This window comes from Scomber scombrus, chromosome 8 (genome assembly GCF_963691925.1).
Source record: "Scomber scombrus chromosome 8, fScoSco1.1, whole genome shotgun sequence".
NCBI lineage: Eukaryota > Metazoa > Chordata > Actinopteri > Scombriformes > Scombridae > Scomber > Scomber scombrus.
Genome location: NC_084977.1, coordinates 14,981,069 through 15,125,247, shown reverse-complemented (window position 1 = coordinate 15,125,247; position 144,179 = coordinate 14,981,069). Strand labels below are relative to the sequence as shown.

The 144,179-nt window shown below is 40.0% G+C and overlaps 2 protein-coding genes across 3 annotated transcripts in view; one reads left to right on the top strand and one right to left on the bottom strand.

The window, feature by feature from the left end:
- Positions 1-27,643: 27,643 nt before the first annotated feature.
- Positions 27,644-101,830, bottom strand: elavl4 (ELAV like neuron-specific RNA binding protein 4). Of its 2 annotated transcripts, XM_062423771.1 has the most exons (9): positions 101,783-101,830; positions 100,877-101,017; positions 68,915-69,001; positions 64,948-65,194; positions 51,810-51,913; positions 47,917-48,067; positions 35,797-36,034; positions 31,019-31,057; positions 27,644-27,971 (listed from the first exon to the last, which is right to left on the bottom strand). In XM_062423771.1, the coding sequence occupies exons 1-9, from the start codon at positions 101,828-101,830 to the stop codon at positions 27,644-27,646; spliced, it is 1,383 nt and encodes a 460-aa protein (XP_062279755.1). The 2 variants fall into 2 exon arrangements, with proteins under 2 accessions (XP_062279755.1, XP_062279756.1); XM_062423772.1 differs by lacking the exons at positions 68,915-69,001; positions 100,877-101,017; positions 101,783-101,830 and adding an exon at positions 69,488-69,496 and having other exon boundaries at positions 35,797-36,022; positions 47,914-48,067.
- Positions 101,831-106,744: 4,914 nt separating this feature from the next.
- The window catches only part of agbl4 (AGBL carboxypeptidase 4), a 280,426-nt gene continuing 242,991 nt past the window's right edge, over positions 106,745-144,179 (top strand). The window contains exons 1-3 of the mRNA XM_062424281.1: positions 106,745-106,778; positions 108,256-108,378; positions 133,714-133,838. Coding sequence (XP_062280265.1) covers positions 106,745-106,778; positions 108,256-108,378; positions 133,714-133,838 — 282 coding nt within the window. The remainder of the gene's footprint in view (positions 106,779-108,255; positions 108,379-133,713; positions 133,839-144,179) is intronic.

The following is a 144,179-nucleotide window of genomic DNA, read 5'->3' as shown; positions in this document are numbered from 1 at the left end:
TAGTGTTAATATGGATTAACAATACATTCAATTCATGTATGTTGTGTTTTAAAAAGAAAAGAAAAATTGGTTATATGGCAGTGTTTTATTTACATTACTCTTACTCTGTGGTTTTTGTGAGAGTGAGTGGCGGTAAAAGAAAGATGAACAGAGAGGAAATGTTAGCCATTTTGTTTCATGTTAATATCAAAAGTATGTTCAGTTAAATTTATGGACAGTAAGAATAGTTATAATGATCATTAAAAAAACAATATTATGATGTACATATGTTATATATGTGAGTTTATATGTATATATTTTCATGTAAATGTATATTTTGTGTTTGAGAATACTATAGTAACCTATTTCTGGCCTATATAGGCCGGGTCTTTTCTTTTCTCGGTTCCTTCCTTTGAATGGTCCCCTGGTTTGGAGATTTGTATGAAGACTTCTTCTACTGGGATTCTTCCTGTTTTGTAAGGTAGAGGGGAATCTCAGTGGTTGTGGCGAGCCAACCAACCAAAGAACTGTTATTTTTTCACTGATCTGGGGATTTATTTTGTAAACTGTAATCTCATGTGTTATTGACACTTTATTGTTTTATTTTGTTTATTTTTATTTTTTTTGGTCAAGTCAATACAACACGCATAAACTTACCTGTTGGCTGTGAGAGTCCTTTATTCTGTCACTAAATGCAAATTGCTAATACCCCTTTCTCCTATAGCGGGTCTAGACTTTTGATTTTACTGGTCCACAAGGTAATTGGTGCACTGACGAAATATATCTGTATCACCCAGTCTTTACCACTAACAGTAAGAGCTGAGGTGGGTTACACAGACAACTTAAATCGCATTGAGTTCTTCTATCGGTACATTACTCCATTACAGTATTGTTTGTACTATATGTCCAGCATATAGTAGTATATGGAGTTAGGATAGGATATGTCCTAGAAAATGTATGATCAAAGTTTGAATGCCAGCAGCAGGTACTCTCACCATTTATCTAAAACGCGTGCCACCAAAGTGCAATGACTCTGTTTTAATTATGACTGGGAATCTTTGTTGCATGTTAACCCCCCGTGCTTTCTCCCTTGTTCTCCTCTCTGTCTCTCTCTCCTGTTGACTCTTGAAAAAGGACACATACGCCCCCAACTAATCTTAAGAAAATGACAGTTAGCCTCACTCAACAGTGGACCACCTCAACATTGAGGGGAATTTGTAGAGAATCCCATTATGTCTGTGCAGTGAGATACAGTTTGGTGTTTGGATATTTGTTCACAGTGGAGGCGTTTTCTGTTTGGTGTGGTTGCACAGCTTGTGATGGCTATTATGAACATCATATCTGTTATACATTCATCTCTTCTATGTGACAGTCTTTTCATAAACTGCAGTTCACACCGTCAGATCATCTTGTTGTATTCTGGTGCTCAGTGGTTGGTATGATTGCTCTTTGACAGTCTGTTACGTGTGTTGCAATGCTGAGTGAAGGTTCGCTGTTCAAGGTGCTGAAGCTTTGATGGGCTGCAGTTATTTAGATTGGCAAACATATCTCACTGTAACTACACAACTGAACACAGATTAGATGCACAGATGATGCTTTTCACCACTGCTCTCTGTGCAGCAATTTCACATTTAGGCCTAACACTGGTTGCTGTGGCATAAAGGCATGGTCAGTTATCACTGTGAACATTAAAACCGTTGTAAATCTATGCACACTGAACATCTTGAATCTGCTCCATGAATGTGAAGCCACGGTATGCAGTGCTGTGGTACATGATATCTCCAGTCTTTGAAGGATTAGTGTGCAATCTAGCAGTTTAGCTCCAATGTAAGATATAATGTCAATATTTGATATTTGGGATGTGGCACTTGGTGCTGACACCTTTGGGTACCACACTGGTTTAATCGAGGTTTTGTGGCTTGTAGAACATGTGCTTGTAAAAATAAAACTTGATTTTTAACATTTTTCATGAAAAGTAAAAATGCCCTTAATATGCACCTTGAGAAGGCATAAAAAAAAAACTGTTGAAGTTAGTTGTGCAAAAGCAGCCTGAAATGTCAGTTTACACCCACAGTTAATGTTTTTCTTCCTTACATTTATTCCCAATCTGGACTCCTTGCTCCATTTTGTGGCGTAGAGGACGTATACAGTGAATGTGTTGCGGGTGAGTTTCAAAAACTTAAAACATAAAGATCAGTTATTGGGGAATAGAGCTCAGCCTTAAATATAGTTGTATCACCTGTGGCTCTGGAGCATGATTTACTCAGATCTGAAAAAATAACATGATCATGTCTGCAGGGTTGTCTTCATTTGGGCTTGGAGACTACTTTTTTTTTAACAGGATGCCAGCTTGAAAAGTTAGAGGTGTGGAGCTTAAAATATGTGGAGATTCACCAGGTAAGGAGGGTCTAATAAGACAAGGTTATCTCAGCCAGTAAAACTTATTATCAAGTTAGGATATCTTGATCTGTGCTGCATCAGTTTTCACCATTCTTTTTGAATATGTCTCAGGTGATTCCCCCAACTTTAATGGAAGTGCGGTACTACTTTCAACAGCACCTGTGTGCCAGCAGATAAACTGTTATCCATTAAGGTGCTTTAGGGAGACTTGAACATGCCTCTGGTGTGCACAGCTCAGTGTACGAGTGTTGAGGTTAATTTTTTGAGGCTTGGAGGATTTCACACTTTCATTTTTGTTTTGCATTACTGTAAAACAAGAAATTAACCTCTGATGTATCCCCAGTGAACAGAGGTATGGAGTAATAGCAACACAACCATGATTTGTAAATGCAACCAAAATAATGTGGTGATCTGTGTTAATAATGTGCAAGCTCTTACATTTGTCCACATGTGTATATACATCAGATGTGGGCAAAATGTCCTTAAATATTCTATGATGCAGAACAACCAATAATTTGATACTTTTGCCTTTGTGATGGCACAGACAGATCCTTCACCTGTGTGCTTCCAAAGAGACAGTAAGGTAGTTCCTCGGTCTGCTGGGAAAGTAGATTCCTTGTAAGATGAGCATTCAAAGTAAAACACAAACCATAAGTGAAAAGAATAACAATCTGAATGAATAATTCATGAGAATGCCTCAAACTCTATTACTCTTTGTAGGAGAAGATGTGAGAGATGAAAATGGGAATATGATACTAGTGAAAATGTTCTTATTCTCCCCAAGGATTGGAGATATGGCGTCTCTGTCATACATATTGTAGTTTTAATACTTTTTGGCTAGTTTACAAACTTTTAAAGACATTTGTCAGGTGAGAGAAAAGTGAGTTATAGTTTATAGTTTAGTTTCCAGTTTCCTGAAATTAATCCAGATCATTAATCGCTAATAGATATGAATTGTTGCTGATGTATTTGATGAGGCATGAGCAGACGTCTGGATATGGATATGACACACCTGACCACTTGGTGGGGTTGTTAGTCCAGCTATCCTCTGCAGGTGAAAGGGCAATGTGGGATGTATTTTGGATGTACTGTCCGTAACACATAGTAGTCGTCCAATTTGTGGATAGTAAAAGAAGCTAAGCTGTTATTGCAGAGAAAATGTGCAACTTTAGGCAATCACACCATTTCTGTGCTCCAACAGTGGGCCATGGTCAACATGCTGACAGTCCTGGTTGAATTGTTTTGCAAATGCCCAGACATGAAAGCAAAGTAACATCGGTTAGTGAATATTAGGCTTTTGCATCATTGAGACAACAGTGACACCCTCTCAGGAATAATTATTTAACATTGCTTGATACCATCTGTTTCTCAAAAACAAGGTGAGAATGTCCAAAAAGGACACATGAATACATTTAATATCACAGTCATGGAGATTAGTGGTGATTAATGTGCGGCGACAGCAGATAATCATGTCAATATTTCTCTATTCATATTCAGATTTTGTACTGTTCCAGCCCAGGAAAAACAAAGTGACTAATCATAATAATGTCATAGGCAGACTTTAATAGATGCATTAGGATTGATATACCCCTGGGGTGAATGGGTTATTGCTCATAAAGCAGAATCATCTGCACTGGCAATTAAATCAGATAGCATTACAGGTTCATTTAAAAGATTTCGAGATAATGCAGGCATAGAGAAAATGGTCAAATACATGGTAATTGCAACAAATTTAAGAGTTTGAGCAAGAATACGTTAAAGTGATTATCAAAGTGGTCTCTGTGTCTTGAGCAGGAGCAAGAGCAGGATAGAGCCCTGCAACTTTTGTGACATTTCATCCATTTGAATTAGATTCACTGAATTCACAAATGAGATGATGAGGAGCTTGACCTTGTCCAGTATGCTTTGCTCAACACCAAAGTAGTTATGTCAAACCCAATGTACTATATGTTGTGCACTTAAAGGATGAGACTGGTGTTGTTGTATATTTTTCAATTATTAATAATTATAACAAATCAGTTAAACCAACGTTAGTCTATCTTAGTACTTTCTGACTTCCTACGTCTGACTTGGTCCTATGAAGACTTCTTTAAAAAACAGATTACAAATAACATTTAAGATATACATTACATTAAATTAGAACTAGAATCAATTGATCATAATATTTTTTAGCAAATGTCACCCAAAAAGGACAGCGTGGTTCAGTGTTGTATTTTTAAAGGCTTTTGGACAACAGAGAGGTGAGATGAATGAATTAACTACATCAGGAAATATTAATCCATTGATCATTGATTTTGGTCTTTTCATGAGATTTGATGACTATAAGACAAATAAAGAATGTCACCTTCCTTATTCTTTAATTTAAAAAAAGTGAAGTTTTTAACTCAGTGTCCATATTTGATGTTTGTTTTGTGTTGGTTATGAAGATTTTATTTCCAAAGGTTTTATGAATTGTTTGGTCTACATATTGATGCATTATTACACACACACACACACACACACACACACACACACACACACACACACACACACACACACACACACACACACACACACACACACACACACACACACACACACACACACCACACACACACACACCAACACAGTTGTCCAAGGATAGACTTACCTATTGGGTGTGGGAATGTCCCATGTCAGTCGGGTTACTGGCCCAAAGAGGATGCTTGCTTGCTATTTGTGTGTGTATGTGTGAGGGAGACAGACATATAGAGAGGTTGATAGTGTGTGTGTGTTTATTATAGGAAGAGTAAATGTTGAAATACAGTACTACTGGCACGTGTGTGTGTGTGTGTGTGTGTGTGCGTGCGTGCGCCAGCTGCTGTTTCACGGCAGATTAAAGCCTCCTGTGGTCAATTTGCTCTCCCTAATGTCAGGTCCCCTCCAAAGACTGGAATCACCCGTAGCCTAGCAACCGTGGCCACAGCTAAGGGAAGCGCAGCCATGCATACAAAATTCCACCCGCTTAGGTGTGTGTGTGTGTGTGTGTGTGTGTGAGCCTATATATTCTGTATGAGGGGATGTCTTTATTGTATGTTTTCTCCAGTTTTATGGTTGAGTGTAGTGTACAGATGTGTGTCTGTGTGTGCACTTATGTGATCACGTGGATGCTTGGGTATGTTTGAGAGAACAATGGTCACATATGACCGAAACAAAAATGCCTGTTTTTTCCCCACAGAATTGATTCTTTCTTAGCCTTTTTGCCTATTAAAACACACACACACACACACACACACACACACACACACACACACACACACACACACACACACACACACACACACACACACACACACACACACACACACACACACACACACACACACACACACACACACACACACATCCCCTCCAGATTATTTGAGCTCCATCTTTGCACTCTCTCTTCTCCTCATTCCTACAATGTCCATATCCAGCGTGGCTTTCCAGGGAATCACACCACAGCTGCTGTGAGAGTGGTCATGGTGCTTTGTGACTGGGCAGTAGCAACAGCTCTATGGCCTCCATGGTTTGGATCTCTGCTTTTTGGATCCAATTACGTACCTTAGCTTGACTCATAGATTGGAATACTGGTTTAGCTTGAGGCAAAATGGTAATGCATATCCCCCCAGTAGCACAATGGATCAAGAATGAGAGAGAGAGAGAGAGAGAGAGAGAGAGCAGGAGTGAGAGATTTAGCTTCACAACCACAAACCGAGTGGTCGCACACTTACAAGCAGAGGACATGTCATATTTGAAGTAGGATTTTCTCAAACACTGGAGACCTTTTTGTAAATCTTTTGTTTATCATTAAGAAACACTAAGTAAGAAAACAAACCTGAGCAGTTATAAAATAACAAAAACAGACCAGGTTGGAGCATGCATATGCAAATTACAGCACAATGGCCTTATTTGTCTAATATTTGCACAGTTTTACAATTAGGACAAATAGAAACTCTGGAACAATGATACAGATGCAAAAAAGAATGTAGCGAGATTATGATTGGGTGGCGTGTGATACATTTCAGTATTTTTTCTTTGATATCAGTGAAATGGGTCTGTGGCATGGAACTTTGAAACATGGCGTTGAATGTTTGATCAGCTTCCTAATCTTGTTTATGCATCCTTGAGATTATTCCTGAATTCACTCAAAATGTCTTGTCATGACTGCTGTGTTCAGGTAAGACTTGGCAATGGGGAACTTTGGCTTTTTTGTTAAATGAATGAAAGGTTTTTGTCACTGTACTTAAAAAAAAAAGAAAGTACGGTATTATAAAATATCATTTTGTATTCAGTACCAAAACTCAGGCTTTGCACTGACCCTCCAAACATTTCCAATAATATCCAGTCCTAGTGGGGGGAAAGGTTTAAGGTTAAAGCAACAAAGAAAAAAGGACACTGAGACTAGCTGAATATGTGTGTGTGAGAGAGTGTGTGAGTGTGAGCCTGATTGTGCTTACATGTGTGAGAAGAAAAACAGAAGGAGAAAGAGAGAGAATGAGAGAGAGCTGCATGCAAAGAGACATGAGCCAGCAGCAGCACTAGATTACATTAGCAAGGCATGAGGCAGCGAGAAGGTCAGTGAATCAGATACCAGTTCGATATAGCAGCACAACTCGGAGGGCAGGAGCTGTGCTGGTCTGCTTTTCAGGCAGATTGCTGAGGAAGCCTTGTCTTTGCGAATGTGTCTAAGGAATTTGACCACGCTGAGAGCGGACAGAAGAGCTGACTCCTGAAAATGGCAGCACGTCCATTTCATCTGTGAGGGAGGAGGAAATTTGTTGCTGAGTAGATATGTATTATACGGGAAGAAGAGAAGATTTCAGTCTGCTGTTTTCCGCTGGGTTTTTACATAAAATAAATGACGACTGCATACAGTGTTCCTATACATCTGCAGCACGTTTAGTAATGTTAGCAGCATTTTGCTGATCTTGTAAGATATGTATAGCTTTCATGAAAAAGCGAAACAGTTCAAATCACATTATCAAAGCCAAAGGACACCTACAATAACTCCTGCACATTTCTGCCACACTACAATTTGTAAAAATCATTTACCACTACATCTACCATCTACATCAAGAGCTGTACTGTGAATGAATCTAAATTTTGAGTGGCTATTAAGAGTTTCATAGATCATATTGACTTAGATATGGTCTCTCTAACTTTTAATGGCCGGCACTTACGGTAGATGAGTAGTTCAGCACTCTTAGCCCATTATACTGTTAGTGGACACACAGTGCAATCAGGAGGGTCAAAGATTTTAGTGTGCTCCATCAGTGAAGTGCACTACTCAGTTGGATTCTAATTGACCTGCTGTAAAAGGAGGGGACAAGCTAGACCTCTCCCAATGAAAAGTAATAACCAGTAATTGTCAAATCTGCCAGTAGGGGAAACCATATTACATTTATGGTCATCTGTACTCACAGATGTACACATCATTCATAAATAAATCTGAAGGTTATAGAAAATTAAATCTGATTAAAGTTTTAAAATTCTTGCTAGGATTGCAGTATTTAGTACTGCTGATCATGTCAGCTATTTGTTCCATACTAAGAACATTATAAATTAAAAAAAACTTGTTTCTATTGAGAGACATTTTTGGTTATGAATCTTTCATTTCAGCTTATGAGCCTTATATAACAAGCCAAAAAGGCTAGGACTAGTACTTTCCTGTCTTTTCTTGACCTTAGCTGTGCAGCCCTCTACCCTTGCACGCAAACAACAGGACAAGGAGAGAGATTTATATTCAGTATTACTGAAATCGAATGAAACACTTCTGACCAAAAGGACTTGACTGCAGGGCAGTGCCACAGCATATGAATCAAAGTTCCCACTTGTCCACAACCATGGCAGCCGAGATCAGAGGAGCTTGGGTCTATTTTTTCAGTTTGGAGGGAGTGATATACTATATGCTCTGTGAAGGATTTTCAGTTGTATGACTCTGAATCGGACTGACTTAGAAATTACCGCAGGGTCCCTCCACATTCTTTCCCACTCAACAGAGGTGACTGAAACCCCTAAATCTTGATCCCACTGATACTAAGCTTGAATGTTGAGATTCGAGGAGTAGTGAATCAACATCCAATACAGATCTGAGACACTACCTCTGTCTGATGCTAAAGGCCTGAATTGTTTATTTGTCTCACAATTATAGGGAAGTTGGATTTTAATTGGGCATACTGTAAGAAAGTGTTTGTGTTAAAGTTCATGTTCAATCTCTTAAGTTCATGAAGTGCATTTTCTACCATTTGTGAAATTGCTACAATTCTGTGTTTATAGTATTGCTGCCATACATAGTTTGACAGGGGATTCTTTGCAGCTTTAAAGACTGTATTGTGCCATTCTGGATGTTCTTGTGATGCCCATTTTTAATGAACTTTTTTAATAATATCACTTAATAACTTAATAATACCATAATCTAGCTTTGTTTGTAGAACAGGATAATACCACAGTGATGATAATGAGATCGATTTGTTCTTGTCCTTGACAAGATACTCCTCCAGCCAATCCCAACTACCTTTGTTTCTCTCTTTTATTATTGCCCCAAGTTAGAGAATATCTGGCATTAAATGCAAGATAATACAGATACACATCTGGTATTCCAAGACCCCCTCTATCTCTTGGCAGAGCTAGTTTTTTCTGATTAATTCTCGGCTTCTTGTCCTTCTACAGAAAAGAGAACATTCTGTTTATATTATCAAACAAAAGTTTTGGATTATACAAAGGAACTGAAGAAAATAAAAAAGTTAATCTTGGGAGAATCTTTATCTCTGCCCCACAAGGACACAGACGGGATTGATCACCTTCTAAGATCTTCCTTTATAGAATGTAATAAAGATTTTACATTCAAATCAAATATTTTATTACTGGATGTTCTAATCATCACACCCAAATTTTTCATCCCTTCTGTTTTTTAGATAAAAGGATCTGGTCCAAGATCAGTAATGAATGTACAGAGATTTAAATATAGTGATGTGTGATGGATTGGACAAGGTAAACAAATTATCTGCATACATATTTAGTTTAAAATTAAGATCAGTGGTTAAAACACCTGTAATATCCCTGTCCCTTCGAATTGCACATGCTAATAGTTTTAAAGCTAAGATAATTCTAATGGAGACAAGAGACAACCTTGACTGGTGGTGGACAAAAGCTGAAAAGGAGCGAAGATTTGGCCATTGCTCTTAACTGATAAAACAGGTTCATGATACAGTGCTCTAATCCACTGTAAGCACCTTGGACCGAAACCATATCTGGAAAGAGTATAAAACAGGTTTGTCCACTCTATTTGGTCAAATGCTTTCTCCACATCCAGCGAAACTGCTATCACTGTACCACTATTTGTACTCATTATTAAGCAAACTTCAAGGCCTGCAGTTGTTTACATCTCAATGGTATTTCCCAGGTTGGGTCAGCAATGATATGATGGTTGTCCGCACTGTCGGTAGCACAGATTGCGTCTGCATGGCATTCATTATATAAACAAAGTAACAGTGGGGTGATTTCTTTTGAAAAACACTTAAAATTCTGTGGTGTAACCATCTCCTTCTGGTGACTTCCCATTTGACAAACATTTAATAGTGTTGTGAATCTCTACCTCTGAGATGGGGGTCTCAGGTGTTTTATTTTTCTTGTTCATTTAACTTTGACAAGGGTAGATTCATAGAGAAATGATGCAATTCTTGCTGTTTTATTTCATATTTCGGATTAGAAAAAACTTCCAAAGGTATCATTGATAACATCATGATCCCTTGCGATGGTACAACTGCTATCCCTTAAAGCAGTGATTGAGTGCTTATGTCCAGTTGGTATGCATTATACTTTTGTACAATGCAAAAGCAGACTCTTCATGTGTCATTGCTTTAGCCTCTAGCCTTACCAACATACTTCCTGCTTCAGAAAACGACTATTTTGATCCCCCATAGTTTCAACTCTAGATCTTTAAAGTGGGATAACAATTCATCTCTCCTCTGTAGCATGTCTTTGTTCTTATATGATGAAAAGCTAATGATCCAATCTTTGCAGCTTGCCTTAAAGTCCTTAAGGATTTTTTTTTTTTTTTTTAATCTTAAGGATTTTAAACATCAGTCCAAGGTTTTCCCTAGGAAATTGCTCAGCTGAGGTGGTTATGCATTTTAATTCTGGCTATACAATAGTTACATTTATTAAATACAATATAAAGCATTTGCAGTGTGAAATAATACTTACTCTCACTCCCTGTAGATTAATGTTTTATTTCGGATTGGTGTAAAAGGTTTTTAGGATATTGGAGGAGTTGGTGCAAAACTTGCTGTGTGTATAAGGTGGAGATCCCATTGAATTATTGACTGACCCTGGGCATATGGCAACCAAGTTAGAAATATATGGACGGCATCCCATATCACCTCGGCAATTAAGAGAAAGGGTTTGCAGCACTTTATGAAATGAAGGTTTGACTGAAGACACAAGAGTCAGTAAAATACTAACACTCTGATGAACCTTTTAAAAAACCTGCCAGTAACATAAAGACAAAGAGCAATGCGAGTGTGAAATTATTGTGAGATCCAGGATGAGTGACATTTAAGATTTTTGACCGTGGTAAAAAGATGTTTAAAAGTTAACAAAACAGCTGCAAAACAGAAAAACACTGACTGTTTGTGGTATAAGGCTCAGGATTTGAGGTTTTGGGTCTCTATGCCAAGAAGACAATTAATGTCAGAGCACAATGTCATGTGAAAAGATGGAAAGTAGTGGCTGTGGTAGGACTTGGTGATAAGATTGAAAAATATCAATTCATAAGTGAGGATGTTTTTCTTTTTAATGCGTGACAAACAAACAAACTGAAATGACTCGTTTTGTTCGTGTTTTTCAATTATAATTTGATTAAATTAATTTGGACAACACACTTGTGGAAAAAGATAAAAGAAAATGTAAGATGCGATAAGATAAATCACTGCACATATTGTGTGCTGCTGCAGGTGTGGCTGTTTTAATCATAGGTATAAGTTACATTGTAATTGTTTACTGTGATTGTTTTGTCTGGGTTTGAAAATTGCAGGTTTTCGAAGAATTTTCTTGAGTTAAAAGTTCTGGCCATCTTGTAAATCCATCTTTCCACAATTCCTCTTCTTCATATGTAAATTTGAAACACTGAGATACTACGAGCGATTTGGAAACTTTATGTGAAGACTGTGTATCGAATGAGTGGGTTCCACCGGATCAGCTTCACTGTGCTTTTGCCGATTATAAAGTGTAAATCTCTCAGGATGGTGATACTCATCAAACTATTCAGTGAGCACTCATGCCCTGCAGATTGGAGCACTGTGACCACTGCAATTGGTTTTGTATTTAGTCACATCTTTTTTTGTCCTTTAAGCAGAGCAGTGGGCCTAAACCATGCGAGGAAAATGCACCCTACCCCAATTTTCTGCTTGTTGAGAACAGAGTGAAGGATGGCGATAGAACTTTTCCCTCCCCACTGATCCAAAGACCGCAGTCTGTCTTGTTTGGACCACTTAATTGGAAAAAGAACATTGAAGTTCATCATAGGAAAATAATTATCTTTCAGAACTTGTCTTAATTCCATATTTTTAGTCTTCGTATTGATAGTGATAACACTCTATCAATTAGTTTCATTTCTCAGATCTGAAATTTAAAAATAACAAGTTAATAAATTATCTTAACTAACAGCAGTTGTAAGAAAAGTCAACAGATAAAGTGGGGCTCAGATTACAGTTTGACACATTATAAAATCAGGTTGCATCACACACAAGGGGAATTTTTTTTTAACAGATATTAAGTTTATCTGTCCAACAGGAGATATGTATCACCAAAGCTATAGCCTATCACTCTCTCTAACAGTCTCTTATTTATACACAAAAAACATTCACACACAGATTACACAAATCTAATATGTATGTCTGTTCCATTTTAAGATCAATGTCAGCAGTCATTTTTCATTCATCCATTGTCGTTTTAGCACAATGCCATGAATTTCAAACATCTAGAGTCACTTCTCAACTGGAAATGGACCAAATACCTACATGCAATTACTGCTCTGCAAACAACTTCAAAATCTGTAGCTGCATTCGTCTGTCTGCAAGAAGAAGAAAAAACACTAAAATGTTCAAGCAAAAAGTCATGCTCAAGAATTGTCTGTTTTTAAATGCAGTGACATTTAACTGTTCACAACCGCCGTAGGGTGAAAACATAGGTCAAAAATACAGTCAGCTCCTGGCTGGGGTCATACTGTATATGCAGCAGAGTCACTGCTCTCACTATTAGATAAACTACCTAACAATGTGTTTTCAGATGCGGTCAAATATTGTAGCATGGACTGAATGGCAATACCAAAGTTTCACAACATTAACCACACTGGCTCCTTGAGTGATGTCTTTCTGTCACATATTTATCCTGACTTCAGCTTACTCTCTGTTCTTCATTAAACATGAACAGCTTCCAGCAGTTTATATCACTGAAACTGCACCCAGTCAGTCTGTCAAAGTCACAGTGGGCTCTTATGTGAGCCTCGGTCAAATTTACAAACTGCTGCTGTCCTTAAAAATGCTGCTGAATGATTCAATTTCAGCTAAACTTTCCACCATATTTTCTTTTTAAAGTACATCTATTCCTAACACTTAGAGCAGTTTGCTTGTCACAGCAATGTTTTACAGTACGTTTTATGCTTAAGGACATTATGAAAGGATTCATCAGCTACTGTGGATATCAGATGTATGATCTATGAGAGTAACCTGGGTCATACTGTCATGTTTCCCAACTTGTGTCCCACTCTGGATCAGTCAGTGTCCTTTAAATAGAAACATTGACAGTAATGGACTGCCTGCTCTCCCTGGGAAAAAAAAAATACCAAGGGGAATGAAGAGTAGACAGGCAGTTCTCCTTAAAAAGAACAACTTTAGAGGACTGCTTAGTTCCCTCAAAGAATATACTGCAGGTAGGGGAATTGTTGTCCATCTTTGTCCCTCATCTGTGGGCCAAAGTGATTCACTGTGAAACGTCACATATTCGTTCTCTTTGTGGATGTGCTTCCCCTGGGTATGAGCAGCTGAGGCTGTAGGATTTGTGTGCGTGTTTGCAGAGCTTCTGTTAATAAAACATGAACTTTTATACTGTTTGTTGCAAGTTATCACCCCATGAGCAAAGATTTTGTCAGGTACTTGTCATGTCAGTGTAGATTCTCCAGCTAGTCTTCTGTCACATTGTATATGGAATTGTACTGTATGTGTAACATTGAACTTAAGAAACTGCTATTTGTTGCAAAAGTGCCACGTTAAACAAAATTACATCTATTTTAAAGGGTTATAATGTAAATAAAGTGTCAACAGCTGATGCAAACAGTCAGCTCTGTTGTCCTGGCCGTGATATATGATAATCAAGACAACCCAAACAATGTCAACTTGTCATTGCAAAAAACGAATGACACTTAATGACAACAGTCATAAACGTTCATGACATTGACATAATGTTCATGAAACGTTCATGACTGTGTCATGTAACAGTTATGACCGAGTCATGTCACTCTTATGACGATACCTTCAAGTAGATACAGACTTTTCTGATAAATTAAGTTCTTGGACTCACTTAAATTGGCTTAAAATAGCTATCGAATGATTTGAAGTTGTTGCCCTTCTCAGAGTACTTCAGTTTGATAAGAAGTCACTAGCAAGACTTGACAATTTCACATTTCTTTACCACTGTTCTGCCATTTCAATGAGGGAAAAGTGTAAAGAATACGAGTTCAGGAATTAATTAAATGGCTATGGCATAAGGAGGCTTAAGAAGGTTACAGATGCAGATCACCTGCGGTCTTCATGGGGCCAAGGCCGTACAAGTCTGAACGGCTTTGATGTTGCTATCCAAATGAGCAGAATATCTTCTATGAATAGGCTGACTATCATGATCTGTGGAATAGTACTTAAGAGTTGATTCAGTTGAATAGTAATGAGTGTGACAACCTTCTGAAAAACTGTGACTATTATTTCTGCTATTCAAGCCAAATAATCCATGGAAATGAATTATTTCGGGACAGTGCCAATCACTTCTCAAGTGATAAAAACTCTTGAGAAACCTTTCACAAATTATTTTAAACACACCAACACATAATGTTCCCCAATGAGATCTCAGCAAGCATGCTGACGAAATCTTGTGCCACCCGCACAATTCTTTGCAGTGAACTTTAAACACGGCCAATATATACAGTAGCAATAAATACAGCTGGACAGAGAAAGTGTGAAAACATAAAAATTACACTGTGTTGTATATATCTGCAGGCATTTGATGTTTACTTGAATTATTGGTGGAAGTGTGAGTTTCTTTACTGTGTATGTACTGTATGTATACACGAGAGGCATTGTCGACATTTTATTTTCATTGAATGTTGAAGGTGTTTTTGCTTACTTTCCTCTAGCAGTTTTTGACAGGTGCTGCCACTTCTGGTCAAGTCTATCCATATCACAGTCTGCTGCTGTTGTTCTGTTGTGTGGTTGTGTATTTTGACATGTGTGATGTATTGAAGTTCCTGTCAGTTCACACTTGAACTATCGAATGCTTTCGTCAGGTGAAGCATGAGATGAAGTAAAAAAGGTGAACTCTCCTTGGATATAAGTTGAGTGGAAACTGAAGTTAAGCCTGCAACTAAAATATAGAAAACAAGCTGCAAAGCGTGATGTATACAAAACATCCAAAGATTTTTAGATGATTGTGGAGTATGTGAGAGGGTGCATTACCAACATTTAAAGGAAAAATATAGTTTATTACAACTTGGGTTTTATTTTAGTGTCTCCATCGTTATTATCAAAATGTTGCTTATAATATTTCACTGTGGTTAACTTGATGCTTTCTCAATATTACTACCCCCCTTTGTTTCTTGTATGAATTAAGATTGTGAGCTTTAGAGATGCTGGTAGATGGACTTTGGGCTTGCTATTGTCACTTGTTTCTGTTTGAATGCTAAACTTTGTAAACTGGCTGCGGAGTCCAGCTTTATATTTACTGTTGTTAGAGTGGAATCAAGCTTCTCATTCAACTTTCATCAGGAAAGAGGAAAGTGTATTTCTCACAGCATTGAACTCTTCCTTGCACAGAATTAAAAGTGCTGACTTAAAAATGCATAAATATATGCTTTACTTGACATTGAGATACTTTTCATCTTAAGCTCTGCTGTATCAATCAGAGACACTCTGAACTCTCAAACAAGTGACTACTTGGAGCTGTGATGAAAGCCAGATTTTCTCCAATGAGGAAAAAGGCCTTAACAGTTTTCAAGGCAAGCGTCTGTGATTGTTAAGTTTGTGTGTGCGAGTGCGTGCGTCTGCTGATAGGAGCATGTGGCAGACGTTGTCATTGTTTGTGTGTGAATGTGTATTTGGCGTGCCGGACCATCGTTGGAAAGCAGAGCGAGGATCCTAGAAGCTGTTGGATGGAGATGATTGGCTTCAGAACACGGTGGCCCCTTTGTGACAGATGGTTGGGTGCTGGGCTTGCAGAGCCGAAATCACCCACGCACACATATGTGGGCTTAGAAAAGATTGCACGCGAGCACGCAATGAGGAAGGCATGCAGAATGTCCATACGTGCACTGACATACATGTATGCATGTGGAAACATGCACAGAGAGTTTGTCTTTATCTATAAACATATCCTCAGTAATAACAACAGAGAAAGTCTATCACGCATGATTTCATATTTACAAAAGCCTTTAAATACATGAGCACAAAATAATGACACTCAAACAGACAGGCAAATAAATAGACACCAGCCTGACAGTAAGACAGATGCACAGACAAACACTCAGGCAGACGGGCATGAATTTGGAAAATGGCATGACAACAATATGTGCTCTAACCAGTGCCAGTGTTTTGGTTTTACTGGGGGTTTGCAGCCTTGGGTTGAACACAGCAAAGCTTTGCTGTGTGTCTCTCTGAACAAACAGGAGGGGATCTGGTGCCTGCTGCTTCTGCTAGCCAATACTGCTCTCACTGTCACCGCCACCATCATCACAGCCATCAGCGTCGTAGCAACAAATAACACCACTGTGCGTGCCATATAAGTGTGCACCGTCACCAATGCCAAAACCAAACATCCAGACAGGACTGGTGAAACAGTTTGAAAGAGACACAGCAGCCACAAGCAGGCCTAGTCAGCAGGAGCAATACAAACATAATCTGAGCAGGTACAGGAGCAGTGACTCAGTTACAAACAGAAAGAGACAGTTTGTTTTGCTTATACAAAGTCCAGCGTAGAGCAGTGGCCTCTTTATATACTTCTTAACTGTTTTGCCCAATGCATTTTGAAGGAAATAGAAGTCCTGCCTTGATTATGTCAGCTGGAAATGTTTTTGTAGTCCAGGAAATGTTACGTTCCTGTACTGCATAGAAGTCATCAGAGAGTTGGTCTGAGTGGTTAGTGGGTCTACAAAGCACAGGGATTTGACACTGGAGATCAGACTTTTGTCTTTACTGCATATAGGTATAAGCCTGCCATTGGCCTTTCATTATCTGCGTGTTACCATTTTGAAAACCCCTGTCACAACGTAAAACAACGACCTCCGAGCTAGCAACCTACACGCTGAAACATCATCATATATTTTAACTCTGGCAGCAGCATACACCAGTGACACTGACTTGACAAATGTACTGTCACTTCACACGAGCTTCAGTTTAATAATGTTCTGCAAGAGCTACATACAGATATTAAACTGTCTGTGGTTTTAGTGAGTCTGGTAGTGAAGGCAGTCAAGTAGAGACAGGCGTTAAAGTTGAGGATCAAGTTGTGTTTTTATCAGTAAAAGTTGCATCAGACAGTCGACATACATCTTTTCTTTTCTTTTGTGTGTGGCATTTTGTTTTACGGGCATTTTGTGATTTTAATGCCAGAGCTTCCACACACGCAAATGTTCCACTCACACTATTTTGCAAAGACATCCTGGGCTTAGCACCGCCTAAGACTATTGTGATTGGTTTAAAGAAATACAAACAAGCCAGAGCGTTACACAGCTGAATGATAATGGGTTAAGCTGTAACAATAATAATGCCTCTACTAATTATGATGATGTTTATTTATTTGGTCTGGAGAGGCACTTCATCCAAAGAGGTGCATTGACCTGAGTCACCACTGTCCCTATTGTTTGCATGTCCCTTTTCATGAAAACACACATAAATCCAAATCAATCATAGCCAGTTCTTATTACACTTCTTTCTTTGTGCTCTTCTGTCTGATTTACAGTCAGCAAGCCTGTGATCAAGTGTAATTTTAGCCTGTTTGTCAATCACCATTTCAGCTGAAGAAAAAATATGGCTCCTCTTGCCTCAGAAAAGTGGCCAATGTGTCATCATCTAATTTTTGAAGCCTCTGCCATCGCCACCATTATCAGCCATCATTGTAACGAAAAAAAAAAACCCACTGCATTTGCCAGAACAATCAACAAACTCCCAGCAAACAATGCATTTTCTATTTGCACTCTGCCAAAAATCACATTCGTCATTACTGATCTGGAATCTATTGAATGTTTTTCTCCACAGATATCTAAACTCTGAAAGCTGCTTGTCACTGTCTTTGTTAAAGCAGTTTGGCCAAAACGTAAACATGACAGCCCATCCACTGCAGCTATACGTTGTTTGGTAAGCAGGTGGTGTCTGCTTAGTGGGGGAAGAAGAGAGAGAAAACGAGTAGGAGAGAGTTGAGGATGTCATTACCACCTCCAGTATCTGTCCTGGCAGTTTGTTTTATTGGGAAACTACGCTGTGACAGGAGAATGCCCTCATGATGACAAGAATCTACCCGGATGAAGTGCCCTTGAGAAAGACATTGAGTCCTCACCAGCTCCAGGCGGCAGGAGTGCTGTTCTGCTACTGCGAGTCTGTTCTCTGAGTTCCCTTTGGAACAAGGCGAGTGAAAAGACAGTTTCTACACCAGATGTTATCTTGTCAATAAAACAACAAAAACAATGTAAAGCTGAGGAAAAGGTAAAACTGAAACTGGGGACTCCAAGAATAAATGTAATAGTAGTTAGTTATGTAAATAATGTCATCTGAAAAAAATACAGATTATTATTATTTTAGGAAAGTGTATGATACTTTAAATTAGGACTGAAATCGTGTGCTTATGACTAAGGTCCCCCGGGATCCCAGTACAATGGTGTTTTTAAAAAGCCCTAAAACAGAAAGAGAAAACGAAAAGAAAAGTATTAGGGTTAGTAAGACGTGAGATGTTTTCAGTTTTTGTGGAATGTTTAGAAGGGTTAAAAATGTTTACAAGATTTACTATGTACCGCACTGTAAATCAGTCCAGTTCCTGTTTCAAATGAGCACTTTGATTTAATCTCTACCACAGGGGTCACTTTGTGCGGGGGAGTGGGGGCGTGTGCATCAAACCAAACTGAGACAGACTTAGATGTTCCCACGAGAGCATGTACATTATTTACACACCATCTGCCGGTCCAGTCATCAGTGGATGAAGACCTGTCCTGTTTGTCTCTGCTGCATAATGTACAAAACAGCTTAGTTAATTTGACATCGCCGTTTTGCGCATGCAAATGAGGAAAGTAAGTGAGGCTGGCCTGAAATATTAGAATATTTGTTTGTTAAATTGATATTCAGTCTTCATTCCTACGATGGGTGTACACTCCGCAGTTTAATATTTTAAATTACTGTGATATGATTACAGCTCATAGCTTTAATTTTGTCAAGTTTAATCTTACACACACACACACACATACACACACACACACACACACACACACACACACACACACACACACACACACACACACACACACACACACACACACACACACACACACACACCCAGACTAACAAAATCATTCAGCATACACTTACTGTAATTGTTTTCTAAAATTGAGTACCTGGATAAAGAAACTGATCACATAGGACATCATGTTTCAATGCATATTAAATCAAGTTTCACTCCTTTATTCCTTCCAACTAACAAAAGACATTGAGAAGAAATATGCATCTGAGATATTGTAAACTGTGTATCAACATGGTGTCGGGATATTTCAGTCATTATGTTTTCTGGTTGCTGCTTCATAAAGAAGTTCTCCCTTCAGCTGCTTTCTTTAGCTCTGTCACCTCTCTTCAGAGACACTGCCACTGTAAACAGTGTGCAGCAACCAGTATACAGGTTGGCTAACTACTGTCAGCAATTAACCTACAGTATAGTATCTTTACTTCAGTATCATTAGATCACTAATGAATACTTTCCATAGTAAGGACAATTATACATTTACAAGAGTTAAAGACTAACAGTGACCACATAACAGTGCTAATTAACTAGTTAGCAAGAACAAATTAAGAACAGCAGTTCATACAGTATGTCTTAGTTTCAGGCAAATATGTAAATCTGTAATAGCAGCTGAGTGAATGACTTACCTTTGCACATAATAAAGAAAAAATATAATTTTTATTTATGCATTAAGAAGTAAATCTATTTTGGTTAGGAGTGGCACTTCCTACAAACAGGGCACAAATATCACCACAGCCACTACACTGGATCTCCTTGGATACACAGCAGCTGAAAATATGAAGAAATATAAGTTCAAATACTAATTTATACCACAGATCTCTCATCTACACATCTCAACACACGTACCTATCATAATTTAAAGTCAAAGATGATTACCGAACACTTTATAATAAATCTTGAACTCTGCTTGACCTTTTCGAGGATGTTTTACAGCAGGATAGACCACAGCAGGGGTGTGGCAGCACTTTCACCGCAGTGACACAAACACCCCTTGATCGACGTAACTTTGGCAAATCCCCTGCTGAAGCTCTTCCACGGAGCTCGAGTTGAGAGCATGACCGATAATGAGTCGCTCTTTTTAGCGACGCACAGCAGAACACCTGCGTAGAGGAAAAATTCTCTGTGAGCTTTTCAGACATTCATTATCACAAACAGGGCATGGACTGGAGTCTCAGCTCTTTTCTTCCATTGGTTTGCTTCTTAAATTCTGTATGTAGGGTTCCCAGGCCGGTCAGCCATAGCTGAGAGTCTCATTCATGTCGATGAGTCGTGCTGTGATGCCTCGACATGCGTCACAACACAGCGACAGATTGTGTGTACAAGAAAACGCTGCCCCTCGGCAAGAACAGTGTGATTCTGGTGGTGCTGAAAATATTGCATTGAAATTAAGAGACTTTACAAGGAAGCAGATTGCAAGCAGAGCCCCCAGGGGACTGAGACTTCCTGAACGGGATCCACTGCTTATCAGACCCTGGTGACTGTCATTTGTTCTCTTTGGAAGTACCGACATTGACAGAGCCGTCACCGTTCACACAACCTGTGTCAAAAAACTTGCCACTAAGAAACTAAGCAATTTGTTAAATTGAGAGACATGGGCAAGAAAAATTGTTCCCAGTCTGAAGTAGGCAATCCTGAATTATGAGTAGCAAGTTCACTCACAGTCATTTAAGATTTCACTGCGATCTCTTGGTTGCTTTTGCTCCCATTTCCTGTTATTGCATTAAATTGGTTGTTAGTTTTTCTCATGCCTATTTGTCAGTTGTGGGTGATAATGATCATGATGATAGGAGTGCCAAACAAGAGTTTTAATGGGTTATTTTAAGGTCAGGAAATACGAGTTGTGAAAAGGCTCAAAGTGTCAGCTGCAGGAAACTCAATAGTGGCTACAAATGTTAACTAAGGGAAAAAAACACTAAATGAAAAAGAAGGCTTCATGAAACATAAGCTTGTAATTATCATCAAAACTGTGCTCCACTGTCACAGCAAACAATAGCAGTGTTGTGACAACCAACAGTTTCAATGTTATGTCATCAAAGGAAAGATTATATGTATTATGAGCGGATCAGCAACAAAAAAGAAACATAACCAAGAGTGTGCTTGTAATTTATCCCACCTTCATAGAATAAGTAATCATTCAACTGCTGTATCAGTGAGTTGGAAGTCAACAGGGGAGGAGTTGTTCATCTAACAGTTAATTTGTTTAAAATTTACAGCAAAATGGATAGTTCACAATGCCTCTTATGGGAGTTGTGTGCATGTTTTAAGAGTTATCCTTTTATTCTCTATGCTTGCAAATAAAGATGATGTACCACACAGAAATCATTTATTTTCACCTGAAACTGCAGCTGAAAAGGTTTTAAAAATGACTGCCAACACAAGAGCTCCTATAGTTACATGATGGTAATAATGCAACACCAAAAGGCTTCATTGGGGGCATTGTTGTAACACTATCGTAGCTGTTGAAGACAACTCACCAAGACAAAGTGAGAGGAAACTTCAGGGAAGACGGGAGGAAAAAAACCTGCTGTAATCTCAGTTGCCAAAGTTGTGCTGGCTGAAACTGCCTACAGTAATGTGCAGTAATCAGTTATTGTAAGAAGATAATATTCTGTCACCACTGAAATTTGGTTTCAAAGACTAAGTAAACAGATTACATCATATCAACATAACACATAAAACAAACTTAATAATTAAAGCTTCTATCAGTTTGATCAGTGTGTTAATGCCAAAATGGAAAAAGTGGACCGAGCCGTCATCTAAGTCATGCGCACTTAATAAATAACATGCAGTGAAGTTGAGTGTCTTTTGATTAGGCTGTGTGAAATCTCTAAAGCAAACAAAGGAGTAAGGAGAGGTATCCCATTAATGTCAGAGTGTGCACCAAGGAGAGCTAGAGGGCAACAACAGCTCCCCCACTGCAGAGATTTGACTACGGAAGATTTGTCAAAGACAAGTAGCTCCTTATGAAATAATATGCTTCCGACTGTGAGACTCATGCTTGTCATTTGGCAGAACTGCCTTTTACATCACGACGCGGCAGGATGCTGACATTCACACCATGGAGTGAGTGTGATCAGCTCTCACCCAGGCAGATGAAAAGTGGTTTATATAGAAACTGAGAGGCAGTATCATATGGTTGCACCTGGTGACAGAATATGGTGAGAACTGATCCATATTAAATGCAACAACTCTCTGTAACAAGAGCGCTTCCTTTGGAATTTAAATGTCTTGTTTGCGTCAGATATTTTTTGTGAATTTCATGCTGCATTTTGTTGTACTCATGTCTGAATCACAGTAGAGCAAAACATCTTTCATATTTGCACATTTAAGTTGTAATCAACAGTTGTTTATTACTACTGTACTGTAGCTATGTCTGTAAACCCCCAAGGAGATGGTTCAAAGGGGAGTCAAGAGCACACAATGACTTATGTTCTGTCTACTTTGGCCTTGATGAGAGTGGAGGATCATTAAGTTTCTAACAACGAGAGAGGAAAGGCGAGAGTGACTGGATCAGCACTGCGTCAGTAAGCTTCATAGTCCTGACTGTCCCCGAGTAGCTGAAAGGTCACAGTGAACGCACATCAGATGTGTGATTTACTGTTGCAGATTTACTGTGTTGTAGTATTATTTTGAGATCTTTTTCTCATGACAAACAGAGAACCAGTATACAGTGCAGGTTGCAGCTGATGATTAATTTCTTTGTTTGTGACTTTTTTTGGGATAAACTGATCAGTCTATTAACATCAGAATTAAAAAAATGCTCAACAGAATATTTTAATGGTCCAAGATGATTGAAATAGTTAGTTAATTTTTGTCTGTCAGACCTAAAATTTAAAGATATTCAGTATTTAGTGAGATAAAGCAAAGCAAATTCTTACATTTGAGAAGCTGGAACCAGCAAATGTTTGAAAGTTTTCCTCAGTAAATGACTATAGATTGTTGATTCATTTCCTGTCACTCACCTAATCGCTTAATTGACAAACCATTGTAGTGCACTGAATGCACAACACTTCTGGTATTTGATTTATCTTAACAACTAACCAATAAAAACGAACAGGTATGTAGATAAAGAAAAGCAAACAACTCAGAGAAAAAGTTTAAACTTATCAGGAAGATGACCCTTATAGTATGCAGTGCACATTGTGAATAAGTGAATGTTTCATCCATCATGACAAGAAACATCCAAGCTCTTAACACCTCATTTTATTGTCCCAACATTCAAAAGTACAAATAATTCAAACACAACAGTTTTATGAAAAAGAAAAAACAAACATTTACAGCAAGATTTTTATTTTGTTTCCAGTTTCAGAAATGACCTAAACTAGCAAGGATAACATGAAGTCATTCATCGCAGTAATTGGATTAATAATAAGAATAAGAATACTAAGAATAATAGCAATAATAATCATAATAATCATCATTGATAATTGTTAAGTAATAACATAAGCAGGAGAGAGTAGAGAGAGCCGCGGTCATGGGGCCCTGTGAACATTTTTTCGTCTTTTTTGTCTTTAAAGATTTCGTTTATAGATTTTTCAGATAGTAAACAAACACGTCTCAGGAGGAAAATGAAAACTGACAAGAAGAGCCTAGTTCCTCTGTTCACCTTCCCTCCTCCACTACTGGCTGCGTTGTTCCTACTGGCAGGCTGCCACTATAAGGCGCTACAGGGGATGGTGTGAGCCATAGGGGTTGGGCATAGAGCGAGGTGACGCAGCCCCATGTTTCAAACACCCTGACATGCACACACATTCATACCCACACACACGCATTCACACACACATACACATTTTGAACAATCGCAAATGCTATCTCTGTCACACACACACACACGCGCGCGCGCACATGCACCCAGGGAGACACATATACATTTGTATATATGTGCACTGAACGGACCCAAATGCACCATCACGCACACACATAATCACAAACACTTAACATATGTATATATTGTACATACGCACACATGGATGTACTCCGCACTAACAAACTTATGAGGACACACACAACACGCACACAACTACATAAAGGAACATGCATACAAACATGCACACATGCGCGCACACACACATGTGCACACAGGGTCTAGGCGGAACACAGGCACGCATCGTAAGAGTTCAAAAGTCATACAGTGTAGGAAATTAGTTCACACATCAGAACAACATTCTACTGGGGTCGTTGCATAATTCAAGCTCCCGACGGCGGCGGGGAGCATGAAGGGGTCTGGTTGGTCGGTTGGTTTTTGCCGTTATGAAGTCAGAACACTATGTGATTGGATGGCGCTGAGGATGACTGGTTAATGGTGATGATGTCAGATGACCCGGCCTATCAGATGACTGAGGTGTGAGAGAGAGAGAGAGAGAATATGTACTTATGCGAGCATGCGTCTGAGTGTTTAAAATGCTCTACACACACCTCCTTCATGTTTTCAAGTCTTAACAACAAACAAAAAAAATCCAATTCCGTATATTTATACTTCTGGAACCATTCCCTTACCTTTCACCTTTCAAAATATATAATATATATCATATTAGAGTATATAAAATATAGAATCGATACAGTCCCTTTTCATACCTCCAGAGTACTTCTTAAGTATAGCAACAACTGCTGTAAATAACAGTTGGTGTGCAATGGTAACAATTTCTCGTTTTTAAAGATTTGTTGGTATGTCATTTGAAAACATGATGTATATTTTTAAAAATAAGTTTTGACTCTTAAGTGATTTTGACCAATTTAGTCCAGTGCATGAATGACCCTCAAACAACAATGGGCATTTGCTCCTTTTTAAAATGTATCTGCCCAAGCCTCCAAGAGCTGAATGTTATATAAAATGTTCACTGAAAACTGAAAACTATGCTTTCAGACCCACATTTTTGCATAAGGTTTCATCACAAAGCGGTAGTAAGTGGAGGGAGGGTGTGGACGGAGTGGCTTTTTAGAACTACACAAACTTATCACAGGTTATATTGAACCAGAACGACTGTTTATAACATTCTATTAAGACTAAACTTTATTGAAAAAGATCTAAAGATTTCATTTTAACAAGACAAGAAAAAAGCAATAGCAAATTTAACTATTAACTAGGTTATGCATAGCGAGTAACTGTTTCTAGTAATAAGGGAAGAGCGTCCCCCAACCCTCCAGACATTTTTTTCAGTTTTCTTGACTTTTAGATTTTTTTATATTGTAATTTTGATATATTGGTACAAAGCACAAACGTACTAAAAGTTCTCTCAGTGCAGTGGACTACTGGAAGAGCCTCTCCACTAGTCGCTTTGTTCCCTTTTGCTCAGAAACGCCCCCCTCCCTGTACCAGAATCACGCAAATACACAGACAATGAAACAAATAAATACATAAATACACAGATAAATTAATTAGTTAATAAATATATAATAAATAGAAATAAATAGAAAAATAAATAGTTTAAAAAATAGATAAGTAAATAAACTGCTAAACAAATACAGTTATATTCTAAGCTTTTTGTTCGGTTTCTTTTGCCGCGGTAGGTAACTGAAAGTTAATCCAAATCTTTTTTTTTCTCCACAAGCAACATGACAACAATTGAACAGTTTCCTCACAAGTTTTTCTAAGTAACTGAACCACCACTTCATAATAAGTTGTCATATGAAAAAGACAAGCTCAAACAAAAGAACAGTGACAACTCAGATAGTACAGTAGATATTGTAAAACAAATGTAGACTATATATATATATATATCATCTATTTGTACACAGCAAATAAAGACACAGTTGTCATAGATCCTTTTTAAGGAAACAAATATCTAGACTAACGGAACTAGCTAATCATCATTAAGTTTTGACAAACGTTTCACGCTCAGCAAGTAACCTAAAAGTCAGCAAGCCAAACAAAAAAATACAAAATGAGAATTTGTTCAGTGATTCTTACAAGGCCCAAATTTGTTCATCTGGTTATTCAGCAAAGAAATAGTCTCACCAGATTTTTGGGCCAACAATAAACAAATATTAAACAAAGAACAGCAGCTCAATTCAATGCCAACATCGAAGTATTTTTTTTCTTTAAACAACACATAGAACAACAAACTTGGATATTTAAGATATGTGAATAATGTAGTATAGCACCTACTGTTGATCGCTAAAAGGAAGTTATTTTCAAATGTTAGTTCACAAACGCAGAGCGAAGAAAATGATATAATGTATAGTATGCTTTCTAAATGGATAGATGTGTATATATCTATTTACTGATATCCCATATTGACTGATGACAAAAACAGGAAAATAAGTGGACAAAGGGTCTTCTTGCTTTGGGCTCTGGACTATACGGATGGTTAGGCCTGGGAAAGACCCGTCTCCCTTCCCTTTTGGGTATCGCTGTTGAATAATTACGCACTAGTACATATGTGAAAAATTACCAAAATCACCTGCCTCAGTTTGCATCCCTTTTCACAAAACCTTCCATCTACAAAATCACTGCCAACTTGGACTCCCCAAAAAACAAACAACCTTTGATCCTATAAAGTACCACGGCAGAACGACAAGACAAGGTGGTGCCCCCTCCCTCCCGCCCCGGCCCCCCCTAGTTAGCCAGTCAAAATATTTTTCTCTTTTTTCAAATCCAGATTCTTGTAAAAATTCTTCAATAATTATTATTTTAATTATCATTTATAAAAATAGATCTTCTTTCTCTTTATTTTTTATCTTTTTCTAAACGCATTTTTTCAAGCAAAGAGATCTTCTCTTTGGCAACAGTGTTATTTTTTCTTAAATCACTGAACGTGTCATCAGGAAAGCTAACCCATCCCCTCCCTCACCCCATCTCCCTTAACCCCTGTGAGGAAAGACATTATGTTTTGTTTGCGATACAAAACAAAAACAATGTTAGAAATTCTTTTTTTTTCTACATCAGAGTTACTGGGACTGTGGAATCCCATCTATAATCGATAAGGGGAAGTTTTAATACACACTAAAAATGAATGAATGGTTCACCAATTTAAAAAAAGAGCCCCCTCCCTTTCACCGACAGGGAGGTATATAATACTAACGACAGTGGATCCGGATTTACAAAAGAAAAACAAATCCTGAATCAAGACAGAGAAAAGGTTTCAATCTAAAAAGGACATTCTCTTCTCTGAAATAAGGGGATACAGGGATTTGCTACTGTTTACACAGAAGAGAAAAATCATCTTAACAACCACAACAAACAGAAAGAATATACGACAAAGAGAAGCCTGCTTTATCACAGGAACTTCCAAAAACTGAACATTTTCATCATTTCATTTTTGTAATACTTAGGCAACATTGGCTTATAGGTCCAAAGTTATAATATAAGCCATTTCTAGTTCAATTTGTTTGATGGTTTGTCGGTTGCTTTATGTTCCGGTTGGAGTTTGCTGTGTTGGATGGCTGTAGTAGGGTGGTAGTGGTAGTGACTGAAGGGGCTAAGGGACGGATGGAGGTGGGGGCGGGGGGTTGGGGGCAATTTTGGATTGGACAGAGTCGTGGGGCAACTGCTTCTACCTGTCAAAGTTCAGGACTTGTGTGTCTTGTTAGTCTTGAAGGAGACTTGCAAGACGCGGTCGCCCAACCTGTAGCCGTTGAGACTAGCGATGGCCATGGCCGCCTCGTCATAATTCGTCATGGTGACGAAGCCGAAGCCTTTGCACTTGTTGGTGTTGAAGTCACGGATCACCTTGACATTGTTGACTGCGCCGAACGGCCCAAACAGCTGCCAGAGCACACTCTCATCGGAATCTGGGGACAGGTTGTACACGAAGATGCACCAGCCAGTGCCGGTGTGCCCGGGGATGTTCATGCCAACCAGGCTGGTCATGCTGTCAATGGTGATGGGAGAAAACCTGAGAGAAGAGACAGAGCGAGGGAAACGGAAGGAGAGCAGAAAGAAGGGAAGAGAGAAAAGATAAGTTTTAATGGAACATCTCGAGGCAAAAAGTGAAATAGTGTCTGCATGTACTGTACATGAAATGGCCATAAACCTGTGAAAACCTTATCTTCATCTTATAGCCACATTTTTTATATGAAATCCTCCTTTCACCTCTAAAAGCTTGCCATGATGCTCACCTGCATGACTCACTACTGTGTACAACCAAACTAAATAAGCTTAAAGATGTAATAAGTTGAATATTTACAGTTTTCCAATAAAACCACAAACACCGATCTCCAAGCCCGATACGCCAATTCAGATGAATTAGGATGCATAAGTATGAATGTTTATTGTCCTTGCATGTATGTTTTAAATGCATGAGTGTAGATGTGCGACCGCCTAACTACTTAATCCTCTCAGAGCTCCTCATTTCTGAAATGCGTCCTGTCGGGAATGACGACAGTGCTGCATGCTGGGCTATATTTCCTCTGAAGGAGATGCAGACGAAGGTTTTCTCTTTGTGTCCTTGAGTGGCTCCTTTACGAGCTAAATTGCAGGAAGTTGTTGAATTAAACCGTTGCTAGAAATTCATCAAAGATCATGCACCAGCCTGCTAAATCTGTTCTCATTCGCCTCATAATCTTCTCCTTTTTCTTGTGATGCAAGAGATTTGAATCCTCAGTTGACTTCACTTAATTGCCTTTCCGCTCAAAGGAAAAGGAAAGGAGAAAAAAAACCCCACTTTTAAATAAAAGGTAAATGAGATAAAAAGGTTCATTTCTTATGCCACCTCTTCAAGAAACTACTATAGGCATTATTGGTTGTGCTTTAATTGATTTCCGCTTTGCTGCAGCTGTCTCAGAGAAGGCTGCTTTCTTAAGGAAAGGGAGGGAGGGAAGAGGGAGCAAACTAAATGGAAAATGGAAGCACTTTACAGCCCAGTGGCATTAAGGTACAAAGTGTATTCCTCCCACTCCTCCTGCAGTCTGCAGGGTGTTCTGTTCTGTTCTATTTCAGAGCTCGTGGCACTGATCGATAGCGCTGCTTGCTGTTCAGTGCCCCCACCCCTCTCTCTCCAGCGACTATATATGGCCAGCAATCACTACGACCTTCCTGCATGACTTTGGTCATGCACAGCCTGCTTCTGACCATTGTGGTTACTGTAGACTTTAATGCAAGGGACTAAAGTGGTTGAATCATTGACTGCAAGGGCTCACTACAGTCAAGGTTTTTTTGATTAAATGTGTGAAGTACCATGGCAGTATAAAATAAACAGATTATACTACGATGAATATATGTATCATTAAGACAAGTTGAAACAGATTATATTTATTTTCACCATGGGTTGTAGCTGCAGGTCCTAATCCTTAGTTTCTCTACATGTATCTCTACGTGGCCTCATTGTCTTGTTGAGGCGATTTTAATATTTTCTCCAGCATCAAACAGGTGGAATCTGAACAGGCCTCATCATGTCAAGGGCTTGTCCGAGACACTCAGCTGCATTCAGGCCTCTCCTACTGGGCTTGTAAAAAACTTCAGGTGATTTGTATGCAAAAGCTCTAGTATGGGAAAGTGTGAGGGTAACGGTTTGGAGACTAGATAACACTGCCACTGTGAGTACGTGGAGACGAGTGTGCCTGAGTGTATGTGCCTGTCTGTGTGTGTATATGTATAAACGTGCATGTGAGCGTACCCATCAGAGCGGGACCAAACACTAACCAATGTTACGGACGAGACCAGGGGTTGCATAGCAACAGTGTTAGCTGACCAGATATCTATTCTGTCCTTTCTAAAGCCAACCATTTCCAGCTCTTAACACCTTTCTTCTCTTTCCTTTCATATAATAACCTGAGATCACTGAAAAGTACTTCTAACTTGATGATATGCTATGCAATCAGGACCGCTGAATCAGGCACTATTTTCACCTTTAGAAAATGATGTAAAGACTAAGATTGAGCGCACTGTGCTTATTGAACAATAGAGGTGCTAAGGTTAAACCTGTGAATTCTGCATCACTTTCAGTGTTATTCTGTAACTAGTCCTGAATTCTTGCATCTGTCAAAACGACAGCTTTTTAGGAGAGTTTTTTTAAAGGATCATTTCTCTTAAGCTAAACCGTGTTCCTGTTTGAGTAGTTAAGCTGACTTCAGACGGTGTCCCCTGTGCTTGCAACATGCAAGATGCCACCATCAGCACATGAAAGATCTCTCACCATAGTGGCTGCTGCTCTGGGTTATGTAACACCTACAGTATGGTAGCAAGAAAGCAAAATGAAACATGGAGGCGAAAGGAAGGAATTCGAGCAGAGCAGTGCCGAGCAAAGCTGGAGCTGTCTGCAGTGAAACAACATTTCCTGTTTCCAGCAGGGATCCAGGTTCATCCAGCCTCATCCCTTGTCCTAGCTAAGCTAAACATGATCTAATCACAGCTAGTGGCACCAAAAGACGTTAAGGCGATATATAATTTTTGTAATGGCTTCCACTGCATAGATGTAATACCCAGAGGATTGTGTACATATTCGATGGTGGATGTTTAATTTTTTAAAAATCGTAGATTCAAAATTTGCTTCTAAAGAGAGTTTTGTTCCCAAGATAGGATTAAGCTATAGCTGTAGAATGACAAGGCAGGAGAACCTGAATCCGGTAGAAAAAAAAAAAAACACACCTAGAAATCAGGAGCTTTACACCAGAGAACAAAATCCATTACGTACACAGAAACAACCCAAAACAATTCAACACAATTCAAACACCAGCACTTGTCATAATCAAAACAAAGCAAAATTCATCACCATTGAAAACACCTTAAGTGGTTGGTAGGGTTTTGAAACCAACTCAAGCTGACGAGGAAAAAACCAAACAAACCAAAGAACCAAAAAATGCAATTGACCTTGAACAAATTGTCAAACGCAAAGTGACTGCAAAAATACAAGGAAACATAAACTACAAAAAGAACAGAAAAAAGGATATTGAAAAATCATTGAGTCAACATGGACATCTGGCATTCGGTGAAGTTTTTAATTACCTCTTTACGCCATAGGCCATATTAAGCAAATTGTCCAGCCTGTAAAGAGAAGGAGGGTTCTGGGGTTAATGGTGGGCAGATGGTCGATTCACTCAATGGAACTAATGTTAAGTCCCTGTAGGAACTGCATGGTCCTCCACACTCAAGAACAAACAAACCCATCTATAGTTGGCCCATTACACTGAGGAGCCCCACCAGAAAATGCAATCATCATAGTTGATGAATCTACAGTACCATCAGTATGGTCGTCACTTGCTCAGTCGGCCACTGCCCGAGTTCAGCAAAGCCCTGCGCTAGCTAATGCCAGAGCACATTGTTATTACCGTACGTGTGACTGTTTTAATGTCAATACAAGACTGCAGCAGTGGACTGGTCACAGTTCAGTATTACGGTCACATATGGAGAACTAGGCACTCGGCTATACTAGAATGCTAGGTTAGCCATAGTGCTACGCAATGGCAAATCATGCAAAAGTTTGCATGTGGACAATTTATGCCACCACATTGATGGTTTATTAAAAGATGGAGGTTAATGAAAATTTCTTTTCAGAAATTATGGTCTTTAATTTGTGTTACCTCAATTAAGAGAACACCTGAGATGGCAGGAAATGAGGTAAATGCCCTGATCCAGAGTTCTGTCAGTGTAATGGTTTGGCATTTGAATGATGGTGAGCGAGAGAGGCGATGATGATAAGTATGTTTTTAATGAGGTGGACCAACAAAAAACATAACTGAACATTAAACTAGCCATGAAATTGTGACTGTCTGTCTTTGTGTTCGGGGTCAACCTGTTAATTGCTAACAGGTCAGGTGGAATGGCTGACTGTTAGTCAGAAAGTGTCCTCTGCCTAAAAGGGTTAGTTTGGGGAAATGTTCTGGTTTCATAATTATTTCAACCCGTGAGCTAAAGCTACTGCAGTCAGTGAGAGAAGACTAAAGTTTGTGCGTTTGTGCGTATCTGTGTGTGTTTGGCTTAAGAACCCAGCAGGCTGTGTGTGTGAGTCTCTGTGTTTGTGAGCTGGGCTTCAGAAACCTGTGGGCTGTAAAAAATGTTGGCCCTCTTGGATGGATGCAGTTTGCTTGGTGACTCAATGACCTTCATTCCTCACTTCGGTCTGGCCTGTCTCATGTCTTATTAACTCCTCTGGCCTAATGGACAGGGGCCACGGCTTATTGAGCAACAGCTGGCCAGTGATGCCTCGCTCTCTTGAAAACACTACAAACTCTCTGACTTTGACTTGACTATTGGGGTTGTTTTCTCCTTGTCTCTTTGAGTCCACAAGCATTTTTACTTTCTTGCAACAACTGCTACACAGTATTTACAAAAACGTTTCAGTAAACATCACAATCTATTTAATGATTGTTTACACCACATCATAATCCAGGCATCAATTTTACTGGTAACCGAATTTAGAAGCTACATATTGTCATACCTTACATACACAACTTCATTATTATTGGATTGCAATTAAGAAATCAGTTAAGCTTTGAAGGCTTATAATAAATAACTTGAATAATAATAATTATAACGATAATACAATTTATTTCAAGCATTCCAAATTAAATCTACATTGTATGTTAGAGATTACAGGCTTCTAATCAGGGACAATTAAACCCCAGGATGCCAGGTGATTGTAGTTAAGTGCTTTATAAAATAAAAAATCCTGCAGGACTCAATCAAGATTGCAGTAATGTAATGCAACATTATGTTAATACTGGCTCACAAGTTACTTCACACTTAGGCTTAACTTTAAAACTGCATTTAAATATTGAAACTGTGCAGTTAAGATATATTGTGGTCAGTGCCCACATTGAAATCCCCACACTGTTGTCAGTCCAGTTAATTTACAAAACCTTTTCACATTCTACATAAATATTATGCATAAATTGTAGCACTACTTATGTGGGTTTACATGTATCTGTGTCGTAGCACTTTTTCACTAAACGTTATCAGAAAACTACGAAAGCAGCCCTAAAACAAAGGAAAAAGTGGAGAAAGGGATATACGGAATCATTAAAGCAGTAATTAGCCCATTACGTGGGAAGGGAACAAGGAAGCTGCTTTGTGGGTAAATGAGTCAATTGGAGAGGATGCTCAGAGGAGAGGCGCTCCAGGCCCAGGAGCACTAAGACATCTGCTGGCCGCCGGGCCGATGGGCCACAACAAAACAACCTGCTGCTAACTCTCTCTCTCTTTCTTTCTCGCGCTCTCTCGCTCACATGTACAAATGCACACTGATGCACACTCACCACACAAACACTCTGCCAGCTTTTACACTGCCTCTCCAAGCTCTATATAAACAATGGGGCTTTTGTGCTTTCTCTCAATGCATGTTAATGGAGGAATGGGCGTTTTTGTCTTTTCTTTTTTGAAACAAAAATCTGTTCAATTACAATTGGCTCCTGCCCTGGATATAATAAGGCTAATTTGCTAATTAGTACCATTAGTTAACGACAGAGAATCGGAAACGAGCCAGGATTTAAGGCTTGGTGTATTGTGCTTGAGTCAATTATGTTTGCTGTCTTGGAGAGGGACCATACAAGCATATTATACATTTACTTGTGTTACAGCAAAACCACATGATTCAGACACACAGGATCGATATAATTATAAATGCAAGAGGATTGTTCTGACTTCTGCCCAGTTTTTTTTTTACTTGGGTTTTATCAATGTGTAGCAATTTGTAAGGATGTCAAAGAGGGATCAGTTTTCTGTAGTAGATCTAGTAGACTGTATTTTCAGTGTGAATATTGCAGTTTTTAAAGTTTGGAACACACCCACTGATAATATATTCTTTAGCTTAAACTTTGATTTCATCTCTTGAAGGAATGACAATAAAACAGACTCAACTGTATACTTAATAAGAACATAGAACATGTCCTTTTGCTCTGTTGTTCTCAAAAGACTGCGTTAAAAAAGGGAAACAGTGCACATTGAGCACATTTCTTCTTCAAAAACCTCAACGCTTCTAAAGTGTTGAGGTTTTAGTATAGGGCCGGGGAGCAGAGAGCAAGAGCACAGGGACACAGTGAGGAAGTGTCCTGTGGTTGTGAGTTGTGATGAGAAGCGACAGCTCTCCTGCGGAGCCTGTAAATTGGCTTGGCGTATCACAGACACACAGCCACGCTACATCGCTCAGGTGTCACACCAGGGAAGCCGCTCCAGAAGAAAAATACCTTCCAAGCTCTGACTTTGATGGAGAGTAAACAGCACGACCGGCTTAGTGTTATTGAAAGAGAGAGAAAATTGTATAAGCACATATTCTATCCACAATTCTAAAACATTCTTGTCGGATCAGATGATAGAGCGTTGAATCATAAGATCACCTGTTTGTGTTTTGTTTTTGTGGAGGAGTGAGCCCTAAATATCCCTAGGTGTTGTAAAACATTTAAATAAAGAAAAATGATTGTTTGTGTCATTAGTGAGTGACAGGAAATGACCAGGTAGGGTGCCATATATACAGTATTCATATACTGTATGATGTTAAGTGATGGCTCACCTGGGCAAAAAACTTTCTTAGAATTGACTGAAAAATAATCCAGGATTAGGGCTTTATGGTCATGGTAAAAGTATGGTATATTTACAATATTTTTTACCAAATACATGTTTTTGCCCAGGCATCACAGGGATTTATCTGGGAAGTGTTATCACGATGGCAGCATGATGAAATGAAGGGAAATACGTAGTTGTGAACGACAGAACCCCACAGTCTCTTATGAACAGTTCCTCTCTGATCTGGGTGGACCCACACAGAGTGCTCACAGGACCTGATTTACTGACACCTGCACCAGGTGCAGAGCGCACACCTGTTGTTCAAATGGGGATATATTTGCCGAAATAAATGGTCACAGTAGAAAAGCTGCATCATTGTTGATACAGGGATATTGCAATGACTCATGCTCTTTATGTGTAGGCGCAACATCTCCTGTTGGAACACTGTAAATTGCATTTGGTGCAAATGTTTTCCAAATCAGGCCTGTTGTTTAGAACAGACGTGTTTCCTTTATTAAACGCATTCATCATCACATAAACCAAGAATAATAATAATAATAATAATAATGTTATTGAGTTGGACAGTGATGACTCGCATCAGTGTTTTATCCCCTCTAGACATTAAATCTGTCTCATATCGACATATCACATAGCAATCCTGTTTGTCATTAAAGGATACCAAACACACCAGTAATGTTTAATTTAATGTGTTTTGACATATCAGAAATGTTGATTACACTATGATAGACTATCAATTACATCCTATTAAATCCCACTGTAAATTTTATTAGTGCTAACTATACTATGCAAACAGCTCTACCCGTTGCTCTCCATTAGAGTATTTTGAACTTCAACATTAACTTTGAGATTCCCAACCTTTTGAGCAGAACCCCGTCATGTGAGCAGGAGCACAGGGACACTGTTCTCCTCCTCATCAATATTACCATTAATATTCCTGTTAATATAATGTCGAGGGCATTTTTTTGTTTTCATTTTGCTACTACAAATATTAAGCTGGTGATTCAATCACAATGACTGCTTTCAAAATTATGAAACCACATACTCACTTCACTCTGTTAAGGAGTTTTGTTGGGGTCACCGAATGAACATTAGGAGACTTTTCCTCGCGTCAGCCCCCAAGGTTGGGAAAGTCTGCATTGACTACACTCCTTTAAAATAATACACTTTTAAATCCCCCATGCTGTAACTGCAAACCTGAACAAATCCCCTCCCAATTTGAATCTTTTCTGCCTCACTCCGTCCTCCATTGCCATCCCAGTACTCACCTGAACCTCTGAGCCTGGTGGTGGAGAGGGCCTGGGTATCGGCGATTGGGAGACTGGTAGAGTTGCGACAGAAGGGCTTGGCTGGTCTTCTGGCTGGGGTTGTTGGCGAACTTGACCGTAATAGGCTCAGCGGCACCTGATGGTTTCTGTCCATTCAGGCCCTTGATGGCCTCTTCAGCCTCTATCCTCTTATCAAAGCGGATGAAGCCCACACCTCGGGAGCCACCTGCGGGGCCAGCAGATCACAAACAAACAGGGTCCCTTTTACTTCACAGAGTTTAAAAGCGTCATTCATATTCTGTGCATATGTACAATGTACAGTATGTATGTGGAGTTTAAAACGTTACCTTTTACATATTTGAACAGTACAAAGCATGACAGGAAGCTATGAAAGCAGATTGCTGCAGGCTTTAAAGAACCTATTCAAATGTGTATGAATAATTTATAAACTGTGATTTACAGGTGACTGTATGTATTACCATGTAAAAAGACATCACAACTGAACAGAGAAAAGCTAAGTCTATAACAGACAGCAATTCTAATTCTTATGGAAGATTGATAACAGAAATCATGTTGACCAATTTAATCAGCAGGCTGTGTGATGAGGCTGCTTTGTGTGACTGAATTGTCTTGTGATGTGGTGTATGTTTCCAGGTCTCTCTTGTAAAACCGATTTTGATTTCAGGGAGATTTCCTGAATAAATAAAGCTTGCCAGCATGTAAAAATTCCAACAAGAATTCAAATAGTTCTTATTATGTATTTTTATTTTTTAGTCTTATTTTGAACCTGCACCAACCCGAAACCAACCCTAATGTGCTGCATTAAATACATGGAAAGGTACTGTAGGTCTGGAGGGAGTCAGTAGACAGAGACAAACAGGGTGATAGTAGCACACACATACACACACACACACACACACACGCACGCACGCACGCACGCACGCACACACACACACACACACACACACACACACACACACACACACACACACACACACACACACACACATACACACACACACACCAGCTGTAGACTGGGCATACAGGGCTGCATTGTGGCGTTGGCTCTCAGTCTGTTTAAAGCCACACAGTCCATTCTTCCTGTCTGCTTGCTCCAGTCACAGTCAGCCATACACACACTCTTCATGCACTGGTCCCAGTGACATTTGAGCAGTTTCCTTGGAGATACTTTTTGACTGCCACCTGAGAGGAACATTTAGAGCATTAGAACATTTCTGGGAGGTCCTTTATTGGTGTCCCTGAATGCTGTGTGTGTGTAACTGACTGTTTATATATGTGTGTTTGTGTGTGTGTGCACTGGTATCTATTAATGGATGCTGTGCCTTGTTTTAATGAGGCTGCCTAGATGGCCCAGAGGATGCTTGCTCAGTGACAGCAGCACTCTGCTGAAGAGACTATTTACATAATACTGTGTGCACACAGGCATGTCTGTGTGACTGAGACTGAATAAAAGAGAGGCAGTGAGAAAGAGGGAATTTTGTGTTTGAGCATCATTGTGTGCAGTCTCTTTCTCACACATAAAAAGCCAACCTTATTGTTATTCCACATTTTTGTACATGCCATCCCTCTCCTCATCTCTTTTTTTATACTTCCTGTTGGCTTGTCTCATAGTGCTCGCTCTCCTGAATTCTTATTCGGAGAAGCACCTTGACCATCTCACTCCCCCTTTTCTTTCTTTTTTTCTCTCCAGGACACCACAAGGTTATTTACTTTCCAGCCAAGCAGCAACATAAAAAGCCACTCTTTGAAAGCCATGATCAATGGAAAATATCTTAGTGATTCTCCACTGAAGTTAATTTTAGGTTGAGCTTTTAGTTGATTGAAAAAATACATAAAATGAAATAAATCTGATAAATTATTGATGTTTATTTTTTAATTCAAAAATGTTTTTTAAAATTGGATTTTTAAAATTGATCTAATGCACAAATGGGGCTGCAAGTAGACGTTAAGAGAAGCATTTGCAGCACAAACACTACTTTGAGCTTTTGGTTTAAATTACTTCGAGGGAGTGAATAGCTCATTTGCACTTTGCCGTTTCCTTGCCTCTCTCAGCTACTGGAAGCATTTTCTTAGCTGTCAACATTGCAAATGGACCTAGTTTACTGTAAACCCCTCTCATCAGAGTGTCCTCTTACAGCAGGAGAAAATACAGCAGTTGTTTTGAACTCATCTGCTCTTTTTAACCCATTCTGGTTATTTTTCACTGAAATTAGGTAAAAACATAAAACAATGACCCTTACGTTTTATTAGGCATCTAATCAATTTTCTGCACACAAGGTTCTAAATTTGCAAAAGAAGCGACCTTCCCTCACACTCATACTGACCACACACACACACACACACACACACACACACACACTGCTGTGCAGAGACCTGAACCACAACATTTTCCTCAGGTCTGCTTGATGATCTCATTAACTTCTATTCAGTGTAAATTATTCTGTTGAATTCTCATTTTTACCTTTCCAGGCTCCCTCTCCCCTGACAGGTGCCAACTCTGTACCTGTACATTTTAATTAGCTTGTCAGAAGCTGAAAAATAACAATTCTAATGGGATCTACACAGTGAAAACAACAACCACTGCTGTTCCTACACTTTTCTTCATTTATTACTGTAGTTGTCATGCATGTGCTATATGTGGGGTAAAATGGGGGTCACTGCTGTTTCTCTGGGGAGAGCTGTTTTTCAGATACCGTCAGTAACTATGATTGGTAGTGAGCATTCGTATTTGCTATTTAGACAGGTACATTTACTGAACAGCAAGCGTCTCCTTGCTAATTGGAAACAGCCCGATTTCTGGACAGATTTCTGGACAGTTTTCAGCACTAACACTTGGTAACTCTAAGAGCCTTGCTCAAGGGCACCTCAGCGGTAGTTAAAGAAGAGGAGAGCTTTGCTCATTCACTTCCTCCACTGAGACGAGAGGAGAAGAGAGGACTGTACTCGTCCTTTAATCCTCACACTTGTTTGGCCTTGAGCTGCTCCTAAGCTGGTTCTGGCTGGAGGGCCTCTAGACAAACGCTTGGCATACAGATGAAGGCGCAGCACAAACAGACACACACGCACATACTTAAGTGATAACTTGAAGAGGTGCTATTGAAAATGAAGTGTGAAAAGAGGAGTAGAGATTTGTAACTGTCTGTGACCAATTGCGGAGTGTGTGTGTGTGTGTGTTTGTGTGTGAGAAACTGTATGAAAGACAGATTGAAGATGTCTCTGTTTGTACTTGTATTTTACTGTAAGTGTGCACCAGCTATACTTGCCCTTGAGTTTATACAGTAGCACTGAAGGAATGTGACAGAGCTGAGGTGGCAGTTGATTCCATCACCCATGAATCTCGCCTAAGTGTGATTATCTCATGTTAGTGTATCCAGTGCAGACAAGCAATCTGAGCCTGTAATGTAGTTCACTTAAGATTTTTACTAAGAAGTTGTTGAGGTAATAAAATTGAAAGAATGTTTTTTTGGCTCAGACACAGCAGGGTGAAGTCAGTGCTCAGTCACAGTTCAAGGTTATGCTGTGTAACACTCCTGCTGTATTGTGTTTAGTGCAACTAGAGAGGAGGAAGAGATCGATGGGGCTTTGCAGGAGAAAAATCTGATGGTGGTGTGAAATATGAACTAACTGATATACCATGTTTGTGATACTGTGAAACCAAACAGTGTTCATCTGCTGACCTAATATGACCAGCTCGTTCTCTCTTTTACTTTGCGTACTTCACATATAACTCCTCACATTGCATCTAATACTGAATGTACCTTCGTATCATAGTTCATCAAGTTCACCAGTCACTACATCAGTGTGTCAAATACTCCATGACTTTATTTTTTCTTAATGCGTTCTGAAGTTGTCACATCAAATCAAATCACTGAAAACATTCAAATATACATATTTATGAAACAACTGGACACTGTAGTTTTTGGAAAGCATCATTCATACAGGACAAAAACTGCATTTGTTGGGGACTATTTTCAGCCATGGATTAATACACAGTGGAGAGGTAATAAGTATCTGGCAGTAGATTAGGCTTTGGCAACAGACTATACTTCTTTAAGGGATTTTTTTGACAGTAGGATAAATATAAGATATGATCAGCCTTACCCTTTTCCATTATCTAAGTATTTATTTTTTTAAAGGACTGCATGCAGATGAAATTAATCAATATTACAATCAAAGTTTACCCAAGTGTTTTCATATAACAGCTGTCATGCCATATTAACGTACTAAGCCTTGAGATGTTTTTTTAGTTTTTTTAACTTTAACATTACAAACAAAAACAAACTTGCAATCTATCGAGCAAGCTGCCAGTCGAGGGAGTCCAACCTAATGACTGTCCTTTCAACCAGCCCCAGAAGCCTCGGCTACTTATCAACCGCCAGCCAGCCATAAAGGCAACATTAGAGCACAATGTACTTACTAAGGTACAGCAATCTGTCTTTCTCACTCTCTCTCCTCTTCTTCTCACTCTCGTTTTTTGCTCTCCTTCTCCTCCACAGTAATCAACAGAGGCTTATGTAACTCTCTCTACCTGTGCTTATCTCTCTCTAACACACACCGACAGGCACATTGGCTGCCTTACTAATAACACGCTACCTCAATCTGAGGTGGGGGAAACACAGGGAGAGAGGTTGGGAGACGAGAAGCAAGTGCTATGGGTGGGGACGAGCAAGGCAGTAATGAAAAGGAGAAAGGGAAAGAGTGGGAACGAGGAGTGAGGAAGGAAAGGACAAAAGGAGAGAAGGTGACAGAGGAGAATGTTAGGAGGTGACAGTAAAAGGATGATGATGAAAGGAAACAGTGCTATTCTTGCTTGCTCCTGCCCAAACAAAGCCGCTCTTTCTCTAAAACCCACTATCATTTCCCAAAACACTGACTGACTGACAGAGAGAAATGACTGCTCTTCTGAGAGACCAGAAGAGAGGAGAGAGGTGAGAAACCTTGCTGCTGGGTAATGAAACACACACACTTTCATTTTCTCTCTCTCAAACACACAGTTTCATGCATCTAGTGCACTGTATCCTTGTACGCAGGCCCATACGCTCACAGAGACAGACGCATGCACCGATGCACGCATACATTATCAGAAACTTAAGATATTTTCAGGTGTTCTGCGGTTCCATCCCCCATCCTTTTATCTTTTGAGGAGCTATATTGTGCCAACTGTATCAAATGATTAGACTTGCCTTTCCAAAAGATTTATAATATGGCAGAGGCAGAAAGAAACCCACTTCTTGCTCTCTTCTAATTAGAGGGATGGAGAAAAAAAAGCAATGTCCTTGTCTTAAGTAACATGGCTACAGATGGCGTTTGAAAAAGCAGCAAGAGGAGAGACGAAGAGACTTTGAAGAGTGGAGGTGCCCTGTGCTTTAGCCTCTGTCAGAGCAGAGCTTCAACCATCTGTCTGGTGTGTGTGTGTGTGTGTGCACACGCATATATCGATGTGCATTTCTCTGTGCGAATGTGTGTGTGCATGTGTGTCGAATACCGCAGAGATAGTATGTGCTCGTAGGATTATAGAAAAATAACTAAAGGCAGAGAGATGGCAGCGACGGCACGAGTCAAGGCTGCAGTCATCCCACCTAGCGGGTGCACCGCTCTGCTCGTATTACCTTGACCGTTCTGTTCTCTACTGCTGGACAGGCAGAGAGCAGGGATTCAGTGTGGTGTCAGTCTGAAGGGAAACATCCATTATTCAAGTCAAGAGAGGAGAGAACATCGCAACTATACGGAGGAAGGGTAATTCCTTTGAGAAAAATTAGTTGAAATTCACAAGTGCACCATGCAAACATGAATGATTTCATTATAATAAGAATAATAAGAAACCAAAAACCAAATTGTAGAGTCATGCAGGTACAGGAGGACCTCTGTTTTCATGGCCTTGGAAAGACTAGAATAAACAGTGCTATGAAGTGGCTTTTCTCTGACCTTGCGATGCATGTTGTTTTTGGTGTAGCACGTGTGCCAGGAAAGTTGAAGGAGAGGCAAAAGTAGATGTGGTTTCCATGCAGATGAGGCAGTGGGGTGTTGGTGTTTTGGTGAAAACGGTCTCTGATGGTGCCCTGTTTTCTTTGCAACATCAAACAGATTATTTTTAAGCCGATAATTTTGATGATGATTTTTGATGATAAATTTGATGGTGATTCCAACAGTAAACACAAACTAAATCCTTGACAGAAAAGGGCAACTAATGAGTAATGTTGTATAAAATAAAACACTTTATTTAGTAATTACACTTAAATTGATGCCAATTTTTGCCATTATTTTGTACATTGTTAAAAACAATGAATCAAACATAGAATGCCTTATTTGAATTATTTTTCTGGCATTATATATATATATATATATATATATATATATATATATATATATATATATATATATATATATATATATATATATATATATATATATATATATATATATATATATACATGATGCTGATGATTTTGTTTGTTTTGTTTTCTTGCTTTTATACTTTTAACTTGTTGCTTATATACTATTTTTTTTCTTTCTTTAAATATGTGAAATATAAATTAAAGTAAAACTAAAACTATGTGACTATGTAAATCGGTCTGTACTGCAGACTATGGGATGACTTTTACTTCGATGACCCACAGCTGTCTTTAGATGGTATGAAAACTTTCAGTTTAAGTGGTTAAATCTGAAAAAAGTCATTTGAAGGCAGGAGTATAAATATGAGTTTATTCTGCAGCTTCTAAATTTTAAATAGCTGCACTCAAGTGTTATTATGATGCTAAATAATGTAACATGTTTATGCATCTACGCACAGGAAACTGGCCTGTTATACCTTTCAGAGGTAATCTTGCTCTCAGTTCACACATTTTGATGACTTTGAGTCATCTCGTTCTCATTCCATTATCTTTCCAATTGTCTGTTTGTTTCTCTCTTTCTCTCCTCGTCTAAAAATACCAGATTACAGGGACAACAGCTGTGTGTTGTGCGGCTTTCTTTCCAAGTTATCTAGCAAGAGTGGTATTTTAGTTATGACTGCAACAGCTTTGGTTGAATTTTATAGGGTTGAGTCACGCAACTAATCTTCAGACAATTCTGGCAGCAGTGGCTTTATTGTTGCATGTAAATATAATCAAATGTTCTACAGCTTCCAAAAGACTCAGTAACTGCACACAACAATTTCTGGGTTAATCACTGACTACTAATAAAAATGCGACATTGTGCACGCAAAGTATGACATGACTTGACTTTCAATACCTCCGTAAACATAAATTCAACTAAAAAAGGCACATGATGTGCTTGTGGCAGCATACAGTATTTGTAATGCTGCATGTTTGTGCGTTGAATCTCTCAGACAAGCAATGTTCCTTTTTTACTTGGAGGAGCCAGTTTAGGATTTTTTTTTTAAAGCTTCAATATTCAGTACACAACTTGGCAGTAAATAATACCGGTGTCTCTGAAAAGCTTTCAAACATGGATGCCTCATGTCAACTAAATTTCAAGGTAACTAAACCTTAATTGAATGCTGTTTTGATCAGGAACAACTCTACCTATCATACAACTGTAGCTCAATGCCAGATAATTATTCATTCAGTGAACAAAAATGCTCTTCCTATTAGTAACACTGGCAATCACCATCTTCAGTTGTATGTTGGCATGAACGCTTGTGAGTTGTTACCATGGGAATCTTTCCCATCGCTACCTACCATCCCACATGAAGAGACCGCAGCATCAGCCTTTTCACAACCAATCCTTACACACAATGAGCAGCAATTTAGTTTCACATCAGAGCCTGGGTTTGTGGAAGCCAAGTCTGTGGATCAATTGTATTTGCAGTCATTGATTAGGTAAGCATTGACCTCTGTTTGCATACAGGTCTTGGATGAAGAACTAGGAATAGCCAACTATTGATCCAAAGCTGCCTCTGATATTATATCTGTTTCAAATTGAGGCTAGCCTAAACCAGCTATCAGAGCACAAGATCACGGCCTGGCTGACTTCCCTGAAGGTTAGAAAGAAAGGCAGAGGGAGTCCAGATTGCACTATTTTCACTGATAAAGAGTAAACATATGCTTATCCATTCAGAAGGAATCGATAGAGAAAGGAAGGGAAAGAGGAGGGTGAGGAGATAGAGGAAGAGATGGAGAGATATCCTTGTCAAGTCGATGTGGTGTTAGCTCTCTGAGTCTCTGGGGCAATTTGGCAATTTTTGTGGATTTTGTTTCAGCTGCCTCTGACTGTGAATGATGCTAACAGTGATGTTTTTAATGTTCCCTCTTGTTTTTATGAACAGAAGAGTGACTGTAGGGTGCATCCTGTTGATGAGGAGGTCGTTTAGAGAACAGACATCATGTTCCCAATTTAGCAGAGCAGGAGCTGGGAATCGTCAGCCCATCTGCGGATGGTCACTGAAGAACATCCGTTACTTCAGCAACTTTATGTAGCACTGCACTTTCTATGTATGTCTGTCTGCATGTTGCTCTTCTCTTCTGCCTGTTCCATTATTGTAGACAGTGTAAGGGTGTGTCTCAAACCAGTCGCCAGTTCAGTAGAAATAGTGAATCACTGAGGGAATTGTATTCCAGGCACTGATTAGGTCACCGATTCAATAAATATAGGGACACTGGTGAGTCATTGATGACCTGCAACACTGACTTCAAGGCACCATAAGATAATGTTGTTGCATCGACTTATATCCCTCAGGTCTGGAAAGCGAAGCTTAAAAAATACATCCGAAAATAAAAATGTAGTAATAAAGTATAGACTTTGTTTACCACATATAGGTGGTCGTTAAGAAGGGGTACTTCTCAAAGGACTAATTTCAGAGCAGTCACTGGAATTATATTGGCATTAGGATATCCTACAGTATGGCCGACTCCCTGAACAGTGCATTACTTATTGAACCGGGGACCGGTATGACACACACCACAAATCTGTCTGAGCCACTCTCCCATTTCTCTCTCTCCTTTTCCTTGTTCTGTACTTACATTTTGGGCGGTCACAGGAGAGTTTTAATTTGCGGCCCATTTCTCTCTTAATGGCAGTGAGTGTGTGGGTGTGTGTGAATATGTTTTGTGTGCATCTGCCTCGGTGCAGTAACAGAGAGAAGAAAAAGAGTAGTCAATGATGCCAGCATACTACTCTCAAGGCCCTTCTAAAGTCTTCCATGTTTTTAATCACCAGCAACTCTAACGTCTAATTAATCATTAACATTTCTCCTGCTGATCCTTAACCCTCTGGGGACACCTTGAAACACGTCTCTTGCACACTTTGTGTGTGTGTGTGTGTGTGTGTGTGTGTGTGTGTGTGTGTGTGTGTGTGTGTGTGTGTGTGTGTGTGTATACAGTTTATGTGTATTTCAGTTTTGAGGCCACCAGGTAGGGTGGTAGTCAGGACAACAATGAGTGATTAGTGTAGTCAGGGGTGTTAGCAGGCTTCCACTGTAGGTGCATAATTTAAATTTATCTAATTTGATAAATTAGTAACTATGTAGTCATTTTCTGTGCTTTGCATTTTTGAAGTTTGTATAAAAAGGATTTTTCCTGAATCCTTCAAATAATGCGTGATATTTGCGTTACTATTTTAGTGTTGAATAAAATGTTTTCACAAATAAAAAGTACAGTGTGGTTAGCCACATAGTAATATATATATATATATATATATATATATATATATATATATATATATATACCATAGTATATATGTGTGTGTGTGTGTGTATATATGTGTATATATATATATATATATATAGATAGATAGATAGATAGATAGATAGATATACTATATTGTTGTAAATTGCTTATACCATTATTTAAACTAGCAGTGTTTTTTAATCTAAGCACAGATTAATTCCTTTCAATAGCTGCACTGTGCTCAGAGCTTGTCCTAAGAACACTATTGTGCCCAGTGTAATTCCCTCAGTTTTGATATGATAGTTTGGCAAAGTAATAAACAACAAACAGGGCAAAGATATGCACATGTTGGTGGGCCATGTATTGGTACTTCAACATATGTAACCCAAGGTCTTCATTGTTAGCATGCTACTAACTAAAGTTTGGCTGGAGAGGAACATCAAAATTTAGATAAATGTGTTAATGTTAAGCATTTTAAAGGTCAGTTTAAATTATGGGACTGAACAGGAATGATTATGTGAAACATTTATTTTCTTAGCAGACATTTTTATTTGATCTGGGTGTTCGTCTTTATCCTGACATGCTCTTGAGGAGGCTTCACTCTAAAACTTAACACATGTCAGTCAGGAATGGTGACATACTGAATTAGTGATTATCTTGTGAAATAAAGCTATGGTGAATTCATAAGAAACTTGCTTTCTCGTGACCAGTGCCGCCTCTGTTGAGATGTGTTTTATTCATGGTGTGTGGTCTGAGCTGAGAAGCTAAAAATCAGAGATGTGACTGTAGTGTGAACAGATGGGTTTTCTGCAGCCTTGCTGTGGATTGTGTGGCTGTGTTTCTTTGTAGGGAATCCCAGCGGTCTAAGCAGCGTGGTGGTATGACAGGTCTCCTAGTTAAAACAGATAGACAGGAGATGTGCCCACCTCATGTAAATGTGTGTGGATGAGGGTGGAAACAGCCTTATCTTTTTTTCCACCTTTCCTTTCCGCTGCCCCTCTCCTCAGCTCTCCCTTTGCTTCCTTCCTCTACTAATTTCCTCTCCTTCCCACGTCTCTCCTCATCTTCACCCTCTGCTACTTGTTTTTCTTTTCCTATTCTGTGCCTCCTCCCTCTTCATCTGCACTCCCCCTGTCTCCTTTGTTTTCCTTTCCTCTGCTTTCACCTCTCTTCTAACCCTCTCCCCTCCTCTGCTCAGTGTGTACAGACAGGCGTGCACTTCACTGCCAGCAGTGATTTATTCTGCTTAGGCAAATGAGTGTGGCTTACAGCATGCTGCTCCCTTTCTGCTTCATCAGTACACATTGCACATAACACTGGAGCAGGTTGCAGCCTGTAGGCACACACACAACCCCTGAAATGGATCTTAGAGACACCCTGGAGGGGTTCTTCTGCAATACAATGGGCTGATGTGATTCATTCCTGTGTTTAGGATGTAGAGGAATGTGTAATTGAGCATGTTTATTATGCAGCTTGTGCCTCTCATGTAATCACTGACCACGGCGCCCTCAGCTGGGGCAGTGGTCAGACAAATCGCCTATTGGGATCTCTCACTCACTAAGCAATGCTTGGTGGATAGTAAGGCTGATCAATAAGATTGAAATCACTTCACAGTATTAACACAAATCTCTCTCCAATATTGATATCACGTTATGGTGAATGTGTGAAAAATCTGATTGATGTTCAGTGTAATGAACTGTGTCCCACTCTTACTGCATTGCCAATGTTTGTGGTTGTCAATGCTTTACTCACATTCTGCCACTACCCCATATCGTACTTATCTTTTACTGCTTTCTTTCACTGTATCGCAGTGTATTAACACAAATAGGATTTTTTTCTGTATGTTTGTGCAGATGTAAAGTCAGACAGAAAGTCACTGCTGTCAGACTGTTTTATGCTTATGTGGTCATCTTAATACACTGCTTCTATGCACAAATGAAAGGAGGACAGTATAGTACAGTATTGTGTAGCGTCAACATTTTTCAGTTTGATAAGCATCGGCATAAAATAAACTTCAAACCTGAACTGTAACACCAGAGTTTATGATTTACAGTATCAGTAGAGATAATCAACCAAATATATGTCATGTCCAGTTGCTATCTTGAATTTTCTGAAGAAAATGTTTCGCTACTTGAATAATGGTTGTGTGTTCTTCTTGATCCAGATGCACAAAGGAATCTGAATACTATAAATAATATAATATAATATAAAAAAGATGATATAAGAGGCACAAATTGAGACTAATATCTTTGTGTCAATCAAATTACTGCACAATGCACAGAAAAGACAAACAATTTGACAGTGCTCAGGAATTAAACAAACAATGCTTTCTGTTTACAAAATGTGTGATGAGTAAAACATTTAGTTTAACTGAAGTTATATGATGCACACACATAGTACATATAGTATGTAAGCGTGGGCTTTTTGTCTGCCTGGTCATGTGTGTCAGTCTGAAAATGTATAAACAGAGGAGGCGCTGCCCCATGGATACCTGTGACCTGGTCGACAAGGATGCGGGAAGTGATGATGCGTCCATACTGGGAGAAGAGCTGCTCCAGTTCCTTCTGGGTCATGGTCTTGGGCAGGCCGCTTACATACAGGTTGGCGTCACGGATGGAGGCTGAGCTGGGTCGTGCATATGACACCTGTGAGAAAAGGTCTTAGGTACATTAATACTAAATTAAGGCACCAGTGCTTATTGACTCATTAACATCCCAGGAGGTTCATATCTAAACAAGATAATAGTGTGAGAGGTAGGATTTTGTGTCTGAGTGTGTTTTGGATGGGCAGGCATGGGGGTCATTTTCTTTAGGGAGGAAAATATGACTGTATTTTGTTAGTACACCTTGCTTTGGGGATTATTGTCATCAGGAAAATATTTAGCTCCTTAGAACACAAAAGATAACACTAGAGTAGTTTTCTGAGAGAGGCAGAGGAAACTTTGTTTCACTTTGAAAGGACAGCTTAAGTAGCCAGGGGAACATGATTAATAGTATTATGAGTGAACAAAAAAGTCACTTCATTCACCGTATTGATTTCAAGCATTATTAAATTATGAATGAATAAGAGGTAAGGGTGAATACATTGTGATTGCAGATGTCTTTTTCAGTGGGCAATTTAAGACATTAGCAATAAGCCTAAAAGTAAGTTAACAAAAGCCTTTAAGCTTTTCACCAAGCACCATTTAGCCTTGTAAACTCCGAAGAGTCGATATCACAGTTCAGTTTTATTAAGCAGGTATAGAGTATGTGTGAAACTTTGAACATATTCTCTACTGCAGAGCATCTGTGCTTGGAGTAAATTATTGCTTCTGTGTCCCTTCACAAATCTCTTTTATGCAGTGCTGCAAAATCACATGCAGACGTACACACACACACACACACACACACACACACACACACACACACACACACACACACACACACACACACACACACACACACACACACACACACACACACACACACACACAAATCCATTACATTCTTGCCCTTGCACTGCTCTCCTGGACAGCAATCTCACAGAGGGAATAAAAAGACTTCCTCATGTTACCACTCACCCACACAATTTCACTGGGTTCCTCATTGTCACACGCTGGTCCTCCTCATTTCCACACACGTGCTTCTGCGAGCACACATGCATAAACACGCGCGCACTCACAGCTTTCGGTGCTGTTTTTCAGTCATTCACATTCTTCTACCTCGAATATTCAGCGTGTCAACGTCTTCTCTAATGGGTGCATATAGCTGGAGCTGAATGACTGGTTATTCTGTGTTGTGCAGCTCCCAGCAGTATAGCTCTCTGCCCGTGAACTTTTTAGTTGTCAAACGTTGTCCCCAAAATCTTCATGCGTAGACCCGATTTTGCTCCAGCACAAATTGTGTAAATCCCATTACTACTGCTGCTGTCTGGAGCAGCTTTCCCTTCTACTACTTTCATTACCTCTGACATGTGGAGACATAAGCCATCAAATAAGGTTAAAGTCAGGCAAACATGGTGGATATGCAGTCATATCCTTGAGCAACAGCATGGAAATCCTGCTGAACTCTAATGGTGGGAGAATGGGATTGAGAACAGCTGGCTTTCCCCATGTCTCACTTTTTTCTGTCTCTTCTTTTTCAAATCTTCCTTTGGCCTCTCTGCTCAGCTCCTCTGTCTTCCTCTTCCTTTCTGCATCTCTCTCCTTTTTCGCTGCCTGGATCTTTTCCTCCTGCTTCTCTCCTTCCTTCCTGCTTGCTGCCTCACTAAACCTTTCTTTTGCTTCCAGTTTCTGTTTCCCCCCCCACACTCTTTTCTTCTGTGTGCAGCTCTCCCTCATTTTCTCTCCCTGTCAACCAACTCCAGATGTCTAATCCATTAACACCTCCTCAAGCTGTGAGCAGTATTGTGTACAAGTGTGGTGTGGTGCGTGTGTGTGTGCAGGAAAGTTAGAAAAACTGTAAGTGTGAAGATTAAGCACACGCTGTATAAATGTGTCTGAGATTATATGCATGCGTGTCACTGTGAGCTTCTCTCACCTTTGGCATGCTGCTTCCCCTCACACCTCAGTGGGGAAGCAGCATCGCAGCCATCGCTGACAAAATCTGAGGTGTCATGGCAGAGGAAACCGCAAAGATCGCCTGAGAGCATGTGAATCTCTGGGCCAAGTGTTTCCTCACAAGTGTAGTGGCAGAGAGTGGGAAGGGTGTGACATGAAAGAGCTACAAACTTAATTTTAGAATTACCATGCTTTAATTTACCTTGTTAGCTTAAGGGTATTTCAGTCTGTTGTGGAGAAGGAAAGCAAGGAACTAAGGCTAAAGGAGGGAGGAAATGAAGTGTGAAAGAGCGATAGCGCCAGACAGAGACGCAGACTTGTCATCTGTCATTAAGAAGATCACCTTTGTCTCAGGAACAACTTGAAGCAACCTCATGTGTTATGAGTGTGAAAATCTATGAACTCAGACTGTTCCACTAGATAAAGACCTCATGATTTTCACACCATATATATACATATAAATGACCTTTAGCTTCGCCCAATCTTTATAAGGAAAAAAGCCTATTTTCACTTAATTATCCAAATTGACTTGCTTTGTGTTATAATATCAAATATCAAAGATACCCCTTCTCAATATGAATACTGTTGTAGAAACAGAATTGTAGTCCTTTTAAGATTGGGATATTGCAACTATTGATTTCTAATCTTATATTGCATATCTGAGCCACATGATTACATTTACAGGCCTCAGTTTTTTAATGATAACTTGGTCATAAATATTTGAATTTGAATATGTATTAATATAAAATATGTACACAGGGTATCTCTGTGTACATAACACATGTATTTCAGCTCATCCAGACACATCAGATCACCACAGATCCCACCTCAAACAGAAAGAAAGGCATACTTAAATTCACTAATACAACACAAGGGTACATTACACACAAATACTCTCTTTGGCAGAAGTTAGATCAGAGCCAGGCTGCTGTGCTGAACTCAGGCCAAGCCGGACAGCATGTACTGTCTAGGGACTGGAGGGATTCTCTGAGGGATTCCCCCATTCACAACGACAGGCTAATCCCATCCTATTAGATTAGATTAGATCAGATTAGATCAGATGACTGGAACGTGAATCCAGGGATTACCACAGAGCAACAGATTATTGCCCAGCCTAACAGCAACAGCATATCAGCGGGCACAGAGCGGAGGGGATGATAGTAGAGGATAGTCGAAGAGAAAAACCTGTTTGTAACCAACTGCTTGCAAGGTTTGATTTTTAAGTGTTCAAAACAGGAGGGATGTGGACTGGAGGAGGGACAGCGCAGCATTGGCATTGATTTATCTGTCTTTTCTCCGTGACAACCACCATCAAGCCTGCACATTAGTCATGCCATTAAAATGCACTAACAGAGCCCTCAATTATTTTGGAAAATGTGATGATTGACGTGTTTCTTCCCTTTCACTCAGAGATATCTATATAATTTCACCTTAACATTTTGACATTTAGAAACTAATTAGCATATCAGCTATAGTCACAAGCTTTTTAATGTGTCTCTTTGATTTAGATGGTCTTTTTATTTCTGAGGCTCGCTGCACGTTAATCCCATCTCGCCCTCAAGCTCATTTACAAACAGCATCACTATCTAAAGAGCTCTGAGAAAGAGGAAAGCAGCCTCATTATTTAAGTTTACCATGACCTCTATAACTTTGTGAAACACATTTGAGTTTTATCGTGGATTATCTAGTTATTCGTTTTTATAATTGGCAGTAATTCTTTTATAATTTTATAATCAGCGGTAATTAATTTCTAATTATTAGTTCTAATTGTTTATTTTAAGAAATGTGTTTTGTACTGAAAACAATTAATGTTACAATACACTTGTTAAGCTGTGACTGTTGTCAGTTACCTTGATTGTTTTGGTCTGAAGTCTGAGTCCATTTAACGTGTTGATGGCTTTCTCTGCGTCCTTTGGATCGATGTAGTTGACAAAGCCGTAGCCCAGACTCTGACCTGAAATGCCAGAAGGAGAGAAAGAAAAGCTTTTAAAATGCAATCCCCATAAATTCTTGTGTTGCTACAATTAGTTTACATACAGCAAGAAAACATCTCAATTTTATACTCATCATCAGTACTTATAGGGTACATCTCAAGTGTATTATGTGATATTTCCTCACTCCTTGATCCTCGATCCTTGTTTGAACCATAAGTCATTCCGGTCTGCCATCTTAAAGGCTGCCTCAGAGCTCTTATTTCTGCTCTGAAGGGTGAGGATCGAGAAGCAAGGAATGATCTCCTAGAAACCATGAGTGAGGATACACCAGAGCAGCCATTATGGAAGTCTTTTACCTGCTGACATGCCCCTTTATTGGCTATCAGTTATTGATTGGATGCTGCAGCTGACTGGACTGATCTGACACATAACATCACTGTGGTTTCATACCGGAGTGGAGACAGATAACAGTTTCAACTGAAGTTGATCACTCCAAAAGTTGTGTCTTATTTTTCTGATTCACCATCTAGTTAAAAATCTGTTAATTGTAGAATCATACATCAACATCAAAAATATTTTATTTCCCCCATTATCGTTTATTATAGATAACATTAAAGTAAGAGATTCTGTATAACAGTAACATATGCATTTTAAACACATTATATATTTTCATATATCACAATATTTTATATATTTTCAGTTATCATGATTTCCATTCAGTCACATGTGAGGCTGAAAATTGTTGAGTGTCAGGGTTGATATGAGTTGCATCATTTCAATTTTAATACATCATTTCCCGTGTTCAAAATACACCCTAGTCTTATTCTGGGTTATTAAGTGGTGATTTCACAGTCACAATATCAGACACAAATAATTCATAAATAATATAAACACACATAATCCAGATTTTTATTCATGTGCAGGTGTTTGTTAAACAGGAAACAGGCTGCAGAGAGAAAACAGCTGCTCTGGCAGTGATAACTGTGCACCTTTATTAGTATTAGCACAGTGCACATGTGTAGACACAAACTCCATCAGAAGTCTATACAGCTGTTAAAGCTGACTAGCAGCTGATCAGCTGTGATCAGAAACGGATATCGCTTCACATGATGCTTCAACGGAAAGGACATCACATTTCTCTAAAAACATATTTCCATCTTTCTGCTCTCCTCACATGGTTTGCGTGTGTTTCTCCACACATCCTTAGTGGACGTAAGTGATGGAAATATGGATTAAAAGACCTAAGATGTACTTATGGATTTGAGAGGAGACATAGGGACATTATTAGAGGAGGATATATTTCTGTTAGGTTAGGGGTTTACATTTATAAAGTCATGCTATATTTGACACTGACTAATAATCCTATTCATACTTGCAAACTGTTTAGTCTGACAATGAGATTCCATGAACAGAGTTTGATCCCTGGTACTTTTTTCCATCCCAAAAAACTAAAAATGTATACCCAGCCACCCTTAGATATCACATTTTTTTTTCTGGAAAATCCTTTACAACATCTCTTCATCACTACCAACCAGATCACAGTGATTCCTGCCTAGAGCACCAAGAGGTTTGATGTGACTTTTGTCAACTATGTGTCAAGTAAAGCCTGCTCTGATGCCACAAGCCAATCCCACAGACTTAAACTCTGCAACATGTGATGAATGAAGCTCCATCTTTTCAGGTCATTTTCCCCCTCAAATGATTGTTTATATCTTTCCATGAAATCCATCCTTAAAAAAACTGATTTTGCTGTCATCATATATCATCCTGGTCAAATAAAGAAAAACTATTTACCAAAAAATAGCCTCTGGAAATTTCTTCTTCCTTTTTTTTGCTCAGGATATTCGTGTCTGTGAATGAATGCCTGAAATATAAATATTATGGATATCATAAATTAAACTCAGATTCTTTGTGAATCATGAGAGAGGGACTCAACCAAGCCCCAGCAAATAAAGCATCACAGTAAGTACAAATAACATATTTGTTACTGTCTTTGCAGCTGGGCAAAACGAGAGAAAAAATACCACCCCCATTTCCCTCTAAGCTCAAAGTGTCTTAGATAGCAGACTCCCTTTGAGTGTGAAGCAGGCCTGACATCTCCCAGTGTTTCCCCGACAGATCAAGCTTTTCAAGAGGCGTAGGACTTTAAACGGACGCCTCCAGCCATCAGGGCCTTCAGTCGGCTAGTTTTCAACAAACAGCCCCTATCCTCTAACACCACACACAAGCACAAAGAATCCCAGTCTCTAATGGGAACAGACAGCGGTTAGTCAGAGAGAAAGTGAATCACAAAATATGGAACATGGCTGTTTCACAAAATAAATACATTTGAGCTATGGATATCACAGTGCAGAACAGCTCAGCAGCAAGCAGTGGAAGGTTCAGGGGGGACTTGTAGTCCTAACATCAAACAGCTGATGATTTTCTCTTCTTCTCTCCTCCCTCTCTTCTTCTGGATTAACTGTGGATTATCAGACGCTTTCTATTGTTAATTAAAAACCTGACATCCTGGAGAGACTACTGCTATTTATAACTAACCCTCCTCTCTTCCCTTTCCCCCTCCTCCTCCTTTCTGACTCTCAGCTGACATCAGGTGTTAAGTTTGGCAGTTTAAATATAACTCATTTTTGTGGCTCCTCTTTTTTTATTATTATTATTATTATTAAATAGTGTATTCAGAACAGAGACCATGAACAGATCAATTAATTGAATGAGTTGAAATAAAACTGCATGTAGTTTTAGCTTGCCAATAAACAATAAGATTGCCCATAAAGAGTCATCTAAATTACCCGGTAGTGTATGATGATAAATTGAGTATTTTCCCCCAGATAAATGTGTTAAATATCTCAAATATCCAACTATAACTGTTCATGGGTGCATATATAATCTACACTGAGATTAATTTCCAGATGGGTGCAACAGCTGAGAGCCCGATACTTGTAATGCTCCATTCCGGCGTTCACCATCTCTCCAACCCTCGCTTCCCACTTTCCCATCACCTTCCTCACCCCTCTCCCTCATCTTCAACAAGAAATGTGAGGTTCGACAAGCGCAGCTACCAGAAGGTTAGCTGAAAATGAAGTTTTCTGGCGAAGAGCACTCATGCAGGGCAATGTAGATGGGCTGGCTGGTGCTTAATGGTACCGAGACACTTAGCACTCAGAGAGCTGTCCAAGCAGCCAAACGGGGCCAACCTGGCAGCCATAGATGCTGCTTCTGTATAGAGGGGCACAGTCTCAGTGTGGATTGTCTATATGTTTGTGTGGTTAGTATGCAAGTGTGGGCATGCACAAATGTGAGTCAGCAAAGGATTTTAGTCTCATAACAAACGTAATAATGTATTTACGTTGGTTATAGCCCGGATGAATGTGGTATTCTGCAGCTGCTATATGTAAATGATGTGTTTATGGAAGTTTGTGTGCACACACTTTCAATGAGTGTGTATGTTGTATGCATGGGGAGCTTAGGCTGGTATTGGCATATCTGCCCGCCCCCACTCTCATTTTCACTCCTTCTTTGGCAAGGCTGACGGCCTCCAGGGCTGGAGGGAAGAGGGTGGAAGCGAGACTTGCTGGCTGGCATCAGTCCCCAGGTGAGCGGGGAGATGAGGGGAGACAGAGGGAGACATCTGCCTGCAGCATCAGGAAAACTCTGGGAGAGGATTCCACCCACCATTTCCAGCCTGCTACGGGGCAGCTAACAGGAGGGAGCCACAAGCAAACTGCCTGGCTCCCTGGAATCTACACGGTTGGGTGGGAGACGTACCGCCAACGCACTGCACTGGCAGATGTACACACACGTGCACACACGTTCAAGTAAACATGGAATCACTCAACAACAGAAGCACACAAACACACAAACAATAAAGTATGTCCTCGCAGTAGGACAACGAAGAGTGGAGTGGCTGGCGTTTAACCAGTGAATGTGTCATTGTGTGTGCGTCTGGAGGGGGGTTGTAGTTACTAAACCATTTAGTGAATGTCAACACTGAAAGGATGAAGAACAGAGTCTATTTCCATCCTTGCACGCAGGCATATACATGTATAGGCACAGGCGCTTTTGTAAAAGGTTTTCCATCAGTAACCTACTGTATGCCTGCATAGCAGGCAGTGTGGTTGGCCTCATCTTGTCACAACACCTGCCTGTCCACTGCCACACTCCCCAGCAGGATCAGCCCTGCATGCTGCCTGCACTTGGATCACACCATCACAGTGCCCTGCCCTGTTCCAGCTCAACACACTGCAGTTAAGCACAGTTCAGAGACAGGTTTAAATGGCCCAGCATCATTCAGCCTAGCATGCTGTCTTATTGGAAGGGAAGGAGAAAGCCAGCTCATTATTAAAATGCTAGACAATTAACCAACGTAAAGATGATGCAAAACTGGATATGGATAAAAATGTTTGTAAAATGTATCCATGCATTCACTGCTGTTCAAAAGTAATAGTCATAAAAATTCAACGAGTTATAGAAATGTTATAGAACAGAATTTAGAAGTGTGGGATGTCAGCTGATGTTCACCAAGCTATAATGTTTATTGTGTTCACCATCTTAGTTTAGCATGTTAACATGCCAACAATTTGGTACTTAGCACTAAACCCAAAGTGTAGCTGCGGTTTATAGGAATGTCATTAGATTTGCAGGTATTTGGGTGTAAATCAAAGTATTGGACAAATAATAACTTTGACTAGATGACTACCAGGGCATCACCATAGTTATTGTCATGGTGACACTGCAAATATCTGCTCAAAATTTCATTGTGCTCCATCTCACAGATACCATGCCGCTAGCCAATTTGCCTGAAAAGAGTCTAAAAACCACAAAGAGAGTTAATAGACAAAAACTGTATATTGGTAAATTAAAGTTACAGAAAAATACATTCAGAAAGTACAGCATCTGAGGAAATATAGAAAAGCTATTAAAGATGCATGATTAATAGCCTCTAATGGGGTTGTAGCTAACAGAAAAATGTTGCCTTGTGCTGATCAATTAGCTTAATAGATACAACTTATATATTTTAATTGTCAGTTAAAACCAAGAACCCAAATGATGCATTGCTCTTCATAATGGCCTTTTAATGAGGTTAGATATTCACTTGCGTTTGATTTGTCAGCTGCTTAAAGTGACAGTTCTAACGATTCAAGAAAAAGCTCAGAAGCAATGAAAGGTGGCCTCCTAATAAAAATTATGTAAATCTAATAATGGCAGCGCTCTTCTAATAAAGAATGTGCCCAAATTTGATTTATGTTAAGTATATAAATGTAAGGATCTGTGGTTGGTTAATATTAGATTGTATGAGTATGCTTAGGCACTTGAGCCCCTGCCAAAAACTACCAGTCTTCCTAATGACTCAAAAAGCTCGGCAGCAATGAAAGGTGGCTTCTTAATAAAACATGATGTAAATCTAATAATGGTGGAGGTTTCATAAAAAAGAATGTGCCCCAAAATCTGATCTATGTAAAGTATATAAATGTAAGAAATCTACGGTTGGTCAGTGATACTATACTGAATGAGTATGCTAAGACACTTGTGGCTCTGCCAAGAACTAACATGACACATTCTATAGGTTTACCACTATAGCACTGCAGCGCGTTATCACTCAGTGCCTCATGTCCAGTTTCGCTAATAGACAAGCCACATGTGGTAGGGGAGTGAGAAGGTAGGGGCTAATTTGGACCCACCTCCACTCTTTTGGTAGACCTTTTGTACAATCTGAAATAAATTGTATAGGGAGGTGGGCATGTTTTACAGTGGTAAAATCACTGCTATTTCTAGTGAGTAGCTCTTTGGTGTGTTGGCGAGGTGTTATGACTAAGCCATTATTTGTTTCCTGAGGAGCAGCAGGTTGCCCGATGTGTGAGATGAGAAAATGAGTGTACTTCGAGCGGGTGTCCTGCCTGCTGGCCCCACTATGTAATTTCACCTTTTCTTCCCCCCTCTATACACACACATACACACTAGTGCATGATTCAAAATTCACGCTGATGCACCTATATATACATGGAAGTGCATAAGTAGGCACAAACAAAAGCATAATAGATGTATGCATGTTTATATTTAATTTTCAGGCATATAACTGAGATAAACATGTGCAGCACTGCAAGGCGCACAGTAAGGTACACAATTGTCCTGTAAAGTTCACATGTAAAAGTCTCCAGTTGCATATTGCCTGTCATTATTTTGTGCCTTTTTGTTGTATTATGTGACTAAGAGCCCTGTACCTCAGACATGAAAGCATCTTCATCTCCTGCTATTATCAGGCAAGGCTCGCACAACGCACTATAGACTCTTTGATCTAGAGTGGTAGCTACCAAATGAAACACAGTTGCTAGAACCCTCAATTTTACTCCGTAACTTGCTAAAATCTATTGTTGTCAACACTATTTGCTGCAAGTGTGTAGTTATTAGTCAAAAATTAATTTGAACTGCCCACACTATGTTGTCAAAAGAGATATTATAATATTGTACTTGGGGCAGAAGCATTCTGTAGTGGCCATACAACTGCAAACTTGTTTAAATTCCAATTAAATTGTTTCTTTCTTTGTCGTCTGTTCTTGTGTATTTTATATATTTTTCCATAACAATGAGAACACACTGCCCAACACATGGAAAAAAGCTTTGCAAGAATTTGAAACAGTCTAACAAAAAAAAAAAGATTAAAATATCTATGTGAAAGGAGCCTTAAAGGCTACATATAAAATATTTAAGTTGTTCCCACAGTCCCACACCCTGTCAGCAGTGGAGTCTGTCTGTCATTCAGAAGTCATGGGAGGATAGACGCATCGAAAGGGGCAAGGGGGGAGTTGCAGCATGCAGGGATCATCAGAGCTGTGAGCCGGTGATGCTAACGCACCTTGATAGGACAAGCTCTCTCTCCCCAGAAACAGGCAAACCCAGTCGGTCAGTCTTAAATTTAGCAACATTTTAAGATGATTTTTTTAAAGGGGGAAAAAAAATTCAATTTGTCAAAATAAATGTGTCACAGTCACTGCCTCCATCTTCTCTCATCCTGACGTTTTGCCCCTTGCTGCTGCAGCAACTTGAGGTGGTGCTATTTTTGATAGGCCAGCTCTACCAAACATTTGGAAAGGTGCCCTGTCACCAGCTTCATGTCAAAATGCACTTCACTTACCTTAAAAGAGGGTCAGCTCTATACAAAATAGGGAAAGGGAGTTGAGTGAGTTTGCAAAAAGATGACGACCAGAAAACACTACACTACAGTGTCTCAGATAATAGCAGTACAGTTAGTGCATATCATGAGGCATATATGAACCTGTTTAAATAAATAAATTCATAAACAGAGCCACATCCCCCGCACACATATCTACTGTAGATCCCTCTCCCACTCACTCATTCAACACATCTTTCCCTCCTGGGTTGCTAAGGTAGCAGCCACTGTTGCAGTCAGGAGGCTCCCACTCTCAGTTCCCAAGGCCCTGCTTCCACCAACACACACATAGACACACACTTGCCCACGTAGAAGCTCAGGGACAAACACACACACACACACACACACACACACACACACACACACACACACACACACACACACACACACACACACACACACACACACACACACACATATACACACACATACACACATACACACACACACACACACACACACACATGAACCACCCCCTCGTGGTGGCTCCCTGAGCCTTGGGGCCAGTGGACTGCTGCCTGCAGTGTGTGGGCTGGCTGGCTGGCTGTGCAGCTGAGAAATGGAAGGCAAGCTGACAGACAGAAGAGCCCCTTTAAGTCGTGGATAACCCTGTTACGTCAGGATTGCAGAGCCTACCCTGCTGCACCTGCTTGGACTCCTTCTGAGAGCACAGATAGTGAGCAGCCACAATCCATCCCCAGCCCTGCAGCACACATGCCAGGGACAAAGGGAGTGTGTGGCTCTCTCCTGCCCAGGTACCATGCACTCAAGGTGCAGGGTCGAGGGGCGAGGAACCAGCCCTGCGGCACATCCAACCTCTGGATCAGAGGCCAACACAGGGGACAGTCACAACCTCTTAGTTCCATGTAAAGGGCAGTCAGAGTGGAATAAGGGGACAGAGGCAGTCTGAAGTGAAGTTCACAAAAGCAGCAGTACAGCCAAGCAAGCTCTCAGGACGTCCAATGCTGGGTCCTAAGCAGAGCGAGGAGGAGGAGGAAGAGATGGGGGGGAGCGCTAAGAGAAGAGAGACAGGACGTTCTTGGGACCTGGGACTCTGAAACTTTAATGTGTGTCTGCCTGCTTGTGCCTGCACTTCTGAGCCTGGCAGCTCTCTTAATACCTGGCTTTGGAGATGTCAAATCCTTTTTTCATCTCTTTCCCTGTCAGCTTTGTTCACGCTATCTTCAGCCTTCAGCCCATTTCAGGTTCAGATAAATGCAGCAAGTGAGATATACAATCTCCCTTGGTACGATTTAAGTAAGGATTTAAAAAGTATGTAATGGTTTGTCACCACATTAACACAACCTTGCATTTGTGTTGTTTAGGAGTTTAGGAGGGTTTAAATGGGTCTAATCATAAGGCAAACAGAGGAATAATAGTGAGTTTTGTTCACATCACTCTTGTAATGATGTGAAAAACAGCTCGACTTGCAATGTGAAGTACAAAGAGAATCAGCTTTGCTCCTGAGCGTGTTGTCAATGTATATTTCAGTAGCAACAAAGAGATGTGGGTAAACTGAGGTTTATATGGTGAATATTTGATCTGCTTCCTGTTAGACTGACAGACCTTGTGCAGGAGCTAAGCTCCACCTGTCTGTCCTTGCAGATCAGGGTTAGATGCATATTTTATGTTTGCAATACTTGTGGGTGCACTTGATGTTCCATAACAGAAATGGAACGACATAGAAACTAATGGAAGTATGCAACCTGAACCACAGGGTTATGCGTGCAAAGCAAGGCAAATCCAGCAAACCTGGAGCGTTTTTGCACCTACATTATATGAATAAGGTGTACCTGTGTTTATGTAAGATTTGGGTGTGCAGCAGGCTTTCCGGGTACTGAAGCTGCTGTCTGTCAGAGGTGCTCTGGCTTGACCTACTCCACAGCTAACATCACAGTCCATCTATTTTTCATAGCCAACATCTGCTTGGCTTGCTACATTGTCACTATGATTTGCATCAGCTCCCTAGATTCCATGTATAAAACCATCACATGGAAGGTGACTAAAGTAGTGTGCGTAAAAGGCTTCAGTCGGTGTGCTTTGGAATGACGTCTTTACAGGGTTTGATGTAGAGATAAAAATTATTTAATCTGTGTAAACAGAGGAAAATGTCATTCTGGTTATTAAAATGTGTCGAGAATGCTGCTGATAGCTAGCAATCTGCAAGTGCTACCTGAAGAAATAGGACACACAGGAAGAGCAAGGCTCACACATAGCAGCTGACAAACATGATCAGCAAGTTAAATATCCTATATCTACAGTATCTACACAGAAGATGACTACTGATCTTTGGGCTATCGTAATTAGTGGCACAACATGAGAATGCAAAAATGTTGTCCATAAAAAAAATATAACTCCAGTCCCCACTCCCACCCCAATGCAATCAATTATTGTTCCAACATGAAAAGATATTTTTTTCTCCTCCATGTCATTTCGAAAACAAATGCATTCATTTCTCCAGCAGAAAAATGATCCTGGAAAATGAATTCCTGACAAGGATCAGTCAATTCCATTTCTCTGTGTGTGCACGTGTGTGTATGGGCATGTGGCAATGTTCGTGAGTGCTGATTCAGTATATTGCAAGGTCCACATTCTTTTTTCTTTCTTTTTTTTTTTTAGCTTTCTACAAGGATAAGTAAGTAAGGAGCTTCCATTGCTCAAGATGTGTGCTTTCAGACCAGCAATTTTCAGCTTAAATAAATGTTTTGCTTGCTTTAAAGAATAAAGAAAAAACATCAATGGATAGCACTCTGAGTGGAACCATCTATAGTGAACAGTATGTCAAAGCCATCATGCCCTTGACGAAAGCATTTGTGTATGTACTGTAGCGTTCACTCTGCCTTGAATGCAAGAGGACGACTGTAAAAGCTACTACAGTACACACACACTTAATTTAAACAATGACGCGTTTAAGATATCTTAGCCTTAAGAGTAGAAGCAGACAGGAAATTCACGAGTGAGGGCTTGGGGCTTATGTGCAAGTGTGTGTGGGCTGCAGCTACTGTGAGTGCATGTAAGGTAGCCTTAAATTAAAGATTAACCTGCATGTCTCTGGCGTGTTATAAGAACATCAGGCAGAGGTAGCTGTGCAGGCAGGCTGGCAGGAAGGTAGGCAGGCAGGCAGACAGGCAGGCAGGCATGTGGGGAGCAAGAAAGACACCCAGAGGTGGCTTTCTACCAGCTGAAGTCAGCCAGGGTGACAGACGGAGCTGGAGTGTCTACGCCTGCCCGCACCCGCCCGAGCCTCACGCCACACTGGCGTCATTGGAGCTGACAGGAGCAAGTCCACAGGAAGCTGAGAGGACGCTGAGGACCTGTCTGTCTCTCCTGCCTCTGAGAGGCTCATGTGTTCACACCTTGTCAGCAAACACTCACAGGTTGGTCAGGATGGTACTTGTGGGAAACATATCAGGAGATGCAAGCAAACAAATAATGATTAAGACTTGATAATACTGCACTTAGCGTCTCTTACTGTATGTTAAATGAAAAAGCTAGTACAAAATTACTATAAAGCACAAAATTGAACAACTCTTTTGGTGCTATGCGCACCAAGACTACATGAGTAAGGAAATCCACTTGAGGATTATTTCAATCTTGTAATCATAAAAAATTGAAATTATTATTCAAGTACATTTCTTTAAAAACTCCATTCAGTGAATTTATTTAAATTCTTAAACTTTGTTCTACACTCCTCACGCTCTTCACACCGCATATTAAAATGGTGAAGGCAGCACAGCCTTATTAGTCCCATCAATATGAGTAATATATAGCTACAGAACACTCTATCTATCCTCCTGACATTTTTAAGTTTCTTACTAGAATTTCTACATTGTAAAAAATGCCCTTTTCTCCCACAATCTTTGACTTACTTAGAAATCCTGATGAAAATGTTCATCCTTCTCATGTCCATGTGCAGATATTTACGACAGATGAGGAATGGTACAGGTGTATGTATAAGCCCCCCAAAAAGTGTTCTCTTTACTCTTCCCACCATGCCTTTTTTTTTACCCCTCCCTCTTGCAAACCTGGCGTAGTCTGTTAATGATTTGGATGGCTGTTGGAGAGTATGAAGCCTCTTGGCATTCCCTGCTGGAAGAGGTGATCTGTGCTTTGTTAGCCTAAAAGTTTGAACAAGGAAATTGCACCCATGGGAGAGCAAAACAGGAATACGCCACAGGGGGAGATGGAGGGAGGGCAGGATTTATTTCTAACTTTTTTTTTGCGTTGATTCTAAGTCATCAGAGAGACTTGTAGTGCAGAGTGGAGAAGTACCCTAAATTGTTTAGAAGTGAGCGAAGAAACATTTTATACCTCTCTCAAATTCCTCCATTTAGGGCTCGAGAAGGTTTACAGCAATTCTGCTCATCTTTAAACTCTCCAAATATCTGCAGTTAGCTCGGTTCCTCACCGCTGCTTGGAAAATCACACTTAAGGGGAAAACCGGGTGGAGAGAGAACATGGTGATGATGATAGCGTGTGGTATCCCAGTGTTATTTTTGTACACACCATCCTCCATTATCCTGGTGTATCTGACTCTCAGGCTCCATTTTGTGGCCCATTACAGAGGAAGAGGAAGATGGTCCTAAAGAGGAATCACGGAGCTGCAAAAACATGCCTCAAAGAACGAGAGTACAAAAGGAGGCAAAAATGGCTGGACTAGTGGCCATCACAGGTCTACAGTCAAAATTGTCATCGCTATTGGCCTTTTGGTTATACTTGATCTATAAAAGGAAATCTAATTCAGTGATTACGTTCACGTACATGTCCATGTTTACTCCCAGTGTTTACGGCTTACTTGCCTGCCTGCTATCCAAGCTTGGTGATCTTGACTGCATGCTTGGTGCTCTTTAATGAGATTATCAGGAGAAAAGTGTCAGTAAGTAGGATCTAAAATGAAAGCCACTATGGAGCATTATCCCAGAGCGCCAACCCCCCCCCTCGGATCCATCTGCTGTATGGCCACCCACACAGCCACTACGCCCAGATTACAGCCATGATTAGCCGCGAAGTGCTGCTTAATTTAAACACCTCTGGAGAACATGTGGCACTTTGCTGCATTGCTCAGTTGCAGCGCTCGAACACACACAGAGGGCAGAGAAAGATTTCTCCTTGCAGAAGACAACACAAGCTTTGCTTCCTCTCAAAAACTTCAATTGATAGGAATGATTCTAATATTCAAACTATTCATGTCCTATTTGATTCTGTAATCCTCTTTGTGTGTTTTGTCTACATGCGTGTCTACACTTGACACACAGCATATGGCCACGCTGTCATATCTACACCTAACTTTGATCTCTTATAGCGGCGTGTGTACAGCAGTCACATCAACTGTCTGCTGCGTTGTGTTTGTCTTAACTAGTTTATTATTATCTTCTTACTGTTACTTAACTATGAAGAAACATGTAAGAAATATTGTGACAGGTGAACAAAAACACAGTATGGAAATACAGTAGACTATGTGGTTTATGTAGAATCTACATCTGCGTAAGGCAGTCGATGGAGTATTATACTTCAAAAAGCAGGATGCTGCAGTGAATCAGAAGTGTACTCTTCAACTCCCAGTATCAGGCCAGTTAAAACTGTCAGAAAAGAGAGCATCTAAATCCCTTCTATCTCAGGGTAGCTCAGTATAGTATCTCTCTTTGTGTGTTTCCCTTCCCCTTTCCTTTTGAATGTGGTCTAGAAAGACTTTGTGTCTTTGGGAGCAGCAAATAATAACTAATTATACTACAGTATATCATGTTTTCTCCCTACTTGTATTTGTGATTCTATCACATTGTTGTTGCCTTGTGGCTTCACTTTTGGTGATTTTCATGTTTTTCCTTTAGTTCATGAAAAGTAGAAATTTTGGGGAAACATCCAGCAACATTGAATGTCTCCATTCAGTACCTGTGATCTTGTCACGAACCAGTTTGCAGGACTCAATCTCCCCTATGCTTCCAAACAGGCTGCGGAACTCCTCCTGGGTCATGTTCTGGGGCAGGTAGTTAACAATGAGGTTGGTCTTGCTGTCGTCATTTGTAGGGCCAGTCTGCATGGGTGAGGGGCAGCCACGGCTGTTGTTGGTAGGCCCGTTGGCTGTGGTGCCTCCTCCGCTGGGGCCATTTGTCACTGGAGCCTCCATGTTACTGATGATCTGGAACACGGCAGAGGGAGGGAAAAAATAGGAGAGGAAGAAGGAAGGAGATAGTAATCATTATTAAAGGCTTGGACAGTATTTAAGCAATGTGAAGCACTGAATATTCTGCAAGAGTCTGATAGAGTGGTTATTTTCTAAATTAATTTCCTAAGAAGTATGACTTTTGTTGCATTAGTCAGATCAACAGTTTGGATGAAAATGGCTTTTAAAAGGCTGTTTCCAAATACTACAAACACATTTGAAAGGTTTTCAACAAAATTAATTCCTGTCATTTTAGATGACTGGGTTTGAAATGTTACAGAGGGAGAATCAAATATTATCATCTTCTCTAGAACAATTAACTTTCACAGTGTTTATAATATGATTACTCAATGCATTATTACATTTTAGGATTGGTTAATATGACAATATATAGAATGAGATAACAGAAAGTGATTTATAAATTACATACATTTTTGAGGCAATTCACCATTTTAGGATTTTTGAATTGAGGAAAAGCAAATACTCATTAATCATGCCCAATTTCTGACAAGTGATCTTTTGGTGTGACAGCGTTCAATTGGTGAAAAACAAATTGCCTCTCACATCACAATTTCACATCAATGATGTCTGTCAGAAATGATTCATTGACATTGAAGTTGAAAACATGCTTAGCCCTGATAAGTAATCAGAAAGTAAACATATATTGAACACATTATTCACATTACATACCACAATTCTAAACATTACAGTACAACAAACACTAGACACAGAGAGTATAGACAGCTAAATATTCATGAAGACAGTAAGAGGCCTCTGTGAATAGCTCTCTAATAGCTGCTGGGGATTTTGGGAGGGGGCAGCAACAGGGGCAGCCCTCAGCTGGCTACAGTATATGATTGCTGATGCTGCTGCTGTGACAGAGAGAAGTTAAGATTTGTCATATCTGGTTTTGAAGAACATCTCAGGATCAAAGTGTTCAAAGAGGAACTGTGAGCTTGGTATAAGTGTGAGGGGGGGGGAAGGTGAGAGGGAGTGAGAGGCAAAAGTTGGAGGAGGAAGGTTGGTTGGTTACACTTTGCTTTCTTGCTAGAGCACTCCGACACCTATTTTAAATCAAATGCTTATCCTGAGCGAACATTATTCTCCATTCAAAGCAAGGTGTGAAGTGAAATTATTCAAACATTTGCATAAAAAAACATTTGTTTGATCAAATTAATGGATTTGTCGCATGTATGTGTGAGTGCGTGACTGCGTGTGAGGGGTTGTCAGTAATTTAAAAAAAGAAGGCGTTCACACAACCACATCTAATCACTAAATGGGAGGGGAAGATAAAACAGGAAAAGGAAGATGGACACATTGTAACAAAGATATAGAGAGTCTCATTATATATTGTCCCATGTTTGAACAGACTATTCAACCTGTGAACACAACGTTTGAACAGTAACTGACATAATTAACAATTTGTTCATTTAGTTTATTTTTAAACGTACTTCAGTATCCCATTGCACCAATTTTGAGATCCTGGTCCCTGTGTATGTATTAAATTACTATAAGTACTTATAGTGATACTGCCTATAGTAAACTATGGCTAGTCCCAGGGAGAAAAACACCTGCGTATGTCTGTTGCCACTTGAGCTTAAATTCACATTTCCATCATGTTACTGCACAAGAACTGTAACAACCACACATGCTGAAACCCAAAGTAAGATGCAAATATTCTTTAATCTGATTCAATCAAAATTTTAAAGTCATCACTCAGATCTCTCCCTTCCCCCTGTTCAGCCATTCAGCTCTCCGTCTATTTTTAACTATTCTAAAGTACACACAGACAGCACTTGGAAGCAGAGCCAGTTTCAGTGGGGAGAAGAGGCACACGCGTCGTATTTCGCTCTATTTCTGGATTATCAAAAGGCTGGACCTGTGTTCTAATAATATAGCTCAAAGCAGATTTTAAAAATTTCACAGTTTGTCCAGAAATAGTTTTCAAAACCATTTTCGACATTTACAATGAGTATACTTCTTGGCTTTAATCATTTCACTTTTATCTGTCTGTGTAGTGGTAAGCAGTGAAGATGATAACTGAAACAGCAGGCAAACAAATTACTCTTTAGCTACCAAACAACCACTACCAATATATTAACAATAGTAATATTAATATATTATTTTTTCAGAAGAGTACGTTATTTTCTGTTGAGGACTACTGATATCTACATTTTACAGGTACAGCCCTTCAAAGTACACATAAATGTAAGATTGTTTAGAGAAAATGTACGTTACTGAATTGGTAAATAAACTGAATTTAAGTCTGTTCAAAACAGTCAGAAAAGATGGCAACAGAAAGCTAATTGGTTTTCATCTCGTTTTAATGAGGAGAACAGGAAGGACAGCTTGTCGTCTTTATTGGTGCACTTCACACTGTCTCTAAATAATCATACCAACACTATCATGGGATACCAAACTGGTGTTTACATAAGTTCAAAAATCCATCTTGTCCCTGGTTTTAGGAAGGTTGTACCATATTTCTGATTATTTAGCATAGTTGTTTTTGTCAATCAGAGTGCTTAGGATCAGCACCAACAAAATGTCAGTGCATGTATGCACACAGTTCCCCACATTCACACTCTGTGGCATCTGCAATGAGTGGAAACACACACACACACACACACACGCACGCACGCACGCACGCACGCACGCACGCACGCACGCACGCACGCACGCACGCACGCACGCACGCACGCACGCACACACACACACACACACACACACACACACACACACACACACACACACACATATAAGGAGACAGAACAATGGCCCAAGCTCACAGCAGAAAACAAACAGACCGTGAGATGTCTAAAAGCTCTCAAGATGAGAGCTGCATGCAAATTGTTCTTTTGACAGTATCCTTCCCTACTCACTCACCACTCTACCACAACAGAGATACAGAGACAGGCTGAAAAAGACAGAGGCAGAGAGATAGAGAGACAGAGAGAGAGAAAGCCAGAGAATGAGAGGAGAGAATAGTATCTAGCCATAACAGAGTTGATTGGAGTGGGCCTTATTAAATCTGTTTACATTCCCTGCTGGGCTCCATTCTGTCAGAGAGACTTTCAACTCCATGGGACGTTTTCTGAGGAGTTTTTACACCAAAATGGCTGCCTCTAATTAACAGGAACCTGCCGAGTCCCAGTGGCCAATTATATTCCTCTCCTTGTCCCTGCCCACCAGCATTTGTGCAGCTCAGCAGTCCACTTCATGTTGGTTGTGAACGCTCTGACTGTCCCTGCTCTCCCACTGTGGAGCCTAGTGCTGTGGACAGGACTCATTGCATATCTTGCTGACTGTTAATGAATGCTAAACAGCACAATTGATTTGTAACGGATGTATTTTTAATACATGAAAACAAAAATATAAATGGAGAAAACACTGGACAGAAACATGCAATCTTACAGCATTTATTGGCTTCTCCTAAAAACATACAATGAAAGAATGCGTCAGCATCTGAATATTGCTTTTCATCTCTACACAACTTCCTTTGCCCTCGCAACCCCAGTCCTCCCTCCTGCTCTCCGTCTGTTGCCCCATTCATCAATCTCTGCTCCAGTTCCAACTGTCTCAGTCAGCAGCATCACCACCAGTGTGTATTTATGTAAACACAGTACAATATCAGATCATATTACTTCATGGGTGTGTAAAATGGCTGGGCCATCCATTTGGCAGCAGTAGTCTCCTTACCATCTTTGGCTGTGTCAGCAATCCCTTCTCTGCCCAGCCCTGGAGCTGTGGGAGCTCTGCCTGACGCCACTGTGTCTCTGTCGACCCCTATAGAGCGGAGCACAGGGAGGGAGGGACGCATAGCCCACTGTCAACATTATACACTCACTTTGCAAAGTTAGGGTTGCAGTGGGATTTGGGGAGTGGGGGGAGGGTGTTGGGGAAAATGGCTGCTCACTAGAAAAATACAGTTACACCTTTGCAGTCATTCCACCAGACACACTAAGACAGGTGGCTCAGAATTTCTGTTTTTGGTTGGTATGACTAGTTTGTCATCATCAAACTGTGTGACTCAAATGGTTGGATGAGTTCTTCAAGCTGAAATGGCTTAGACAGAAATGGGGGTAAAGATATGTTTCAGTCTGTTTTAATCATTTAGGTAAACCTTCATAGTGCTTATAATAAACCTGCATGTGTGTGTTGAAGCCAGCAGATTGGTGTGGTGACTGCAATGACCTTGGCAGAGTTTATAATGAGGGTTTCCCTCTTGCTATCTGTGGATAAACAAGCCTGTGGTTGAAGAGACAGAAATGCCACAAATGAGCAGGAAGTCTGTTCGCTAGCTCTCCAGAGCAGGGGGCTTAAATGCCTGCAGCTATCTACTGTATGGATGCTACGAGCAGCCAATTTAGCAGGAGAGGAGGAAGAGAGGAGGGATGACCTCTGCCTTCATTTACTTCTTCAGAGAGATGAAGAGAGGGAGTGTGGGATCAGATGGGAGGAGGAAGAAAAGGCAAGGGCTGAGTAATGGGGAAGACACTTCCAATACTTCAAAGAAAGGAAGAGACAGAGGTGGAGGAGGAGAGAGAGAGTCTGTACATGTTCTGTTGTCAATGTGTCTTGTAAACTTAGGCAAGAATGCATAATGGAGGTTTAAATGAGAGTGAACTGTCAGCTTGAAAGGGAAGAAGAAGATACACAGGGGCAAAGAGGTCAGAGTAGAAAAGAGGACACAGAATATTGTGTCTTCTTACTGACAGGTAACAGTGAATATTGAGATACATTTGAGATGATCATATATTAATATCAAGCTGAGCCACCTTTGTCTTAGTCTGGAGAAGACCAAAGGGTAACTATTGGTATAAAACAGAATAATCTAAATGCCTGTGTGAAATATAAACACATTTAATACTGGGTAAATGTGATAAATCAGTGACAAGTTTTAGGCTTTTGTTTAAATTTCACATCTACTGTATTTTAACATGTTTAAAATCAGTTAGCTGTGTCAACCACATTAAAGTGTGCCAAAGCCAGAGAGGCATATTTATAATAATTTGAAAGAGCCAAGTGTGGGTAATGCCAGGGATAGCTACACCCCAGGGCTAAGGTGCCCACGCTGGTAACAATTTAAAGCCAACTCATACACTACAGTGGATCAACATTCATCTCATCAAGAAGGTTGAGGACAGCATACTGTACAGTCTGCATGTTAAAATGACTTGTCCCATCCGTTAAAAGCAAAGTTGAAAAGTTACCCTGAAAAAAAAAAACGTTATGCAGAGGTGAAACATCAAAAAGCATTTTTCACCCATTCTGCAAAGACATCGTACACACTTTGGTCAGTGCATACAGGTATGGTGTGCCGCAGCAAGCAGACAGTGCAGTATTATCGTAGCATGTACAAATGTGGTGATAAAAATGTAAGAAGCAGCAAGCAGATGAGTATGAGTCTCCATTTCAACAGCTAATGTATAGTATGAGGGAGCATAAAGTTGTCAAAAGGATTTCTTACATTTCTTACAAGTGTGTTTGAGTCCCTGTGTCCCATTTTTGAAACTACTCAGTGCTCAATATTCAATGCTCAACCATTCGATAAAACAAACAGTCTCAGGCAAAACACACACACACACACACACACACACACACACACACACACGCACACGCACACACACACACACACACACACACACACACACACACACACACACACAGTTTCATCTTTCTTCATATTCTCGCTGTCCTTGCATTTATCACATGAACACACATGTGCATCGTCTGATAAAATCTCAAATAACACTGGAATAAGGGTGCAATGCAATTACATTCACCAACCATTGAGATGAAAAACCGCTCATGGATACAATTTCAATTATTCAGGGAATACATTTCAGTCGGTGCTCAGATGCTGGGAAAACGTATTATATAATCAATACACTCTATAACGCCATTAATATTTGATGCCACAAAAGTGCTTCCTGTCTCCTTGGGCTCCAGGCCAGTGGTGTCTGGGTACTGCAGTCAAATAGGACGAGCTTTATCTGCCTACAGCAAGGAAGGAGAGTTTACATTTGTTTTCCTCTAACAGTCGAAAATGCCACAGGGACAAACATATCTTTCTTTTTTTACTGAGTATTAATCCATTTTACAAGGCTTTCTTCCTTATTATGCAAGAAGATTGTGACAGTCTCTCCTTCTCCACAGCCCTACGTAACATATGGTACCAGCTCAAATTTAAATGACAGAGGACTTTCTCTCGTGCTTTTCTGTCCTTTTCACCTTCATCACTCCCCTGCTGCTTTTACAACATAAAACCACCACTTCATATTGCTGGCCTAGTGCAGGTTTCCCTCCCCCTTCTCTTGCAGAGCTTAGACAATCAATTTACCCTCACTTGGCCAGGATAGATGGAGGCTGTAGAGACTGCGGAATAGACAGTATGCTGCAGGATCTCTCCGCTGATAGACACACTGCCTGGCAGCTACAAAATGGAGCCAGCAAGCAACCATCTGACTTGTTAGACTTTGCCTCACCATCTTGCTGAGATGTTATTTGTGATTTCCTTATGCTCCTTATTTTTACAAGAAGATTATGCAGAAATCATTATCAATCACCTAATTCTACTGTCATTTTTTTTCAAATGCAGATACATGACTCATACACATGTATACGAAAAAAAAAAGTGACGATTTGCATTATATGTACCTTTCTTGTGCCTGATATTACTCCCTCTTATTCCCCCAAAATGATAATACATTGGAGTTAGTGATACTGAATTGTAGTTCCTATCAAACTGACTGAGACACAAAGAGATTAATACGACTTTACTCTCTGAGCTTCTCGGCCAGTCAAGTTCCCCCGTAATGCTCTTTCTGTGTGCTATTGATTTTTATTTTTCTAGCTCCTCTCCCTTTCTTCCTGGCCGTCTCTCCCTCGTCTTCTCTCCACCTCCACCAGCATCTTACGAGCTCTGAAACGTCCTGCAGGTCAGACGGATGCTGGACCGGATCAATCAGGGAAAGTAATCTGGGACACCTCATGCACGCAAGCACACACACACAGACACATCACAGATTCTCACCAACACACACGCACACTCCTCCTCTGTTGCACTCTGGCCTGCCTGCCTCCAGTCTCATCGATCTGCATCTACTTTACCAAATGGATTCTTCTCTTCTTCTATCCTCCTCCACCTCTTTTCTCTGTGTGACTCAGAATAATAAATGTTCCAGACCGCGCGAGACGTGTACGTAAGCAATTTTTCATTTAACTTTGTCTTGACTCCCCCCGCGCCCCCTCCATTTTTCTCTTTTGTGATGTTTCAGTCTTTCAGTGAGATCGATGCAGCTTTCCCACACACCCCCTCATAGCTCTTGAGTAATCGGCACATACTTGTGTAAGGTCAGAGGTCAGGAGATGACAGGATACCGCCAATTGCCCGAGGGATGTGCCAGACAGGATCTATATAAATATCTCATTTAGCTTTATCAAGGTTTATATTTCACAATTATAGGATTATAGGAGTCTATTGGCTAACATTCTTATTTTCAAATGTTAAATATCTGATATATTGTTCAGTTTCTCTTTTTTCCAAGGGCTTAAGATTCTGGCAACAAAAGGTTTCACCCCATTTCGTTTAATTAAATGTCCATAATTTAAGTGTTATAACTTGATATATTCTGTTCAGACTTGAATGGCTTAATTTTTTAAAATCTAAAAACACTATTTCATACTGCAAAAAGGCAAACAAAAATACGTGAAGGACAATGACGCGGACAACCTGCAGCGCTCCATCCATAGACAGTCACTTTCTCAGTGTCTCGCATACACACATAGACAAAACACACACACACAGATACCACAGTCTCCTTTCCTCAGCCAAACTGTAGGCGGAACTAGAGCCATTTGTCCACTGGCTGAATCCCAACTCTGCACCAACGCATGCAGAAAATTGGTGAGCATCTTGACTCTAGAGATGACACTTCAATTTGTGCAGCTCCAGTGACTGGTGCTTTGCAGTTCCTCCCTTGTGGGGGTGTGAGATCAGCTGGACACCTGCCTCGCTCTTTGGCTGAAGCCTGAGGCATGGGGACTGGGCCTTGGAATTGAAGGCCTGGCCTTGCCTGTCAGCCCAAGTCCCTGTCCCTCAGCCCCAGCCCTGGCCTGGCCTCTCTGGTCCTCATTACAGTTCTCCTAGTCTCACTAATGTGCCAGGAACAGTCCCTCACTTGAAGCCCCTGACCCCTATTTCTCTATCCAATCCGCAGCCGCAAATCAAGCGGCGCCATCATCCCAACAGCAGTCTTCCATTGAACAGCATCAAATCCCCATCAGCAGCTTGCCAGCCTTTGTTCCAGTTCTAGCCTTTTCAGCCAGCACCTCGGCTCCCGGCTCAGTCAAATCAGCAAGATGTCTCCGCTGTGCATCGCTGTCTGTCTCGGTGTAATCCCTGGGTGTGACGGATGGGAGTGATCACTGTCGAGACCCTCAGCTAGGACATTTTGGTGGATTAAAGAGGCTAAATCATCATCTCATCCCCTACATGGAATTCCATCTTTAATTAAATGTCATTAATGTGTTTAAAGGTTTTAGTGGGGCTGATACTTATCTAACATAGGGGCTATTCAGTAAGTATTAACCATGTTTATGTGGACGGTAAGTACAAAAGACAGATTGAGAATAAGAGAAAGGAATAAAGTCAGCAGCAAAGACAGGAGGAGCGCTACCAGCCTACAGTAGGCCTATATCACGCCTGTCATTTAATATGACAGAAAAGGTTGATCCTTCCCAACAGGGCTTTACTTTTGTTCTCTCTGTCTTAGTTTTTCGCAACATAGAAATCATGTTGCCGTGACTATGTTAAAATCTAACCTGGCTACTTCTACTCAGAGTGACTGCTCATTTCTGTGTTGAGCTGAACTTGCTTTTAGCTGGGCCAGGACAGAGGACAGAGGACGCATAAGCAGACAGTGAGAGAGCAGGGATAGCAGGCAGGTTGATCCATCTGAGTCAGCACCATGTGTCATGAGCGAGGACACCACCTCCGCAAGTAGCTGGCAGGTGAATGCAGCCACACACCTGTGCAGGCAACCAGTTATTTTAAAGAAGCTGTTTCCTGTTTTTAGCAAACTACACTAAAATACACTTGCATGTATGTAAACAAGCATATGCAAACATGCACAAATGCAATCAGATTCGCTCAACTGAACTATCCAACTACACACCATCACTGTGCCCACCTGCATGTATCAGGTCAGGGATAAGCAATTCAGCAGTGTCATGTCATCACAACCAAGCAACTATAAACTACTAGGGTTGGTCCGATGGACGATGCCATCGTCCATCAGCGATGGCTGTCAGGCATCGCCGATGGACACCACATCGGCGATGTGCCCCCCCCCCCCCCCCCCCCCCCCGTGTGCGCAGCAGTGTCCCGCATATTGATAGCATCTCCATGACGCCCGCAAATTAGACGTATTCTCCCGGAATCTGGAGTGAACGAGCAAGAGCGCGCACTAGAGTGACAGTGCGTGTGTGTTTGTGTGACTGTGTGAAGTTTTCCTATTTTTCAAACATGTTATTGTTTCCTACTGTTTATATCATTGGGTGTTCATAGCGCGCTTTAGCAGCAGCAGTACTCTTTGTATTTCTTCTTTGGTGGTTATGCTTATTGTGACTCGGTTTTTGACCGGTGAAGTTGAGCTGGTGAGTTGATAAACAATGTGATTGTAACTTGTGTTAAATATCATAATTTCATTAACGTAGTTATGTTTATATGTTATGTTTTTCAGTTGATTACCTGCTGACGGCACGATCACTGTTTAAGTACTAAAAGAAAAGCATGTGTGGCGTTGCTAATGAAGAGAAATGAACACGTGAAAAAGACAGAGATTGAGTGTCGGAGCTGAGTGTGACACTGTTTCGCCGGTGGGATTTGTTAGTTTAACACAGTTAGGTTAATAAAAATAATAAACCCCCCCCCCGCCGATGCCATCGGCCATCACGATGTTTTGCTTTGAAGATCGTCGATCGTCCAAATCCTGGACATCCCCCAACCCTATAAACTACTGTAGATTCCTGGCTCACTCAAGCCTGTAGTCATGCTTCTTGTATGTATAAAAAAGGCCTTGAAGAACTGAATACAGAAACCTTCTCAAAAGGTGACTCTTTAACCGCAGAGTAAAAAAACTTGTAAACTCCTCAGACTGAACTCAATTTTCAGTATAATTCACAGTAGGTGTTCTAATTAAAACTGGTATGAGGCAGGAAGTGGTGATATTGGCTTTGTTGAACAGGTATTTAAAAAGTTATAAACAGCCTGAAGGTATACGATAAGAACAAAACCTACAGCACAGCACTTACACAGAGAACAAGCGAGAGAGTGGAGCAGTGGCCTGGCTGCTAAGCAGAGGCAGAGCTCTTCCTAATCTAATCACTGTTTCCCCCCATCAGCTGCATCTCAGACACAGCCTGCTTGTGTGTGATTGTGTATTTGTGTGTGTGTGTGTGCTTGCGTACGCCTGCCTTGCAGTAAAGCATAGAGCTAAATCACATAGACACCAATCGACCACTGTACTCAAGAATTCATTCCATAGCCCAAGGTACTGTATGAGGGTGTGTCTGCGTATATGTTAGCATTCCTGTTTGTGTGTACATGTGTGCCTAGCTGAACTGGTTATTGATTCAACACAGAACCGGAGCTCATATAATCAAATAGCTGCAAGGGAAAAGGACAGCCGTCCGTCATCTGTCTTAATGAGTAAACAGTTTGATGGAAGCAATGAATAACTCGAAACTACATGTAGATGTAGAGGAGGTTACAACCATCGCTGTCGAGAGACAAGCTGAAACTTTATATCAATTCCCTGGCAAATCTTTTGGCAAACTTCCTGTGCTGGATGACATTCATTTGTATTTTCATACAACAGGTATCTGTCACCATCTTTTGGTCATTAGTATAGTTATAAGCCTGTTGTCATCTGTTGTCAACATTAAGCTACATTAACCAGTGTATGAACCAGATCTGTTTGTTCCTGGAAACATTCCCTTTTTGAATATGTTTTCATCCCTATAGCTACATAGTCACTTGCCAAATACTATAAAGTTGCTTTGTAGTAGTCATTACCCAATCAATTTGGAGTTTGACTAGATAATTTATAGTGAGCCCATCTTCTGTGAAAATCTAATCTCATCCTAACTTGATGTGAGAGTGTGGCAATCAGAAATTGGTTGTACCAAAGGAGGAACAGAGGAGTGTGAGACGCAAAAAGCCTTAATGTATACCAGCACAGCTAACAGACGAAGCCCGCGGCACACTAGCTAAACCATTAAGTGTGGCGTGCATTCAAACGAGCAGATTAATCCCCCCTACTGCTGTACAGTGCAGAGTAATTGAAAATGCCCACAGGAGACTATCTCTGCTCATATACTGTGGCATGTGCCAGGGAGGCAATGTATAGAAGGCGGTGGCTTATTGCCACACAAAATTCTGCAACAGCCTTTTAGTTTGACAGCATGTGCTGGAGAGCTGCACATCAATGAGATAGCGCACATCTATCTTTTTACTTTTTCCATTTTCTCTATCACCCTTTTTACCCTTTTTCTCTATCGCATGTACACACACCCATAATATCAACTTGACAGGTGCTGCTCATGCCTGCTGCTGACGTTTATCAGTCTCCATACGCATCTGATTTCCCTTTCTCTATTTCCATCTAGTTTATACCCTGACAGAAAGGCAGTATATCTGTCAATTGAAAGGTAATATGCATTGACTGTGAGAATCCGTATTCCTGCAGAGACAAATACCTCCATTGCCAAAATTACACATTCTGTACTACATCTAAAAGGCACACCAAACCACTGACTGACAAGGGAAAATCAGGTATTTTCAGGGATGGACTGGGATTAAAAAACGGCCCTGGACTCTCCCACCACAACTAGCCTGCGGATACTCCGCCATGGGGGGTGCATAATCAAAGTGGACCGACGACGCATCTCTCACGCTCTTGTTTTTGCAGAATGAAGCGGCCCACAGAGCGACCCGTCCACTGGGATTTCTCCCAATGGCCAGTGCGACTATGGGTATTATCTCCCTCCTTGCGTGCATTCTGTCTAATAATTCATGAGGAGATAGCTTTTCCTTTTAGATAAAGTCTGTCAGATCTTTATGTACAGCACCTAAGTTTATGAGTCATTGACCACAACTGACTTGCAGATGGACCTCCGTATATCCTCTCCTGCTGCAGTGGGATTTTCTACTGTCTTTGTACACCACATAGAGCCTTTTTTTGTCCCTGTGTTATTGTTGCTATTGATGAGACAAGGCAGGTTAAAGGATGTTGTGTGGGATGCTCTGTTTATAGGCCCTAATGTGTCTATTACCAACCACAATGGTGCCATTTTGTAGCATGTTCAGTTGCATGTTCAATCTATAATTCATCTAGATACGGAAATATATAAATGTTTAATATGTCAGAGGCGGTGAGGCCTGTCGAAAGCATGACCTTGAAATGTCCTTTAAACATCACACAGCAACAGCACTGGGGCCAGTTAAGCTGCCGAAGCCAAACAACAGGCAACACACACACACACACACACACACACACACACACACACACACACACACACACACACACACACACACACACACACACACACACACACACACACACACACACACACAAACAGCCTGTCTGCCTGCTGATACTTTCCGCTGCTTTCTGTTCTCTGTTTTTTTTTCCTGGGATGCAAAATGCAGATGAGATGAGTCAGCCGCTTGTGCACAGTCTCAGGAGAAACTGCCACTCAAATCCAAACATCTGTATGAATACCAAAACACACAGAGTACAGTGGAGGATGCGAGGAAAAAAGAGGGAGGGAGGAAGGGAGCAAGAGAGAGAGAGAGAGAGAGAGCGAGAGAGAGAGAGAGAGGGAGGATAGAAAAAGAATGAGCAGTAAAGCAGCTAAGAAACCTTCTGTATCTTTGACTGAACAAAGAGCTATATACACATGAATACCTCTTTCCTCCCACTGTATTTTCCATCGGGATATTTATTCTGAAAAGCAGCGATGCACAACAAGGGCTCGGTCCTGTGTTTGCTAGTGGGCTGAGGCGCTAACACTCCCCAGCTGATTATGTGTCTGTCTGTAGCAGTTTGAGCTGCTGCCAAAGGAATTAGGTCTAGTATTTGTGAATGCTGCTCCCCTCACAGCAGAATGCCTTGCCATGCCTCTCAGATTTCTAGCTTTTTAAAAAGAGAGGAAAAAAAACATTTTAAATAAATGAAGGAAATCGCTGTGGAAGCCTATTACATTTTCAACGTGACCGTTTTGTGAGTCTTCATGTGTGTTTAGGCTTCACACAAAAGGAATATTTAAAAACCAAAGCGTGCTAATTGGGACAGAGATTGTTACAGCAGCTTCTTATTCAAACAGGCTTTTGGCTCATTAACTGCTTCCATCCAGCTTTTATTTAAAGGAAAGTGGAAAAGACATTTAAAGACAATAAAATATTTTGCAATATTTATACAGACACTATACCACCAAAATACTGATAGACTGCATAATGTACTCCGACAAAATATAAGTAATGGCAAACCTCTTACCTCAAGGAATTTTACAAAAATCAATTATCCAGCTATCGTAATGGTGTCGTGACACAGAAATCAAATCTTTGTTTCATAACACAGCATCTATTTTTAACTACTTCTCAACAAAAATATATGGGATGCGTCATATCAGTATCTTGAATCATATACTTATTTTGCAGGAGAATAATTATTTTTCCTAAAACGGTTTTCTTACTGATGAACTTGCAGGTTTCATATATGTTAAATTAATAATAATAATAATAATAATAATAATAAATGTTATTTAAAGGCGCGTCTCTGGGCACTCGACGTCACCATACAATAAATAAATTAATGCTGAACTGACAAACTAATCTAAATATTATTGTGGATCAGAATTTCATTTATCACTGCATAATGTGGGGCTAGCCACTGCCATTCTACAAAAAGAAAGTATAATTCATGTTGGTCCACTTAACAAGTTGACTATCATACTGTTCTGAGTTTTAAGACAGACACCTCTAGCTTACACATCACCTTCAACCCCCTTTCTTAAGATCCTCACTCTAAACCTCATTACAGTCCGGGGTCAATGTTAATGCAGTAAATATGTAATTATAATTGACTGACTGACTGACAAGTGGCTTTGTGTTTCAGCCCCAACCCCTCACCTAAAGCTAAGGAGACGGTATACAAACTAAACAGATGCTAACACATTAGTCATTCACAGCATATGCACTCACATTTATTTCACCCACAACTACATGCATAGAGACAAACACACAACCAACACTGTGACCATTAGACATTTCAGCTCCCTGTAGCTAATAACAGTGGGTGTGATAAACTGCAGTGTAACCTCAACTTGTGAAAAACTGAACTAACAGCATTAACAAGAGCACAACCATGACTATGCACTCTTAACACAATGCCTAAGAATCCTTAAGTTTTTACCTATTGTGCCTCTACAAAGTGTACTTAATGAAGGTCAATAGAAAACATTCACTACAGGCTGAGAAACAACACACAGCCAGCCACGAAAAGCCGATCACACCCACCACATGCATAATTCACCAAAATGTATGTTTTTCTGGAGGGCGACAATCATAAACTATCAAATTAGCCATACGCTATTTTAAAAACTCTTTATACGTACAAGCAAATACATATACTGGGCCTGTGAGAACAGCTTAAAGGAAGTGAAAACAGGATGCTTAGTTTTTGTTACTCTGAATCGCAGCAGAGCACTAGTCTGAGTGGTCTGAACAGCAGTTTGTTAGCTGTTAGTTTATCACTGGAGGTCTGAATGGTCAAAGGATGAGCCAGTTGTTTCAGAAAAATGTTATAAGAGCTAGTTAAAATTGAGAAGAAAAGAGAAGTTATGTTTCCATGTGAATTATGATCATAACTCATAACTCAGAGGTGCACTTAGTAGTAGTGCTAGGTTAAGTGTATACGCTAACACCAAAAATAATCTGACATCAAATCATGAGTGCCACAATTGGCAATATAGTTCTGTCTGTACCTGTGGATATAGTACTTGCCTTATCTGAGAACATTACAATGGCGCTTTAACAACTTAATGCTGAATAAGGAAGAATCATGCACATTCATTCAGTCAACAATCCAATAATTTTGGGCTCACATGAGGACTCATTTGATGAAAATGGTATACTATGGTATGTGTTCAAAGCTTATCTGAGGTGCTTCATCCAACATAGCCCTTTTTGAAAAAAGGAAGATAATGAGAGAAAGTTAAAAATTAGATCAAGATATAAATAAGATATTGATACTGTATACACATTATACAGAAATTGCTGCATACATATGTTGTAAAAAAGAAATGATGTAGATTCTGTAGCTGCCCTTTCATGAGATGCCAAAAAGGCATTTGACAAAGTAGAGTTGCCATTGCTATCCCTCATATTAGAGAGTTTGGTTTGGTCCATTGTTAAGGCAGTGGTTTAAATTATTGTACATTAACTCACAAGCCACTGTATTGACAAACAGGATAATGTCCTATCGTTTCAAATTAAGCCATGGAATCAGCCAGGGCTCACCTCTATCACCTCTTTGAACTCTTCTTGGAACCATTAGCTATTACTTTACATAGTTATAAACAAATATAACTGGAGTTAAGGGTGGTCAGGTAGAGCACAACCTTTTCTTATACACTGATGATTTATTATCGGTGGCAACCTGGAAATTGTGGTATCAGAAATCTGCTCTGTCATTAACTCTTTTTCATAAGTGTCTGGTTATACAAGAGGGTAAAATCAGAGGCTATGCCATCGTCTAGTGCATGTTCACCAGCTATAAGACCCAAATGGCAGTTTAGGTGGATGCCAGAGGGACTTTTATTTAACTGGGCAAAATGATATGCAGCAAAAGAGGAGGGTGGGCTCTCTATCCCTCTCTGACTGGTATCACTGAGATTTTTCACTGTCCTAACTTACCTAAATGAATAGTCCTCAAGATAAGGTCTTTCCTAGGTTAAAATTGAACAGGAATTGACACACCCCTCCACCCTGGAGGCCTTCCTGACTTAACAAGGTAGAACAGTTCTGTGTCTTGGCCTTCACTAAATCAAATAATCCAATCCATATGCCACACCCAGAGCCTCTGTATGGTACAGCAAGATATTAATAGATGGGAAGTCTCTCTTTTGGTAAAGATGAGTCAACTCAGGCATAAAGATTCTTGATGACCTTGTGGAGGATGGAGGTGTTAGATCTTTTGAAGATCTTAAAAAATGTATATAATTCTATATATAATATAAAAAATTTAAACTTGAATTCAGGAGCTCTTCATAAAAAGAAAACATACAGTTTGGGGCATCAAGATTTTACAAATATATTGGAGGCACAGATTGGCAGGGTTAAAAATGAATTTGGAAAAAAGATATTGGCCAAATTTCTCAGATGACTCTCATTCACATTAAATAACATTTCTGCGAATACTTTATAAAATAATCAATAGAAGTCACTGGACGCTCTGTAAATTGGTAAAACTAAAATTAAAGGACAATGACTCATGCTGGAGTTGTATTAAGGAGGTGAGGGCTCTTTAGTACCTTTTATATTTTGTGAAAAAGCAGAGAACTTGAAGAAAAAGGTTGTATTTTTCTTAAATAAGATGTTAGGAATGCACTTGAGCAAATCCCTCACCTTGTGTCTATTTGGATTAAAACCAAGTTGTATTATATTTTCAAAACACAGGAGGTTGTAGTTTTGTTTGGCCATGGTTACTGAATGTAGAATAACTTTACATTGTTATTGTTTCTGACACAATTAGAGAAACACTGACTGTAAAGCTTATGGACTGCCTATCTAGGACCTCTGAACCACCCGTGTTTGAATACTATATCTGACTGATCCCTGTGTCTCGGAGGACAATATGCATTACGTACTACACATGCTGGGTTGTTTGTATTATAGCATATTATGTCATTTATTTTCTTTCTCTTTCTCTCTTTTTTGTATTGTTTTGGTGGTTGTCTTTTTTGTCTTGTTTTTGTTAATAGGTTTTATATTGTCTTGGTTGTAGTCATGAGAGTCACTGTCGTTGTTGATATTAGTTTTGTTACTTCATTTTTATTTACTAAGGATATATAAATGATCCTGTGATGTTACCAAACTGTTTTCTTTGTGGTTTTTTGTGTTTCTTAACAGCAACTATTTGTAAAATAAATAAATAAATGAATGAATAAAAGAAACTCTATGGTGGTTGTGTGTGTCAGTCAAAAATAAAACATAATATATATATATAAATAATAATCTGACATTTCCACCAGTACCATGCAAAACAATTAAATATTTGTTTATCTAAACATGATACAACACGCCCACTTACAGTAACTCCCCGAGAGCTACATTTGAACACAGGAACATAGGAAAGAAGAGGGAATTGCTCTTCTGTCTGAATCATTTCTCCTTCTCTTTATTTTTCAATCTATTTGCGTAGTGTTTAATCAGGCTCTAGTTAACCATGTCACTCCTCATCTGTACACACGTCCGTCACCCCTTCAATATACAGACACACACACAAAGAACTAGAACTGATAACACAGACATACAAAACACAACACATGCAGGCTTTCATCTTTCAACACTTCTCATCCTGCAACTTTCATTTTATTTGCTAACTCATTATGCATCATTTCTTGAGGTCTGTAAATCACCTTCAGCTCAGAGCCACATATCCAATCACCCATCCCTATCTTATGTTTCCCTGATCTTCAGTTACATTTTAAATCACTGAGCACACATTCGCTCGGTGCACTGTAGCTAATAAATTCCTCACACACCCCACCCTATTAGCATTGATGTGTAACCTTGGAGCTCATGGTGTTACGCCTGAGGGTTATAGAGTCACCGTATGTTTGTGTGTGTGTGTGTGTGTGTGTGTGTATGTGTGTGCGTATACATGAAATGATGGCCTGTCTCTAGTCCAGGTCCCCCACTGGCTCCCATCAGGGGGCTGCACGGTGCACACTCATATCAAACACCTTCTATACTGATGAACGTTTGACTATTTCACTGCCTCTCTAACTATTCCTTTTTATTCTATTTTTCACCCTCTGTCCAACCATAACTATATAGCATTCGTATCTGTGTATAAAGCTTAGAAAATACACTGCCTTTCTCGACATTCACAACCATCTTTCCATGTCGTCTCCTCTCTCCATCAGTCATGAGTTCCAGCCAGGCCCCTCCGTTTATGCTACACTAGGCTGCTAGTCCTCATCATCCAGGGAGACAGTGTACCAGCTAGCACCACTAACCTAGTCACCAAGCAAGTGAGTTGCCTTTTTTCAATTAGCATTTTGACTGCATCCAATGGAAAGAAGCCAGCATGCAAACAATCAAACATTTACTTGCCGACAAATGAATAATGCTGCTAATGTTCTCCATGTAAATACAAAAGTGAGTCAGTCCACTTTGTGAATGGCAAGAGAACCATTTTGAAAAGAAACGGATGCCTTGAGAATGCATAATACTGATACTGAATCTGTAGCCAGGATAGTGACGCAGTATTGGCAATAAAACTGTCTTGTATGACAGGTGGAAACGTCAAGAGAAATAAATATGGCCGCTAGTTTTGTTAAGTCAAACTCTCAAGCTGTTGCTTGAATGTAATGGATGAATGGATAAATGGATGCAAAGTTAAAGTGAGTCTCAAGAAGCTGAGCAAAGCAGAATACTTGGATAGCTTTAAATGATTTCTCACATGCCGACACACATTCACACAGCCTGATAAGTAAGCACACACACACACACACACACACACACACACACACACACACACACACACACACACACACACACACACACACACACACACACACACACAGTTACGTTTCTATCACTTCAGAGGACATTACATTGACTAACATTAATTTCCTGGAGACTTGTCCTTACTGTAACCATAACCACTACTTGCCTAACCCTAACAATTATCCTAACCTTATCCCTAAATTTACCTTAACTTTAAACAAAGTCTTCACCCCATAACATGACTGTGTAAACAGATTTACATCCCAACAACATGAGGAATACCTGGTTCACAGACCCACACCCACACACAAACACAAACGCAAACACACATACACACGTAGCAACGGGCTTAAAATTCAGAGAATACACAGCATTACAAATTGTAATCCAGGCATGCGCGTTACTCAAACACACCTACTCCATCTTTCTTCAGCTCGGGCCAACACATGGACTGACAACGCACACTCGCACTGAGTACACAAGTAGCATAACCGGTAACGTGTCTACTCCTCTGATTAATATGGGCTACTTTGCATACATGAATATCAAATCCACAGAAGTCCAGTTTCCCCGCCATTTGACAGTACATTCGGCATCAATTATGTGCATTCCACCTCTGATGTGGTGAGAGATGCAGGTAAATATTTCAGAGTGATGCAAAGGCAAGAAAAGAGGGGGACACCTACAGCCCTGGTTTCAACATAAAATGGGTGCTGTTCCCTGAATTAACCCTTGCCTCCCTATATTCCTTTCCCCATTTTCCCTTACCTCTACTTCTACCTCTGCACCTCTCTTATGAGCATGATGTCTGAATCCGTCTCTTCTTCTCTCTTCCTCCGTTTCTCATACTCCCACAAACCTCGCCAGTCCAATCCCCTGCTGTACCTTTCTTCCCTGTATGAAGGAACTTAACATTCTGCACATCATAGTTCAATAGTATCACTGTATTTCCTGTGCTAGAAGAATCTAATACATACTGACTGTGGCTGATAGTATATCTACAACTACATCGTGCTCGAGCCTCTGAAGACTGCCCAAACTGAAACGATGGTTAACAATGTACAGTGGTGTATAGTGGCAGGCTGTCTGTAGCATTTCTTTCTTACCATCTTAAACCCATTCCACTCCATTTGGGAAACGCCGGCCGTTGTCTCACGCTGTCTCTCTCTCTCTCTCTCCTCACACAACAGCTACAGCAACGCCTCAGCCAAGAAAATCTACACTCTCTTACTCCTTCACTGTCTCAGTCTGCTCTGACACTTTTCCCTTCTTTTTTTTTCACTGTCTCCGTCTCACTCTGCCTCTCTTCCTGTTTCTGCCTGAGTCTTAGCGGCGACCAGAGAGCAGCGTACTAGAGGCGTGCAAAGCAGGCATCGCCTTCTTCCACAGATGCTGAGAGGAGAATGGTGTGCCTGGATGAGAGAGTGCTGGGCTGCAGCAAGTCTCCCTCCCTCCCTCCCTCCGCCCTCCCTCCTTCCCACAGCAACCCGCCCAGTCCCCTGCTCAGCTGGAAGGTCAGAGCCCGCCCACTCCCCCCCACCCCTCCCACCACTCTTCTAGATTCTGTGATTGGCTTCTTGGCTTGCCTGTCAGCCCTTGGCCTCACCTCCCCCTCCCTCAGTGTTAACACCTTCTCTCTCTGGCTGGCTCCGAGCCCTCACCGGCACACGCCAGCCTCAGCCTGGTTTGGCAGAGAAAAGGCTTTCTGAATCCCAGCAAAGCAATCAATCGCTGCTGAGGTCTGTGCTTGAGTGAGCCGGGCAGAGCAGAGCTTTAGGAGAGTGATTGCAGCCTCAGGCACTATGGTAATAGGATGCCTGCGCAGCACTGTGTATATAAATTAACTATTACTGGGTGCATGTTGAAATCCCCCTTGCATTTACATGACTGTGTATACAACCTATCTCATCTCCCTTACTCCCTGTCTCTTCGCCTTCCACACACACTTTTACACACACATAAATGACTAATTACAGCTTTTGTTTTCCAAAATGATGATTGTGGTCTTTAATGAATTGTAGATTGGTTTTTTTTAATTGTATTTTTTTCTCAACTTTGCATTTTATTGGCTTTATGGGGGCTTCTTATCCAAAGAAACACGCGCACACCGGAACTCTGAACACACCTGTCAGGCAGGTGTGGCGTTTAGAATGTGTATTTTCCATGGTGATGTATTTATGATAAAATTGAAAAAAAAGGAACAATGCAACGAAAATGTGGCAGTCAATATGTTTGCTGTAGGCAAAACAAATCACTACGGTACCACCTGTCTGCCTGCTGCGGTATGCTATACGGTTAGGTTGAGAAACAGCCCGGCTGGCTGCGGACTATAGGCACAATAAAGGGACAAACAGGTGCGATAGAAAGCCTGTGCTCTGAGATATCTACTCACCATGACCATTCTTGTTTGAGGCTCTTGGTGTGTCGGACTGTAACTGTGTTCTCAGCGGAAAAACTGTAGTGTAAAAGCCGTTCAAGTCAGCGAGGAGAATCGGATGGAGTGGCAGCAGCGTGTTGGAGAAGATGAATGAACGGACGGACGTGGCGGTGTAGTGAGTCTAGTGAAAGACCTGCAGACTCATCCCGTTCAAGAGAGGGGGGAAAAAACACTCGCGCTCAGTAAAAGCTAGATCAAAACAACACGACGATATAGGAGAGTCCACTCAAAAGAAAATATACTGAAGGAACAGCCCTCTACCTTTCCACAAAAAAGCAATTTATGGCACGTCCAGTCCAGTCACCTAGCGCGCGGTCTCCCATTGGCTGGGGAGGTGAGTACGGGGCGGTGCGCTCGCGGATGCGAGTGGAGGAGGCAGGCTCGTGTGGTCCACGACGTGGGGAGTGGGGAAGCAGAGCCATGCGGTGAGAAGTGACTTTATGTTCGTGTTTGCACGTAATTATCCATCACCTCGTTGTATAATTATGCATAAAAGCAGTATACACGTTAAATCCTGCCAGTGTACGCTTGTAGCTTGTAAGCAAGGTCCTGTAAGTCCCCTTCATTTGTCATTTAAGCACGTCTGGGGAAAATAGGGTTTATCTGCACTGTTGCTGCATCGTTTAAATACAGTATGTGTAGACCTATCCTCCTCAGCTGGAAAACAGCATCAGCAGGGCTTTTGTGACAAAAACCCACCATGGGGGGTCAAAGCTTATCAAGGTTTCCTAATCCCATACCATACCATTAAAAAATGCTCTTTTTATAGCAGTTGCTTATTCTAAAATAGTGTTGATTGTAGTACGTATAGCACTGTATATTCTATAGGGGAGCCACACAATAAGCTCTAATGTTTTGAACAGTAGTAATTAGACTATCCATTATTTAATTAGAAAGTACAAAGGCCTGCTATCAAATCAGGACCTGTTGGATGCTGTTGCCAATATTGCCAATTATAATCTTTACTACAGTTTATTTATTGCCACCAATTAGGCCATTTATAATAAGCAGAAATATCAGTGCCCAGCAGCAACCCTGCCTCAGGTTGATTTTGTCCAGCTGTCCTCTATCTCAGATAGACAAGAAGAGGGAGCTCTTGCTTCCTTTAACACAATTACCTGGCAGGCAGCAGTACTTGGCTGTACTCCACATATACATTCACACATTTGCATGCATTTACTCCAGAAAATGCAAATACTGGAACACATGTTGGAACACAAGACACTCACAAGTCTTTTCATCTACGTGCACACACAAAATAAGCACACTCTGTCTCACAAGTGGTCTGACACATTTAACCACCTTATGCTGTAGATATACAGTATAGCCTACATGGAGCCTCACGTTAGCGTTTGTTAGAAATGCTCTTACACTGGATATATCTTCTTGTAGTCAAACAAGAGATCAAAACTGGTTTCTCAACACATGATCATACTGGTTCCTTTCTATTCAACACAGCAGAAAGAAGCAGTCAGCAAGTCATTTCTTATTCTCATGCTGGTTTATTTCAATTAGCATTTGGCTGTGTAAGGCCTGGCAGAGCTAATGTAACGATAGTGAACGTCCATTAAGATCAATGAGAATTCTGTGCTGCTCTTAGCTCAAATCACATGCTGATGCAAGAAGACACTTTTAGATAGTCCACTGACAAGTGGCTATAATGTTCCACTAAAAGCCTTTAAGTCATATTCACCGTAGTTTGAAAGCCAAGAGATATTTAATACCCTGGTAAGGATACATTTTAGGATTGCAGTTTACATTTAAATAGAATTCTGGATAGTTACACAGTGCATGAATTCACAAAACTTTAAAGTTTCCCTTTGTAATACCAGCACTGCACTTTTTGTCACCTGACAATAAATTATCATAACAACAGGTTGTGAAACACTCCAAAAAACATTGCACCCTTGTCCTGAAAAAAATCAGATCGAGTATGTATGACTAGGGTCTGAGTAATAGAACATTTAATAGCTTCACAAATTACCCCCGAATGAATACACTGAAAAAGAACGACTGTAAGGAAACAGAAAAACACAAAGAAGACAGAATGTTACAAGTGAAAAAATCCAGAGAGGGCAGACCAAAACGGAGCAGTGAGATAAAGCTCCCCAGTCTCTCCACTTCACCCCTGACCTCACCACCTGTCTGGTTAGCTACAGCTAGCTATCTAGCCTAGCGGAACCATGTGCCCTGACATAATTGGAACCTTACTACACCCTCAATTAGGTTGAGCACGCGCACACACACACACACACACACACACACACACACACACACACACACACAAACACACAAACACACACACACACACACACACACACACACACACACACACAGCGAGAGAGGGGAAGATGGGCTGAACAAGCTTGCTATTGTTTCAGATAGAATAGAATATGCTGGCACTCACAATCTGGAGATTTGTACCAATCATACAGTACATAACACAACAGAGGGAGAGTAATGTAGAATGAAACACAAAGAAAACAGATTAACACAGAAGTTCATCTTTTTCAATTTTTCTGTGGCAGAAAATATATTGGATGCACATAACAAAGAACAGAAAGAAGCAAAATTTGCAACTGAATAGTAGAGGTAACAAACTCAGTTTCCTGTCCATCTTTTATCCTCCTGCTCTGACCTTTGAGTTTAATAAAGGTTCTAGGTTGGACTCAAGAAAACCTTTCTCCACCTCATTGCCTCTAATATTCTCCAACTCTGCAACCATGTTTTTATTGTTTCCTTTTAATCCCTGTCTATAAATAATGGAAAGTCAAATCCATGACAATGACTGAATCGCAAATCATATCTGGATTTTTTTTTCTTTGTATACTGTTAACTTTTAACTGTTGCTGTGTAGAGGCAGTAAAATGTGGGGTGAAAACGGAGAGTGATCATTTTCTTATTTCCTAAAGGACAGTGTTTTGAGGTTGTTGTCTCCCTCTGTAATATGATCCAAATAACCTTTTCTCTAAATGAGAATATGATTTGAAAGCGAAAATAGTCTCTCACAGTTGTCTTGCTCAGCGTGTCATTTCACTAAATTGCGCTACAGGACCATGGTTTTATAAAGCAATGAAAGTGACTGCCACTACTCAGTAAATTAGCTATAAACACAATCTGTTCTTCTCTCCAGTGTTATGGAGTGTGTCTGTATTTGTGTGTGTGTTTGTGTGTGTGTGTGTGTGTGTGTGTGTGTGTGTGTGTGTGTGTGTGTGTGTGTGTGTGTGTGTGTGTGTGTGTGTGTGTAGTTATGATATACAGACACATACCAAAGAACTATGTTGCTGCCATGTCCTAGTTAAGGGTACACATTGTGCATTATAATATTGTGTATGGACAGATGGAGGGAGTGGTGGAGATATTCTATCAAAGGCATTCATGCTGAGATATGTTACAGGCTGGATGTTACAGATATTGCAGTGCAGCCTATTATCTTGTGGATTTGGCCTTTCTCTACTTGGAGTTTATGTTTGTACGTGAATAAAATGTAATACAGCACTGAATAAATGTAAAAATGTCAAAGAAGCAATTAAAGGTAATGACTTAAAAAGACCACTCTGTCTTAATGACAGTCCAATTTTGTCAGACTTTGCACAAAAAGAGCGCACAGCGTTGATTTGATGCATTATATGGCCTTTTAGATGATGAGAGATGCTAAATAGTTTTTGAGGAGGTAAATGATATTTCTTTCCTCTTGCAAAGTTTGGAAAGTTAAAAAGCTTTTGTGGCTTTAACCCAGGAGGGCCAGCCATACTGCCAGCAATGTGAAACCCCATCACACTGATTGGCTCTGGCTCACATCCATGAACACACACACACGAACACACACACACACACACACACACACACACACACACACACACACACACACACACACACACACACACACACACACACACACACACACACACACACACACAAACACACACAGCTGAATCCGTGCACACGAATATACAGCAAACACAAACGTGCACACACAGGCATACATACCCACTATCGCACAGACAAAAACACGCAGCGGTTCGGTTCACTGTGTGCGTCACAGTCTGACATTGTCACTGCCGTGGAGCCGGAGCTTTAAGGGCTGGACCCCAGAAGTGTGCTTCAGCCTGCTAATTCGGAAAGCAGAGAGCTGGCTAATTGTCATGAACTCCTCCTGCCCTTTATTCTGCCCTGCTTCTCCACCCTAAACCCCTCCTAGTGAAAGGCCTTAATGGATTAACTGCACGCTGTGTTGTCTCTCTCACTCTCTCTTTCTCACGTTGGTTCTCTTGGACAAGCTCACAATGCCACGCCCTAAAAAATGTGTTGAATCTCCAGCTTTAAACAAAGACAGAATATACTGGTAGCACTCTATTGTTATGTACATGATATCCTCTGGTACACAACACATAGTATTCTGACAATAACTGTGAAAGAGAAGGTAAAGAATAGCATACGCAGTATAGCAGGTTTGAATATGCAGTGTGCAGACAGTGATAATTGTGGGTGCTCTCGGTTTGAGTCTTGTTAACTGTCAGACGCAGCGTTTCAACACCTGTCTTGTGTTTCACTCTGCATAATAAGACTTCTATTTAAAGGAGGAGAAGTGAAGATGCCAGCAGAGGTGTTACCTCAAAGTGCAGAAAGAAAATACCTTGATTATTAACAAGAGAAGGAAAACTTGTGTTTTGCAGTAAAAGTGGTGTTTGCAATTGCCAGCCAGGTTCAGAGTCAAATCATGCAACCAAAGACTAATGATAGCAAACACAATCTTAAATTGAATCAACCTTGTTATGCTGGCAACAGCTCTATAATCGACGACAGAACAAAAATATTTTAACGGAGCTACAGAGAGCAATGCTAAACTTATCAGGCTCGTCGGTTTTAATTCAGAATATCACAGCGGTCTCTGCAGTAAAACAGCCTAATACATTTAATAGCCCAGAACACACTCCTCAGTATGCTGCGACTTACTTAGACTATTTTTGATTTGCCCTTGAAGGATAGATTTTGTTTCTCTATTGAAGTTCTGGCAGTAGTAGCATCTCGCTGTGCTACTCAGACTGATGATCGCCTCTTTCCTGGCAGGTGTCCACCCTCTGCCGGTAACAATCAACAAATGAGAATCACAGCCTTCAACTTGCCTGTCTCCCTGCCCAGCGACAAACTCAGCATCACTGAATCCCAGACACCTGACAGCTATTAACATGCGGCTGTATCCGGACAACAGTGGGTGGTTTACACTCTGTTGACTTTTGCTGTTTGCTTTCAGTGTTAAGACCAGGGACTTTATTTTCATGAATCAGTAGCGCACACAGCGTGGATACTGATTTTTGGCAATTTCATGGTCAGAGGCACACAGTGTACCTGCATTGCTGTTGTTTAATAAAACCACCTTTTTTCTTTCCCTCCTAAAAAAAGAGAAAGGCCATGGTGCTCTGACAGTTAAGTAATGAGAGGGGACAGTTGGGAGTAGTTCTGCCACAAAAGCAGCTCCTAAGAGGAAACTGATGTCCTTAAGCAGGAGGAGCAGAATCACCACAACGGCACCTTATTTAAACCACTGAGAGCAACTGATGTTAAATTATCTTGGGAGGACAGTCAAGCTCACAGTGAGTCACGGAAAGACTAAATGGATGTAGATGAGGGGGAAAAGTCTGTGCGCACTAAAAGAACATTTCCAATTCACCAGTGCAAAGACCTGCCAAATTAGAGCCCTGGAAGGCATTTAGAGAGCACAAATCTTCGCCTTCCATGAGAAAATTCTCCTACTTGCTGCTACAATCAAAGACATCAAACATATCTTTCACATTTTATCTTAAAATTGTATTCTAACCCTGAAAATGTGTCCTTTTCAATGAAGTCTGCCCGCACTATTTTCATAAGTATAGTAAAAGATACTAATGATCTGAAGGCAAAAATCCTAAAGTTGAGCAACAAAAATCTAATAATTTGCTCATTATTTTCAACATTATGGATATCCATTTATACATAAACTCCTATAACCTCCTACTGACAGACCGACTAAAGGGGTGAAAATTAAATTACAATAATTAATAAGTAAAACTGAGCTTCAACTCAATGCTTAAAGTTCAGTGTCCCTTGTACTGATTGTGAGCAAATAAAGTTTTCCTTTGGATAAACTAAAAAGTCCTACTATGGCTCGCATTTCTAAAAAATGTGTGACTGCAATGAGGCACTTAAGGAAAGTGGATCCCCTAAATGTTATGTTTCTTACATTTACACAATAATAAAGACAAGCATTTTGGTAAAATGTAACTAATCTAGTCTAAGCTAGACATGGAGGGAAAAGGGCATGATACATAGTCAGCTTAACCCCTGCCTATGTCATTCTCCCTGGTAGAAACTCCTCAGATCAGAAATGAATTCTTCATGCTGATCCCGGAACAAGGCTGTGCTGCATTTGTCACAGCCACTTCCTTCCACTTTAACTCAAAGCTGTTTGGTATGGCTGGAGCTTTGCAGACTGCAGAGATGTGACAGGGGCCGTTTGAAAGCTCAGGCTGAACGCTCCGTCACTATCTGTGGAAAAGGGAGCGAGCGTTTGTTCAGTCGCTGTGTAAACTCTGCAGAAACGCACTTCTCCTGTGATTTCATTCAAATATTTTGTTTTTTTGTGTTTTGATTAATCGTCTTAAGTGTCTCACAACAGAAAATATAAGAACAAATTTAATTTATACTTGAAATACAATTTTAAGAGCACATTGTTTATTCCCCACTTTTCCATTAAGCAAACACAATTTTAGCTTTTCTATGGAAGACATAATGGTGGGTCTTAGAGGCTGTAGCCTTACATAAATGAGAGAAGGTTTGTGAAGGTGCCCAGAGAGGCTTAGCTATGCATTGGCTGTTGAGTCTGGCATGTGTTCTGGCACTGAAAGTGTATTCTCAACAGGACTGGTGGATTAGTGTCCATTTGGACAACAGAGTGGTCCGCAGCTTGGGGTGACATTCAACTTCAGCAGGCCAACAGCTCCACAGACTGATCATGATGTTTAGGATCGTTGTTAATTGTCATCAATGTGCGGTATATATAAAGGCCTTGATTTCCTGTATTCACTTGAGTCTCAAATGTGGATATGATGACTATATTTGGTTTTCTCCTGCCTTCTCGTCTAAATTGGTTGACTGTGCATGTGTGAAATTAAGCGGTGACCATGCTGCATTGTGGTGGGTCAGTTGATCATGGAGTATAGTGGTGGGTTTTGGGGCTTTGGGGCTGTGGGGACGGTAGTCCGTTTTGCGTTTGATCCCGGTCGGGGTACATCCATGCTCACAGAGCGACTGCTGTGGTCCATCTGGTGGAGGCTTTAATCACCTCCTCCATCTTACACACACACACACACACACACACACACACACACACACACACACACACACACACACACACACACACACACACACACACACACACACACACACACACACACATACTTACACAAAGCACACGGAACTCCCCACTTGAAATTCTCTTGACTGCTGCTCACTGTCAGACCTTTTTACTTCTATTATTTATTTGAATCGTTTCAGCAGTCATGTATCTCCCTGCAGAAATGAATCCTGTTTTCTACCTTTACATAAGCCTCTCCTCGGACCCCAGTTGGAAAGATGTGAGTCACTGAAACATCACCTGCCATCCGTAATGACGTTTAAAACCCCATCAAAAATCTCCCACTATCAGTTCTGCTATTTGGCTTTTGATAAGGAATAACCTTTTAGAAATGAGACGTATCCAGAGTCCTTCACAGGGTTGGCCTACGGCACTGTGGACCAGAACATGCCCACGCTGCACAAAATCCAGCTCTCGAAATGTCACTTCATGCTTAACCGCCCTTTCTCATGCTTGGAGAAAAGCAAGTGGGCAATGCACAAACAGAAAAACTCCACCGGGTTTCAGTTTAAATGCCTACATGCTTAGAGACATGTTTGAATTATTTTGTGTTGTTGAAACATTTAGCTGATTAAAGATAAAGACAAAATTCTTTTGTGGAAAACAAACACTCTAGAAATGATTTTCCACTAAGAAAATAGCAAGACACAGTGTATAAAAAAGCATGTCGTGTTCTGAGTAAATATGCAACTCGTAATGTTACATTAAATTAACCCAAGAAAGATAAATATAATATTGCAAACAGATAGATAAATGATGATAATAAGTCATATACAAAATATGTATGTATTCCTGTAAATTAGCTAAATTAGATAGTCTTGTCACTAATATACTATCTCGAGACAGACTCCATGGAAAACCATTTAAACCTGAATGCTGCTGTTAGAATACATTCATTATTAATGAGAGTGAAGGGTTAGCAGATAATGACGGTGCTGATGCATCTAACTCTGGGTTGTGTAGGGGAACCATTTACTGTTAGCCTCTCCTTGGACAAAAATATACAGTATCTTCCATCAATTTCCAATATCTTAGCTTAATATATCTGGCTTTTCATGAAAATGTTATTAGGGCAATCAATTGATCTGGAAAATTGTCTGTCACCCATTCAAAGCCACTTTATTTTAAGCACACACAAAATACACAAAGCCCAACTACTGGATATCTCCCAGTGGAGCCAGTGGCTAGCTACTGTAACGTCAATGGTCACTCCTATTCGGCGCTAATGCACAAGTCAGCCGTACATCATTTATTCATGGTGACAGCAGATACTTTGCCTCATCCCCGGCAATTAGTGAATCAATAACAATGCATTGGCTTTGAAACTATCAATTCTGAGAGGAGAAAAAATAGTGTTGTTCATCAACATGCCAGGAACCTAGGCGCAGGCGATCACTCAAGTATCGGCAGCATTTGTCAGCTCAGCCTTAACGGGCACATTTCCTCACATCACTGCTCTTAAAATGACTGCCAGATATTGTCTGGTCATGACTCCTTATCTACAAAATGGGTGTCTATTCCACATAATATCTCAAATTGGTGTTACAAAGGGCATGAATTGAATTTTTGAAAAAAACAAACAATTGATTGTCCCTTCGTGCGAGATTTTGTTTGAATCATGGATTTGTGTCTAATGTGAAGGAGATGAGAGAGGCCATCTGATTGAGATTATCACAGATGCAGAAAGGCCAGTAAAGGGCTTGCAATGGCTAATACAGTACCTCTTTTGTCACATTTTTATGAGGCTGACATATCTATGTTACATTTTGACATCACTGTCAGTTTCATAATTAATTCAGTAAAACTGCTGCTTCTTACGTTGCATCATCCAATACATGCCAGAAACCTCAGAATATGACTTCACTGTCAAATAGCAGTTGTGGCATGTATGTCTATATTTCCATAATAATTGTTAATGTTTGTTTGCGAATAACAGAATATGAAGAATTTACCAACACATTTCGACTTTCTCTGCCAGTCTTGTCTGTTTCATTATTCCCTCCCTATTTATCCTTTTAAGCCGAATGAAAAAAACTGTGACTGAATTTGAAAACATTGTCCAAGAGAGGCAACAAATTTGTCTCTGAAATTAAATGCTTTCTTCTTCCATGCAAGAGAGCAGTGCTGGGATTTTTTGAATTAAAGAGGAAAAATGAACAGCAGGAAGTGAGATTATTTTGTTTATTCAACCTATTGAACTGTACAAATGTAAACACTGACTTGAGTTAAATCCCCAGTAGAATTCACTGGCCCACCACAAATATATAATCCACTACCACATAAACTGTGATAATTATGTGTGCCTGCATGCTTGCATTATGGGTGAGGTTTACACAATTGTCTATTTTTTTTATAACTTAAAGGCTTCAGTCGGTATTTTTGTTTTTTAAAAAAGCACTTTGTTTACTGGCATCATAACTGAAAACATCAGATTTTTATTGATGTGTTTGCAAATACGTTCATGATCAGAAAACCTGAATAACTTAATTTAGTTATGTTAATCCATGTATTAAAAGACTTGTCAATCAGTGTGGGAATAATAGCATGTTTAAATCTTCTGCTTTGAGTTTTTGGTGGTGGGGGCGACCCTTTTTCATTACATCTGGATTATGGGATGTGCTTTTTACAGCAAAGATATTTGCCTATCTCTAAAATAATTACTCACATGATCAGTCTGTTACGGCTGGTTTGTCATGCACATGAAGGCACATTAGACTCTACTCTGAACCCCTGAGCCCTGCCATGTGCCATTATAGAGGTGAAATTACAGGTCATTACTTTCATGTCAAAGTACCTGAACACGGAAAGGTGACCTTTGGCTGGGCGTGGGCGCTCGAGTTGGTGCAGCAGGCTATTCGGGGGTTAGACTATTTTTTATGGATCACATCCACATCTCCAGCCTTTTTTTATGTCTTGTCTACAGAGTTGATGGGTATGATAAATAGGTAATGATCAAAAACATGATAATGTGTGATGAAATACGCGCTAAAAGGCACCCTGTGGATGGGCTAAATTGCTGGGTTGGGTGTGTCTAAAGTAGACTCGTAGAGAGACGGAGAAAGGGAGATAGTGAAGAGAAAGAGAGTTCACTTAGCTTTACAGTGTGTGTGTGTGTGTGTGTGTGTGTGTGTGTGTGTGTGTGTATCAGTGCATGAGCCTGCAGACACCTGCTCCATTCTGCAGTGATGGCTCCCAGCGGGACACAGGCTCAGCTGCTGATCACTAGGCCCTCCCTGCAGCACTGGTGGCCAACGAACACACACACACACACACACACACACACACACACACACACACACACACACACACACACACACACACACACACACACACACACACACACACACACACACACACACACACACACACACACACACACACACACACACAGTTCTTCCAACAGATCTGAACCCTTCAGGCCCCCCTTGCAGTGTCTCTCAGCCTCTCTGTGTTCCCCCGTAACTGACACACCACATGTGCTCATATCATGTGCAAACATGACATGATGTATACACGCACAAGCTCCACAGCCCGTGTTCATATGATGTTGCATGTAAAGTATATGACACGGTGCAGTCATAACCCGCTCCATTTTCAGATATGCTATAGGGATGTTATGGCTGAATAGCATGTCTGTATTATGCTGCCCTATAGCTACAGAGCTTTATTAAACAAAGCACTACATCAAACAACCGTATTATGTGCTTCTGTGATTGCAGTTAAATAGGAAAAGGATAAAATGATATAAAGGATATATTTGAGCTTTCTCTTGTTTATTTTCTCATATAAACACTTTTGAAATGATTAATTGTTGCTCTTGGACAGATCACTTAATATTTCACATAGAACATAGAAAACAATCACCTCATTTGTTTTTATCAATCCTGTATTAATCAACCACCATTGTACATGTGGCATGACTGTTAATGCCAGAGTTGACAACGCTGTATTTTACACATATCTCCATCTCTGTTTCTTTCTCTATGAGCATTTTTTTCCCTCTGTGGCATCGCTCAGTCTGCTGCACCTGTTTGTGCCTCACTGACGGCAGGGTTGTGGAGCATAAATGAACTAATTTCCTGGATATAGAGACCACTGCAATCAAGGAAAGGGGAAATGCAGTGAGCGGCAGATGGAAGGAGCTAATCATTGTTATGAAATAGAGATGACCTCTAACCATCTCCTGGCTGCTAATATACCGTAGCTATACAATCACTTGCCAATGACTGTGCCATGTACCAGCTCTTTCTCTCTCTTTCCTCCTTAGTCTTCTCTTCCTGTTTGTTTTTGTGGTGGTGATGAACCTCTTCACGCAGGTTTGAAATTCAACCCTGTTTTTTTTTTCTTTCCTTTTTTTCAAATGTTGAAACAGAAAAGATTGGAGTTGTCAAACAAAGCCTAGTGTCACATAGAGAACGGCAGCTGCCTGCAGTGGGTAATCAGTGGAGCTTTCTACAAATTAACAACATTCAGCTCTGAAGCACGGCGCACTGCAGGTTTTTAGATGTGGGCTTTTGAAAATTAGATCTCAGTGACTGAAATATGGAATAATTTGCAATTCAGTTTTTGCTCATGTTTAATTTTATCCGCTTTGTCTGAGGTGACATGCCTAAGATTGCCTGGTCATTCTTAAGGTGTAAACTGATACTGCTGATGCTCATTTATGAACAGAAAAATATCAGTTTAAATTTAATTAATTGCTTGCTTAATCTCCTCTACGTGCCTGGGTTCTGATAATTTCCCCATTTAATGCTTTTGAGTGATCTTTTAAAGGTTCTGTCCCACACCTCAAAACACAAGATGCACGACTTAACAACATGCGCGCACACAAAACCAGCACGCACAGAGACAAAAGACATGTACACAAACTCAAATACTCTAAACAAGCTGTGAACACAGCGTTGCCAGGGGGAGTGATGGTAAACTTTCCTGCAGGCATCGGGTGTTGGAGGACGAAACCATTTGACTATTTATTCATGTATGAAAGCACTAATTTAATGCAGTGGGGCATTACTTGGAGATACACTGTATTTGCTTAATTACAAAGGGTCATTTTATACACAAGTTACAGTGATTAACAGATAAAATAACATTTCTTTTCATGAAACAACAAAATACTTGCTCCATTTTTGATATACAGAGCAATGTTTGCTGCGGCTACAAAATGTTATGTAGTTTTATATATTACTGAGGTAAAAAAATTGCTGCTGCTTTTGCTTTTGAGCTGCTTTTGGCTTTACACACCAAAGCCACCAGAATCTTCCAGCACATTTATCTAATGTATGCAAATGATCTTGCTGTGCTTAATGAAGGTACCATTAATCACTATAACGATGGTCTTTTTTAACCAGGGTAATCATGCGTGTGCACACACACACACACACGCACACACACACACTCAAGCCCATTTTCAAATGCATAGACAAGCATATGCGCTTCCACGCACTCTCACTCGCCCACACACGCACACACAGGAATACGCCTCATCACCAGCAACACATTGATAACTAATGTGTAAAATCACGCAAATAAACCATTAACAAACCATTTTACCAGAAATATAACTATGTATTATTCATAATAATGTTTTGAATTCTATATGCACTTTTTTTCTAATTCCAATTATACTCTGTGCGGCTAAAGTCAATGCAATTTGCAACTAGTAATCTGATCGTTATGTTCTATCCTGGAATTAACTGGCGAAGTAATCATCTCAAATTCTGTTATTCCATATCATCAGTGCCGATAAGATGCATCAAAATATGGTAACACGTCAATCATATTTATATAATAAATTCAGCTAATTAGTTCCATTGGTTTCAACAAATAATTTATGGTCCAGCAGCTTTATGCAAACAACAGATAACACTGTTGTGAGTCTACACAGGCAGTGGGAAACACGGTAATTGTGTGCTGTACAATAACAACAAAACAGTGGACAGACGTCTTTGAACTCGTGTAAGGATTCAAAGCAAAAACTGAAAAAACATTTATGAAGTCTCAACTCCTCACGGACGTATTTCAACGCTTATCCTCGCCGTGCATTTGCATACAGTTGACGAAAACCCCTGGGTACAGTCAACAGTATGACAGTGGGTTATGAAGGCTTCCGGGAGGCTCTGGGGTGTGGATCTGAGCCAGTTTGAAGGGGAGCCGAACCAATGAAGAGCCCACAGCGGATTAGACACCCACAGCTTCATGTCGCTTTAATGCGGCGAGTCAGGGATTTTCTTACAACGATTTTGCCTAAATGCTCAGGGTTTTCTCATGCCCCTTTTTCTCTCTCATTCCCTTCCCTTGAAGTAATCTTTTCTATGTAAATGGCAGAGTAATGTTGACTCTGGTGCAACATATCGCATCTATCCACAGTACTCCCAGCTTCCTGTGCTAATGTGACTTGTCAGATGTTGATTAGAATTGAAGTGCAGTTTTGATGAAATATCATTTAAAATACGTCATCTAACACAACTGTTCACTCGAAGGGTATTGAAAAAATAATTGTCCCTTTTTAGGATTTTTATATAAAGTTTCTAAATGGTAGACTTGAAAGTGCACATGCACCAGCCTATTTATTAAATTACCATGAAAGTTACTTAATCATTGAGCGGCAAATGCAAACATTAAATACAAAAACTGCAAAGGCTGAAATACAACCACCATAAAATATATTACCAATACAGACACACACTCACACATTCATGCACAAACACACACACAAACACCTCAAATTCCCTCGATAACAGTCTGACTGGCAGAGGCTAAAGACAGAGTAGGCGTCCGTAATTGAACAAACATAACAATGTGAATATTTACTAATACAATCCACTGGGGATACAAGCAGGATTCCACAATTGATTTGCTCTCTTTCTGCCCTTTTGCTCTTTTCCTCTCTCTCAGACACACACACAGACAGATGCACACTCACTAACTACCACTCATCTTCTTATTTTCCCTGTTTCTTTTCTTGGTAGTATGTTTGCCTATGTTCATTAAAGAGATGGAGATATATTGGTCTGTCTATCCTCTTACCAGGGGTGACCTGTAGCCCATCTGGGCTGGCGATGACAGGAGATCCCTGGGAAATAGCGGCGAGTGCGTCTCGGGGACGGAGCCCACGCCACTGGCTGCTAGTCCCGAGAGCTGCCCATACCTCGCCATCATCTTGAGATGCTGCTCACAGAACACACACACTCGTACACAGACACAGGAGGAGAGGGGAGGAGAGAGAGAGAGAGAGATAGAGAGAGAGAGAGAGAGAGAGAGAGAGAGAGAGAGAGAGAGAGAGAGAGAGAGAGAGAGAGAGAGAGAGAGAGAGAGAGAGATGGGAAGGAAAAAAGAGAGGGTAGAAGGGAAGGAGAACAGATAACAGCAGATAGGAAGGACAGTGAGAATTGTAAAGGACAGAAGAGGGAGTGGGGGTTGGGGAGGGGGGGACATGAAGAAAGAGGAGGTAGAGGGGGATTACAGTACACTTTGCTCTCACACAAATGCATGTGTGAACTCACACACGTACAAGCATACACACTCGCACTTACAGACATACTGTACGTGCACATGAAGGCACACATACTATTTTAGCCCCAGGTGGGCAATTTCACAAGCAAGCCTATGTTTGATAGGTTTAATAGCTACCTTCGTTTTGTTACAATTCTGGGATATAAAGTATGGGCACTAGCTCTCCATTTATTATTACAAGCCAGGATGAGTGTGAGAAGCGTAGCAGTTCCCTTTTTCACCGTACCGACCATCGTGTCGGGGAAATATAATAAACAGCTGCTGTTATCAATCATCCTCTCTGTCTTCTGGCTATGAGCATACAGAAGTGTACAGACATGCACACGCACGGACATACAATAACATACACATGACAGAATGGTTGGCAGCAGACATACACAGGTGAGGTGTGGAGTAAGAAGCAAATCCAAATCTCTTTACCTCATTGCTCAACAAAGCAGCGTTGAGTGTTCGGCTTATTTCGAACATGTTCAGATTTCGGGGCTTTTTTTTTCGTTCTGTCCTTTTATTTTCAGATTCTCTTCAGTTTCTTTGCTCCCCCTTTTTCTTTTCTGTGGTTGGGAGTCAGTCCCGGAAACACAAAAGAAAGAAAGAAAAAATGAAATCAATTGAAAAAAATAGGGGAATAAAAAAAAAAAAAAAATCCTCTTTAATTTTCAGATTTTGGAGTTGTGATTTTTCAGTCCTCTATTTTTTCTTTCTCCCTTGTCTGCTGATGCACCTCTGTTGGCTGTGGCTGTAGTGGTGGCGTTTGTGCCCAGGGTCTCCGCACACGTCTAAGGAGTCAATACGCTGTTTAAAAAAAAGAAAATCTCCCCAGAGTCAGCACATTAAAACAGGCAGTCAGGCAGGCGGTGGGTCGGTGGGTCGGCTTGGCGGGCTGGCTGGCTCCCTTATCTGTCCCCCGCACACTGGCTCACACAATACGCTCCGATCCTCACACTGCTCGCTAGCAGATTAGCCTGTCCCAAAACATAGCACTTAGTTTAAACTCCCCTCCCTTTTGCTCTCTCACTCACTCTCTCTCTCTCTCTCTCTCTCTCTCTCTCTCTCTCTCGGTATCACTCCCTCTGGCTCTCTCCTTTGCTAACCCTCCCTCTCTCGCTCTATCTCGCTCACTCCATCTCTCTCTGCGTCACTCTCTCTCTCCTACCGTATCACTCCCTCTGGTTCTCTTCTTTGCTCTCCCTCCCTCTCTCGCTCTCTCTCTCTCACTCCATCTCTCCCTGCATCACTCTCTCTCTCTCTCTTTTTCTCTTTTTCTATCCCCCACTGCTCACGCATTGATGCAGCTACAGTTCACTATGCTACCACAAGGTGGGAAGACTGTTCTAGCAACAGCGTCACCATCACCGCCACATCCCTTCCTCTCTGTGCCACTCCTATCTTTTAGATTTTCATCTCTTCTTCTCTTTCCATGTGTGTCTATGAAACACAGGTATGTGAAGGAAAGCACTTAGAGTTGCTGTCACTCCCTGACCGAATCAAACATACAGGCAGGATAAATGGATTAGTTAGGGGTGCGGAGACTTAGATTGCTCTGTTCTGTTTCCTAATTAAGGCTCGTACAGAAACAGGTTGTGGACTGAAGTGTAGACAAGGGCTATGGAAGTATGGCGTAACCCTAACCCTGAAAACTATCAAGAGAGAAGATGAAGGGTACCTCTCTGTAATAGCAGGCAAAGGAAAAAAGTGAGGGCCGGGCTGATGTGAGCATCAAGGTCAGGTGGTTGTCCTTTTCCTCAGCAGGGTGTGGCACAGCGATGACGAAGCAGCTAGTCACAGGCATGGCAGGAGATTCCAACTACAAAACAAACAAACAAGCCAAAAATTAATAAAAATTAGGGAGGCTTGTGCCAAGCATATGATTCACTATATTCTTGGTTTCAGGCATTATCATTTAAGAGATTTCAGAGTCACACTGTGCTGTATCTGCATGTAGTTATAAAAAAGTCAAACTGTTTATGAAATTGAAGGCTGAGTATTAGGAATCATAACCTTTATGATGGTGATGCTGTTAGAGTGATTGAGACTGCCATCATCTCCACTAGTCTTAGTGGTGTCTTATTAGTAGCTCCATCAGTGTGGCGTAGGATTTATTCCCAGTGCTTTGAATGTGGTTTTTGCGCTTTTGGATCAGAGTGGGGAGAGCAGCCAGTTAATATCAGCCTATTGACACCGGACCATCTGTTTCAGTGGACACTGTCCAGCACAATAAAGAGGGAGGGAGAGAGCAACACAGGAACAGAGGAAGTGACAGATAAAGGGAGAAGACTGGGTGAAAAGCAGAGGAAGTGTTAGCAAACTGTTTATGTGATACAGGGAAGGAAAAGATATGTAGAGAGACACATTTTATATTGTTTACATGTTTTAAATTAACACATTTTCTCTTGTTACATTTTCATTAGTGGCAGGATATCTGAAGGTATCATCAACAACAACACCGTGTTGTTATGTGTCACTTTACCATCTTGGCTTGAATTCCATTTAATGTTTTTCCCCCTTCAGAAAAGGGCTGCTAGCCACATCCCTGTTCTGTAAAGCCCTCGGTCTCTGGGGATGGCTGGTCCGGCAGAGCCCTGGGGGGAGCTGTCAGTTGAATCATCCAGAGTGAGGGCTGATTCCTCAGTCAGCTGCCTCTCAAGTCTTCCTCTCTGACCCAGCCTCGCTCCCCTGAGCCCCCTGATTGCTGTCACCATAGTGATTCTCTGTGTACTGCCGGCTGGTTTCTCTACCCCCCCTCCCCAAACCCCCAACCTGCCTCTCACAACCACCCGTCTCTAAGTCGCTGCCACTTGTGCCCTGTGTTTTGATTTTTGCATGACTTCCTCCTTCATTGATGATGGACTTTATGTGTGGAAGATCTTAGCTGGCCAGAGTAAAAAGGGTTTCCCTGTACTTCCTGAAATACAAAAACATAGATTTGCCTCCCTCCCCCACCCAACACACGCACGCACGCACGCACACGCACACACACACACACACACACACACACACACACACACACACACACACACACACACACACACACACACACACACACACACACACACACACACACACACACATTCATAAATGCATTACAGTTTAGGCTGGAAACATAAACAAGAAATTCTTAGTGTCAGTTTCTTTTTCTTTTAGTTGTGGTACAGAATTGTGTACATGCACTTATTTGATCATTTTACAATTTAGAAGAATGAAAAGCTAGGTTAGAAAAATACCTTTGCTGTGCCAACACTACTATTTCCCCGAGGGGTTTTGATATGTTCTGAACAGGATTGTGATGGTGCAGTGTGTTCTCCAGTTACGTGCAATCAACACTTAAAATAGCCACAGTTTCTTGAAGTTACTGTATGTTCTGTATTTAGCCATGACAAGGATGTCTACATGTGAAGCACATTCATATGTGAAATCATTAGAGGTCAAAAATGTTTCGATAAGCATGTGAAAATATACTCTCCTGAGAGATAATTAAAATTTGAGAGACCATGGTGTGGATTGTACTTCTCTTTCATGTTATACTGCTTTCCAATGATGGATGATTTCATTAAATTACTGCTGCACTTTGTAGACATGATGACAAGAACCATACTGCATGTATTCAGTATGTTTGCAGAGAGAAGGTGGGGTTATTTTTGAAAGTGTTACTATTTTTTCATATTCTTTCCATATTCTCTATTTTTTATGTTTCAAGGAGGACACACCACTATAGAATATGAAGCTTCGTAAGAAAAGGAAAGCCATGAAGATAAAACATTTCATGAAACTCTTTGTTACAATAAGTCCCTACATATTGACATCATGAAGGTAATATGAACCATTGAGTGCAATGTGTAAATGGTATACATAATTTAAAACATTGGATTTAACACATATACATTTATATATTTAGATTATAGAAAATATCACCATTTCAATTTCCTTAGAATATTATGGAACCAGCACAGAAAAGATCTTGCCAGGTTATTTATATTGTTAAGTTACAATACTACAAGTTAATGTCTTAGTAAAATTCAATTTTCAGAAGCCAACTAACGAGTATGATTTTCAGCCACAAGGTCAGGTTACAGTTAGTTTCACAAGTTAGTTTCTGGCAGACACAGGCCAAGATCTTGCGATAAATTCAACAACTCCTATGCAGTCTCTATTTGATAAGAGCCGAGAAACAAGGGAAACATGTAGCGTATCTAATTCATTCTCCTCATGCTCCATAATTCAATTTCAATCTCCCTCTTGAAAATAAATGATTGTACCACCATAGAGCTCTTTAATTGGCATAGTGTTAAAGAAATGACATAGCATGGAGGACAGCTATTCAATTTTCAATTTTAACGAAATATTACACAGCAGCCCTGTATTCTCTTCCGGTCATCTGAGAAATAATCAGTCCGACCTATCTACTCAGCGGCCTGTTGATGCTTGCCATCAAATACAGATCACACACAGAGAGAAAAATCATTGCCCTATCCCTGGTCTTATTCATTTGGTCCTGTTACACACAGCTTATAACCTGAAAATTAGCAGCAGCCTGTATGCCTCTTGCTCCAGGAGTTGTGCGGCTGCTCATTTGATGTACTTAATCAGGTGCAGCCTTTGTAATGGGAAAGGAATAGGGCCAGGCTTGATTGGCCTTGATGACATCTATGCTCCAATTGTCTAGAAAACCTCCAGCTTTAATCAATCTGCAGGATAATTCAGAATCTCTGGCCGCTGCCTGCAATGATTGGCTTTTTTTCTTTGTAAATACCATTAAAAATGCAGGTGTGGCTGACATAAAACTGAGGAGTGAACAAATTTACTGATTAGTGTAGAGGCCGTGTATTGGAAGTCATTCCGAGTTTACTGTTAGGTCTAGACTTATAATATAAAGAACCAAAGTATGTTTTCTTTCTATTATAATAACTGTTAATTATAATAACTATTAATTGGGTACTTTTCAGTTCTGTTTGTGAAATATGATTTTCAGACAGAGACAAAAGCAGTTAGACTCTTGAAGAAAGGCGTCACTCTGACAACTTGAGGGTTGGCATTGTGCATTTCTGAGGGTAATGCTATAAACATAACCTATGTGTTTTTGCTCAATAGATTGGGCAATACATGATATCACATTTGCTTTATTAAATTATTTTGCACTTAAATGTAAGTGCATAAATGTATATCAATACGTCTGTTATTATTCAGGTATTTTTTGTGCATAAAACTCGAAAAATACATTTGGTTCAACTTCCCCATATGCACTGTATATGTGAACTAATGTTTTGTATGTGTGCAGCGTGCTCAGCACTGATGGAGAGGACAGCGCCTCTCCCTCTGCCTCCTGCTTCGTTGCCGTGGCAACACAGAGAGAGCGTCGGCTGCTGTGTGGACAGACAGGAAAGGAAGATGGAGGAGAGCACTGTTAGAGACGTCGAAACTGGTGTGTAAATACGAGCCTTACCTGGCTTCTTCTTCATTGCTATATACGCAGAAGGCGTCGCGCGGTGCCCACATGTCTGTCAAACAGTGGCTTCGTGTCTCGAGTCTGCTGCGTGTCTTTATATTGACGTTTATGTGTGTAGTGTGCTAAGCTTGTAGCTAGCAGGTACATGGATGTAAACAAGACTCATGTCACCAGCCTGTTATGGGCTAGCGTTGCTGCTACTGACGTTAGCCCGTCATACTGCACATATAATATATTGCATGCAATAACTTTGACTAATTCGCTGTAAGGACGAGCAGTAGTGCAGGTGTATTGGCAATGAGTATCTACTAGCTAGCTTTACCTGGAGTAGTGACGGCTAGCCCCCCCTTCCCGTGTAGCGACCTGAGCTAGCTGTCGGTATGTGAAGCTGCTTCATGTTTACCTAACTTGCATACCTGTGACCGCTTGCCACTTCAATTAGAGCCAGAATTCGTGACAAATGCAAACATAAGGGCAAGTTAAATGCTACCAACAACACAGCCCAAATTCATTGACAGGTCTGTAATTACATGACTAACACTAAATTAGGCTAAATGTTGTTTTGTGATTTACTGCAACATTTATTCACTTGATTTACCAACATTTATTCACTTATGTTTGTAAACAAATGTGAAATAGCCCACATTTTGAGTGCTGATTTTTTCCCATCTAGTAACAATAACTAAAATTCTATATATTATCATGTGGATACCTTTTTTTCAATAACTGAGGTTCAGAGACTGTTACATTATATTTTAAGGAATTCCAGTGATGTTGCATATGGACTGATTAGACCAAATACATATTGTTATGTTTTATGAATGTTTTTTGTAATGTTATTGTAGATGCATGTTAAATTAGGCCTACTCTATTTGAAATCATCATACCATACAGCAGTGGTAATTAAGGTATTTATTAACTTTTGCTTTACAAATATACAATGATATAAATAGAAAAATGCACAAAATGCAAGTTCATTAATGTATCGCATATTTACACAAAAAACCTTTCCATATTAAATAAAGATAAATAATACAAAAAGTAAATAATCATGACAAAATAAAAAGTCATGGCTGTGTATTTTGTGATGTATAGCATTAGACACCTTGTGGTTAAAAAAACAAGCATGTTGTATTATAAGTTTATGTAAGGCTTTGTTTCACTCTTTCTAAGGAGTCAGTTTTATTGATGTTAGTACAGTTTTACCTATAATTTGGATTTATTGGGGGCACGGGGTCATGCATGACAGCACAGGGTTTTGTGGACAACAATTCATTTCTGTTATTTTATGTTAGAGACTTATGGATAGATCTTATACAAGCCAATAACTGCTGAAATCCTGATGGTAAATATTGTACTTCAATTGAAATTAAGTTAGCCTATCTAACACATTTTTTCACCTTTGGATGAAGTGAGACTTAACATGTTCTTACATACTGCACTTGTTCTCCAGGCAGTGAAGCTGGAGGAGAGGATGCCTTGGTGGGGAATGTGAACAAGCTGATGGTGAGCCCACCAGGGTACTCAGGAGCTCCGCGAAAAGGGCATCTGGTTTTTGATGCTTGCTTTGAGAGTGGTGAGTAGTAAACAAAAAAAAACACATTGGTGTGTCTGGAGCTAGTAATCCATGTTTTTTTATATTTTTTTGGGACCTAATTTGTTTCATACTTAGTGTTGTGTGTAAGTGCAATGGTCCAGTGCATGATTGTGGTGCAAGGACCCTTCCACAACCTGAGACAGATTTTATAGATCCGATCTACACTTTTGTCATTCACAAAATCAAGTTATGGTAAAAACACATTAACAAATCTTTTAACCTAACTGCAAGGTTTCCCATGTGTTAATGAAAACATGAGAAAAATAACAATTCTAAACAAAATGCTCTGGTGGAGCATTCTTGAAAACCTTTGAATGTGAGGATCCGTCTGCTATGTAGAACTAGAATAAATGTGTAACATGTGTGACATGTTTGTCAGGGCTACCATATTTGACCCAAATATTCATAGACCAAGAAAGTAGCATGCCCAAGATTCAATAAGATTGATACCTTAACTGTTCCTCTAGTCGGACACATAGCTATTTTCACACATTACCAATAACCTTGATTGATGTACAATTTTGCAGCATCTGTTTTCTCTGTGTGATTTATCTCATATTACAAAAAATGCACTCCTCCACTCTAAGGTCCATCTCAGCAGATCTAATATGTTTGACTGCAGAACAAAAATTCGAGCCTCATTGCATCGGCTGCCTATTCAAAGCTGACATTAAGGCCCTTTTAAATCTTAAAATCTTTACATGGATGAACACCATCTTGATTATCACAGTGGTTCTGTGAGGTTTGGGGACCCCCAGGGGTCCTTTAAGGGGTTCCAGGGGATCCCCAGCAAAAAGGGGAATGTTTTTTTCCACTATAATTCCTTCCATAGTAACACAATGAAATAATGCATGACTTTGTCAGTCATGGGTTACATACACTTTTTGTAATAAAACATCTAAAGGCAAAACTCTTATCAGATGGGGGGTTTGTGGTGTAATCTGTGTCAGTTTAGAGGTCCATGATGTGAAAACATTTGAGAACCACTGGTTTATCCAACCTTATCAGAGTACATTTTCCAGCCCACAATCTTTGTTAATTAGATATGGTGTATTTGTTAAGCCTGAGAATAAACAAGATGGTGCTCATCTATTTTCACCAGTATTTTTGAATAAAGTCCCAACTAATACTAATACCACTACGTACAGTAATCAAAGAAATACTACTACTACTACTACTACTACTACTACTACTACTACTACTACGAATAATAATAATGATAATAATTACAATTATAATAATAATAATAATAATAATAATAATAATAATAATAATAGTTTTGTTCATAACTCTTCCAGGATGTGTGAGTTTTTAGTAACTAACTGTGAGTCTGCAGATCTGGGAGCTCTGTCAGGGACATGACATGTCTTGGCAATAGTATTGTCAGAGATGAGTTCATATAAAGATTTCTAGACAAGGGCTTTGAGCAGGTGTTAAGGAGTTATTGGGCCAGATGCAAGAACCACTCGTACGCACAGATTCGTTATTAAACCATGCGTACGAGTGATTTACGAGGATTTGCTTCATTCACCAATTTCCTCGTATTTTGGATTTTCTCTTAGGTACGAACAAAATTTACGAGTGATGCAGACCTGTCGTACCTCTCACGCACAACCAACCTGCAGTCCTCCAAAGCAATAAAACACGACTGTTACTGTCTAATTGTCTAATGGCAGTGTGCCAACGATATCATGTCTTTTGGGGGAACTCAATTCCCCCATATCATATACTATAAGCAAGATATGATAATCACTTAATGAACACATAACACCTCCACACGGGTACCCTCATCTCCAACTTCTTCTGCCGGCTTGCCCTGCATTGTCATCCCGGGTGTTAGCAGGTCTGTGCTGACAACAATCCGGCAGCAGGTGTAACATCAGCAGTTGAGCTTCAGAATCAACTGACTTGTATTTTCTTTTTAACATCACTGTATGCTGACTACCGCTAAACAGAGAAATGAATAATGTCGATCCGCAGGCTGACCGATTATTATATTGTCAGTATTTTAGAGACCCCTGAGTAATGGGTGTGAACTACGGGGGATTTAGAGAAGGGGGGGAAAGTGTATACTATGTCCCGTTCATTAAATTGCACTTCTGAATCCATAATCATGATGACATTACTCTGTTTGTAAAATAATTAGGCTATTTAGTATAAAGAAGTAGGCTATTTAACAATTTAGGTAGATATATCAGTCATTTGAATTGACAATTGAAACAATGATATAATGCAAGCGTACAATATAAATATTAGCGGCCGAAACTACAAAGCGACTTGTCCACAGCTACTTTTCCACAGTTACTTTTCCACAATATAAACTGACTATTTATTAATAACTGTTATTCATTTAATTGAAATATTGCTTATCGAAGTAATACTTTAACTCCCTGGCTGATGACATCCTCTGGCATAATTCATGCTCAGTCATTTTTGTTTTTATTTCTGTGATGCTGCACGCAACAGCTGAGACAGCGTTCACAGCGCGGGTCATTTTTCCTCATTCTTTGTCTTTCTCAGGACCTTTAATTCCACCACTTACACACTAAATAATAATATGTGTTTCTGTTGATCTATTTCTGAGAGCGGGACCTCAGTCTGACAGCTCGTAAAGTTCTTATTCTTAGTCTTTAGTGCCATTTTCATGAATGGAGCTTCTCCACAACCTGCCGGTCGTCTGACCTTATATGGTATTTTGGGGGCGTCATTCATGTTAATTTACTATTCTCAGGAACCCGCGTTCATTTAGAACAGGTGGGATTCATCATGTTTACGAAGGTCATTTACGACTGTTTCCTGGTGATACGAGTGTTTGGTGAATCAGACGTGGCACACTCGTAAATTCCACCTCACGAGAAAAGTACGACAGATTTAAGAAGAAAAATACGAACATATTCTTGCATCTGGCCCATTTTCTCGCAGACGCTTTCCACTGTACTGTTATGTGTTACTTAATGTATAGTACATATAGGTATATATGTGTCTGTGTCTGGACATGCACAGTATAGTGTTGGTGTTTAAGCTTTTACTCATTGTCGATATACATATACATATATACTCTCTGTGCAGTATGCAGTATGCTGCATACTCTATCACACATTGGACTGACTGACCAACTTTTCATAGACATTCGTAGAGTCGTAGCACCAGCCTGGTTAGAAAGATAAATATATTGCGTATACCTGAAAGGGTGACATGTAAGATGAAGTTAACATTCTCCAGTGTGTTAATGTTCTTTTTTTCACTTTTTCTGAGAGCTGAATAGCACAACAATGAAAATAAAGTACTTTTTCACCACTGACAAGGTCAGTTGGTTATACCCACACACAGGCACATACTCAAGCACACAAGTAGGCAGAGTAAATCAGGGAATCAGCAGGCCTCTCTGGGACTGAATCTCTGTGTGGAGATTAGGTTCAGACGGCACTCAGATTTCATATTTCCACAGACAAGCCATTTTGGTTTCTGCAGGCTGAGATAAGCTTTAACTTCACCCTGTTTACTTTTTGATGTCTGGCCTTGGTGTCATTGTCAACTATGTCTTCCAAAGTGGATTTTTACAACTGTATTGTTTCTGATTGACTTGATTTTCAAAGAGCTAGAGGTCAGCTGATCATACGGAAATAGGTATGTTTTGTTGTAGCTGTCACATGTCCCAATGTACTTCTGTTTATGTACTAATTCAAAAGAGGAAAAACAATCTTTATAAGGGCATGTAAAGGGATATATAAGGAAATAGGAAACTTAATCCACAGTTTGGTACACAGTAGACAAGAGGCATGTGAAGGTGAGTGCACAAATATAGAAGCGGTATGTAAAGATCTTAACATGTTACATTAGGAGGATTGTACTGAGATATTGGTGTAGTGATTGCCCTTTTTATAAATTAGCTTTTTTCCCCAGATGACATGGCCCGAGGAGCTTAGACATTGATTAATGGGGAGTGACCTCCCACACAGAGATCAGCTAACATACCAGTGTCTCTGGCTCCAGATGTATCTCCTTAATGATTTATGGAATTGATATTAATATCTTTCCAGTAAATGCATTACTAAAGTTAGAATGAGGGGTGAATTGATGTTTGTCAGCTAATATCAAATAATTGCCTCATTTCTGTGTCATTGAAGCATCGCTGATTTTGTTAGTCTTACTTTAAAGTGAATCTTTTTTTTTTAGTGTATATCAGTTATTTTAGAGTAGCTATACTATATTTGTATTTATGTCTAACTTGTATCCATCTATTATCATCCTCTGATAGTTTTCAAATTATTGCAAACTTGTTCACTTCACTCCTCAGCCTCCCTGGTAAGGTCTATTCGGGGGTACTGGAGAGGAGGGTCCGTCGGATAGTCGAACCTCGGATTCAGGAGGAGCAATGTGGTTTTCGTCCGGGTCGTGGAACTGTGGACCAGCTCTACACCCTCTGCAGGATCCTTGAGGGTGCATGGAAGTTTGCCCAACCAGTCCACATGTGCTTTGTGGACTTGGAAAAGGCATTCGACCGTGTCCCTCGGGGGGTCCTGTGGGGGGTTCTCCGGGAATACGTGGTATCGGACCCCCTGATACAGGCCGTCCGTTCCCTGTACGACCGGTGTCAGAGCTTGGTCCGCATAGCTGGTAGTAAGTCAGACTCGTTTCCGGTGGGGGTTGGACTCCGCCAGGGCTGCCCTTTGTCACTGATCCTGTTCATAATTTTTATGGACAGGATTTCTAGGCGCAGCCAGGGCGTTGAGGGGTTCCGGTTTGGTGACCTCAGGATTGGGTCACTGCTTTTTGCAGATGATGTGGTCCTGTTGGCTTCATCAGACCGTGACCTCCAACTCTCACTGGATCGGTTCGCCGCCGAGTGTGAAGCGGCCGGGATGAGAATCAGCACCTCTAAATCTGAGTCCATGGTCCTCAGCCGGAAAAGGGTGGAGTGCACCCTTCGGGTCGGGGATGAGATCCTACCCCAAGTGGAGGAGTTCAAGTACCTCGGGATCTTGTTCACGAGTGAGGGAAGGATGGAGCGGGAGATCGACAGGCGGATCGGTGCGGCGTCTGCAGTAATGCGGGCTCTGCACAGATCCGTCGTGGTGAAGAGAGAGGCGAAGCTCTCGATTTACCAGTCGATCTTCGTTCCTACCCTCACCTATGGTCATGAGCTTTGGGTAGTGACCGAAAGAACGAGATCGCGGGTACAAGCGGCCGAAATGAGCTTCCTCCGTAGGGTGGCTGGGCTCTCCCTTAGAGATAGGGTGAGAAGCTCGGTCATCCGGGAGGAGCTCGGAGTAGACCCGCTGCTCCTCCGCGTTGAGAAGAGCCAGATGAGGTGGCTCGGGCATCTAGTTAGGATGCCTCCCGGACGCCTCCCGGGTGAGGTGTTCAGGGCACGTCCCACTGGTAGGAGACCCCGGGGAAGACCCAGGACACGCTGGAGAGACTATGTCTCTCGGCTGGCCTGGGAACGCCTCGGGATTCCCCTGGAAGAGCTGGACAAAGTGGCTGGGGAGAGGGAAGTCTGGGCTTCCCTGCTTAGGCTGCTGCCCCCGCGACCCGACCCCGGATAAGCGGTAGAAAATGGATGGATGGATGGATGGATTGTTCACTTAAGTTATTTTTTCATGGAAGTAGTGGTAACAAATTTATGGCGGAAAAAAGTATTAAACGTTTGCACGAACTCCCCAAATCACTCCTGCAGCGTAATCTACTTCTCTGTGATCATCCATATGTTTAATACAGTGATAACTTTACCATATATGCAAGCAGAGAAAAGCAAAAAAAAGAAATTGTTGTAAGTAGATGAATACATTTGGATTTTAACAACCCCACTTGCTTTATGTAATTTTGGGTAGCTTCATAAAAAAACTTTTTTGTGATTTATGTAGATAGTATGAATGGGAACAGTACATAAAACCCCACTATTTTCTCAAATAATTATGTAATGTTGGCATAATATGAACATACATTTTTACAAAGCAAAATAGTACTAATGCACATATTCTTTATTTTCATTATTACTTCTTTTTAATAAAACAAACAAACCTGCCTATTTTAAGGTTTGAAAAAGAAACAGTCCAATATTGGCAGAATAAATTAATGTCTGTTCAGTGGAAGTTTTATTAGGAGGTTAACTTGAGTATTCATAACAATTCTGAACAGCACTTTAAATGTATCATAGATCTAGCAATTTGCAGGACAGCCGTTGGATAAAAGGATTACGAGTCTGCAACCATGGTCGAGGATCTGTGATGTTGTTTCAGAGCTAAATGTGCATTTCAGCAGGCTAACATGCTGACAATGATAATGCTTGTGTGTTGATGTATAGCAGGCATAATGCTTACGATGTTCACCATCTTGGTTTAGTGCGTTAGCAAGCAAACATTTTCTTATTAGCACTAAACAGAAAATACAGCTGAGACTGATGGGAATGCCATTAGTTTTGCACATATTTGGAAATATAGCAAAGTATTGGACAGAATTTAACCCAATGATGGCGTTGGATGATATGTCAGGAGATTAAAAATATTATCATCATCTGGTGACCATGAATGTGTGGACCACATTAGACAACAATCTATCCAATAGTTGTCAAAATGTTTCAATAAAAGAGCTAAAATGCAACCATATAGTGGTGTTAGAAGAAGCCTAAGTTGTTCCTTTAGGGACTCATATCTGTTGTAACTTTCATAGCAATCCATTTAATACTAATATTTCACTCTGAGCCATAAATGCCAGCTTTCATGGTGGAAATGTCAGGGGTTCACCAGATTCAGTAGGATTCATCCTCTGGGCCCATGATTGTCTAAACAAAATGACATAGTGATCTATCATGGACCATGGAGTCCATGGTGCAAAGACAACATTGACATCCCTAGAGCCATGCTGCTAGCATTGCTAAAATCTTGAATGTGATGTTTGCCATGCTATGCCAATGGTAATGTTTCTATAGTGTAGAAAACAGCTTGGTCTGTTCACTCACCAACTCTTATTATAGGTAGAGGGTTTGAAACAACAAAATATTTTTAGGTTCACCTAACTAGGTGCATGCTTTAATGTGTTTACAGTAGATGTAGTGCCCATATTGAAATGATAAGACAGTAAGCTCACCCAAAGTATCAGTGAGGCTTATAAAATGAGCCGCTGTTTTTCATACATTCAGTATGATGTCAATGACAGGAAGGAAATTGGAGACTACTGAGTTCCTGCCACATGTATTGCATGTTGCACAGGCATGTATATTTCTCAAAACTGTTGAAATAGTCCTCTATGACAGCCTATGCCTATTTTGCTCCTCTCAAACCAGATTGAATTGCCGAAACACAGTATTTCAAGCAGACATTTTCATTTGAAATTTATGCAGACCTATAACTCAGTGAGGCTGTGTTTCCTTCCTTTGGTTGTCAGCTATCTGCATCCGATGTACATTTTTATAAAGCACAGATTTTATTTTGTTGTGTTAGTATAGCACATAATAAAATTTAATTGATTTATTAAAATAGACACTTGTTATGTTAGCTGTTTGCCAAAGGTATAAAAACTCATTTACATTTAGATGAGGCTTAATTCACTTTATTGTCAGCCCTCTGCTGATCAAGCCAGTGATGACCTACAGATACAGTAGGTGGCTCAGCCAACAGGTCCTCTGACAAACATTCTAAACCATAAAAAACCTTTTTTGACTTCTTTGCCTAAAGATAACATACAGTGTGACGACGACCTTGACAATGCAGTGTTTAGTAGAAATTCAACATTATGATGGCTTTAGTTGATTGGATGGTGTAAGGAATATGCATATTTTCACATATGAACCCCCGATATTTAAATAGTTTTACTTCATCATCTGTTTATGCTACTTAGGACTGTAAAATCACTGTAGAGAATTCAAGACTTTGTTAATCTATAAACATTAAGTCTTGGCCTGTTGAAGTGTATTGTGTCAAGAGGCAAAGATTCTTGAAAGGGATAAGAGAACCCTCATTGTTTTTTAGAGTGAAATCCAAATGACATTCTTATCTCGTCTTGTCACATTTGTTTCGTCACATACTCCAAATGTTGACATTTTCAGCTAAGTCCCAAATTCTTTTGTGAACGCATCCTCACAATGTCGCTGACTAATTTACCATCTTTCTCTACAAAGGATGACACTGACAGTGCGGGCGTATTGTTTTACTGCACCTCTGGACCGTGCACCAGATGTAATTAAGCACTCATTGATTAGTCAGACTGCTATCTGCTGACAATGGCTTGCATGGTCAAAGAAATTCCCCAGGGGTGACAAATGTTTAATGGGGTCTATTGATAAGCACAACTCCTAGACTCATCTGGCTTTACAATCAATTCGATCAATACAATCCAACTTATATTGCAGACTGGAGAACAGAAATGCACATAGTGGTAATTTCTGTCTGTTAGGACCCAAATAGTCAAGACCTTTGGAGACTCTGAGTCATTAAACTTTTCCTTTTGTGAGTTGCCAACCTCACATGTGTATCATGTCACAGATTGTTAAACTAAGAATGTCAGACATTACATAAGCATGTCACACCTACACCTACTTACATCAACATAACAAATGCTGAGGGAACAAGACCAGCTTCTCTCACATGTCATCAGATGTCTTAAAGTAATTTTAGGTGTTGTATTGTATTTGTTAATATGTTTCACTGTTATCATTCTGATTCACTCCCTCTCATTTTCGCACCGTATTTTCATTAACAAAATACAATGTGAAGTTTTCCGTGTAGAGACCCCTCTGTTTAAAGATCATTCGTTATTCCTGGGATGACCATGGTTAATTATCTAGTATAAAATCGGACACACTATAAGCTACTGTAGTAATTGACAGGAATAAACATACACCTGTGGCCAGATATTCATTAGAGAATTGTTGCTGTTCTGTGGAAACAATTGATCTTTAAAATGTCAACTTTTTTTTTTGTGATAATATTTTTTCAATTTCTTTTTCCCATTTAGTTCATACTGCAAGGATATAACAAAAACAGACTGGATGCATTCATGCAAGGAACATACACTCCAAAATTAAATAGACCCTTTACACTTTGGCTGCAGAAAAGAAAACAACAACAACAAATAAGTAAACAAATAAAAATCATGAGAAAAAATTAAAGCATTGTTAAATTATTATATGTCAAACAAAACAAATACCAAATGGATGGTAGCTGCTGAGCATTCAGTATCATGCTCAGTGATATTTACTATATACATATAGCAATTGTCTGACGGGATCTTGGAATCCACAGTACACCCATTACCCAAAGTTTTGTTTCTCTTAAGAATCCTGCCAGACTCTTTCCTATGTACAGGCTTAGGGTTGATTCATTGAGAGTACGCACTAATAGATTACAAAACAGTTTTTATGCTAAAGCCATAAATGCACTTAACTGCATTAAATAATGTTTTTTTTAGAAGTAATTATTTATTTATTCTCAATTTCGTTGTGCTTTGTACAATGAAAATAAAGACTTTCTATATTCTATCATTTAGTTACAGTTACCAGTACACCTTTGAGCATTCCCACATTATATGCATGTATATATATTTTTTAACACATCAGATACATACAGAGTTGAAATTATTCTTAATTGGCATCTTTTTCTCTTTGTTAAGTAAAATCTTTGGATTAATTTATAGTTCAGTGATTAATTATTGAAAAGTAATATTATTCGATGCTCTGATCATTTACATTCAAATCATAGCATATAGCAACAGACCCAACAAGACTATTAAGTTTGTCTTGTATGTTTGTATACAGGCAAGAGACAAAACCAAGTGTTGAATTTACAAAAGTCATTAAATACAACAAATGATGAAGTGACAAGGCTTGATTCAAGGGGACACCATAGGTACATATTGCAGCTAGTGGCTATTAGTACATAGGAGTTTGATTTAGGTTTATGAACATTTTTAAAGCCGTATTAATTGAAAAAATATGAATTGAAAATGAATTTGTTTAAAATTATCTTTTAACCTGAGATAGCCTTAAACTTACTGCATAGATGCACTGCTGGCAAGTATTGCGGCGCATTATCAAGAAATAATGATAAATAATCTGCATTTAGAGACAGTTTATGATATGTCTTGTTCAACTCAATATGTTTCACCTCTTGGGTGTTCCTGATTTAGAGGTTCAAGAGTTAAAGTAGCTCTGACACAGGACATGCATGTCTGTTCCCTTGCTGTTGGGTTGTGATACAATACTTTGATCATATCAATAAACCTATTTCCAAATTCCATATTTTTCCTTGTATACCATAAATACTGCTATTCAAATCTGTCAAATGCTTTCTACTGTCAACAGACAGTGCTGCACATGGGGAAGGTATTTAGACACGTCATCCATAACATGTAAAAGCTGTCTGATGCAAATGCAAACCTCGTTTAACAAAGCCTGGTGGATTAAATTAGGCAGTACTGACTCAAGATGCAGACCAGGAACCTTAATTTACAATTTTATGTCTCCATTAAGTAGAGACACAGGATGGTAACTAGAGCATAAATTACAATAGTTCCCTTTTGTTAAAGTAAAACTGTGATTTACATCAATATATTTATATCTCTATGGACGCTTCCTTCTCTGATGATTCTGATTACATCAACTTTTCATGAGCTAAAAAAACCCCCAAAACATTCTTGTTTTCAGGTGTGTGACTATGCATTTTTAGAATAATCCAATGGGGTTTTAAATGGTGTATGTAGCTTAAGAAGTGGGATAATGTTCTCAAACCATAAAGGAACACTTAATTCTTCAGTTTATCTGAAACATTTTAGATGACTGGGTTTGGAGATACATATTTTTCACTGGACAGCGACTTATCATAAGTTAAAAGTAATGCAGTGCTGTGTCTATGTGTCATTACAACACTCTGTCTGATTTAATATAGCATCATAGCATCAATTGAATCTCAAGCAATTCATGGATTTGCTTTGCAGATTTTGAATCCCCCCTCAGTAATGGAAATTGATGAAGAAATCTTTGCTATATTGTTGAGATAAGGGAAAAAAATTAAACAGAAAAGGCTGCCAGAAGATAATGAGGATAAATGTTGAAGAAAATATTTCCACTGTTCACTGCTGATGAAGGTTTCATTGTTTTCCCTTTTTGCCTTTTTCCTTAAATTTTCCAACACTGAACATTGTATTTAATCTGTCTGGCCTTATCTTTTCTCAGAAATTGCCATGTTTCAGTTGTTCAGTCTCTCTAAAAAATTACAGTTTAGAGTCATAGTCAAAGAAAAGTTTAGAGTGCTTATATTTAAGACACAGAGATAAAAACAGACAGATGGTTGGGAAGCGGAAAAGAAATAAGGAAGTATAGAGGAGTTGAATATTGTGAACACTTGGAGGATGGCCGGCTGGTGGTCTGGAGCTGGCGGAGGAGAGAACACAGTCAGGCTTGTCAGAAGATATTTATATACTCCAGAGTGCCCCATAAATCAGGATAGTTGAGTTTCCATTGATTAAAGAAGAGGGAAACGTTTTTACAATCAAGCCAGATGCTCAAAATGAGTGGCTTCGAGAGGCCTGAGCTTGCCGCAGTACAGCTCTCTGCCTTGCCTCGCCTCCCTCTCTAATGAAAAAACAAAGACAGAGAGGCAGCCCAAGGATGAAAATAGATATTTATGTCTAAGTGATATTTTCTTTAAATCAATATGAATGTAATTTAGACATTTTTGACACCTTTCTCCCTGCACAAATATTTTACTCGGTATTGCTCATTTTTCAGTTATATAGCCTTGTTGTTTGATTTTGACTCTTACTTTGTTTTTTGTGTAGCTCACCGACCTCAGATTGCTCTTACTCTTATGGACTTTCCAAAAGAAGATCCATTCGTCTGAGTGGGAGGGAGCACTCCTGACATCTGATGTATTGAGAGGCACTCCCAGTCTCTCTGTCTCTCTTACATGTCCTTGGCAGCGGAGAAGCTTCACTGCTCAAATCACTAAATGGCCTCTCCAGTTTTCCCTTTTAGCAGTTTTCTCTTCTCTCTCTTTCTTTTAAGTCAGGAGCAGAGTATGGAGATAAATTTGAGTTGTCTAGGGACTGTTGGCAAGACCATTGCTTTTGATTTATGCTATTTATTGGCCATTTGTATCCATAAGAGATTACTCTTTATTATTATTGTGTTTTTTTATTATTGTCATATCCTATCTGTGGCTTTCTTCAGGCATATTGTGTCAGTTTTATTCCCCTTTTTGTGTTTTATCATGCATTGTGAGTTTGGGTGTGTTATATTGGCTTGACCCTGAGGGAGGCTTCCCAACAGGTGTGTTACCAGGCACAAACACACACATGCAGCGTCTAAAATGGTCAGTCAAAGCAGGTATAATAATTTTCCTTTTTATTACGAATAGATCAGATGACTACCTGAATGCGATCTTAGTGGCAAACCTATACAGAATTTTTACCTGACTCTACAGGTCCCCTCAGCTCTATGAGTATTTAGTGTTTAGTGATTTTCTCATTGTTTTGGTTTTCTGACCTCCAACTTTACTATTCTGGTCCAGTTTCACGGCTCTCATCAGCAGGAGCAAGCTGTTTTTGACACAACAGCCCTTAAAAATCCAATGTACACTGATTACCCAGTACCAAATACAAGACAAAGTTAGTTACTAGCTTGTGAATATAGTGGAGCATTTACTGTAGCAGCTAAAAGGCCAGATTTTTCCCTTAGCTGTTGGTGGAGAACAAAAAAAGACTACAATACAGTTAATGAATGAATGAATATTAGACACAAGCACAACTCCAAATGAATGTTAATGTTACGGCTGTGTAAACAGGGAAATGTTGGTTTGTCATATTGAGGGATGGATGATGTATGGATATTATCACTAATCTCACTAGTCAAGAATCAACAAATTATGATTTGATTCAATTCAAACAGGTAAATATTGCACACAGCACTACTTAGTGTATCCCGGAAACTTACATTTATTCTACATTCAACAAGTGAGTAACACTGTTGTTTGCTTGAACATTATAGCCCGAATTGTCAACAAATTTCCTGATTATAAAACTATTGATCCAGGATTTTTTGTTGCGTAATAATAATAAAAGCTAGCTAACCTTCCTTAGCCACAACAGTTCCGTAAACTGCGACGGGTTCAGTGACTACTCATGTCAAATTTTACAGGACTGTCATGACTTGTGATGGCTAATAAAGCCAAAAATCATCTACATTACTTTTTAATTTTTTTGTCACATTTTAATAACTTGATTTAAAAAAAGCAGAGATTTTACATATCATGCAGCCCTAACTGAACCATTTACAATAAGTACTTTAAATTGCATTTATTCATTACATTAGTTCACATGTACACATGTAAAGAAGTAATTTAAATGATCAATCTCTGCATTTAATGAATCAATTGCACATCTAATTCATTTTTTGCTGCATTATTATCCTCAGCAAAGTGTTTTTTAAATTTATTTTCTATACTAATTTGCATGTCTGAGCAAACAAACCAATCAAATCAAGGTTGTTTTCTAAGAAATATAACTTACCACTAACAAATATAGATTGACTATCAGATTTTTTCACATGGCTTGAGGTGGCTTGACAGTTTCTTACCATGGGAGGTGAAAAGTGATATAAGTGGAGTTGCATGAAATGCAGATCAAATGAAATAAAGTGATAATCCTGTCTGACATTTGGGCCTGTTGCATTTGGTCATGTCTAATCGCTCAGTGAACACATTGGCTCAGTTGCGCTGGTTGGAGATGCCTTTTCTGCCAGAAAGTAGTACAAACAACCTCAGTGTTTTGTAAGTTAATTGTTGATGGCTCTGATATGAGTTATACATAGGAGGCCCAGCCAGTACCTCATCTTCTCGAAATGTCACCAAATGCACCAAGCTGTTTTGGAAATTTTGAGTAATGAAAGGATTTGATTATCAACTGTACACAATGTGTGTCTGTGAGATTTGGAAAGGTTGAGGGGAACAATGTTCAAATACTGAATATTATAAGAAATAGCCCATTTGTAACATAAAAATTTGCCTTGTTTTTACATCATGCGAATTGAAAGATGAGGTGTGACAACAACAGGTTTAACTTTGTTGTTGTCTTTAAATTGCAGCTTTGGGCTATTTTGCATTTCGAATGTACTTTGGACCATCACTATTCATTGGCTCTGGGCCTGCCTCTAGCTCGATGATACAAGTGTATTGTGAGTGAAAATTACTGCAACCAGATTTCTGCATTGCACAAGTGGTGCTCGCACACAAGGCCCCAGTGATTCATCCAGTAATTCATTTCCAAGCAATTCCTGACGCCATTAACACAGTTTTAGAGCAGACGTGTCGTTGTTCATTTTAGGCAAGATTGTACAGTTTGGGAAAATGGCGAGGATTTGTAATGCTTTACTAGTTCATGTTTTTCAAGCTGCCTGTGTTTATTCTGCTGATTTATTTAGAAAACCTCTCTCTGAGATGAGCTTCATTGATGTGCCAGGGTTTGTTTGATAACACAAATTCATGTACAGAATATGCTTATACAGTGAAGGGTGAAATACTGACTGGAGCAGAATTTTGATAGAATATATTTTGGTCTGAATCCAGGCAGCTATCTTGTAGATCCGCTGCTCAAAGTAAACAGTATTGAAATTCACTCCTCAAGGGCGAATACTGTTATCAGGATTTATTTTTTCCGTGGACATTTCAAACAGCTCTTAATAGTGAACATGATAAAAATGTGCTTTAGTTATTAGAGGGACTACAATTGTATGTATTCTAGTTTTTAGAGGCACTCAGATGCTTGTTTGCCCTCATTTTGAAATATATAATGTTTATTTTTCTTTAAAAAGCCGTTATCCATTTGCAGTGGTTCAGAAAAAAATGTTGAATGAGAAAGATTCACTTGCAAGTTACATAACACATAGAAATGTTTCGATGCTGAATGAAGAAACACCAGATTGGCTCGAATCTCTCAGACCTTTAGAGCAAACAATTCAAATTAGCTTTTTAAAATTGAGACCCCCTTGTGTAGATAAAACATACAGAGATAGCCACAACTATATCTGAGTTTCAAGTTCAATCTGTGCTGATATTTTTTGAGAATTTTTTCTATACAGTTTATATTATGAATTAATTCAGATTCAAATATAGATTTTTCAGCAGCTATAGTACAGTGTACTGTGACTTTGTTTAGGACAGCTGGGGAGGCTCTTAGGCTCTTTATTTTTTTCTCATCCCAGACTTATAATTCATTCAGCCTTTCTACATGATATTTATTGGGGGAAAAAAAGTTGGAAAAAACAGATGGCTTATCTGTTTGCCATGGCTCATATAGTTCATATACTGTTTGTCTGTGTATCAGAGCTTTATATTTCTCATCAAAATCAGCTACTGTACAGAACCGATACGTCAGTTTTAAGAATCTTTATGGTTATTAATGGTTTAATGTTACTGTATTTCTTGACACAGTGCATCATTTTTCACTCACCTACAGTACTGCTGAACATAAAATGTCTGCTTAAGGTCATGCTTATGATATAAAGAAATTCACCATCATTCATTCCCAACTTTTTCTACTAATTTAAATCTAATTGAACTTAAACTGACCATGGACAGTTTGGAACATTTATATGATCAATTAATCAATGCAGCATGTTTTTTACAGTCTATGGGTGATCTGAACGCACACACTTTATCATCTTTCCTTCTAAAGATGTTTTAATATTACTAAGACATTTACAGATTTGTTTATACATAAATATCGAGTGCATATTATCAAATTGGCTGCACGCAAAACCATGGCTTACTCTGAGAGTACATGATGCACACAGTTGTCTCTTTAACCATTTACCACCAGTAACTAACGTATGTTTTAATATATTACGGTTCACTGTTTGGCACATTTGACACAATATAGTCTCCAACACGCCTGGCTATGTGCCTCAGCTGTAATAAAATTGGTTTATTTTTGATGGACAGTCAGACATCAGATCTTATATATCAGACACAACATCATCTGTTCTAAGTACATTTTATCTTCATTATTTGGAATCCAGAGTAGGGTGAAAATACTACAGTGCTGAAGTCCATCAGCAGCTGCAGAGCTGCTGCATACATGCATATGCTCATTTCTCTACGTTCACTATTTTATTATGTTAGACATAAAAATATTGCTTACAGATAGTGGTGGGAGGATGTAGCAGTTTATATTCTTAGGCAAGGGTCCAAAGACAGTGTTAACAGTGCTGGGAATGGTTTTATTCTTTTGTAAAATGAAATGAAATACAAGATTCAACCGTCACTCCATCCAAACATTTTCATATTGTCTACTAAAATTGAAGGATGGGTCAGTGTTTTCAAACTAGTGTTAAAAATTAAGTAGGACTGGAGAAAATGTTTACACAAACTACTGTAACAGATCCAGCCATTCATTATAAAACTGAAAGTAAAAATCGAGAGAAAATACTAAAACAATCATGGTGTTAGAAACAATTACAAGCTGAAAGTGGGTAATGTCTAATTTCAGCTTGAATCTGTCTTAAACAACTGCAGTCCATTGATTACAAAACTATTGACTACTGAGGTTGTTTCTCAGTGTTTCAGTTCTTGAGGGCAGTCCGTTCCGTCCCACCCTCTTTTTATTATGTCTGTAACACACAATGTTTAATGCAGAGATGCTAAGATCCAAAGATGGTTGGAGTCATATCTGTTTCAATGCAGTAAATTCAGTTATCTCCTTTGCATCATGAACTTGGCATCATCCTCCTGAACCTCCTGCTGCGATGGAAAAACTTGATTTCAGAAAGCTTCCTGTGCTCTTCTTCTCTGATGAATTATGTCTAAATTGAATTACCAAATTATGTCTCTTAATCTCCTATATCCGATGGTATAAAAAGGGATTAGTTTGTCATAGGATGGATTTGCTTTTATGGTATAATCTAGGAAAAAAAAGTTATTTATGTTTGTACTTTCTGACTTTGTCATATATATATTTATTGCTCTGTTGCTTAATTTGTCTTAATTGCAAAATGGCAAAATTATTGCTGAAAAACTCCTCGATCGTCTGCCAAGCCATTTGAATGGTATTCAGTACTGCCTTTTCCTGCTCTTTCATTTTTTTCCTCTCTCAAAAGCTGGCATTGCATTGACAGTAGCAGCACTTAGTGTAATTCCCTAGATTGAAAAGCTGTTCCACAATGAGAGATTCCCTCTGCATTGCTCCTAACTGTTGAAAAACCCACCCCAGGATTTACAGACATCCTCTCTTCTGATTTGCCCAACTCTTGAATTCAGTCTGGCCACTTCACCTTTCAGCCCGTTAAATATGGACCAATCCGATTAGCACACACAATACTGGACTGCAGAAAAGCACCTTGGGCAAAGTAAATTACAAGAGGGATTCTGGACATTACAGATGGAAATCAAGTGTTTTAAGTCTGAGCAGTGCTATTTCCTTACAACAAATACAGACGACTAGGTCAAGAGCCATTTACTGCTGCACTGGATTAACTGGGCAGTACCTCATTTGAAGAACTGCTGTCCAATTTGGGGTGATTTGTTTGCTCTCGAATGGCAGGGTATAGGCACTGGAAAGAAAAACTGCCTTGTTAGAAGAATACATTTGTTTTTTATCTGGTCTCTCTGCATTTTCAATGACCAGTGTTTTTTGTTCTTCCTTGTTTTTTTTCTTGCTGACCTATTGGTTATTGGCCAGTGATTTCTTACCTCCCTTGTTTCTCTTCTTTTCTTGCATCGGCTCCCTGTGTTCCTGAACTCATTACAGAGCAATCAGCCCCAGGCGTTGAAGTGTGCACCCAGAGGGAGCAATAACTGTAAATAAACACTACTGCAGGCTCTCCGATAACATGTTACCAAGATGATAACAGCCCTTCTTAGCAGGCCTGTTGACCTTCTCCTTGCCTTAGGCTTGCCAAGGACTCCTCAGCTCTCCCTGCGCTTTTATCTGTAAACTCTCCTCCACCACTGGAGCCACTGGAAAGATTACTACTGAGGAAGAGAGGAAAAGAAAGATGGAGTCGCACCAAGAGAATATAAAGAAGAGGAAAAGAGAAAAGAGAGATGAGGGAAAGTGCTTGGAGAAGAAGACACAAAACAAGATGGAACAACAAAGAGCAGACCCGAGCAGTTGTCCCTCTGCCAGTGCCGCCACCTCCTCTGTCTGTCCTCAGTCTTTGTAGGGCTCCACATAATTAACTTGTTAAAAGATAGCATGAAATTGGAAACGACTTGTATTTACTCAGTGGCCACTAACACACGCACACACATGCACTTACGCACGTACGCAGGCACGCAGGCACGCAGGCACGCAAGCACGCACGCACACACGCACGCACGCACGCGCACACACACACACACACACACACACACACACACACACACACACACACACACACACACACACACACACACACACACACATACACACTAAAAGCAAAACATAGAGAAAGAGAGGGAGACAGATGGGTAGAAAAGACAGAGAGAAAGAAAGTGATAGAGAGACGTTAATGCCCAGATTCTAATGAAAACATCATCCAACCAGCTAACCCATCGTTTTAGGCTTGAGAAACAGATGAAAGTGAAGATTGCAATTCCTCATCGTTCACTCCCCTATACTAATGCAGAGCGTCTGACAGTAGCATGTCATGAGCTGTGGGGCTAAAGCACTGTCTGGATGAGATTGATAATACAATTAAGCCAGTTCCAGTATGAATGCATCACTATGACCCATTACTACACCAGCCTCTTCAGATGGAGCATACCAGTGTAGCTCAGGGGCCTTTTGGAAGGGAAAAATACAATTATAAAAGGCTAGCTAGAAAATGTGTTCTCTTTACAATGTGCAGGCAGGCCTGTACATCATATGTGTGAGCTGCCTGCATATCTCACTGCTGTCCTCAGGCCTTGCTTTCCTCATCTGTATTGAAACGAGGAGCTAACTGGCGCATAGATGGACTCGTAACAATATGATTTTTTCCTATTGTCCCATCTTATTGTATGCTCTTATCCTGTTTTTGTTGTATATTACGATTATTTTCACAACCATTTCACATAATGTTTACAAATACACAGCCGCTGATCGTGTACGTGTGTGTGTATGTGTTATTATGTAAGGCATCAGTCAAGATTCTTTTAAAAATTTGATTTAAATGAAAATTATTCTTTATATTCAGCGTATGTTGTTTTAAAACATTTGATATAAGTGCAGAGCAAATCTAGTGCAAGGCTCAGATATTTTCTATTCTATCTGAGTACAATATTCACATACCATATGGTGAGAATTACAGGTTGTTATAATCACTCCTCCTCTCCATACTGCGGGTGAACAGATACATTAGTACAGCACCTACTTTGTAAGAAATAAGGAGCAAAATCCACAGTCCTCGTTCTGTACAAAAATGCACTGACGTTAAGCCTTTATTAATCTGTTGAGTGTGTGCTCCCCAAAGTTAGTCTTTTAAGTACAATTCTAAATTCCCAATGTTTTTCCAGTAGGTTTGTTGATGGGATCAAATATCATAAACTCTGTTTATTTGGAAAACTCAACTCATTTCTTACAGTGTAGTTACAACAGTATCTCTTCACAGCCAGTTTTGGACAGGTGTAATGATAACTTTGATTCATAACTTTTAACTTGCACGTGGCATGTACGCATGTCTGTATTAAAACAGACCTGTAAAAAACACAGATCTGTCCTTTAAACGTTTAAAAAAAAGATAGACTGCAGTTTAATACACCTGTTAGGTAGTTAGTTTGTACAAACTTGGAGGTGACCTCTTTAATCTTGCCTGCAGATGAAGTGATAAGGCATCAGGGGAGAAGGCAGGCTTTAAGAAGTCACGAGGCAGGAGATTGATGTTGCCTCAGTGACAACTTGCCTTTAGTCGAGTAGGAGAGAGAGAAAGGGAGAGAGACAGAGACAGAGAAAAACCAGACATTTAGCTGCAGGTCTAAACTGAGACCCCTACACTATGGCTTCTGCTGCTGGCTGGAATCAATTCTATCTTTATCAGTCCCCCTCTTCTGTGTCCAGGAATCCTCCTCACACCGCAGAGCAGCCGGGGGGTGGGCTGATGTGTTTTCCAATAATGAAATGGAACACAGCGAAAAATAAGTTTAAAAAGGTGCCTGGCTGGTCTCCCTCAGCAGTACAGCACTCTTTTAATCTCTGGTCTGGTGTTTAAACACAGTTGTGGCCTTCTTTATGCTAGCCAAAGGAAATTGAACTTGTTGTTTTGCATGTGTGTATGGACGGGGCGATGTGGGTTGAAGGGGTCACCTTTTAATTGAGGAATTTCAGTCTATAGTCTATTGATTTATAATACCCAGAGTTATCTCTTTTTTGGTTGTTTTTTTTTTGGTCAGCACTGACTACACTGCAGGCATCTATGGATAGTTAATTGGTATAGGAACATTAATTTCTGTAAGAATCATTAATTCTAATACAAATGCACTTAAAGTGTATTTCCCAGTTCTAAAAATAATGGAATTAACAGCTAATTTATGTGGCAAGTTGTGTGTGAAAATATAAAAGATTTAGGACATGACAGCCCACACGTCTGCTAAGGAGGAAGCACTGTAACCACACAATCTATTTCATTTTGAAACAACTGCCAAAAAAAAAAACAATTTCCATTGTAATGGCTGGCTGTGTGAGTGAGTTCCACTTCAGGCCTGAGGCAGGCAGGACTGCTACTGCTGTACGATGATCCATCTGCATGGCAGAAACCATCCATCCAGTGGATAGCTACAGGCTGCAGGCCGGCCCATTGTGTGGGCTGAGCGCTGTGACTGCTCCCTCTTGTACCTCCGTAATGGGATTACATTAGCCAGGTTCTTCTGCTCCCTCACCAGCTCTGTCTCTCTCTCTTTCCTCCACACACACACACACACACACACACACACACACACACACACACACACACACACACACACACACACACACACACACACACACACTGGGAGCCCATGTGTGAATGACTGACTGTCCACTTGGCCACCGTGTTTGCACCCTGTTTACTTGCCTATGGCCCTGTGTAATGATGCAGGTTTCATACCCATTTTACTGACACTTTCGTTTTCAGCAGCAACATATTGTTATGTGGTTTCCACTTCCCTTGAAAAATATTTTACCTATTTTTTAAAATATTTTTCCCTATTTGTGTTCATGGGTATGTGAGAGAGAGGAAAAGAGAGACAGAAGGAGAGGAAGAATCAGAGAAAGACAGACAAAGCCGAAGAGAGAGAGGGAGTTTTGTTCAGGGTTTTCCTCAAGGAGAAGCTGTCATGTGTAAAATCTTGTTCAGAACCAGCAATTGTGTTTTGTTGGGCTGCACCACCAGGGCTAAGCTGTTCGTTGAAAACCAATTTGTTAATGTCTAAACGCTGCGCTAGTTTTCCCTCAAGGACAAAGATTGATATTCAACATAACCTGCCAAGACACCACTGAAAAGGAATATGGAGAGAGATGATACTCAAGAGGAATTATGCAAGAGATCTGAAGGACCAGAAATTGTGTCTTTTTTCCTCTTTCTCATCTTCCCTCAGTCTGTAGTTCATTAGCTTCACTTACACTAATACAGTCTGTCTGTTCCACAAAGAGCCAAAAATAATTCTTGACAAATCTGGTTTACTGTGCACAGCTTTTCAACATTGCACAGACTTTCTTTGCTTTATCTAGTTTATCTTTAATGCTTTCATTAAAAAAAGCAGTTGGCCGTTTATGTTAGTTAAATACTAAACGATATGGGATTGATTAAAAGGGTCAGACTACCAGCCCACCAAAGCATTTGAATCTGGAGGTAGCCACCATAAAATTAAAACAGCGATCAATGGCGTGTCATATCCCTGCTGCTCCGCGGGCTGAACATGTAATTCTAACCTTGAGGCTGCAGCCATCTCTCACGTCAGGCCTTCCAGCATCAGGCTCAATAACCCAGCCGCCCATGGCTGCTGTCTTTTGCTACCAATGCTACGGTATTCGCAAGCAAAACAGACAGATATTAGTTTAGTCTCTATCGTATGTCCCCTCTACAGAGGTTAAGTTATTACCATTGATACCATAATTGTATGCACACAATATTATTTACTTAGGGGTTTACATGAATTAGAGAAGCATAGATTGTTGTATAAGTATTAAAAACAGGACATTAAAATTTAAATTATTCGTTAAAATGTAAACATTGTGCACTTTATATCCTGACCAATTTAGTTTGGTCAGGATATAATATTTTTGTGCCGATCAAAAGCTTTCTATAACTCTTGTGTCCTTCATATGAGGAGAGTGTACAGTTTAGGAGACCTTTTCTAGCGTTGCTTGGCTAACCTTCCTGTCTGCCTCCATGCAACAGCTGTTTCCACTTTGTTTCTCTCAGTTTCAGATAAAATACAAAATAAACCACTAATGTTAAAGAATGACATTTTAAATGTATTAAGAATTTCAAAGTATTCAGTTTCTCTTTAAAGACATTTAATATAATTGGTTTATTGTGAACTCACATATACACATACACACACACACACACACACCTTTTGCTGTTGTGTGCATCGATGTTGATGGTTCCAACGAGTGCAACTATGGGAAGTTTTGTTTTGTATGAATTACTGTGAGGTGAGAAAAGACAAACACAGTATATTGGCTTAATGTATACCCTATTAATTCTTAATTGTATGAATAATACTCAATTTACGCTCAGAAAAAAGTCATTGCATGTTTTTCTTTTTCTTTTTTTTTTTAACTCTAGGTTTTGAAAATGCACTGAAAACAGTCACAATCAGTTTTGTAACAGTCATCTTGTAAATTTTTATAAGGATGTCAGGGCAATTTTTACAGTAGAGATTCACAAATCAGTGTTATGGATTTCTTGGTTTACTCACTTTAAATCTTTAAAGAAAAGGCCTCCAAATAAATGAAGAAAGTGCCCCGAGAGAGCTTGTGCTTCCGTCATTGAATAGCGTTATTAAGACTCTGATGGGAATGATGACCTTTGAGGCCGTTATCAACTTGGTCTAATAGGCTGTATTTGGCAGTGTCAGCTCTGTGAATAGCTGTGATGTTAGTAGGAGAGATGATGGAACAGGTGCTGCTCTACTGTCTATGTCCTCTCTTTGTCAGTGCTCGTAGGCTAGCTGCAGCTGGGTCTGGTTCAACCCTCCGCCTGCTCTTGGCTTTATCTACTTTCAATGGCTCGGGATTGCATTGCCATCCAGCCAAAAAGCTAGTCCCTGCCTGCCTGCCACTTCTTAGCTAGCCAGACACTTTGCAAAACAAACTAGAGATGGATGAAAATTCAACATTATCCTTTATCATCTCTTTGTAGTAACGTCAAGACAAATTTCTCATAGCAAGACTTTGCGTTTCACATCTCAAATGTTAAATTTTTTTTGAAATATATAAGAATGTGTAATCTAAAATATGTATTGTTTAATGGTTATATTTGTCCTATAAAACACTAAGAAATATCTGTCTCAATGGGTCAAACATGACTTTAAATTCACCATGTCATTTGTTTAAGAGAAAACAACAAAGGAAACATTTGAAAAGCTTTTTCCCCTCTAGAAAGGCTTTCTTGTGTTATGCTCATTGAAATATGCCTTCCTCAAAGTTAGATAAGTAAGCCATGAAATAGTTTCCCCCGTTTTTCTGTGTAATTACTGCTGAGATATTGTGTTCCGAACTGATGGAAGAGAGCTTACTCTGATATGTGTTTATAGACCAATGTAGACACATGTAGGAGCATGTGTGCACATGTGCAGTATAGACAAAAAGACAGTTTTCCTCAGCACATGTAACTCATTATAAAGGTAATTTTTCAACCTGTAGCCTCTCTCTCCCTCCCACAGACACCCCCACCCCTCATGCTGTATGTGCGTGCTTGAATGTAGAATTAGCAGAGTGTAGATGAGGTACATCAGTTATATATTTCAGCCCAGCCACTCCCTAATCAGTCCAAGTAGCGCTCTACAGAGAGGGAGAGAGGGATGTTTTTTCCAGGCACCAGTGTGCTGGAATGAGACGCCACTCACCATTAGTATTACCTGCATAAGCTGTTAGTGGATGAGCTTCAGATGTAAATACGGATCAGTCATTATTGTTACACAAAAACGTCTTGCATTTTCTTTCTCATTGCGTTGGTGTTGCAAATAAAAAATACCATTTTAAACGGAAAGTTTAAAACTGCTGTTGTTTACATTTCAGAGCAGCTGGTAGTTTTCTGTGGTCCTATATAAACTAATGATTGCACTTCTGTGGGTAGCTTCAGTGGAGCAGAGCAGTTTGTGTGTTTGTATGTCTGTGTGTGTGTTGCAAGCTGACTAGTGGATTAGTTCTGTCCGATGGCAGAAGGAGAGGGATCTACTTTGACAGTGTGGTAGTTAGCCCATCTGTCTATAATCAGCAGTGTGTTTGCGTGTGCGTGTGTGTGCGTGCTGCTGTTATGGTACTACCTGCCACCAGGTGGTCAACAGTACCCTGATGCAGAGTTGGGAGCCTTGTGGTCTGTTTAGTTGGCCAGCAAACCTAACCCTTCAACAGCTGATGGTCTAATGAAGCATCTAAGTTCAACATTTAAAATGACAGAGTTGACTGGTCTCATGTATTGGGTTAGCCTAGCATTCAGTTAACATAAGCTGTAGGTTTATCAATTTTCCACACACTCATCTGACTTCAATTCCCTCCTCTTTGCTTTCACTCTGACAATCATTAAATCTGCATGCACCACAGGAGTATCTAATACATATGTGTCCAGATATAAATCAGAAGCTACTGACAAGGTCTATATTTAGGATGCTTGTCATGTAATCATCTACTAACCAGTCATCTTATAGACAGCTATGAGAATTGAAAGTGGGGAAATAGTTCCCATTGGATTAATTATACTTCCACTGATCATCTGGATCTTTTTGCTGTGGATAGTATATTGTATGTCAGATATGGATGGCTGGAGCAACTCTGTCTGTTGGTCTTTCTGCTCCTCACACTTACTGCTCTCTATGGGATTGTTTATATTTGAGAGACATACCAATGTAGGAAAATGTGCAGATATATATAGTACAAAAAAAAGAAGGCAGGATACCACTATGACAGTGATGCACTGTTAGTAGACACTTGTCTGTGACATTGATTTAACACATCTGTCTTTAAAACAGATCCTCAATTTGAAGCAAGGCTGTGTTGTTACAGCATCATCCCGTTTTGTGATTGCCTGCCTGTCTGTCCATAACGTTTGTAGTGTATTGATGGCAGAGTTGAAGGGAAACAGATGAAATAATCCACTGTGATTTTGTGTTGTGGACTGCTCAATTCTACTTCATGCTAATGTAAGCTATTTCACTGCCTCTGCAGGAAACCTTGGCCGTGTTGACTACATCAGTGAGTTTGAGTTTGACCTCTTCATCCGGCCTGACACCTGCAATCCTCGCTTCAGAGTCTGGTTCAACTTCACTGTGGAGAACGTCCGCGAGACACAGGTAAGCATGCTGTGGTGCATGGAGGAGGCATAGAGGAGGGATTCTTTCCTAATTCCATTCAACTCATACAATGTAACACAGACTTACAGTTTAAGGACACTAAATTGGTGCAAAGAAAGTGCAGTGTTTTCTCACATCATCAAGTACAAAATGTCTTGTTAGTGCCACGAATCCCAAGCCCTTTCTTCATGTCACAAGTGTGGCCTGATAAGGCTGCGTTATGAATAAAAGTGATGCTGTGCAAGTTGGGAAAATGCATAAACAGCTGCAGCAACAAACTAATCCAGCTCCACTTTACTTAACCTCTGGATAAGAAACCTAGTTAGTGAGATACAACATAAGAAATGAAAGCTACAAGGATACATAATGATAAAAATCAAACAGTAAGTAAGAATATATACAGTACATCATGATAATATCAATATATTACATATCTGGAAAATAAGTAGTCGGATTACATTTATTATTATTATTGTTGTCAGATACAAATTCAGTGTTGAATAAAAGGAAACTGACATGTTAGGAAGGGGCTTTTGGTTGCCAGCAGTATAGGCAGTCCAATGAAGATAGCCATGATGCTGCCTTTATGAGACCGGAAATATAATTATTTTTTATTAAAATTAGTGCTAATCATAAACTGACCTAAATAAATGTCAATGTGCCACTTTAAAGATGCACGAAAGGTCATTATTTTGAGGAGGATATGAGACCCTGTGTTGGAATGTTATTGTTCACTTGGGATCTCAACAAGGTTGAGGGTGAGCAGAAGATGTTACTGGTATGAAATAGGGTTATATGCAGGTGTGATAATGTTTCAGGGATTCAGTAGTCCAGAGTCATAGCTGGTAAACACTGATGGCCCAACACATCATTTTTTTCATCCAACCTTACAGCAAATTAATCATAAATAATGTGCTGTGACAAAATCATTAATTGTCTTTTCTGTGCTGTGGAACTATGTAGCATGCAATATTCTTGGATCATATGTTATGTTATTTAAAGCAATCTTCTTTTCTTCTACCTCACTTCTTGTCACAGCCTCCTAGCTTGATTCTGCCACGAGCAAAATATGAGCTCTGTGATTGGCTGACAGATGTTTTCATGTGCCACAGAGATACACTGTATGTGGGAACAGTGAGTGTGGCTTTGGGGTTATGGTGGCTTGTTCTGCCATTTAAATATGACTTTAGAGGATAAGAAGAAGGTAAAACTACTGAAAATATTGGCATTAAAGTGTGACTGCTGCTACTATGTAATTTTTGCACAGACAAGCTTGACAAGCTTAGATATGGAGCAAACAAATGGGAGATAATATATAGAGAAACAGAAAGAGCAACAGACCGAGGGAGGGAGGAAGAGATGAGTAAGAAAAAACCAAATAGAGAGCAATAGAGAAAAGACTAAGAATAAGGCGAGGATGAATCCACAGCATGCTGTTGCTGCTGTCTTCCTGTAGTGTGTCCAACACAGCCTATCTGAGGCTATCAGGCCTATCAGGCCATCTCCCTGCAGTGCTGTAGTCAGCACTAATCACATTTTATGGCTCTGAGATGAATGGGAGGCCTCGGCTTGGAGCCGGATCGATCCCAGGGCCAGATAGACCAGCACCAGCAGCCTGCAGCCTGGGCCAATAGGATATTTGCTGTTGTGGCAAAATGACAGAGAAAGTGTGAGGGAGAGACAGAGAGAAAGTAACTGGGGAGGGGAATAAGACACAATATATGGCAAAATATTGATAATTATTGCGTGTAAAAACAGAAGATATACAGTGGCACATGCAAGAGCAATCCTACATGTGATGAGAACAAATGAACAAACATTTCCATTCCATGCTCTCTCTCTCTCTCTCTCTCTCTCTCTCTCTCTCTCTCTCTCTCTCTCTCTCTCTCTCTCTCTCTCTCTCTCTCTCTCTATACTGTAGGCAACCTCACAGGCTTCTTTCATAGAAATCTGTTTCTTATCTGTCCAATTTCCTTCTTCAAAGAGGCCCTGTGTCAATTTAATCTACTCCAGAGGTGTTGTGGTTAAGTGCTGCCTGTGCATTTTGTCAAGGTGTGTATGTGTGTCAGTATGTACACATTGTGTGATTAGATTGTGTCTGTGAGCCCAGAATCATCAGAATTCACATAAATCTTAAATTTACATCCTAATGGTTGTAATATTGTTATGATATGAACCAAAAAAAAAAACAGAGAAATTAAACAGACAAAGGATAATAGCATGAGTAAATAAACCAACTAAGTGCAGTTGTGTGGGGAGAGGCTGTGCTATAGAGATATCAGTGGGTTCCAGGGGAGAACTGGGCTGTTGGAGTGTTTCATCCAGCTAAGCTTTGCTAACTCTCAGCCTGAGCCAGGGGAATGGGGAACAGTAAAAGCCCGTGATATTGGAAGTGAGATGGCCATTTTGAAGGAATGTAAGCTGGTGAAACAGATTTGGTCTGCCTCAATCAGCTTAGCAGCTTTGTGGAAATTGGCTTCACCGTAGCACCGGTTATGATGGATGGCTGGATGGATGAATGTCTCTTTTTTGTACGTCCTTTCTTTTTTTGTGTTTCCCGAACCACTCACTTACCTCAAAAAGCCCAGAGCAATTCTGGTTAAGTTGGTTGCAATGACTGGGACCATGTGACACTATTTGACATGATTTGATGCTCATGCAGCGCTGAGTGTTGGGTTTGCCTTTTTTTCTTTCCAAAAAAGTCTTTCAAAATATATTTCTGGAGAGAAATCTGAATTTTGTCACAATTTTGTCTGGTGCACAATGCATTGGAGTTGTCTGTTTGGCATCAAAGTGCACCCCTACGTTTGTGGCATCTGTGTCCGTACCGCTGCCAGACACTACCTGAAGAAATGCTTCACATTTTCTAAGGCTGCATACAAGAAAACGACTGAGGACCACTTTACCAACAGGGATCCAACATGTATAAGGCAGAGCAACTACAGGAACAACAAAGACTGCTTCTTTGCCCGCTTTGAGACCAAAGGGTTAGACAATGTAGCTACAACCCCACCATACAGACACAGGAGGTAAGGCTAACTCTCAGCACTGTGAATGTTCGTAAGGCTGCAGGGCCTGGTGAGATTCCAGGAAATTTGCCCAAAGACTGAGGCCGTCGGCTTGTGGAGGTGTTTACTAACATCAATAACCTGTCCCTGTCCCAGGATACTCTGTACCTGCAGGTTAGAAACGGCTGTACCCATACAAGTGCCCAAACGGACCGACTACACCTGTCTGAATGACTAGAGTAGATCAGTGGCACTCACACACATCATAGTAAAGTGCTTTGAATAATTTCTTTTAAAGCATATCAAATCCACCCTTCCCCCCACCTTGGACCAGCACTAGTACGCCTTCAGAGGAAACGGATCCACAGAGGATGCCATCGCTACGGCTCTCCACCCCGCTCTGGTCCACCTTGAACCGAAGGGGACACGTGAGGATGCTTTTTATAGACAACAGCTCTTTATTCAACACTGTTGTCCCCAGCAGGTTGGTCACCAAACTGCTTGACCTGGGTCTTAGTAACTCCCTGTGCATGTGGATCAAGGACTTTCTATTCAGCCGCTCACAGACAGTCATACTCCATGCCCACTTCTCTCCGAGCCTGATCCTTAACACTGGCATACCACAAGGCTAAGTGCTGTGTCCCCTTCTCTATTCCCTTTAAACATAGAACTGCATCCACAACACACTCCTCAAACACATTTATCAAATTTGCAGATGACACAACAGTGGCTGGACTGATCTCAAATGGGGACGACATAGCCTACAGAGACAAAGTCTGCCAACTAGCAGGGTGGTGTAGAGGAAACAATCTATAGCTGAACATTCAAAACAACAGAACTCATCATAGACAAAGGAAAAGTGGAGAGGGTTTCCAGCTTGAAGTTTCTAGGAACCCACATCACAGAGCACCTCACATGGACAATCAACTCCACTGCTCTGGTCAAAAAGGCTCAACACTACTTTCTAAGAACACTTAGGCAAACCAACCTGTCCATGAAGCTGCTCGTGTCCCTCTACCACTGCTTTACAGAGAGTGTACTGGCATACTGTAGTACAGTATGGTATGCCAACTGTTCAGCAGCAGACAGGAGAGCTCTCAAGAGAGTCATGAACACAGCACAGAAAATAATTGGACTCCCCCTGCCCTCACTGGAAGACACCTTCAGTTCATGCTGCCTCCACAGGGTCAGCAGCATTTTGAAGGATACAACTCACCCTCATCATCAGCTCTTCTCTCTGCTGCCATCTGGAAGGTGCTGAACTTCCAGCCTCAAAAACAGCTTTTACCCTAGAGCCATCATTGAACTGAACTCCACAAAACATTGTCCCACTACCACCACCCCCTGAACATCATCACAATACTTCGCACCACAGGACTTACAAATGCAATAGTATTTCCATACAATTGAGGAAATATGCAATAACATCTGTAAATATTTGTATATAACTTGCAGTAATATTTTATAGGGTGCAATAGCATTTGGTACAATGTGCAATAGTTTATTTGTGTTATTTTTTAAATTTTTATGTTTTTATTATTATTTATCTATAGGGGAATGTGTGTGTGTGTGGGGTGGTGCCCAACTAGACAGAAGCGCTACCCTTGGCGTGGTGCACCACCTGAGCTCGTTTGCTACAAGGGCTGGGTGATAAAATGAATACAACAGAAAAAAAATGCAATAGCAATTTGCCAGTTGTCATGTATAAAGTCACGTTAACTGAAAAAAGCTGCTCTAACTCATGGACACATTTCTCTTATAGAGACATTCGGTTTGCCGCTACAGAACAGTCATCACAAGCCATTGTTTTAATAAGGCTGCTTTGACTGTTAATGCTCCAAGCTAACTCTTAAGCTAGGCTAAGGCTAGTTACCTACTAACATTGTTTCATAAAGAAAACAAGGGAATCTAATGATATGTGAACTAAGCACAGAAAAAGGATATGTAAGATAATAATAAGAAGTTAGAGCAGAATAGATACAATATAAAATGTAGCATAATGACTGTAACAATTTCACACATTTTAATCAGATTTCTACCTATACAACATTTGAGAAATGTAAAACCAGAGCATAATTAATATTTGAAAATTATTTTACCTTGAGTGAATAAATGTGCCTTTGTTGTTTACTTGCCATTACTTTTTTGTCTTGGTTGTACCTGTAAACATTTGATATGTTGGCTGCCCTGCTAAAGGAATTTGATGTGATAGTAATTATAGCTTTTAGTTTTATTCATATTATTTTAATAAGTTGCAAGGCAAGCTTACTTGTTCTATTACAGCATGTTTACACAGTTAAATGTACAATGTTAAATGTAGATGCTATTCAATATCTTAAAATCATAAAATCATAAAATGTATTCTAAACCAAACCATGTTTGCACAGTCAAATGTTATTATTATTATTATTATTATTATTATTATTATTATTATTACTACTATTATTGTAAATAATAATACAAGTTTAACTAATGAACCCTGTGGTTTCTTCAGGCTTCAGCCATTATCAGGATACACAAATGGCACCATTATCTAATTATATATATTATGATTGATAATGGTTTTGATCATTATGAAAAAAACTATCATGATCATATTTTTTGCCATATCTCCCAGCCCTAGTTGCTCCTGACCTTTCAAAGCACAACCAATGAGATTACAGCTGTATGTGACATAGCCAGGAGCGACATATGCAAACAGGGGAGGTAAAGAGTGATGGAAGAAAGGCACTATGCTTTGTGCCCTACCTCACGGTGAGCTAAGAGCAAATTTCTTATCATCTGAAGGCAGATTTAGAGTACCATTCAAAAGTTTGGACACACCTTCCCGTTCCCTTGAATGAGAAAGTGTGTCCAAACTTTTGACTGGTGCTGTATGCCTGAATACATCAAAGATATCTGAGATTGGCATTGTTGATTTAGTTTTCATCAGTCACTTCATTCAACAGTACAGACAACATAAAAGCAGGGTGTAACATGCAAAGAGGCAGAAGAGAAAGGAGAAGAAGGTTAATACTGTAACAGCAGAGATGAAAGTGAAGTGCTTCTTTAATCATTGTTGCTTCTAATTTTCCATTTGGAAACATAAATACATTATCTGGTCTACCTGTATTGGTCATGATAAAGATTTGGTTACTTGGTAAACTGACTGAACGTTGAACTTTGTTGAAGTGTCTTGAAATTTGGTAATTATTGACTTGTGCAACATTCGTGTACAAATCCACAGTTGTGTCAGACAATGTATTTGAAAAAAAACATTGCATAATTGTTGCAGAACTACATCTCCTTGAGCTGTTGGAAATCATAACATACATTTTTTGCTTTTTTTCTTACAATTCATTGATGAAATGATTAATCAAGAAAACAATCAGCCGATTGAATGATAATGAAAATAATAGCTCAAGCCCAGACGTTGTTTACATTGACTAAAATGATCAGAACTCAGTAATGTGGACCCTTAAAAGAAGTTTTTCATATGATGTCCAAACTCACTGAATTTCAACTTAACATGTAAGTTCCAGCGACCACTATTTCATTTCAGCTTATGCTTATGTTATGAGCAGAAACCAGTGGATGAGTTGATATGACACCCCGTTGGCTAAGTTGATATGCTATTCCATTCTGCTGTAGGGGTGTGCTTGATGTCAGGCTCCGTGAAGGGCACGACTGTGAGCTATTATCATAGGAGCCTTCAGGGAGCCATTCATAGAAGACCGAATCGCCTTCAACTCCTCCAACTGCTGCAGGGGTGATTTGTAAGCCTCACTTGTCCAGGGAGAGCACAGTGCAGGACGGTTACTCTCCATAATCAGGAAAGAGGATGGACTAAAGCAGAATAGGCCATGTGTTACCTAAAATCCCTCAAGAGCCATCATCACTTTCCTGTTTCAGACAATACTTACCTATTTAAATTCATCGTCAGTGATGTTATGTAATTTGTCGTGGGGGATAAGTTGGATGGCACATTAAGTTAAATGTTAAACAGGATGTTAAACCTATCAGGAAATAATTATGGATCATGTTTTGGTGACGCTAATCAACCAATCCTACTTAATGGCAGCTACTATTTTTTGTGGAATGTGATTGGGCTAGAACGAATTCTGTAAATGAGTATGATATTATATGAGTCAGTTATCACATGTCATAATGCTTAATTGGGTTTAAAAGGCCTTCAGACATCTTCTACAATGTGTCATTTTCTAAATGTGTAATTTACTTATCAGTTTGAAAGATACGGCATTAATATACTGATGTCTTGTGTTAAAGCAGAGAAAAAAGTAGAGGAGGATGAGTGAGAGACAGAGAGATAGGGAGAGAGTAGCGCAAGGGCTGGGTAATGGATGTGATGCACATTGATTTTTTCTTTTCTTTTTCAGACAGAGCAGACAGAGGCAGGAAGAGAGGGTATAGGAGGAGGAGTGGGAGTGGTGTATTTACGAGAAAAGTCTTGTTCGTGTAAGCAATACATTTCCCTCCCTTCCTAAATAGAGCATGTTGCTGCAGTTCTGGGAAGTCCGCTGCTGGTTGTGGTGTGTAACATCAATGCAAGCCTGTACAATTGAGGTTCTTATCTGAGCTCGCTGCTTGATCAGCTCTGGACAATGTTCTGGTGTACGAGGCCTGTCTCGGCCATGTCTGTGGATCAACACATTTAACTTCACGCTTGCTCCTCCTGATTTTCCTGGCTGCACCCACTGCACCCTGCCTTATCTATTCCACCTAGCTCTCCTCCCTATCATCCATACTCCTTGCATCTTTCCACTGTCATGTCTGTGTGATGTCCTTCAGCGGTGACAGAGGGAGAAGAGGGCATGCAGGTCTCTAGTGAGCGCCACTGGATTAACGTTTCCTGATCATGGCTGGCGTAGCGTGGCCACAACTTTGCACCACAGACAGCTGGTTGGTGGCGGTTACTCATGGCATGATTACATTGGATCTGCCTGAGGGAGCACTTGCTGTATATGCAGCTCTTGGATTAGACTTCTGCTCATCCATACATACTATCCATACTATCAACAATATACAGGCATGGGCTTATACAGACTCACAAAGATGCATATCTCAAACTCACGCACACATAGAAAAAAACTCTTACATGCTTCTCAACAGGTTTGCTGGCCCTGTCTGTCTAAAAGACACCACACACAAGCTGGCTATTCCCTTGCACTGCTTATTCTTGCCTCTTTGCCTCTGCTACATATGGCACAAGGTAGATAGGCATGTATCCTTTGCTTGTGGTCTTCTTCTGCTTTGGAAGTTCAATTCTAAGCTTCCCCTCTCTACAGTATCCAAAGCAGACACATTGGCTTCTGTGTGACTCTGCCAAAGGGATTATTTAACTTCAAATACACCACATAGGCCCAGAAAGTTTAGGATCCTAGTTTCAAACCCATGTAGGAAGTTATGGAAAGAGTTGTAAAAGACGCACAAGGCATAAGACAGTTGTGTCAGGGAGCGTAGGATATCGTAAGTGACCTTGTTCTGTTAAGGGGAACTAAGGCATGCTTCCATATTGTCAAGGCTGATGCTCCCCAGATCACTTCAGAATGACATGGACAAAAGGATATGACAACAGCAATGAATGAATTTTCAAATAGTCTCTCTGATAGCAAAGTCAGTTTCCCTGGGTTATCTCTGCTGACGCAAGGTTCCTTATCAAAATTCATTGGCTTATTTTTAGCTTGATTCACTTTAAAAAGGAAGCATGGAGCTTAAGGGCATGTTTTCAAATAAAGCAGACGCACTTTTTATTACCATTTGAATTCTCTTCATTCAAACAGTAGATTATCATACATTGCTCTTTGTTCACAGTTTCCTGGGACTTGTAGGGTTAAAAAAAGATGTATTGTACTTAATATATGTGCCTAAATACTACAATTTTCTCTCAATGTGTCACAGTGACACCTTGACAATACTCAGTATACAGCATAAGAATGAAAGATTGGGACTTGTGCTTTATTTCATGTGTGATATGTCATGAAACAGCTTGAAGTTTGTGACATGTTCGGCTTGCGTTTGTTTTTTTTGTTTTTTTGTTTATTTATTTAAAAAAGGGACAGTGTACATTCATGAACATTTCAATTAAAATGTAAATGCACCGGAATTAGCTAGAATAGCTAGTTTTCATCCGTTGTCCCTCGGCAGGTCAGGTCAGGACAGAAAGAAAGAACAAATAATAAATAAAAATAAAACATCTATAGACGGGTTGGCATTTCTGTTCATCAGGACAGTCATCATTGGGCTGATCAGAAGGATGGCAGCGTGAGATGCTGCCAAAGTGGACTGTGAATCAAGATGCAGGGTGCAAAACACAGTCAAATTCAAAAATGGGAGAGAGTTTTGTCAAACTTCTGGTACTTTTTGTGGCTGCAGGTTAACAGGGTGTGATTAAAACATATATGAAATGTGGTCTGTCGCAAATTGCATTTTTACTTGATTTAAAGTTGCAATCATTTAGATCCATATTGATATGCAGCAGTGATGAAAACATTTTAGCAAATCTGTTGCTGGGTTGGCTGTACTGTATCTGTTTGCCCACCACAGGGCTCAGTGAGTCACCAAAATACTGGTCTACTGGATGTGAAGAAAAACACACCACTACACTTTTTTCAATATCAGAAAAATACCACTTTTCTGGTATAAATCAGTGTTTTATGCAATGCACCTGTGTGAAAATGGAGCTGTCAGTGGTGGCTGTAAAACTTGAAAAGCCCTCCCTAGAGCCAGTGTTTGGTTTGTCCGTTCTGGGCTGCTGTAGAAATATGGCGGAGCAACATGGTGTGCTCCGTCGAAGAGGACAGTAGATATAAAGGGCTCATTCTAAGATAACGAAAACTCAATTCATATTTTTATGGGATTATGCGCTAATTAAAATATGCTTATGAACATTATATTCCAAGTCAGTTCCACTAGATGTCACTAAATCTTACACAATTCACCTTTAAAGGTATCTAATAAATTCACCTCCAGCTGAGCACAAGCACAAACACCCACACACAGACGTAACACTGGAGATCCTACAACAAATCAATTCTTACACACTAAAATAAAGGGGCCAAATACCTTGCAGTTTAAAATGGATGTTGTGTGACTTTTGATAGTTTTGACCTGCAGGCTGGTGGTGGCAGGGGGCCAGCATATTCCTTTGCAGTCTATAGAGCAAGCCACAGCATGGAATAAAAAAGAAAGGGGACGGGGAATGCAGGGGGAGCTGAAGGAGTGAGGTTCTGTAAACTGCTGTTGTGTGAGAGATCTGTAACTCTTTGGAAAGAAGGTGACATGACATTTTTATTTCACACTTCTTCTACCAGTAATACTGCTATAGCTAGATGAA

What these genes read in the sequence shown, in the direction of transcription:
- elavl4 (XM_062423771.1), bottom strand. Translation starts at nt 101,830, where the DNA reads ATGTTCGAAATAAGCCGAACACTCAACGCTGCTTTGTTGAGCAATGAG. An exon ending in TTCAGACCAAAACAATCAAG is followed by an intron (nt 48,068 to 51,809) that starts GTAACTGACAAC and finishes CTTTTCTCACAG; the next exon opens with GTGTCATATGCACGACCCAG. An exon ending in CATCCTTGTCGACCAGGTCA is followed by an intron (nt 36,035 to 47,916) that starts CAGGTATCCATG and finishes GTTTGTGATCTG; the next exon opens with CTGGCCCCGCAGGTGGCTCC.